The sequence below is a fragment of the Drosophila santomea genome, chromosome X (genome assembly GCF_016746245.2).
Source record: "Drosophila santomea strain STO CAGO 1482 chromosome X, Prin_Dsan_1.1, whole genome shotgun sequence".
NCBI lineage: Eukaryota > Metazoa > Arthropoda > Insecta > Diptera > Drosophilidae > Drosophila > Drosophila santomea.
The window spans coordinates 6,641,836-6,777,086 of record NC_053021.2 but is presented as its reverse complement, the minus strand read 5'-3'; the positions used below and the strand labels follow the sequence as shown (position 1 = coordinate 6,777,086).

General features: G+C 46.6%; 20 protein-coding genes and 1 pseudogene across 28 annotated transcripts; 10 read left to right on the top strand and 11 right to left on the bottom strand.

The window, feature by feature from the left end:
- The first annotated feature begins 23,949 nt into the window (after positions 1 to 23,949).
- On the top strand, positions 23,950 to 27,271 carry LOC120456503. The gene is made up of 3 exons (XM_039643371.1): positions 23,950 to 24,344; positions 24,435 to 24,993; positions 25,052 to 27,271. The coding sequence occupies exons 1-3, from the start codon at positions 23,950 to 23,952 to the stop codon at positions 26,036 to 26,038; spliced, it is 1,941 nt and encodes a 646-aa protein (XP_039499305.1). The 3' UTR covers positions 26,039 to 27,271.
- A 119-nt stretch (positions 27,272 to 27,390) lies between these two features.
- Positions 27,391 to 30,199, bottom strand: LOC120456505 (casein kinase I). Its single transcript, XM_039643373.1, has 2 exons — positions 30,053 to 30,199; positions 27,391 to 28,555 (listed from the first exon to the last, which is right to left on the bottom strand). Exon 2 carries the CDS (start codon positions 28,488 to 28,490, stop codon positions 27,456 to 27,458), a length of 1,035 nt encoding a protein of 344 aa, XP_039499307.1. The 5' UTR covers positions 28,491 to 28,555; positions 30,053 to 30,199; the 3' UTR covers positions 27,391 to 27,455.
- Positions 30,200 to 52,712: 22,513 nt separating this feature from the next.
- Positions 52,713 to 53,302, bottom strand: LOC120456159 (ribosomal protein 63, mitochondrial-like). Its single transcript, XM_039642798.1, has 2 exons — positions 53,016 to 53,302; positions 52,713 to 52,948 (listed from the first exon to the last, which is right to left on the bottom strand). Exons 1-2 carry the CDS (start codon positions 53,184 to 53,186, stop codon positions 52,799 to 52,801), a joined length of 321 nt encoding a protein of 106 aa, XP_039498732.1. The 5' UTR covers positions 53,187 to 53,302; the 3' UTR covers positions 52,713 to 52,798.
- A 29-nt stretch (positions 53,303 to 53,331) lies between these two features.
- On the top strand, positions 53,332 to 55,156 carry LOC120456158 (WD repeat-containing protein 18). The gene is made up of 2 exons (XM_039642797.2): positions 53,332 to 54,233; positions 54,291 to 55,156. Exons 1-2 carry the CDS (start codon positions 53,463 to 53,465, stop codon positions 55,074 to 55,076), a joined length of 1,557 nt encoding a protein of 518 aa, XP_039498731.1. The 5' UTR covers positions 53,332 to 53,462; the 3' UTR covers positions 55,077 to 55,156.
- Positions 55,088 to 55,654, bottom strand: LOC120456160 (UPF0184 protein CG14818). Its single transcript, XM_039642799.2, has 2 exons — positions 55,487 to 55,654; positions 55,088 to 55,425 (listed from the first exon to the last, which is right to left on the bottom strand). The coding sequence occupies exons 1-2, from the start codon at positions 55,563 to 55,565 to the stop codon at positions 55,214 to 55,216; spliced, it is 291 nt and encodes a 96-aa protein (XP_039498733.1). The 5' UTR covers positions 55,566 to 55,654; the 3' UTR covers positions 55,088 to 55,213.
- An 874-nt stretch (positions 55,655 to 56,528) lies between these two features.
- LOC120455012 (COA8 family protein CG14806, mitochondrial) lies at positions 56,529 to 57,392 on the top strand. Its single transcript, XM_039640836.1, has 3 exons — positions 56,529 to 56,676; positions 56,736 to 56,999; positions 57,074 to 57,392. The coding sequence occupies exons 1-3, from the start codon at positions 56,626 to 56,628 to the stop codon at positions 57,287 to 57,289; spliced, it is 531 nt and encodes a 176-aa protein (XP_039496770.1). The 5' UTR covers positions 56,529 to 56,625; the 3' UTR covers positions 57,290 to 57,392.
- LOC120455011 (histone-lysine N-methyltransferase trr) lies at positions 57,388 to 66,057 on the bottom strand. 2 transcript variants are annotated; one of them, XM_039640835.2, is made up of 7 exons: positions 65,463 to 66,057; positions 60,109 to 65,399; positions 59,523 to 60,047; positions 58,834 to 59,429; positions 58,648 to 58,777; positions 58,402 to 58,584; positions 57,388 to 58,329 (listed from the first exon to the last, which is right to left on the bottom strand). In XM_039640835.2, the coding sequence occupies exons 1-7, from the start codon at positions 65,878 to 65,880 to the stop codon at positions 58,237 to 58,239; spliced, it is 7,236 nt and encodes a 2,411-aa protein (XP_039496769.1). In that variant the 5' UTR covers positions 65,881 to 66,057; the 3' UTR covers positions 57,388 to 58,236. The 2 variants fall into 2 exon arrangements, with proteins under 2 accessions (XP_039496769.1, XP_039496768.1); XM_039640834.2 differs by having other exon boundaries at positions 60,109 to 66,057.
- Positions 66,058 to 66,297: 240 nt separating this feature from the next.
- Positions 66,298 to 67,415, top strand: LOC120456388 (39S ribosomal protein L16, mitochondrial). The gene is made up of 3 exons (XM_039643215.1): positions 66,298 to 66,523; positions 66,610 to 66,675; positions 66,742 to 67,415. The coding sequence occupies exons 1-3, from the start codon at positions 66,475 to 66,477 to the stop codon at positions 67,356 to 67,358; spliced, it is 732 nt and encodes a 243-aa protein (XP_039499149.1). The 5' UTR covers positions 66,298 to 66,474; the 3' UTR covers positions 67,359 to 67,415.
- A 128-nt stretch (positions 67,416 to 67,543) lies between these two features.
- Positions 67,544 to 76,926, bottom strand: LOC120456383 (armadillo segment polarity protein). Of its 4 annotated transcripts, none has more exons than XM_039643208.2 (7): positions 76,799 to 76,926; positions 75,258 to 75,317; positions 71,334 to 72,973; positions 71,048 to 71,248; positions 70,708 to 70,980; positions 69,612 to 69,708; positions 67,544 to 68,273 (listed from the first exon to the last, which is right to left on the bottom strand). In XM_039643208.2, the coding sequence occupies exons 2-7, from the start codon at positions 75,286 to 75,288 to the stop codon at positions 67,996 to 67,998; spliced, it is 2,520 nt and encodes an 839-aa protein (XP_039499142.1). In that variant the 5' UTR covers positions 75,289 to 75,317; positions 76,799 to 76,926; the 3' UTR covers positions 67,544 to 67,995. The 4 variants fall into 4 exon arrangements, with proteins under 4 accessions (XP_039499142.1, XP_039499140.1, XP_039499141.1 ...); XM_039643206.2 differs by lacking the exon at positions 76,799 to 76,926 and adding an exon at positions 76,320 to 76,468; XM_039643207.2 differs by lacking the exon at positions 76,799 to 76,926 and adding an exon at positions 75,655 to 75,801.
- A 53-nt stretch (positions 76,927 to 76,979) lies between these two features.
- LOC120456389 lies at positions 76,980 to 78,282 on the bottom strand. Of its 3 annotated transcripts, none has more exons than XM_039643218.2 (4): positions 78,130 to 78,282; positions 77,764 to 77,941; positions 77,358 to 77,570; positions 76,980 to 77,305 (listed from the first exon to the last, which is right to left on the bottom strand). In XM_039643218.2, the coding sequence occupies exons 1-4, from the start codon at positions 78,130 to 78,132 to the stop codon at positions 77,058 to 77,060; spliced, it is 642 nt and encodes a 213-aa protein (XP_039499152.1). In that variant the 5' UTR covers positions 78,133 to 78,282; the 3' UTR covers positions 76,980 to 77,057. The 3 variants fall into 3 exon arrangements, with proteins under 3 accessions (XP_039499152.1, XP_039499151.1, XP_039499150.1); XM_039643217.2 differs by having other exon boundaries at positions 78,180 to 78,252; XM_039643216.2 differs by having other exon boundaries at positions 78,040 to 78,235.
- A 73-nt stretch (positions 78,283 to 78,355) lies between these two features.
- On the bottom strand, positions 78,356 to 78,977 carry LOC120456392. Its single transcript, XM_039643219.2, has 2 exons — positions 78,812 to 78,977; positions 78,356 to 78,750 (listed from the first exon to the last, which is right to left on the bottom strand). Exons 1-2 carry the CDS (start codon positions 78,975 to 78,977, stop codon positions 78,440 to 78,442), a joined length of 477 nt encoding a protein of 158 aa, XP_039499153.1. The 3' UTR covers positions 78,356 to 78,439.
- LOC120456390 lies at positions 78,976 to 79,526 on the top strand (annotated as a pseudogene).
- Positions 79,527 to 80,097: 571 nt separating this feature from the next.
- Positions 80,098 to 84,040, bottom strand: LOC120456380 (ER degradation-enhancing alpha-mannosidase-like protein 2). The gene is made up of 3 exons (XM_039643203.2): positions 83,625 to 84,040; positions 82,435 to 83,563; positions 80,098 to 82,370 (listed from the first exon to the last, which is right to left on the bottom strand). Exons 1-3 carry the CDS (start codon positions 83,750 to 83,752, stop codon positions 80,670 to 80,672), a joined length of 2,958 nt encoding a protein of 985 aa, XP_039499137.1. The 5' UTR covers positions 83,753 to 84,040; the 3' UTR covers positions 80,098 to 80,669.
- Positions 84,041 to 84,168: 128 nt separating this feature from the next.
- On the top strand, positions 84,169 to 96,261 carry LOC120456381. The gene is made up of 2 exons (XM_039643204.2): positions 84,169 to 84,490; positions 93,113 to 96,261. Exon 2 carries the CDS (start codon positions 93,134 to 93,136, stop codon positions 95,960 to 95,962), a length of 2,829 nt encoding a protein of 942 aa, XP_039499138.1. The 5' UTR covers positions 84,169 to 84,490; positions 93,113 to 93,133; the 3' UTR covers positions 95,963 to 96,261.
- Positions 85,026 to 92,995, top strand: LOC120456379 (WD repeat-containing protein 7). The gene is made up of 2 exons (XM_039643200.2): positions 85,026 to 85,602; positions 86,869 to 92,995. The coding sequence occupies exon 2, from the start codon at positions 86,964 to 86,966 to the stop codon at positions 91,542 to 91,544; it is 4,581 nt and encodes a 1,526-aa protein (XP_039499134.1). The 5' UTR covers positions 85,026 to 85,602; positions 86,869 to 86,963; the 3' UTR covers positions 91,545 to 92,995.
- Positions 96,262 to 96,937: 676 nt separating the features above from the next.
- On the bottom strand, positions 96,938 to 99,938 carry LOC120456385 (translation initiation factor eIF-2B subunit epsilon). Its single transcript, XM_039643210.2, has 5 exons — positions 99,749 to 99,938; positions 99,541 to 99,665; positions 98,157 to 99,445; positions 97,815 to 98,101; positions 96,938 to 97,754 (listed from the first exon to the last, which is right to left on the bottom strand). Exons 1-5 carry the CDS (start codon positions 99,839 to 99,841, stop codon positions 97,536 to 97,538), a joined length of 2,013 nt encoding a protein of 670 aa, XP_039499144.1. The 5' UTR covers positions 99,842 to 99,938; the 3' UTR covers positions 96,938 to 97,535.
- A 125-nt stretch (positions 99,939 to 100,063) lies between these two features.
- LOC120456382 (type II inositol 1,4,5-trisphosphate 5-phosphatase) lies at positions 100,064 to 104,484 on the top strand. Its single transcript, XM_039643205.2, has 9 exons — positions 100,064 to 100,932; positions 101,001 to 101,187; positions 101,450 to 101,711; positions 101,773 to 101,958; positions 102,022 to 102,354; positions 102,417 to 103,293; positions 103,373 to 103,559; positions 103,621 to 103,845; positions 103,919 to 104,484. The coding sequence occupies exons 1-9, from the start codon at positions 100,825 to 100,827 to the stop codon at positions 104,104 to 104,106; spliced, it is 2,553 nt and encodes an 850-aa protein (XP_039499139.1). The 5' UTR covers positions 100,064 to 100,824; the 3' UTR covers positions 104,107 to 104,484.
- Positions 104,485 to 104,624: 140 nt separating this feature from the next.
- Positions 104,625 to 107,511, top strand: LOC120456387 (carnosine N-methyltransferase). 2 transcript variants are annotated; one of them, XM_039643214.2, is made up of 6 exons: positions 104,625 to 104,875; positions 105,318 to 105,576; positions 106,035 to 106,153; positions 106,226 to 106,366; positions 106,445 to 106,702; positions 106,766 to 107,511. In XM_039643214.2, the coding sequence occupies exons 1-6, from the start codon at positions 104,742 to 104,744 to the stop codon at positions 107,178 to 107,180; spliced, it is 1,326 nt and encodes a 441-aa protein (XP_039499148.1). In that variant the 5' UTR covers positions 104,625 to 104,741; the 3' UTR covers positions 107,181 to 107,511. The 2 variants fall into 2 exon arrangements, with proteins under 2 accessions (XP_039499148.1, XP_039499147.1); XM_039643213.2 differs by having other exon boundaries at positions 104,627 to 104,875; positions 105,984 to 106,153.
- Positions 107,512 to 107,805: 294 nt separating this feature from the next.
- LOC120456386 (protein SMG9) lies at positions 107,806 to 109,555 on the bottom strand. The gene has a single exon (XM_039643212.1). It carries the CDS (start codon positions 109,466 to 109,468, stop codon positions 108,002 to 108,004), a length of 1,467 nt encoding a protein of 488 aa, XP_039499146.1. The 5' UTR covers positions 109,469 to 109,555; the 3' UTR covers positions 107,806 to 108,001.
- Positions 109,556 to 109,840: 285 nt separating this feature from the next.
- LOC120456965 (protein KTI12 homolog) lies at positions 109,841 to 111,050 on the top strand. The gene is made up of 3 exons (XM_039644110.1): positions 109,841 to 110,173; positions 110,239 to 110,585; positions 110,663 to 111,050. Exons 1-3 carry the CDS (start codon positions 109,909 to 109,911, stop codon positions 110,948 to 110,950), a joined length of 900 nt encoding a protein of 299 aa, XP_039500044.1. The 5' UTR covers positions 109,841 to 109,908; the 3' UTR covers positions 110,951 to 111,050.
- An 8,039-nt stretch (positions 111,051 to 119,089) lies between these two features.
- Positions 119,090 to 125,518, bottom strand: LOC120455950. 2 transcript variants are annotated; one of them, XM_039642493.1, is made up of 4 exons: positions 125,315 to 125,518; positions 123,953 to 124,880; positions 123,721 to 123,893; positions 119,090 to 119,483 (listed from the first exon to the last, which is right to left on the bottom strand). In XM_039642493.1, exons 2-3 carry the CDS (start codon positions 124,817 to 124,819, stop codon positions 123,807 to 123,809), a joined length of 954 nt encoding a protein of 317 aa, XP_039498427.1. In that variant the 5' UTR covers positions 124,820 to 124,880; positions 125,315 to 125,518; the 3' UTR covers positions 119,090 to 119,483; positions 123,721 to 123,806. The 2 variants fall into 2 exon arrangements, with proteins under 2 accessions (XP_039498427.1, XP_039498426.1); XM_039642492.1 differs by having other exon boundaries at positions 123,953 to 124,875; positions 125,315 to 125,517.
- Positions 125,519 to 135,251: the final 9,733 nt, after the last annotated feature.

Sequence of the window (135,251 nt, the reverse complement as noted above, 5' to 3'; positions counted from 1 at the left end):
CTCGAGCTCAATAGCAAAAGCACCCAAGGATGTATGCGAAGCAGGCATTATACTACTACTATAGCTCCGGAAGTTCCACTTACTTACCTCTGAGTATCTGTGTGAGTATCTGTGTGAGTGGATGGGTGAATGAGTGAATGGGTGGCTGGAAAGTGATGTGGGTGGATGGGGCACCTAGGCAAACATTTAAATGGAGCTCGATTGGAGCGCTGGGAAGCGCTGAAAAGCGTGTAAATGAAATTAGAGAGCTGCCACACACACCCACAAGGCTGGCCAATGCCACATCCCACGATGGCACTAGTTTTAGCCTCGCCAGCAGCAAACAAGGTAGGAAAAATGGGAATCCTGAGTGATAGGGACCTTTTCCAAGCTCAAATGGCGCATAAACAAATGGACACTGTTTTCAATAAAGAATTTTACATTGATTAATAAGGAAATGTAAGCAAATGCTGAAATAGTTATCTATCTATAGCTCGAAGTGTTTTAAAAAAATTACTCATACCACACGTATGCCAGTTGGGCATTTAATTGATATACTTTTAAAGAGTAAAATGTAATTTGAATTATTTTTGAAACTTTGTAAAGTATGAATAATATCACCAATACCATTTGTACTGAGAAACTAAAAAGAGAAACTAAAATATATATTTTCCGTTGAAGCATTTGGTGGAATAAATGCTCGCTACAAATTACAGTGACATCTTGAACCTTTCGAACTCGAAACTAAAGCGATATCGTCGAGGACTCGACGGAAATGATTGAATGAGTGTCGGCTTGAATGGCTGGGCGAATTGGTGCATGAATCAATGAATGAGTGAATGAGTGGGTGCACGAAGGGCAATGCTATAAAGTCCAGTCACCGTTTCCACAGTGAATGTGATTGTGGGTGGCAATGGGTGGCAATGGGTGTTTCTGGGTGGCACTGGTTACTGCCAATGATGATTCTGGGCGGGAGTTGGAGCTCTGGGTAGCCCAGGGTTTTTCTGACGCGACAGCTGATGGGTTATTGGACGCCTGTGGTCCCTGGTTCTCGTGTGTGCGATGGCTGCCTTGTGCTGTGTAACTGCCTTTGTAGCTTAATTGAATTTAAGTGCGACGCACAATATGCAATATTGCAAAATGAATCATCACATGCACTGTACAGTGAACAGTGTACAGTGTACACATGTATGCACATTGTACACATCCACATGCACATTCACATTCACATTCACATTCACAACCCCACTCCCACTCGCTGCTGGCAATTTTCCACAGCTTTTCCTTTAGTTTTCCACTGGCATCGTGAAGTGCATTTGACTTTGTTGCACGATTTGTCGCCGTACTTGAAGTGTTGGCCAACCATCCGCCACTTGCCAAAAGCGTCAGTGTCAAAAAGGTTGCCTTACCCTGCAAAACTTTGTTGGCCCGGCTAAAATAGTTTTATTAACTGACAATGCAGCTGTAGTTTTTTGCTGGGCTTGGGTTTTACTCACTCAGCTGGCTGGCATATTCATAATTATTAAATTATTAAAAGTAACTAAAGTCTCCAAGAGCGATACCACCGATCTAAGTCGTATAAATAGTACTTTAATCTGTCATTTATTTATGTTTTTTCTTTCACAATATGCAATACTGAAATGTTGTAAAAGGAAAATAAACTGGAAGCAATAACTTTAGTCAATGGTAGTGCTTTTAAACTGCATATGTTTGTTTTTTGCAACCAAGGATACTCTTTAATTGCTTGGGCTGCCAAGTGATTACTCGCTGGACTCATGATTTCGAGCGTTTGAGTGTGGGTGGGTGAATGAATGCACTCATGGGGCACTCACTCGGTACTGGAAAGTGTTGTGCTCGACTTGAGAGCATCGTTAAATGTCGCTTTAAAAAGTTCTGTCCCCGTGCCGCGTTTTCACGCCTCTTCCCCAACCACGCCCCCAAATTTGCTCGTCGCCTTTCGTTTTTTTTTTTTTTAACATTTTCCACGCCCTTTCTCTCCTTTCCGCCCTTCTCGTCCACCTTTTTCTCACCAAGCAGTTACGGCACATAAACAAACAGTGCCAAACAAACAACTCCGATGTACGGTTCCACCTTTCTACCCCCTCCCCCTCCCCCTCCCTTCCCCCTTTCTCCGTAGAATGGCAAATAAAAAGCACTGAGCGAAAATCGATGTGCATAAAAGAGTAGCCAACAAGTGAACAAAACAAAAAGCAAGCCATCCAAAAAAAGTCGACTAACAGGATGAAGGAAACTTGGACCAGTCCACATTAGCGCTGAACACTCCCCTTCCGTAAATAAAAAAGAGAAATGTCACACGGTTAAAAACACGAACAATTTACGAGGGCAACTCGACCATTGAATACCCATTCTTTCTTTTCTATCATATAAACTGTCATAAAAACTGTCTAAATCTTTCTAAATACATTTCGACGCTATACAAGTAACACATTTTAGATGCATTCTTATTGCATGCTTTTGCAAAAACTTGTACGATTCATATATTTCCTAGGACTAATATGCCCCGAAAGCTGTTGGGTTGACAGGGTATGAAAGGGGAGGAGGAGAGGAGAAACAATTTGTAGGGCCGCGTTTTGGCGACCAACACAAACACTTGGCACTTGGCACTTTTTGATGTTGTTAGTGGCCATGTCTGCTCTCCAGTCTGCCCATGCATCTGGATGGGTATTGGCTTGTGTTGGGGAAACCAGGGGGACTTGGGGTTGTGGAGTATCCGGATCCGGGCAGGACGCCCAGCTTGGGGTGACCATTCCTGCAGGTGTCGCCGCGCAGACTTGCAAACTATGCACATGGCGGTAAATACTCCGCTCGCCACGTGGCCAAAACCGCGTTCCATTGCCGTTTCCGCTGGCCAAACTGGCTCGGCTCGGCTCGGCTCGGCTCCTCAACTTTCAACTTTCAACATCCACTTTCAACTGGCAACTGGCAACTGGCAACAAGGAGCAACTCCTGCCGGGCGCTTAAATTTACTGCCCTCAGGCATTTCATTTGGTTTCCCCAAACTAAATGGGGGAGGAGTGTCTGCCATTTGACACAACAAAAAATGGCAAGAAATAGCAGCAACAGCAGCTACAGATAGGTTAGCCTTTTGGCATTTGCAAAAAAAAAGAAAGAGAAAATCATTTCGATGGTTTTAGCCACTGGAAAGGAAATTTTGCATTTTAAAGGATTATATTTAAGTCGTTTATTTATACTAACAACCATACTGATAAAGGTGAGCAAACGTGTTGAATTCATAACCACTTCTGAATGATAAGTACTACAACTACTCCATAGCTGAGCATTGAGCATTCGATTAATTTGTTTTATGGCATTCATTCGATTTATGCGACAGACGCGAAATAGCAAATATGCTGGCATTTCAAATTGCAGCGCCATAATAAATTGAATCAACCTTAATTCCAGATAGTAAGTTCTGCCCAGAACTTGGGCATTTCATCGCACCACCACCACCCCCACATCACTTCACGCGGAAATCAAAGACGCTTCCTTATTTTTCTTTAGTTTAAATTGCAGGAAATTACTTTCCAGTGGCAGAGTGGCAGAGTGGCACTGAAGGGGGTCTTGGCTTGCCCTTACCCATTTTCCCCATCATCTTTTCCCTGATATTAAAACTCAAAGGTAAGCCGGGGGAAATTGGGCGAAAAACAGAGTGGGGGAGTGTGTCTCGCCTCCCTTTTGACCATGCGGATATTGGGAAGAGCAGCGAAATCTTAATTGCTACTTATCGAGTCGCGCTTTCATTTCGGCCCCGTTGCCACGGAAATTCATCAAAATCATATAAACTTGTTCCCTGTTTGCTTGACTGCCCCGCCCACTTTTCCTCCCACTTTTGCGCCCACAACTGCCTCGAATCTCATCTGTCGAATCTGAAGTCTCTGGCTCTGGCAGCATTGCGGTCTATCGTTGGCCAAAAACTTTCCTTTGGACCATCTGCATGTTTTCTTACACGGTTTTCCACGATAATCGGCTTGTTGTTTTTGTTCCCGTTGTTGTTGTTGTTGTTGTTGTTGTTGTTGGTGTTGCTGTTGTCGTTGTTGTTGCGGTTGCTTGTGGGTGCGGCTGCCACTGGCACTTGAGCAATATTTGATTTTCCTCTTTGATGCCATTAGTTTTTCTTTTATTCGCTTGCTTATGCCCTTCGAAGGAGTCACCCTCCTTGTCTTCGGCACCCTTTTCTTTCATCGGATTGGGAACATTAAATGATAAAATATTGATTAAAGAAGGCCAATATAGTATATATTTATCAAAAAACATGTTGATTTAAAACGTATAATTGAGAAAATGTTCGTTAATTTACATTTCATTCGCGTTTAATTACAGTTGACAACAATTTTGTGCTCTAAAATACTTGGATATAATGCAACTTATTTATAATTTTGTTTTTGCTTGTTTTAAATTGTTTAATTGTTTGAAAGTATTTCTTTTAAAATACTCTTAATATTCTAAAACTACTATTGTTATTATAGAACTTAAAACAGCAACTGTTGGATATTCCCGCACTGAAAGTAAGGGCATTCCCAGCCTCGACCTCTTGAGTTTGACATTTGATGGCTTGATCTTATTCGTCCTGCGCCTCGTCCTGTTCCCGATCCTGGCCGTGGTCCTCCACCTGAATCTGGGCCTCCTCCACCTGGTTCCACCTGGTTCCACCTGGTCGCAGTCGCATTCGCAGTCGCAGTCCGTTTCCTGGCGCAAAACGCGCACTCCAAGATAAACTTTTGTAAATGAAATTGCAAAATATATTTCTTTAGCTTCGCTTTGCGCTCTCCACTTGCCGCATTTCCCCCCGCATTTCCCCCCGCATTTTCCCCCGATTTTCCTCCGATTTTCCTCCGATTTTCCTCCGATTTTCCCCCGATTTTCTACCCGATTCCGACCAGCCAAACTCCACCCCGCCACTTGCCGCTTTCCACTTGCCACTTTCCACTTGACAGCTGAAGCAGATAATGCGTTTTGCCACTGTTGCATTGCCCCAGAATGGAACCAAAGGGAATGATGAGGGGACTGACTGCTTGTAAAAGGATGGGCAGTTTGAGGACGAGATGAGTGGTGGGTGGTGGGTGGTGGGTGGTGGGTGTTGAGTGGTGTGGCTCCCCTTTTGCTGCTTAGAAACCGTTCGAGTAATCAAAGCTCGACTACTTGCATTGCCAAAGCAATCAGCTGTCGGGCCCAGGGAGCACCTGGAATAACAGTTTCAGCAGCTCCACGCTTTTCCTTGCCCCATCTATAGTAGGGTAGTATATCCCCCACATACATATATATATGTACATAGATATATATTAATATGTGAGTTGGCAAAAACACTCACGACAACAATCTGATGTGCTGTACAAGTGATGTACAATGATTAGAGTTATTAAAAAAGGCTCTTAAAAATTATTTCACAAATGAATCCTGTCTCAAAAAGCACAATAAAGTTTGAAATCTAACAAAAATATTATATTTCCTATGCTTAATATTACTAACTTGAACTTACATTAGTTTTAACATTTATTTTTAAGTAGTATAACTACTGAGCTATATGAAAGCCGCAAAGAAGTCAACTGCAAGCTGAAACTACATGTGTTTGTTTTCAGTCGCCGCATGAAACTAATATAGTGATGTAGTGGCACCACAAGAATAAGCCAGCGAGAAAATATAAGCAATCTCCAGATTTATGCAACCTCAACTAGGCAAAAACATCGTCAAGTTTTCCACGTCTCCCATATGAGAAAAATGTTTGTTGGCTGCACAAGTACTATATATGTATGTATGTATGTACATGTGTATGTAGAAGTGTACGAGTGTGGAGGTTTTTCGCCCAAAAAGCAGCTAACACACGTGGAGCAGCGCAATCTCAGTTGCATTTTAATTACCGAATCAAAAATCAGGCAAGCGGAAATACTTATGAATTTCTTATGAAGGCGACGACGACCAAGAAGGCGTCGCAGTTGCAGTCGCAGTCGCAGTCGCAGTCGCAGTCGACGTCGCAGCCAGCGTTAATATCAAAAAGATGGCCAAAAAGAGCGGCAAGAGTTTGAGCAGGAAAAGCGAAGGAAAAAGGCAGCAGCTGCTCGCATTAAATTCCTCACCCCGCCCACGAAACTGCTTTAGTTTTTGGCTGAAAATGCAGCGAGGAGATCGAAAAGTTACAGAATATTTAATGCATATTTTTGCGAGTTGTAAAAATCAAGGAAAAAGATACAATTTTTCTAGGTCTTAGTTTTGTATAATATATCTGCTTATATATATGTATATCTGCTTATAGTTATAGCTTTTTTTCGGATATACCTAATGCTAGATTTTACTTTTTAAAACCCAAATTTGTAATAGACATGATAATTTTTTAAAACATTACAATTTAGATCTTGTACTTAGTTAATTTGCAAACATTTCGATCTCCTCTCGATGAGAGACACAAAAACAAGAACTACAGCCGACTCACAAACACATCTGCAGGCAGTCAGACAAATTGGTTTAACACACACATATCTACACTCGCACACACATGCAGGACGTGTGTGTGTGGGTGCATATGGAAGCAGGATTCAACGTACAATTGCGAAATGTGAAAGATGTTTAATTCAAGTGCGGGCGTTTTTGGGCCAGCTTCTGTATTTGTATAGGTATCTGTATCTGTATCTGTATATGTATCTGTATTTGTGTGTGTGTCTGTGTCTGAGTCTGCCACCGAGCACATGTGTGTGTGTTTGTCTGGGGGTCTGGGTCTAGGCCACGCCCCCCTCCCTTCGGCCGCCCCCTTGCGGCTGCTGCGGTTGCACTTCACTAAAAAATGATATACTACTGACATTTCGCATGTCTACTGGCCGGGAATTTCGGCTCCTTGCTGAATATCCTTGCTGAATACTCTTTAGGATCCTTTTGAGTTACTTTCGCCACATCTGCAAGACACACTCGCATTCACATTGCCACTTGGGCGTCCACTAGGGTGGAACCTATTCCTTATCGTCCTCATAGTCCTTATCGTCCTTATCGTCCTTTTCGTCCTTTTCGTTCTGTGCGCCTTTAAGAGCTTGATGAGCCGTGACAGGCGGTTTTGGATGCAGCTCAATTTGGACTGTCTTCATGGCTGCTCAATTACGATGTCCTTTGTGTTCGGTGGCATGCAATCAAGTGCAATGAATATGCTCCACTTGGGAGCTAAATATCAAAGTAAGAGGCTTTAATAAATTGCGAAATAACTACTTTCTACTATGTTGTCCAAGACTGAATTAGTTGTCACTGTGGCTACTTTAGTGCAACTCGCCTGTCGTACAGCCAACATTTGGGCTGTTGCAACACCTGTAATACACACAAATATAAATTTGGCAGTGAATATGTAGAGCCTGATATCCGTACGCCGCGTTCTTGTTTTAATTTTTGTATTTTTTATTTCGTTTTTTTTTTGGGAGGGGGGGGGGGGGGAGGGGGTTGAAGAACTTTTGGCAACATTTTGAACCGTTGGTAATTTGTCTGCTGCTGCTGCCAGTGAAGCTACACACATTTGTGCTTAACAATTATTTATTTATGAGGTTAACATCATTCAGATGCAGCGACGTTTGCTGCTTTATGAATACATAAATGACACGCCCACCGCCCCCGCCGCCCATTAGATTGGCTGGCTGGCCAAATGACCGTTGCGAATTTGATTGCATTTACATATGCAGATATGCAGATACAGATACAGATACATATACTCGTACTCGTACTCGTGCACTTGCAGGTCATTAGGAATGGGGATAAATAGGATAAAGCCGACGCCATTATTTTCGCCGACATGGCGGCTTAATCCTCGCTACCTCACAAACAAGTGGGCTAAATCGCATTTACCTGGACCGCAACAAATTACTTGGCTAGAAATAGTCCACAATAAGTTACATAAATATTGATAGCATGTAGCTAATTATGAAAGTAGTAATATATATTGTACTATTCCCCGTTTATTAAGATGATCTTTTTCTCTGAGAAGAAGGAAATAAGAAATGTATGTACTCATAATAGATAATAAAAATAATAATAGTAGTATGCATTCACAGGTACACAGAGTCAGGTATTTGATGGGCAAATTAGTCCCTGAAAATACGAAATATACTCTCATTACCTTAATCCGGTTAAAGCCCAGTGCATCTGCAAGTCCAACGACTCCAAGCGGAATTATATTTGACTGGGCCAGCTCTCAATATGTGGATTTTATTGTGTTGGCTTGGATAATTGCGTCGGAGGCAGCATTATCCCAATATCCCAATATCCCAACATCCCAACATCCCAACATCCCACCATCCATCCCATCGACCCCAAAACCATCCGAAACGATTCCATCTGAACGCGAATCTGCTCGTCTCCAAAACGCCTTTGGCCCGTGGCCCAAACATACGAGTATACTCGAATACTCGAATATACTCGTAGAGAGAGTGGCATATCTGGATGGATATATGTACATATATAGGGACTTGGCCATTGTTTGGCTGCTGCTCATTTGGTTTTGGCTTATTGGAATGGCGAATTGGCAATTGGCTGCACTTGCCGCGCGTAACAACTGAATATTGAATATGAAGCGATTGCTTGGCGGCTTCCCCTGGCACGTCCATAAATATTTGATGCCGCCCACTTCAGCCCCGCCCCTTTTCGCGCACAGATGCAGGAAGAAACACATACACATACACACACAGACACAGACACGGACACATGCGAATGCGAATGCGAATGCAGGAGGAAAAATGTGTGTAATTGTGCACAACTCATATGCGAAGATATGGATCGTTAGGGCAGGGATTTCATAAAGAAGAGCAGCGCCTAAATTCAGAAATTCATTGCGAGGCCCGGTAGTCGAGCCCCACCCAACTATGATTATGCAGGAGGAACGCCACTTCTTACACCGAAAAAAAAACACTTTTATTTCAAGCACATTTGGTAAATAACTTGAATAGAATTTGCAAAAAGTGGAGATGTAAAGAAGCCAACTTTAGATAGAAAATGAAGTAGTTTTCATTAACAACTAAGTACTGACAGTATAAACAGTTTTGTAAGGAGTTGTATTTGAACAAATATGTACTGTTTAAAAAAACTTAAATGAAATAACCTTTTTTTTTGCGGTGTCTATGTTTTATTCAGCGAATTGGGCTGCGGGAGTCTGTTATTGCATATCGCAATATTCTTATTTAGTTTCATTGTATTTTCTTCGGTTATCCACCACAAGGGGCATAAATATTTGAGCACCTTTAGTGCCCAGCATCCTGCGAATTCCCATCATCCTGTTTTCCCTGCCCATTTCCCTCCCATTTCCCCTTTTCCATTTCACCTTGCCACTTTCCCCTTTCACTTGGCCTCCTTCCGTTTGGCGCCAGGAAAATATTTTGAAATTGAATCAAGTGCGAGTGCGAAAGAGGATTAGGAATTGGCTTAGGCCAAATCAAATCGGCTAAGAAACATCATTATTTTGTGTGAAAGGCAACGAGTTTGAGCAAAGTTGAAACTGTTATTTTCCCTAGGAGAAATTTAATCAAAAAAAAAATGTTTAGCTAAAAATATAAATAATTCTTGAGACCAAAGGCATAGCGACTTCTACAAAACTGATTTAAAATACCTAAATAGTGGCAAAGTTGATGCAAAACTACTGCGATGTAACTCTCGAATGCGACAGGATATTTTGGCTGGAAGCGAGTCAAAGCCAAACCGAAACCGTTTAAAAGTTAAGGCCAAGTTTGTGCTCTTTCAAGGCTCTGCGTCTTTTGACTACAGACTAATATCCCTAACGAGATTTTTGCGATGATGGCAAAATGGTTGCCTCGACTTTGGGGTCATTAAAGCGCTGGAATGCGTGGCTGGCATTTTTTTGTTTCCATTTGGTTTTTGGAAAAGGTTGTGGGAAGTGGGAAAATGCGAAATGGGAAATGCGAAATGCGAAATGCGTTTGCCAAAAATGCCGACCGACTCATAAAATGCAATGTTGGAATAAAAACAAATTCACGCGGGTGCGACAAACCAAATGACAAGCCCATTAAGGACTTACCAACAAACACACACACACACACTCACACACACGTGTGCAAACATAGCTCACCTAGCCATACGCAAGGATATAGAAAGAGAGAGAGGGAGAGAGAGAGAGAGATACTCACGCACACAGGCACAGGAGGCAGGAGCACGTCTGTATTCGTAACTTTTGCAATGATTTCGCCATTAGATTTTATTTGCACTTTCGTTGACATTTTGCGCAGCCCAAAACAACACAAAAACAAACAACCCAAAAAGGATATGGCAATGGGAATGGGAATGGAGATGGAGATGGAGATGGGAATTTGCCGTGGAGTGGAGTGTGGAGTGGAGTCGTCCTGCGGTGCATAACGTTTTAAAGCGGCTACAAAATCTCCAAAGCACACTTGAGTTAAATCCAAGGATGATGCCACGACCTGAGACAGGTGCTCCTCAACGGCTCAACATCGAGGGATGTTGCAGGCAGTGGAGGAGCAGAGGAGTCCTGGCCCGGCCAAATACGTAGCAGTGGATGTGCCATTACCACAGTCAGACAGATGGAGATACATCCAGCAACCACATATGACACTTGTTAACCCGACAACAACAAGGGACTCCAAAGTGGGTGGCTGGGTTGGGTTTTCAAAGGACGAGTGGAGTGTGGAGTGTGCACCGCTGAAAATGATGCGACAGTGCTGACACTTTTGTTGCGAAAGTGAAGTGAAGTAATTGAGAATAGTTAATTTCTAAAAATAATTTACCACTTAGAAGAAAGAGAAATTAGAACTACACTTTTAAATATTTTTCAAGTATACCAGTAATATTTTAATCAAATTGCTCGAGACACAAGTTTTTGAATGTCTTTGCTTCTTCTGACAACTTTCTTCTTAACTAAGCTAACAAATATTTAAATCAGTGTAAGCTACAAAATAGCTAGCTTGGCATCACAGTTCGAGCAGAGGCTTATGAAGCGAGGTTTCTGGAAAGGCGAATGGCGAAAGGGAAGCTGCCGGGGAGCAAAGGACATTACACATGGAACTGGACTAGTTCAAGACAACTCTCGTCAGGATTTTGGACAAACATCAGCCACGAAAGAGACGACACATGCGGGGTTAGAAAGAGACGGGCTGAGTGATAGGGGGCTGCGACACACGCACACCAATAAAAACAAACGGAACGATAGGACATTTGGAATCCTCATTGCAACGAAAGTGATTTTAATAATAAATGACATTTTCCCCCCTCCCCGGTGGGCCGGCAAATGGGGGCGTGGCCTTAACCTCAGCCCTGTTTCGTGGCCAACTATCCCCCTGGACCCTCCGCAGAATCCTCGCGAATTTTAGGACTCTTTTGGGCCAAATCAGACGAGTGCCGCATCAGCAAAGCTCGAATATCGAGATATTGGATGGTTTGTTGCTACAAAAGTGAGCAGCAGACCTTTGGCAGTTACTTTTGGAGGTTACTTTTGGTAGGGATATTTGTAATACGCGATATGAAATTCATGGCAAAAATAGCATAAGAACAAAGAGCTTTATGCAATAAGCCAGAAATTTTATTTCAAAAAAAGAATGAGTTAGAAATGTTAGCTGAAAGTACGAAACGCTTCCTATGCAACCCAGTATTAATTTGAAAGCCTGGACTCCAACTACAACTTATGAGGGGGGATTAATTCATGAAATCGACTAGCCCATCTGTCAATTGCCGGTCACATAACTCATTCGCCTGTTGGCCAATGTTCATCCAATTACTCGAGAGTTTCCCCGCAACTCGACGCCTTCGAAATGGGCTGTAACTGTAACTGTAAACTAATCCGAGACCGCGAAACGAAGTGCTGAAAAATTAATAGCCTGCCAGCGAGCATTGCCTCAAAGAGCCTAGAAGCCCAGACTGGAAGCTCATAATTATGAGTGGGCGTTAAACAAAAGGGGGCGGGGCCCGTGGCTCAGCCATAACTCATAACTCATAAACATAAATTTAAATTAGAAAACAAATGAAAACCGCGCCGTGTCGTTAATTTTCGCAGCCATCCCTTATCCATTTTTTGTCTACCCCTTTAATTTTCATCGCCCCCCTTTTAAATTTTCCCTCCTCTTTTTATTCAACTCAACGCTGGAAAATCGGACAAATCAGGCTATATTGAAATGAGTCGGCGAAAGTTGGCGAATCGGGTCAGCGGGTCAGCGGGTCAAGGTATTGCATGGGTAGATACTTTAAAATAAATCAATGGCTCGAAATTATTGAATTTATAACCTATTTTATTTGTAATAAATGTATTCTGAATATTTCAACCTAATTTACAAATTACTATTCAAAGATGAACATTTTGTTTCATGAATGAATACCATTTTATAATAAGTAAATAGTTTTTCTCACTCTTAGCATAGCTATATTGATGCATTTACTTCTACATAGTGCTCATATCGTGAATATATCAAAACCACAAACGGAGCTAAGCGGATGATGAAAGTTTCAGCGGACCGAAATGGCGAGCAACACAACACAAACAGCAAAACGCGACCACAATCGATGATTAAGGAGGGGTAAGGGGTAAGGGGTATGGGGTGTGGAACTATAGGGTATGAGTTTGGGGTCCATTGAGATTCTCGAGAATAGGAGCCGGGGAGTGGCCTTGCCTTTGATGTGGCCAAAAAGCAGGACGAACAACTTTTTATTCCATTCCACTTGACTCGACTCCACTTTGCTACGCTTTTTGTTGGCAGATCTTGATTATAAGCCACATTAATGCACAGACATGCCTCGAGTAGTGGAAAATCGGGGGGTGAAGAAATGCGGTCGGTGTCGGTGTCGGTGTCGGAAAATGGGAAACGAGAAAATGGGGAAATGGATAGTAGGGTTCGCAATAAAAGCCCACAGAACGGAAAACACGCGGGAAAAAATTAGGTACAGCTCTTTGCCGGTCAGCACTTTTAATTAAAACAAAACAAAACAAAACGAAACGAAACAGGACCAAATACAGCAGAGAATGGAGGACAGCGAATAGTTAAATAATGCATGAAGTGCGTGCGACAGGGACAGGGACAGGCGGGAGGCCAACGGAAAGAGATGGCAATGGCCAAGAAGAAAGAGATAGGAGACAATCAGAAGCCAAATAAAGAAGTTCCAAGTTCGCAGTTCGCAATAAAATGTGAACGCAAAATGTGCGGAAAATGTGATGGTCAACAAATTATCAACAACAATAACGCCGAAAAGAAAAGCGTTAAGAAAGGAAGTCGCAACAAAATATAAGAAAGGCTAAAAATATAAGAAAGGGAACGGCGAAAACGAAACAGAAGCGGAAGTGGAACGGAAAAACTGGACGGGTCACAAAACAAGTGGCTGCAAAAAAGGCCCTACGACTGAACAGCTGTGAACTATGACCCCAGTTTTTTTCCCCCCTTTTTTGCAGACATTTAGCAATGCCCAAAAGAAAGGAATTTATTATATGTGCACTAAAACAAATGCTTACAGATACGCAATTCCGATTTTCTTCTGCAATATTAATAGAAGTAAATGTTCAAATGTTCCTTCCCAAATAAATGCTTTACAATGAAATGCTTTTGTTGTAAAATTAGTAAGCCACTTGCAATTGGCGCAGTGTATTTATATCAACATATAAATAAAAGTGGCACACAAAACGAACGCGAAACAGAGAAAACCAAGCAACTTTTTTGCCCATTATTTAAGGCGCTTGCCTTGGCGGCTTGAGTTGCATTCCCCTCGCGGGGCTTCTAAATTGGTATTATACGGCTTAAGTGGGCGTTGGAAGGAAGGGGGCGGGGCTGGGTTCAAGGGTAACTAACAAAGAGACACCTGATGATAGTTCTAAATGGGGCTTAAGGGAAATGAGCTCGGTGAACCAGTGCCTTTAGCTTATTATCAGTAGTGCATTCTGGTCTAATAAGATATTTCTTTTTATGTATTGGGGTTTTGCTTTGCAAATGAAATTAATAATCTGCATTACTAAATTCGTCAACCGATTTCGGTTCCCAGAATTTCATTAATGGTTACCTTTAGCTCCAAAACCGCTAAATTGGAAATTGGAAATTGTAAAGGAAATGTGATGTTATTACAACGAAACGCTTACAGAAATCATTTCAAAGAAAACATGTATCGAAAAGTACTGAACTTTGTGAAAAGCTGCAATCATGTGGTACTTACATCCATTTTTGCTCCTCTGATTGATGATGGACTTCGCTTCAATTTTTCAATGAGGCCAGTATGAATTTAAAAGAGTAACCAGACTGCAGGCTGTGGAAAAAGGCAGTTGAAATTAAGTTGTTACTTTTGTGGAGCGCTTCTTTGTGTGTTTCCTGTGCTTTCCGTGTGCCTTTTTCCCGTTTTTCCCGTTTTCCCCCTTTATTACTCCATCATATTGTCCCAGCGACGAATGGAAGACATTGAAGTGTTGTGCATGGAAAGAAATCAACACAGTTTCGGTTTTAATTTGAATCATAAAGATAATTATCAGGAATTCACCTGTACTTAATGGCAGCTAAATTGTATGTTGTCAATCCCCAAACGAATTTAATGAGTGTTAACTTGCAGTAATTTAATTAAAATTGCCAAAATGCCTGACTACGAAACTGCACTTGAAAATGCAAATTTCAATTAATCGCAGTTTTAAATATGTTGAAAATAACACAAGAAAAAATGAATAGCAATCAATTTATTGCAGATTAAAATTCTTAAGAAATCGGGATGTATGAAAAGTCTATAAATCATGGACTAGTGTTCAATATTATCTCAGCATTTTGTTGCCGTGTGAAAATAGAGTTTTCCCTGGGCCAAGTCCATTTTGGCCTGGTCTTTTAGTCTTTTTAGTCTTTTTAGTCTCGTTTGGCTACCCGTTGACTGTTTTTGCCCCTTGGCCCGGCGAAAAACCTTTTGGCCTTTCATTTCGGTCAGCTTGCACTTGGGCAGCCAGTCGCTGGGAATGTTTATTGTTGCTGCCGTTGTTCTTCGCCTTCGACCCCTCCTTCTTTTGCTCTACCAGCCCTCCTTTTTGTGGCTAAATACAAAAGGCAGCTGGTTTTTATGCCTACATCCCCCCATCCCCCCATCCCCCATTTTCCAAGTAGAAAATGTCTGGCTTTCGGCTTTCTGGGCGGTTTGGGTTTTTTTCATTTTTTTTTTTTGTGCCGGCTCGGTCGGTTGTTAGTTGCATGAATATGAAGTGGTCTTATAATCCACACCAAACAACAAAATGACCCAAGTGCGAAATTAAAGGGCGAAAATGTGCCATGGGCGGGGTAAAAACGGGGCGTGGACTAGCGTTTGAGTTTCGGGTGCGGGTTTGGGTTTGAGTTTGGGTTTGGGGTAAAAAGGCCAAGTGGAAAAGAGGAAAAGGAAGCGGGCTGAAACGTGATGACTGCAAAATGAAGACATTGGAACCGGAAGCCTCGAACTGTATGCGACACAAAAACAAAGTTCCCCTCCCACCTCAAACAACAAACAAAAAATGCGAACAATATAGTTGATGTTCCGGCCAGGTTGATTTATTGTCTGTGGATTCACGCCAATTAAGAAAACAAGAGCACGGAAATTGTCGGTCTCCTACTCAATGCCTATGCAATGTAACAAATTCGATTCGGGTGTTGGGTAATTAAAATTATTAAATGTTTGCTTTAATGCATTTTTTTTATTAAGTATTAGTTTCGGAGCTATACAGCAGATCTTATAGAATTTTCAAATACCAAATGGCATTTTTTTGAATGCTTGAATGCTTGAAAAAGAAATTTTAAAAATTTATAAAAAGTAAAAAGTACACATTTTCAAAATCTTTATTCATTGATTTGCTGAGCATTTGTTTTCCCATCTTTTTGCATCTTTTGTTAAAATGAAAACAAATACTTCACGCTAAGCTTTTCGAAAATCCAAAATCGTAAATTCTTTTTATTGTGTTTTACATACATTAGCACAGCCAGTGATTTGTTGCCACAGGTAATTGAGATTTACTCGAGTGCCTCGAGGATGTGGACAGAACGAAAGGGTTAAATGTGTTTTGCTGCGACTCAAAATTCAGCTGATGTTTCAGCCAAAATACCCCAGTCCAAAATAAAATCCGGCACATCCTGCTGTTAAGCAGTGTTTTTTTTTTTTTTTTAACAGCGATTTCTCAAATTCTCTCGGATTCTGCGCAGTGGAAGAGAAAGAGATTTCTGGTGCTGTTCTTTGATATTTTCAATAATTATTATGCTTGGGTGTGAAACTCGGCTAAGCGCAGTGATACAAATGTAAAGAGGTCCTTTCCTAAAATTGCACATCGCTCTTTCGCGTTGTTAATCCTGGAGTCATGCGCTCTGTTGAGCGCCTTAGCTCTGTAAATATTTGTTATACATTCTTTCTCTTAGATAACTCTTATACCTCCTCAGGGATTGTGTCTCAGCTAATCTGTTCTTTGCTGCAATTTTTATTCGGAGTTCTTCATACTTGTTGCTAATCTCATGTGGAATGGAATTTAATTCACCTCAAATACTTCATGGGTTTAATTGGTAAGGTATTTTAATGTGCTGATTCAATTAACTTGGCAATGCTAACTTCTCTCGACTTTAAGTAGATTATTGTTGCCTGTTGGGTATGTTTAAGCAAATTCAATTGAGTAACAAGTGACAGGCAAAAATTGTAAGGTAAAACAAATTTAAAAAATAAATCAGTTGACAATGCAAATATTGGTAAGTATTTTGAATGCTTTCCTACGAAATTGATTACTTAAAAAATATATTCCCAATTGAATGGTTTCGATCTAGAATTTTAGCTTTGCGATTTAATGCAAGAATATATTTTAATGAATTGTATGTCTATATATGTATATGTATATACATATCAAAAAAATGTTGCATGCACATAAATTCATTGAAATTTAAGACAAGCATACATACTGTATAATGTAATGTTAGTAAAACAGCAATAACAGTCATCAAACATAATGTTAAATACAAATGTTAATGCTAAATAATGTTAAATACAAAATAGTAAATGTTAAACAAAATTACGAAAGCGTTTGTCAACAGAAATTTTATTTCGAAAGAAGCGTTTCGAAAAACATCGCTCAGCGAATTCGAAAGCTTTTAGGACTCAATATCTTTCAGTCTGAACATATCCCAGAAGCCTACTTTTGCCAACATGGTACTTTTCCAGGCTGGGATTTTCCTAAGGTTTTCCCACCCCCAATTGACCACCCAGTAAAAGCAACCACCCTCCACCCCTCCGCCCGCTCAGCCACCCAATCTCTTGGGCATAAGTGCTTGCGTTTCATAATTGCCCTTGTTTGTGGCCGCGTATTAAGTTGTTCTTGTTCCTGTTTCTGTTGCTGATTGTCCGCATTGCGTATACGCCACGTGGCCGCAGAAAGAGAGGGCATAACCTAAAAGACAGAGAGAGAGAGAGAGAGAGAAAGGGAGAGAGATAGAGGGAGATGGCAGCACAATTGCATATTGATTACAGCAAAAATCCCCTGTCGACAACTCCGCGGTGGATAATAAATTTCCAATTATGATCGGTCAGAGGAGATGGAAGAGGAGGGGGAGAAGAAGGAGAAGGAAGAGGAGGAGGAGGCAAAAAAAAGAGGTGAACAAAATGAGGAAACAGTGCGAGACTGCGAAATTTATATGTTGAACAAATTGGATTAATTATGAAACCATGAAAATGAGGTTAATTCCTTCTGGTTAAATAATCGTTAACTATTCGAACCCGGCCTTTAACCAAATCCAATCGCCGACCTCCCGGGGGATTTCCATATGACTGGACACGTGCGACATGCAATTCGCAATGTGCAATTCGCAATGTGCAATGTGCAACTGCATCGGTTGCAATTACATGTGGCGTTAATAAAAACAAATGAGTTTCGGCCAGAGAGATCGGCTGCCATTAAATGTAATTATTTTAATACGATTTACAGTTTGCTTCAATATCCCATGCCCCACTCTCCCCCCCACTGTCCACACCCACAAAACACTGCAATGTTTTGATTTTCGATATCTGCAATTAAATCTCTTGTTTGGTGGCATTCCTCTACAGAAGAAATGATGAAATGATATGAATAAATGCTGTGTCGAGTTCACTTACAATTAATGAACCTCATTCAATGTATGTGCCACTCAAAGAGTACTAGTACTTAAGGTATTGTTAACAATTAGCAAAAATGTATGTCTGTATGTGGCCAACACTTTCTAGCAGTGCAACGTCGATGCCTCTGTAATTAGTATTGTTGCTATCCTGTCTTAACTGATTTCGTGTTACTGTCATTACCGCTATTGCAGCTCCGTGGCATTTCGGTGCATTTCGGTGCATTTCGGTGCATTTCTGTGGAGTTCGTAGGCACTTACAGCTTAGTTGCAAATACGAGCTTAAATGCATTTATATTTACAGATTGCCACCGATTCTGCTGTCATCAACGTTGTGCTACATGCTTTATAACTACATATGGAGATTATAGATACTTGCATTTTAGGTGCTCATTGCTAGGCTTTGAAAATGTATTTCTATTTGTAATGTTGCACTATGTGCTTTATTATCTGAAATATATATTTTTTTCGAGCCATTTTAAAAGAGATAACTACGTGGGAATTATTTATTTTCACTGCATTGATTACTGCAAACGAAAAAGAAAAGTTTGTTAATAAGGCTTAAAACATTGTATTAATACCATATCTTGCATTATTGATCCCTAATTATTTCCTTTTAATAAAAATCCCATATCCTGAAAAAGTGTCCTTAGCCAGCAACAGCGCCACCTGTTGTCCCGAAAATCGTGATTTGCTCACAGTTCGCTAGAGGGCGTTTTGCAAAGCTCTCAATAGTGCAAGATGTGACCAAGTACAACATCATTTCGAAATGGTATAGCCAACTTTCTGAAAGCTATTTACACAAAGTTCCTAATAAATAAATATCCATAGATATCAGCGAAATTCAACTATCACTTCACTTGTTATTTAATAATCCCATTTGGCCGAATATTCACACTTTCTGCATTCTCAATTACATCGCATGACTAAACCCGTTGAGGGTTTCCCAATTTTCGCATAATTTTGGTAGTTTTTTGGCAGCTAATCAACTGCTAAAAATCCATGCACAAGCATTTTCGGGGGGAGGGGGGCATTGTTATTTATTTGAATGCCTTCAATAAATAATTGTGTCCAACGATGAGGCAGCGGCATGCATAATTTTGCGATGATTGTGTTTTAATTAATGCAACACACAAAAAAGAGAGACGGAACGAAAAGAGAGAGAGAGAGGGGTTAAAGATCGGGCCGTAATAGTTGCAAAAAATGAAAATGAAAATGAAAATGAAAATCAACTGGCCAGCAAACTAACTAGCGGCTATTGTTTGGCCACGGCGCCAACATTTACATGCACTCGCATTTAACCCCCTCACGCACACACACACACACACACACACACATGTAAACGGCAGCAAACACGTATGGCGGTGCACTGCACTAAGTAATCAATGTAAATAAATATTTTTATTATTTTATTTTATTTTAATATGGCTTCTTGTTAAAGTGGCTAAGCTGGACGAGTCTGTGACACACATTCATACATTCCACAGCTACTTTTAGTCCATTAACTAAAAACGATTTGATATAAATCTACATGGTATAACTATTTTCAAGTAAATATAGTTATTTATTATTTTGCTTGGCAAATTTTCATTCAGTTTTCGCTGTGTTCTCAGTGTACTCGCCTTAGAACAATGGCCTCAAATTAAAAGCTGAAATCAATGGACCCTCATCGACCCCCCTCGCAAAATCCGTTTGGCTCTTTATCCCCTCACCCCTTGCTCCTCCTTACCCCTCTTACCCCTCTTACCCCTATCCCTGACCTGGATCCCGTCCCCAATTTATTCAGTTTGTTCATCGCTTGCATTAAACATAATGCACGTAATTATTATCATTTTGCGGCAGCTTCTACATGCAACCACACACACATACATACACATACACTTTTGGCTTCCAACCGAACCGAAAATGCAGAAATCCTCACTTTTCGGTTGAAACTGCCAATTTATACTCCATTGTGGACTATTTATTAGCGCATAACTTTATAAATGAGCGGTATTGGGACAGGAGTTTTCGTATTAAAGGGGACATGAGTATGAATGTATGAATTCCATATATATTCCATTGATTTTACTACCATTATAATACGCAGAGCAAGTTAAGTCCGATGGCAAAAGCCGTCGAGAGTTTGAGGTTTGCAGATCGGATCATTAGCACTTGAAAGCCGTTGAGTGTGGGGTATGGGCGATGTGTAGTGATTATTTTCGTAGATTTCTAATTTGTTGCACAATTAGCGGCATTGAATTTTACACTCAATGCGAAGCCATTAATCAATGCTTCGATACTCGGACTGGGATGGCCATTGGTTTGGCAAAGTTTTGGCTGATTGATTGAGGGTTTGGTTAATTGAATTACCCGCACTGTGTTTACGTTTTCCAAAGTTGAACTGAGTTAGCCGCATTTCTCAATTGCCGTACAATTTATAAGCAATTGCATTTATTGTCAATTATTATTAGCAATATTCTTCTAACTGTTCACTTCATTTACTTTTTTCTTGGGCCTTGCAATCCCAGTATGTTTAAGTTATTCACCTGGCGAAAATGCAAAACCCCATGGGTTCGGATAATCCAGAGTCAGTGGATCTTGGTGGGGAGTAGCCGCCTCAATTGCCGCTGTCCCCTGGAGAAAATAAAGAAAGTCCCTAATCGCATTTGACTTTACCAATGTTCCCAGCTGGCATGCGAGCTGCTTGGCTCGCCCCAGTTTTCCATTGGCTTTTCCATGGGCTTTTCCTGTTTGTACTTGGGTTTCATCCTACTAACAAATATGTGTGTGTGTGTAGCCGGCAGAATGCCAACAATATGCAGGTGCATATTGTGAAGGCAGATTGCGGCTTGTCGTTCCGAGTGCCTAACAAGTGCCAGCAAATGTACCGTGAAGAAACCATTTAGGATTAGTTTAATATGATACACAGGGATCTTGGACGATGGTGGTGGTGGTGCCTAGATAACGCTCCTGGAATAAGCAAACAGTACTTAAAACTGCCGGCGACCAGGACTACTTAAGATGGTGCGGGTGCTCCGGATACTAGGGCAAGGAGAAAAAAATAGGAAAAAGCCACAAGCAAACGGACAGACTCTGGCAAAATATTGGTGAGATAAAGCCAAGGCTCAGCCCGAGCTGCACAAAGGAAAAAAATGACAAATTTGCAAATGTTAAGACGAAAAGAAAACATCAACATAAGTTATAGGCTTAGTGCGTAATCGTTTTCCGCAAAAGGACCAAGGACTCTCTCCACGACTCGGCAGGCAAAAGCCGAAAAACTGGAGGCAAAGACATTGGTGGTTTGGGGCATGTGGCAACATGGATATGTCTTGCCACCAGCAATGTTTTTCCTTTTTTTTCTTTTTTTTGGAGAAGGGGCACTTTAAAAGTGGAGCACAGCAAGGATATTGATATCGCTGGCATGTAATTGATGTGTGCTGCATGACTAGTTAAATGCATATTAATACAATGTCGCAGCAGAAATTAATGCATTTTTACTTCCACATCCACTTGTGTTTAAGGTGCCAAGTATATTGTTACTCAAAGTTGTTATAAATCACGATTGCTGCTCTGCAAGCAATTGGCAATCGAAAATGGCAGCTCCTTTTAGCTGCTTGAGATCAGCGACTTATCCGCAGTCCGCCTCCATTAGACATTGGACATTAGACATTAGCCATGCGGATTTCCCCGACTGTTCAAATTAAAAATTCATAAAAGCAGAAATGCGAAATTATGATGATAAAATAAACACAGAAAAGAAGCCGCAGACGAGGCGACGGCCAACGACAGGCTGAAAGAATCACAAAACTGCACTGAGAGAAATTAGTTGAATATGTAAAAAATCGAAAAAAATTATGTTGTAAAAAAATATTTTTTAATCGGCGTTTTCGCCATAACTTGGCCAAAAATAGCCGCACAGCTAAAATAAAGACTGTTTTGTGCTGCTAATGAACATAACTAACTATTGTCTACCCCTCTTTTTCGATATTCGCAAAAAAAAAATTTGGCAATTTTTTGCATTTTCGATAAGGGGTACCATCATTAAAATTTGCGAAAAATGGCAATAAATTAGCATTTCTATGTATGTACATGGATCGATAGGGAATTTTGTTACGAATTCAACGAGGTATGCCATTCCATTTTTGGACAAATATTTTCCTTGCTATCGAAAAAAAACGGAATATTTTTTATCAAAAAATCGAAAACATGTAGTGTTCAATATTCATTTAAGACGCATTCAGCTAAAGGATCCAAAGATGATTCCTTCTTCAAGGAGACTTTTCTAAATACATATTAAATATTAAATGGTTATATCAAAACATAACGACCAGCTTTGTTCAACATGCTTAAATTAGTTTATTAATGCAAATGAATATTTATTTTGTGATCATTTATATTTTACTACATTTTGGCTGTAAAAAAATATGTTTTTTTCCTATAGCTAATAATAATAATTTGATGATTGACAATCGCTCAGTTCGTGCATACTAATGATTATAATGTATATCACACAGGACTTGGTCCCAATTTTTGGCAGTGTCCTTCCAGATGGAAGGTGGAGGAGGAGGAGGAGGTGGAGGAGGAGGAGGTGGAGGAGGAGGAGGTGGAGGAGGAGGTGGGTGGCGCTCTGAACGTGACATTGGCCGGCTACTGTGAGAAGAAGCCAGCCGCAGATTCGGACCCTGCTCCGGAGACTTGAGCGCTGATGATGTGGATAAAATAAACATGGGACATTGGTTTGACCGAGCAGCATTTACGAGGGGCGAGGGGCGGAGGGAGGTGGGTGGTGGGTGGTGGGTTGGCTGGTCGAGAACGAAAGCGTGTTTAAACATTAAAAGGACCATTAGATACGCCTTAAAGTATGCTTCAAGTAGATTATCTTCCATCAGTTTTGTTTGCTTACTTGGAATTGTTTCGCTTCATTTTTCTCGTTTGCAAACACACACACACACACACACAGACACCCAAAGCTTGGTTTACTTAGTCCGTGAGTGTGCGTGGGTATGTATGTGTGTGTGTGTGTGTGGGTGCGTTTTCCTTTTGGCCAAGGAAAAGCATCTTTCGGAGTAGAAAGCCAAAGCCAAAGACGAAGACGACGAAGAAAAGCCCGAGACGAAGACGACGTTATTATAAATTGTGCGCGTGTCCTTGTAAAATAACATCTAGTGAACCCAAAGGGCGCCCTGCACCACTCTAGGCCCGACTCCCGACTCCCGACCCCCGATCCCCGACCCCTGACCCCGAACCACATTCTGGTCAAGTCGTGGCCTCGGCAATGCTTCTTAAATTACCAAGAAGTGCGCTCTGTATTGCCACTGCCCCAGCCTTTCGCTTTTGGCCACGGCGCACGGCTCACGGCTCATGGCTCATGACTGATGGCCAAGATGGTGGAAGGAGGTGGTTGGGGGTGGTGCCAAGTGGGTGGTGCCAAGTGGGTGGCCTTGACTCAATTTAAAGCCCGTCCAATTGGTCGTGAATTTCTGCTTCTGTCCCTGGCGCCTCAAATGCTCGCAGTTCGCTGGATAGAACGCTATCTGAAAAGGACATCATGGTCTTGGGCTTCTTGAATCGTATTATGTCTAATAAAATGTTGGGAATTTAAACAGAAAATTGCCTAATTATATAGTTATAAGTAATAAACATGCAGGAGCCAAGTAAAAACATCAGAAGATGAAGGACTACTTTACTATAGTTAACTGATGTTCGCCATAGGTGTAAATATTTTCCTGATTTATTTGTAAGCCCAGAATGTTGATTATTGGTTTTTTTTGTGCTAATACATTTTTCCCACTCTAGCAAGGACGTGGTCAATCAATATGGGAGTCTTTGCAATTAATTAATCATATCAGCCAAGTGCTATCGCCAATTAATTTAGCACCGTGTCATCCACTGATGTCCAGGTGACCAAAGTGACCAAAGTCCTGTCGCGTTTTGCACCAACGGCCATTCAAACATGCGCCTCGCTATCCTGTGGCTGTGGCTATCCTGTGGCTGCCTTCTGCTGGGATTTCCGGCTAGGATGTGGTCTTGGGTGCGGGCACAGGACACTGGTCGACGGCTGCTCCTCTCGCAGATGGGCAATCCGCAGCTGGAGCTCAACACCAGACGCCTGGCGAATGCCTCAAGTTATCTGACCAGGAACTACATTGCTGACCGGATCAACACGCTGGTCGTTCGCCAGAGCTGTGTGGAGTGCTCCGAGGAGTTGACCCATCGACAGCGACAGCTGGTCGACCAGATCCTGGCCAGCCTGGCGCCGGAACTCAGTGTGCTGCTGCACAAGGGCACTGCGGAGGACATCACCTGGGAGTACACACTGCTGGTGGCCAACAACCACACCACTTTCAGGTGGTGACACACAACGAACTTTAATATACATATATATTTATTATAAATATTATATTTCCGAGTAATCAAAATATTACATTGAATTTGCAGGGGTCAGGGCTTGAGCTTTCCCGACGAGCTGCTGGAGCGCGAGTTCTTCTGCATCGTGGTGGTGTCGGAGATCCAGAGTCGCCAGTTTGTTAAGCAGGCCGTTGAATCGATTGTGCGCTATAATCTGCAGATGCAGTTCGTCAATGTGGTGGTGCTGGCGCAACTGGAGGACGGCACGGTGGCCACCTACAGCTACAAGCTCTTCAAGGGCAACTGCAGACCGGGCATTACGGTGCGCCAAATCAATCACTTCGACAGGATCACCGGCGAGCCGCAACGGCATATGAGGGACTTGTATCCGGTGCGGAATGGCCACTTGGGCGATTGTCCGATCAACGTGAGCGCCACCCACCTGCCGCCGCACTTGATCTACAAGCGGTACAGGGATCAGGCAGCTCCACGCGGCAATGAGTCCATTCCGGCTGAGGATCTGTCCGGCATCGACTGGGATCTGCTGCAGCTGCTGGCCAAGGTGCTGCGGTTTCGCATCCAGCTCTATATGCCCCAAGAACCCAGCCAGATCTTTGGCGAGGGCAACGTTACCGGCTGCTTCAAGCAGGTAATTTGTATACAGAGTACTTATCAGTTTCTGTCAGTGTATATGAAGTCACTTGCAGCTGGCAGATGGCGTGGTGTCCATAGCCATTGGTGGATTGAGTGGCTCGGACAAGCGGCGATCGCTGTTCTCCAAGTCCACCGTGTACCACCAGAGCCACTTTGTGATGGTGGTGCGCAGGGATCGGTACTTGGGCCGCTTTGGACCGCTGATCCTGCCGTTTAGCGGCAAAGTGTGGGGCGTCATCATCGCCATCCTGCTGCTGGCCGTGCTGAGCACCTGTGCGCTGAGATCCCGCTTGGCTTTGAGGCATCCCTTGGAGAATCTCTTTGTGGTGATTGTGGGCAATCCGATACCGGAGCCACGGCTGCCGGCCAGGGGATCCCTGCGCTACTTGGTCGCCAGCTGGATGCTGCTCACCCTGGTGCTGCGTTGTGCCTATCAGGCGCGACTCTTCGACGTTCTCCGCCTCTCGCGCCATCGCCCGCTGCCGGAGGATCTGAGTGGCTTGATCCGGGACAACTACACCATGGTGGCGAATGGTTATCATGACTTCTATCCGTTGGAACTCACCAGTCGCCAGCCTTTGGATTTTGCGGCTCGATTCGAGCGGGTTCAGCGGGCAGCGCCGGGCGAGAGGTTGACCACCATCTCGCTGATCAGCAACCTGGCATTTTGGAACCACCAGCACCGGAACATCAGCTGTCTGACCTTTGTGCGCCAGCCCATCTACATGTACCACCTGGTCATCTACTTTTCCCGCCGATACTTCCTGCGGCCAGCCGTCGATCGCAAGATCAAGCAGCTGCTGAGCGCCGGTGTGATGGCCCACATCGAGAGGCGGTATATGCAGTACGAGGGCAAACAGCATGTGGCTTCTAATGATCCCACACTCCTGCCCAAGATCACCAGGAGAATAATGAGCGGGGTGCACCGCATCCACGCACTGGTGCTGCTCGTGGCTACTGGGATATTTATCCTCGAGATTCTGGCGAGGCGCGGAAATGGCCGACTACGACGCTGGATGGAGTGGATGCATCAGCCTTAGGAAACTCATTTTTTTTGCTATATTCCTTAAATATAATGATGGGTTTGCAGTGAGTTTGAAAACATATAGTTGGCTGACCAACCAAATGGTATTAGTTTAAAGCTAGTTCTTGTTAATGGTGAATGCATCTCTAGCTAATTTGTTAATCTTCGGGGGAAACGATGTTCCTGCTGCTCAATATCCTGGGTGTCCTTTTTGTGTCCTTCGGTGTCCTTCGGTGTCTTTCGGTGATGTTGGGAACCTAAGTGGTTGGCGCGTAAGCCAGACATGCTGCACTTAGATGGATTTTTGTGCGTTGGCCGGCTGGGCTTAAAAATTGATTTAAGACTTGTAATGCAGCCGCTGGATGGTTTCCTTTTCTTTTTTTTGGGGGGGTGGGGTTTTCCAACCACCCCCGCACCCCTCGTGTAGATGGCTGCACCACTCTTGGCCACTCGGCACCACTCTTAGCCATGTGTGAGCAGCAGCAACTGGCCAACTGGCCGAGCGGCACGGAGCGGCACTTGAGTTAAGCTGTGCAAACGTTTGCATAATCACGTTCCAATTTAAATTGCTCTATTTGCCGGGATGCCAACCACCCACTCACCCACTCACCCACCCACCATCGACCATCCGCCATGGTCCATCTTTGGCCAGTGGGCGTGGCCCATCGTTGTCGCCTCTTTCGAATTGGAAAATCCGAACCACTTTTATTAGCCGTGGGTGGTATGTATGTACATACATATGAATGTATGTATGTACATATATATGTATGAACCATCTGTTTGCGGAGTCGGAGCAAAAATGGGATTCCGTTTTTACTTGCTGGCTATCCATCTGTGTGTCGTCCACTCCTCAAATCACTGTTTCCACTGTTTCCACTGTATCCACTGTTTCCTGTGTCGGTGCGTAAACAAAGGGCAACAGTTGATAGTTTGTGTGGGCAAAAAAGAAGCCCATCGATTCGATTTGCATGGGAATGCATATGGAGAGCAAGGAGGCAAGGAATTGCAATGTTTTGGGGATTAGGACGAGGCGAAGACATTCGTTGCTCCAGTTGCAGATGGCACTAAAAATACAAATATTCATTCTTGCACCAATTAAACGTTGCTTATGAAAGCAAATACTCAAATATTTAAGGTATAAAGGTGCAGCTTAAATGCATATCTGGTAATCAGAGCAAGTGCAGCTTTGGCTTTGCTTAAACGGCGGACTTGGGCAAATTGGTTGCTTAAATTTCATACAAGTGCTCGCAATTTATATTTTACTGCTTTAGTTTACTTTTCGTTATACTTCTGCAATTCATTATTCACACATGCAATTTATAAATGGGCTATTTAAGCGAGCATTTTCCTGTAATACTCGTTTCAGGCTAAGAACTTATCCATTTAGTGCAACTATCAATTTATACATTTCAAACAGTTTGAAGCTAGATTTTTCATGGCCAGAAGTTGCACTTCTCATCCTTGATGATCGGCTGGCCGCTGATGCCGTCGTCTTCCTTCTGTTTGGGCGGAAATACACGCATTCCGATGCCAGGATTCTTCTGCGTATTGTGGAACTTCATCATCAGCATGTCCCAGTCGTAGATGAGACCCGGCCGCAGATTGAGTCCATTCCGCAGCATCCTGAACATGCGGCAGATGAAGTCGTAGTCGGGCTTATCGTAGAAACCCATGCCGCGGCAGTAGTTCAGGTACATGGTGAACTCGCAGGGAAATCCCTCGCAAAGGACCTCAATGCTCACCGAGATCTTCTTCTCGTGTATGCGCTCGTACTTCTGCTGCTTGGTGGACGCCTTCAAGTCCTGCCACGGCAGCGAGCCCCGATTGAAGTACATGAGCACATAGCCAACGGCCACCATGTCATCCCTGCGGGCGGACTCGACGCCCGCATGGGCGCCAATGGAGGCGTAACGGGCGGTGCCCGTGAGGGAGCGCTCCTCGCGATATGGTATATGCACACCGGTGGTTGTGTCCAGGTACTTCTTGGACAGCCCGAAATCGATGAGGTACACCTGCTTGGACATGGTGCCCAGACCCATCAGGAAGTTGTCCGGCTTGATGTCGCGATGCAGGAATCCCCGATTATGGACGTACTCCACCCGGCGCAGCATCTGTTCGGCCAGCAGCAGTACGGTCTTGATGGTGAAGGCGCGCTCGCAGAACTGAAAGAGTCGCTCCAGCGATGGGCCGAGCAGATCCATCACCATCGCCTGGTAGTGCTGCTCCTTGTGGAAATACCGAATCCTTGGCAATCCGGGTGCGGGCCTTAACGCGCGATAGATTCGCCTCTCGTAGTTCAGCTGCGGATGGCGCACCTTGCTGCTCTCCACCTTGATGGCCACCCGCTCGCCGCTGTGTATATAGATGCCCAGGTAGATATCGCCAAAGGATCCGCAGCCGATCTTGCGCACCACCTTGTAGTTGCCGATGCGCACTTCGCGGCTCTGGGAGGAGCGCAATCGTTCCATGGTGGTACTACTGTTTGGTGCTACCCGGGCTTCGTTTCTTGTCCAATTCAATCAAAATATAACTCCTTAAGGTAAGTAAGGTATAAGTGTGTCAAAGAATACTGTTTAAATTTAATGACAAATAATGACTTTAATGAAGAAGGTGACTATTGTCAAGAGAGAGAGAAACCTTGCATTAAACCCATATTGAATCAAAGCAAAGCAAAGCAAAGCTGTCTGCCTGCCATTTAATAATAGTTTCTTAAAGCGCGAATTAAGTATCCGCCCTGTTGATCGCTTTAACAGCGATTCAACCAAATGCCTGGCTATCCCTTCCAATCCTTTAATGTGCCATCCTGTTAGTAGCGTATGTGAGTGTGTGTGTGAGTGTGTGTGCGTGTGTGTACTTGTGCGTATCGATTATCCTGGCAGACGGCGGCTTCCGTAGACGGAGACACAAATGCACAAGTGAGGAGCTCAGGAACTCGGTATGGAGGGCGGCCAGTGGTGGCGACGAGGACGGATCAACTAGCCAGTAATAATGTCTTTCGCTGACATTTGACATTTTGGCTATATATCACTCACATTGTGACAACTGGCAACTTGGCATTCAAATATAGCAGGAGCGCCAGTAGCCGGGCCCTCAGATGTTTAAGAACAATAAATTTGTGGCCGTGCGTGTGCCATCTCCAACTTCCACTCCCCAATATAACCCCGATTCGCACATACCCCGTAATACACCCACCGTATACGAGTATGTACATATGTACATATATCCTCCTGGCAAATTTCAGTTCGGGAGCAGCCCAACGGCCTTACAGCCTGCAAACCCAATGACAAGACGGAAGCGACATATTTGAACTGGAATGAAGCGGGATTGAGGTTGCAGCCGGGTCCATTATCATCATCAGTGCAGTGAGAAAAATTAGATGCAAATTCCTGGCCGGAATATACAAGTCTCTGGGGTATAATTAATCAAAACTAGGCAAAAAATAGTCAAACAGCTTTAGGAAAATGTGTTTAGTAAAACTAATTGCCAGTGCCAACTACCCATATCATTATTAGGTAGCTATTAAGAAAATTCATTTTTGGTAAAATTTTCGCATTTTTTGTAAGGGGTCCCATCATCAAAATTTGCAAAAAGTGTGAAAAAAAAAAATAAATTTTTCTGAAAACACAGTTCGATTGGAAATTTAATTACGAACTCAACGAGGTATGACATTCTTTACTTGGACCCCTATTTCGAATGTTCTGATTAAAATACTTATATATATTTATAGTCGCAAAAACCAGAAAAACAATTTTCGGCCAATACTCAAAAATCATCATCAAAAATTTAAAATAATGTGAAAAAAAAATTTAATTTGCTGCCATTTTCCACTGCTTTGGGAAGGACTGCACCCTCAATAAACAACACGAAATAGATATTTCTTTTTTATATATTATATTATTTGCTATAATTTGCTAAAATTTCTAATATTGGCTTCCCATATTTAACTATATAAATGTATATTTCTTCATTTTAGTAGTAGCCAAAAGTGAGAAAGTTAAGCGTCCCTCTCGATTTCTCCCCAGGTACTCACCCCTTTCCTCAAGCTCTTTCCACGTCACAGCTGAGAGATGGTTGTATCTCCTGGAAAATAGCTTGCTCAGGCACTTCCTCCAGTAGGTCGAGATCGCATTGTTGATATCCTCTGCTGCCACAAAAAATCACTGCACCACTCACTCACACTTAGTATTTTTTTTTTGAAAAACATCGAAAAAGTGGTTTGCTTATGTAGGACTTTTGAGAAGCGCAGAGGAGGGCACTAATATTTTGGTATTATTTAGTATTAAGTATTTAGTATTATTTAGTATTTAGTATTATTTAGTATTTATTATAAAGTTTTTTAGTATTTTTTAGTATTTAGTATTATTTAGTATTTAGTATTATTTAGTATTTAGTATTATTCATTATTTCCTTTTAATGTAAAGTGGGTCTCATTAACTTAAAATTCATATTTTTATCATTTTCTTTTTTTATTTTATTATTCTATTTTATTATTGTGATATTTTATTAGTTCAGCGAAGATATCAGAAATTATTTCGACGAGGTATAACATTCCATATTTGGACGATTTTTTCCTTTTGTTCTTGTCAGAAAACCTAATATTTTTAAACGCAAAATCAGGAAAACGAGTTTTTGCATAAATTTGATATCTATTATAGTCTGTGTGTTTATTACTTTCAGTGTAGAGGCGTTAAGCAGAGGATGAGCTGGCAGCTGGGCATTTACATCATAACATGGCCGCCTGATGGATAGACAGATAGTCAGGCATTAGCATTAGTGGCCACCACCATCGGTATTTCGATGATGATGATCATAATGAGGATTGGCTGCCATGATGAAGACGATTTGGATGATTACGATGGTGGCCAGATGATGATGATGATGATGATGGCGGTAGAAGCTTCTGTTCCTATCGCCTGGATGTGTACTCGGCTTCGGCCTCGGATTCAGATTCAGATTCAGATACAGATTCAGTAAGCGATTCGCTGCAATCCGACTCCGATTCAGATGCAAACTCAAAGCTAGATACTCCGTCTGGGCGTGCGGATTTTGGGTGGGCGTGGCCGGCCATGATGTTGAAACATGCGGGTAAATTATCTTTTCATTTCCATCAACGTCGTCGTAGTCTCGTGGCTTTACGGTGCCTGTGTAACTGTTCTCCCAACTTCCATTTCCACACACCTCCCTCCCTCATTTTTCCGGCCTCCTGCAACTTGTAGTTACAATGGCAGCACATTCGGAAAACCAGGGGATTGAAATCGCCACTGAATTGTTTGGCTTTCTCTGTTTTCTTTTCCGCCCAAAGTTTTGCGACTCATTAAAATGGAGCCATTAAATTGGAGCCATTTAGGGGACGTCTAGATCTCGAAACTGAATAATTGCAATGATATAATGATAAAGGTGGCAAAACTGTTTAAATTTCCCTAGCGAATAAATAGTGAGGCTGTGCACTTGTTACTTCTGGTATCTTTAATATCTTCTTTAGGTTATATGAAATAATTGCAGTTGCTTTAATTGCAATTGCAAGTACGTAGATGCAGTTGACCCCTGTGCAGTTGTCGTGGCTGCAGTTCAATATCCGTTGAAGCGATTGCTTCTCCGGGTGCAAATGAGTATTAATGAATATGAAAGTTATCCTCCTGCCGAACTAACTTGCCAACGTGCCGAGGACAAACGTGACAAAAGTTTATGTATAGCCAGCCGGCAAATGCAAGTGGCAAGTGAAAGAGAGAGAGAGAGAGAGAGAGAGAGAGAGAGACAGATGGCAGTGGCGAGAAAGAGAGCGCATCAGCAGGGCCGATAGAGATGGGGGGAGATGGCGCTGAAGTTGTTGGATGAACAACAAACAGCAAAATATAAATGACTTTAATAGCTCATCAATGATTCAGGCGGAAATCCGGGCTGTCCAAGTGCAGTCGGTTTATTGGATACCGGAAAGGCATTATTTTCCTCTCTCTCTCTCTCTCTCTCTCTCTCTCTCTCTCTGGCTCTATCTCTATCTCTATCTTGCTTCACAACCCGTCCCGCTCCATTTGTGTTTTTGTTTGATTGTGCTGACTGGAGTAGTCTGTCTGTCTGACTTTCTGGTCTGGGGTTTTCGGATCGAAATTGCGGTGGTGCGGGGTCTACTGTCTGCTTAGCTGCAATGATTTTCACGCTGCCTCCGAAAAGTATGCAACAAAATTTGCATATTGTTTTGCTCCTGCATTTTGCCCCTGCAATTTGTCCCGCTCCCTGTTTTCAACCCCCTTCCAACCCCCTTCCCACCCCCTCCAAACAGCTCATCATCTGCTGTTGCACTTGGAGAAACGGTTGGGCCAAACTCACTAGTCTAAAATCACTTACAACGATGTCTAAAAGTTAGGAAAACTCTCTTTTATATGAGGAATTTCAACAATTTCCCCCCGGTTTTAACAACACACCAAGCAAGTTGGCTCCGGTTTCGCTCAGTGCTCTTTTGGCATATGCCGCCCATTTGCATTCGTGTCCAAGTCAACTCTCACTTCAATTGCCCCCACACCTTTTACACCTGTTTGGAAGGTGTGTGCATGCAGTGTGTGTGTGTGTGTGTGTGTGCATTTGCATCATTATTATCATCATTATAGATGGCACATGGCCAGTTTCCCCCATTGGCCATGTGACAGTAGCCGCTTGGCTTTTGTGTCTCATTTATTATGCAAATCCGAGCCAGGGGTCGAAAACGAGGCGTGTGGCAGGCGTGGGGTTAAGTCCGGATGAAGGGTGTGTAGATGTGTAGATGTGTAGATGTGTGTGTGTGGAAATGGGGACAGTATCCTTTATTCCTTGGCTGATTGTCCGATGGACTGGTCAAAGAGTTCAAGTTTTGCAACAATTATGCCGCAATAATCATCGATGTGTTGCACAGTCTTGTGTGCGCTGTGCCATTTGCCCAGAAACAATAATGCTTATCGCATATTAATGAAACGACAGCAAATATAACAAATCAACGCAATTGGAAAATTTATTCAGCTCCCTTTCCTTTATGGCAAAGTGTTATTTAATGTTTCGACAACACACAAATCGAATCTGACACAAAGGCCTTTCCATAAATCGAAGCACTGAATACACTTTATGTATTCTTTTCAAATTGTTTTCCACAAATAAATATGCTCAAGTGCAGGAAAGCCAGGGTCGAAAAGCATTCAAATTAGTAATGTTTACGCACTAACAATACCTATATATACATGTATCTAGCATTTTAGAGATGCAAGCAAATAAATTGAAAGGGAAGTGTATGCATTGCCAGTGAAACTCATGGCAAACGACACTATGACTGAGATTGGGTGGGTGGACAATAATAAAAAGTAAATATAATTTCCATTTTTATTCCCGCTTCAGTGTTAATCAATTACGTGCTTTAATTGAAATCGCCAAAGTCAATAGCGAGCATCAAGTAAAACCAGAAACAAAAACAAAAACAGAAACAGAAACAGAAACCATTTTGGCACATATACTCGTATTCGCACTCGTTCACGTATTTATATAGGCGAAGCACACATATTATTGTGCGTTATTTGTCTATGAATTTTTAAGCGGCCAAAAGATCCCGGTCGGCCACTCATTTTCATTTTCATTTTCATTTTCACTCCGGAAAATCGACTGTCCGCCGATTGCTGTTTGCGTACGAATTGCTTTTCAATTAACTCTAAGCCGTAAAAACATAATTGAAATGCGGCTGCCCCTTCTCCATTCTGCATTCTCCATTTGCGCGCCATAAACTATTAAGATTGCTCGAGGACCTCGACTTTGAGGTACTCAGTAGTAGTGCAATGACTGTATAAAATGGGATATATATTTCGATGTTAGCTTAGCTGAATATTATCCCTACCAAGCCATTTAATAATTGAAATTAATCAAGGATTTCAACAGACACAATAAATTGTAATTGCAAATGTAATATAGCTATAGGGCTATAGAATCTATAGTTTTATACAACCTTCTAAATTGTAATTGTAAAGTTAATATAGTTATAGTACTATAGAATCTATAGTTTTATACAACCTTCTTTAAGGCTAGAGTGTCTTAATAACTGAGCCATGAGAAATGAGCTCAGAAGTGTACGAACCACCGAGTGTATTGAGGCTATAGTACTGGAGCCCTTGGAGCCTGGAGAGCTCTGGTTGGTGTCCTGGCTCCTATCGTCCTGCTGTCCCTAATATCCCACTCCCATATCATATAATCGTAGTGCCTGCACTGAACCAAACCAGAACTAAACCAGAACTGAACCAGAACTGAACTCAACTGAACTGAACTGAACTGAAACGAACTCAAACTGAACCGAACTCGACGTTACTCGACTCGAATGGGCCTCCTGTCGTCTGCGGCTGTAAATGAAGTTGTGTTTTAATTAAAATTCCAGACTTTATTTCTGTAATTATATTAACTCGCTGTTCGAATTCGTTTGCTGGGCCTTCGCTTTCTCTCGATCGATCTAAGGGGGTGGACATGCAGGTTGGGTGAGTTTGGGTGAGTTTGGGGGGGGGAAAAATAAGGAAAAGATAAAACCATTAACGGCAAAGTGGAGAAATGTGGAAAACGTGGCAAAGGCATGCGGTCTTCTCGGCCCAGAGTGTTTGCTCCTGGCCACTGGGCACTGGTTACTGAGTCGTGGGTCGTGGGTCCCGAGTCCTGCGTCCTGCGTCCTGTGGTCTGGCTCCTCAGCGCCAAGCGGTGAGTCCTGGATATCCTGCTGTGTCGTCATTGGCATCGGCATCGGCATTGGCATCTTCGGCGGGGTCAGCTCACCCCTTGGCGCGTCCTGCCGAGTCCTTCGTCCTTCGTCCCTCGCACTTCCTCCTCCGACTATCGTCCTGCTGCCCTGCCAGCTGCCCGACTGCAAATGGTGTTAAAATTAATTTAATTGAATGTGAAATGAAATTTGTTTTGACACACACCGGCACTAGCACTTCGAGTCCAACGAAAACCCCCCATCCACCCAACCAACCACCCACTCCCTTTTAAACCCACAAGAGCAACATCAATGCCAACTCGAACTCAAACCCCTGCTGCTGCTACACTGTTAAAAGAAATCGTGCAATTATATTTGCAAACCCAAATGCAAATAGTGCCAAGTTGCAAACATATATGTATATTCATTTAACTTAAGAATGTCAATTTGAGTCACCTGCATGTTTAATTCATTAAGTGCTGGAGGAAGCACTTCTTTCGCCCAGTGCAGCAGCCCAAGTTGCTCATGGATTGCTGTGGCCTCTGGATTCCTTTTGGCCTCTGCTCCCATTGTTTTCCTATCGCTGCATCGTCGCATTGTCGCACATTACAAATGCCCGCCATTGCAAACTGAGGAATGGCGTCCCGCCGTCGGAATATCGGAATGCAAAGGCCTTGCATGAGTGTGAGTGTTTTCCTCAAAGGGGAAAAGCGGAAAAGGGGTTAAGAAAGGATATGGCAATACAAACGCTCGAAAATCAAGTTAATGAACTCTATTTAGGGGGCTCATCTGCAAGATACTGCAGATACTACGACTTACATGGCACTTCAATGATCTCATAGACTATAAGTTTATTCTATATCTTACGTTCCATGGATGCATTCACTGTTCGTACTACTTACCAAACCTTGTCTAAAGGAACTCGTTGGGTATCCCGTGTGATTCCCACGAGTGGAGCATATAGATAGTATCCCTTGGCACCTAAAATTCCTGCCACATATGAGACCGTGTGTGTTTGGTATTGTCGTGTTGTTGTTGGTTGCCTAATCAAAAACAGAAGCTACGAAAGCCGCAAATTTTGGCCAGCGGATGCTGTCAACTGCATGTGTATGTGTGTTCCAGTGAGTGTGCGTATGCGTGTGTGTGAGTGCGTGTGTGGGTGTGTGTGTGTGGGTGTGCACGTCCATTTTGTGGCGGCACACGTTGCGTATGCGCAACGCATTTCTATCGGCAGCAGCGTTGAAACAACTAAAAGCAACAATTTTTGTTAAAATTTGCTAAATTTGCATTTTTTGACGTTTTTGCGGTGAGGAGCGTTGTAGCAGCAGCAGCTAGCGCCTGAATGAAATGCCTACGCCTCATGGCCTCCGTCCGTCTGTCCGTCCGTCTGTCCGTCCGTCTGTTCGTCCATCTGTTTGTGTTGCAAATATAATTTTTAATTTAAATGCAAATTTTGGAAATCATTTTCGAAGCATTATGTGCCCATATTGATACGCAAATTGCTGTCAGCACACACGCACACTGGCGCAAAACACGGCATAGAGACACACACACACACACATACACATGCATATGCGAGGATGCGAGGATGCGAGGATGCGAGTACGCACACGCACACACATGCAGATTTAATAACGCATACGCGTCAGTCAACCGCCGGCAAAAGCCGCAGAGCCAACAGTTTTGGGAGTTACGGGTGGCAGGCACTATGTATTCCTCCTTTGGGCACTGTGACCACCACCGAGGAGCTGACAGCGTCAGACTCCGTTCCGTTTTCCCCCAGCCACTTTTCACTTTTCCCATGCTCAGTTTTCCCGTTTTCAGTTTTCCCGTTTTCAGTTTTGAAGAATCCGCTTCGCTAGGTGGATATTTTAGCCAGATTGCCCAAATGCAAGTTGTCGACGCCTGTTTTCAATGCTTATTGGCGGTGGCAATGCGATTGAGCTGTTGTCCGCTGGAGAATCCTTTGCCTAGGAAACTAAAAAAAGCATTAGATAAATACCATCAAAATCCCAAAGTCACATCCCCACTTTTGAAATTTGTTGTAATTTATTTACATTTTATTAGTGTTTTTGTCGCAACTTCTAACGAAATTCCAGACAAATGCTGACACTAGCTGAGTACGGGGTATCTGTTAGTCGGGTAACTATCGCGACCCTTGTTTATTGTTTTTTGTTTTTTGCTCGACTGTTGCTCTAATGATTATAATTCCATCGGACTGAACGCCACTGAACACTGACGCATTTAAGACCATTTCACAAGTCGTCAAATCCGATTATGAACTCATTTCACTATACTACTACACTCCCTGCCCTCTGTCCGCCAAGTGACTTTGATGTTTAATTTGCAATTTCATTTTAATGTGCCTACCGCGTACCACGCCTCCTTTACGCCCTTCCTTCCGCCATTAAACCCGCCCCCTGTCCACGTGGCACTTTCCGTTTTCAGTGTCCACCTGGGCGTATGAGCAATTCATAAAGGGAGCTCCATGGGCTCCCTTTTCCCCTTTCGGCGATAATTTTATTATTGCCGCCAATGTTGCCGTTGTATTTGCCATTTTGCTATTAGTTGGTTGCCAGCAGCTGGCCATTAACGTCCATTTAGCCAGGCGCCACGCATTTCTAAGTCGCTAACATTTTCTAATTGCCGCAGATGGCCAAACAGCGGGGGTCAACAAAATAGCACCACACTGGCAGAGTTGTAAACATAAATTATTAAAAATATATCATTTTATAACACGAAATGCGCATTGGGTGCATAAATTATTAACTTTAATTGTTGATATCTTTCAGACCTATTAGCTTAAGCTCGATAGTTGCTGGCGAGTGGATGGGATGGGGTGTGACTTGAACGTTGATTACAACTGACAGCGACAACAGCAACATTACGGGAAAAGCGGGTGAAAAGCCGGAGAAAGCGAGAGAAAAGCGGGCGAAAAGTGGACTGTGCGAGGAACTAGAGCGTTTTGCATGCGATGGATGCGATGGCTTTGTTGCCTCTGCCAGTTGCCATTGATTTCACCCACTTTGCCCGCCAGCAATTAGTGCAACTCCAGCAGCAACATCAGCACACCGCCCGCCATGTAAACCTTCAACCTCAATAAGTGCGACGGAGGGGGGGGGGCATTGGGGCACTGGGGGGAACTCTACCATAGAGAACCCCACCTTATCCCATTAGCACCCGACAAACTCTTTTTGCATTCATTTATGAATATTTTAAAATTCATTGCTGATGTTGCTGCCTCTGCAAGTTGCTGCTACTGCTGCTGCTGCTGCTGCTGCCGTTGTTGTTATTATTGAAATCTAGTCGGAAATTAAGTTGTCCCGCTCGACCGTGTGGCAATAATGGAGTGTGTGCAACAACTCCCCAACCGAAACCCATGCCAATCCTTTCCCACTCCCATTCCCTTACTAGGAGAGTTGCCCACTTTGTTAGTTACCTGAGACATCTTAATGGACAAGCAAGTCCAAAGTTCGGCCTGCAAGCAAGTTGATGTACGACTCTATACTCATGTACATACTCGAACATATTCATACATACTCGTGCATACTCGTACATACATTCACATACTCGCATATGGCGCTGCGAGAGATGAAGGTGACTATAATGGCTTGGTTGGACACAAAGGGTTTGGCATTACATTAGTCTGACATCTGAGCCAAAGGTCATCGAACAGCGAATGGCATTTTTGGCCCAGTTAAGCGAGATTCCTTGGGATTTTCCCATCTTTTGCCAAATATAAATGCTATTCGTTAAAAATCAAGTTTGTATTGCAATTAGTTGAATTACTTACTCCTTCTTTTAGTATTTATTTAAGATAATATATTACTTCCAGTGTAGGGCGATGTGTAAGGAGCGACAGCATGTCCTTATATCTGCTGCTCCATTCGGGTGCTGGTCCTTGGATTCTTGGAGCTGGGAGGTTGGAGGTTCCTGCTTCCTGGTTCCAGGTCACGTGCAGGATGCTGACGCTCCTCGGGTTAACAAGTAACAAGTAAGGACCTTCGAGGCCAAAGGACGATGGTAACAGAATGGTGTCCTCCACAAGGAAGACAGAGAGAGAGAGAGGGAAATAGAGAGAGTGAGAGAGATGGAGAGCGAGAGATAGAGAGCGAGCGAGATGGCGCCTTAATGTTTCTTTTACGTGCCCACAGCGACGACTCCCTGCCCCTTTTAAGTCATACCCAGCCATACACTTCTTAGGTTCTTAGGTAATGTAAGTTAATAGCCATTGTTGTGCCCTTGCCCCTCGTGCCCAACGACCTTCCACCTGCCACCTGCCACCTGCCACCCCCTTCTGCATCTCGGTGCGCTGCTCAAAAAAATAAAAAAGGAAAACAAAAACGAAAACGAAATGGTGGAACGGTCAGGTTTATTGATAATTATTGTGCCCGGCTTCCTTTTGGCGCTCACCCGCCCACTTCTCCCCCCCTCCCACCTCTGCCCCTCTTGCTGTTGTTGTGCATAAATTTAATTTGGTTAATTAATTAAGAAAAGCTGCAAGTGGGAGCGGGGGGGCAGGAAGTGGGCGAGCGAACGGGATGGGGATAGTGGGTGGGTCACTTGGCGCGGCACTAATTGAAAATAAAGACCAATTTTTTAATTAAACTTTAAATTAATTTATTGAAGTGCTCCTGGAGGGCAGGCAAAGGAAGCGACGCAACACGAAAAAAAGTAAGGGGATTATGAACTTTGACCCGCGGTCACTTCACTTTCAGATCAAAGTGCTCGCTAATTAACTGAAATAAAGCGCGAATCATTCAAATATTCCATTAAATGCACGTATTTAAGAAAATCACTCATACGCAGCGTCGCTCAATAAATTAATGCAGTAGATAAGAAGTAAAAAGCTCTGTTCATATTTTAAAACGCTGAGAAGTTGTTGCATCTTCAATTTAAACTTGTAGAATAAACCCTATTAAAATTTGCTGCAAAATCAGCAAGTTTATTATTCGGGCGCACTTGGAAGCCATGAAGGATTTCAATTCCTGCAAATATCCACTGTTCACGGATGAAGCCCTCATCCTAATGGCGGTTCTTAAATTGCGGCTTTAATTTAGCCCGTTTTAGGGGCGTAGATGGCCAGCTCGTTGAGGGGGCGTGGCGCAGGGCTCGCTGCACTAAACCAACAATGCGCTAATGCTCATTTAATGCGATTTCGCACGTTTGCATTTTCTATTAGACACACACACACTCACACACACACTAACGCACTGGCACAGGACCTCACACCCATACACACAGACACTGAAAGGTGGACATTTGTGATGAGTTTATGGCAGGTTGAAACTTGCGAATACTAATTTTGATCGATTAACATGATATAAATATATAGAAACTTAAAGTACATGCTTATAATCATAGTTATAATCATATATTTCACTAACTGAAACTACGTTTATGCTGTTCAAATAAATTGAGCTGAGTAAACAACTGTTTACGATCACAAGGGTAACAGTATTCACGAACTTAGTAGCCCATCAACGGATTTGAATCCATCTGCTGGCCATGCGAGTCTATTGCTAAAACGTATTTATCTAAGTTTTTCGCAATATTTGCACTATATTACATAGCCGCATTGTTCCCGCCGCCAATGAAGCTCGAAATGAAAAGCCAGCCTGTGCAAAAAACAGCCAGGCGGGTGGGCGGTCTTGGTTAAGGGGGCGTGGCTGAGGGCGAGTGTGGGAGGCGGGGTGGGTGTGGCAGGTTGGCTGCCGTGCAAAAGGCAAACACAAATTGTTGCATGGGAGCGCTCAAGCGATGGCTTACAGTGCGCCAAAAATCAGTGATAATACAATGGGAATAATAAATGTATTTTTTTCTGTGTAAATCTAATTGTTTTCTTTATTTTGAGGGCTCCAAAAATGTACAGCTTTCTATTAAAATTACTTTACAAATGGCTTTTAAGCTCATAATTGAATACTTTAATATAATATATTTTTAATAAATCAAAAGTTTTGCCTATTTGTTATGAGATAAGTTTAATATGAAATATGTCGCATAAAATATGAAAAATGCCCGAGAATAGACAAAGTTGCGAGCTAAAAATCTGTGCTGGCCGAACTAAAGTACACGTGGAGAAAAAAGGGCGAAAATATTAATTAAATTAAAACCACAAAACCAAGCCCGCAAATATCCGCACACACAAAATGTTGTAAACACGATTTATGCTGAGTTGGTTATTTACACTTTGCACTTAATACACACACTACACACCTCCACCTACACACTCACACTCATACACACACACATTTCGTTCGGTGAGAGGGGGCGGGGGGTGAGGGGGTGAGGGGATGGGATGGGGGTATGTGCATACATGAGTGCATGTTGCACACGTTGCGCGAAGCTTTTTGCATGTTTAGCAGAAAATAATATGCAAATTATGCAATTATTTTAGCTTCGTCTGTGTGCGTCCTTATCGCCCACTATCCCACCTGACCCACCTGTCCCAGCTATCCCACTCATCCAGATATCCACCTAGCCAGCAATCCACGCCCATTTGGCAGGTGACCATCGCCGGACACTGGAGCAACATAACCAGAAGTCACAGTACAGAAGAGTGGAGCAGAGTGGAGCATGGAGCATGGAGCATGGAGCATGGAGCATGGGGCATGGAGAAGAACATGGAGGCACTTTGCCTGATTGCACCCGTCTGCTGGGTGTCCAATTGCATAGTCTGGTGTCTTGCGAGCTTGGCTCTAATCGCTTTGGAGGCGGAGCGAGCGAAGCGGCGGTTAAGGATACTTTTTAACCTTCCCGATTTCTGGCAGATCATTTGCCAACTTTGCCAGCCAGTGAGCCAGTCAGCCAGTGAGCCACCTTACGACTCACATCCTTTGCGTAAATTTGCCATCCCATTTTTTGGCCAGACAACCGCACTGCTTTCCATTGTGCCTTTGTTTTTGCTATTGCGCCTTTGTCCCGTGCAGTTTGGCACGGCAGCACATTGTTGCCCAGCCAGGATTTGCCAGGACTCTGCCAGGACTCTGCCGATCATCCAGCAACTCTGACTCTGACTCCTTGTCGTGGCTGGCAGGTTTGTCCTGTCGGCGCCAGAAATTTATGACAGCATTTGGCCAAAACATATGCCGGCAGACGGGCATTAGCTGCCTTCGCCTTCGCCTTCGCCTTCGCCTTCGTCGTCCTCGTCTTCGTCGTCGACTTAACCTCAAGCTGGAAATTGGTGGAAGAAGGACGAGGAAGGAGGAGGATGGTCGACCACTTTGGGCACAAAATGTCACTCGTCCTGTGGGATTTAGTAATGCGAAAATCATCAAATAAATGGCAGCATGGAATTTGCATAAATCGGTTAAAGTTTAAGAGGCAGCATTTTGTAAGCACTCGAATGACAAGCATATGTATATATTATCTCTTATTTATTTCGCAGTCAATCGTAAATATTTCCGAAATTGTTTATTTATATTTTATCACACTCCATACAATGCCTACCAGATGCTATTTTACATAAATAATGCAGTCATGATTTGCTTTGATTAATTACAAATTGGCATTATGCATATCCATCTATAAATCCAAAGAGAGAGGGAAGTTATCCCCCAAGGAGAACTCTTTCGCTCGAATGGCCAAATCAAAATTCACTTATTGAACTGCCAGCGAATTGGAAGGACTCTGCGTTTATTAAGGCGACTCCTTGAATGCCTAATGAGCAGAATAAAATAACGAAGAGAGTGTGCCATAAATCTGTAGGTCCATGTGTCCATGTGTGTGCGTGAAAATTATTTATTGACTTTCATATGCAATTTGGCAGACAAACAAACGCTAAATTATGCACCCCGCCATTGACTTTGATTTCAGACTCTCAGACTTTCAGACTTTCAGACTTTCAGGCATCAGCATCATATAACCATAACAAAGTCACTTGTCAAATGCAGCTAAAGTGAAGCTAAAAGCCAATCTCCATCTGAACCCAAGTGCGAATAATGCTGGCAGAAATTAAAAGAACCAACCAACAAACACTTGATGCCAAAAATATGGATAATGTCATTTTTCTATCGAACATAACCCCCCACACATTCACATCCACATCCACATCCACATGCACATTTATTGGGCCTGTCGCTTTCCGCTTCCTGATGTGATTATGATAAAATATCCTCGAGCCGTTCCGCTCGCTCCTTTTTTATGATTTATGACTTTGAATATGGCAAACAAAACGGCTTCGATTTGTGTATTGGCACGAGGGGCGGAACAGGGGCGGAACAGGAGCAGGCAGCAGGGGGCGTGGCAGGACAATAAGCACTCGAGTGCGTCGGCATAATTTATCCTTGTTTGCCCGCCGAGCGGCCACTTCGCATTGGTAAAACTTTGCCCGGCTCTGTTCATTCTCTTTTTACACACATACATATACATATATATGTATATACGTATGTATATAAATATTTTTTTAATATTTCCTCGAGCAGCAGCAGTGCGATTGCCACCACCTGAAATGGGGATGTCTGGCCATCGTAGCCATCGTGGCCATCCTGGCTGAGTAACGAGTCCTTCGGCAACAAAACCCCATCGATACACACCCGTCTGGCCAACATTTTTCGCGCATAATTTGCTCTATTATGGGGCTCGAGTTCCACTTCGGTGTCCTGCGTGTCCTTGTTTGCCCGCATCCTTGGCGGGGCGCCTTCAATTTTCATAATTTGCGACTTTTTCGGGGTTGCCACGAGGTCAACTCACTTAGCACTGTCACGCCCAGCAAAAAGCGAACAAAAAATACAATAAAAGCTGAAATCTAAGGAGGGAGAAAGCAGAGAAAGGAGAAAGGATGTTGTGGATAAGAAGGGAGTTCGAATGCTCTTGATCGCAATAAGGGGTGAAATCGTATATATTGTGTTGGCATATCTGCTTAGAAGAACAAACGAAAATGAAAATAAGCAGAACATCTTCAATTTACTTGCATTTAATTGAACTATTTATCGCTCAGTCAAAAGTTTGGAATTTTAAAATCAAACCATTGTATATTTTATAAATCATACAAACAAAAAATGAAATTGTCTTTGAGCTACTCTAATTCTGAATTTATTTAAGACTCAAGTACAGGGTAGTTTTTCTTTGCATTGCATAGGTGCAGGCATAGTTCTAATCAAGCGAATGCAATCAGTTTTCCATCGAAGAGAAAGGCCAAATCGAATCAGGGCAGCACACTCAATTACCATATGAGCCGAGGCGAGTGTATTCATTGCATTCATTTCTGACGTACGCTCACGTTTGTACATACGAGTATTCCTTGGACTCGTTTGCGTCCTTCAATCTGCTTCACTCTTGGGCCACCACCTGACTTTGCATCCTCGCCGGACTGCGAATAGCGTATACGCCATGTGCAACACTCCCTCACCCACTCCCTCATTCACTCACTGATTTTTCCGTGGATCTAGACGGATGCCCCCTCTCTCCACAAACTGGCCATGGTCAAGAGCGACTGGCTTCGAGGATGGGAAAGTGGTGAGCTGGCTTCAGTGTTTGGCTTGGTCGCATTTGTGGAGTCCAGAAATCCTTGTCAACAAGCGCGTAAAGGAGCTGTATCCTAAAAGGCTTGCTGGCCACCAATGCAGCTGCTTCGCTACACTGTAACACCATTCAAGCATAAACTTCGTAGCAACTGCTTTAAAAAAGGGAATTTGATTGCCATACTTAATAGTATCATGCACATAATTGTACACTTTATGGCTTATTTATCTTTATGCCGCTTTTGATTTTGTGGCTGATAATAGGAGAATATGTCATGGATACATGTGTGAGTTAGTCTCGGTGTCCGTGCATTATTTTGACCACTTGCAATCGACTTTTTCGACGAGGCCGCTGCATTGGTCACGCACACATGTCAGCCCCCAAAAAGTCAACCTTCCAACCCAATACCACCCACTCCACCCCAAACCACTCAACCCCAAACCACCCACCAAGTGGCAGACGAAAGGTGCACAAATGAGGACACCGCACACCAGACATACACACATACACACATACACACATACATACGTACATATGTGCGGAATGAAACGTAATGAATTTGATGATCTATTGTCAAAGTGGGCTGGCACTTCTGGGGGGGATTGGATTGGACTCCTCGGTGGGGGAGGAGGCAGCTGCTCCTCGTAGGCCTCTTTTAAAGTCACTTCGTTGGGCTTACTTTGTATGCGTGTCTCGCAGAATGCGTGCGTGTGTGCGTGTGTGTGTGTGCGGAGTGTGTGTGTAGAGTGTGTGTGGAGTGTGTGCATCCTTAGCATCTATCAGTCTGCAGAGCTTCCTTCCTTCCTTCCTTCCTGTCCTCCAGAAGCGAACGTGCGGCAATGCGTGTGTCTGCCCCTCACCATCCACCATCCACCATCCATCGTTCAGTGTTCAGTGTTCAGTGTTCAGTGTTCAGTGTTATTTCGGAATGCGTTGACTGATATGCATATGTGGCTGTGCACTGGCAGAAAACTAGAGTATCGAACTCAAATTCAAGAGAATTAATTCGAATGGAGATCACAAGAGCACGCAAAATGCTAGAGAATGCGCTTGATTAGATTGTAATATAGTAGATTGACCACAATCATGACATGATCTCTGTAATATTGGTTTCTATCAAGGATGGACATGACATGATCTCTATAATTCTAGTTTAGATCAAGGATGGATTTGTGTATTTTTCGCAGTGCCTGGCTATGCGGTTTCAAGCAGGGACAACAAGACACAGCCACGGCCTCATCGCATCCACACCCACATGTGTGCTCATTCATTCATTCATTCATTTCGGAACCCGGGAACTGCTAGCAGCCCAACTACCCAGCTACCCAACTACCCAGCTACCCAGGTCCTGGAACATCCCGGATTTGGATCTCGGGATCTGCTCTCCTCCGCTCTGCTCAACTCAGATAGCGGTGGATTGAAAAAGGAGCGCCGCAGAGGCATATATATGAATGGGTGTTGGTATGAGGGCATATTCAATTTAGCAACACACGAGAAGATGACAAAACGATTGCTTTCGACTGCTTGTCATATGGATGATGAATTGTTCCTGTTCCGACCGACCGTCGGACCAACCAACCAACCAACCAACCAACCAACCAACAGACCAACTCCCGTCCTCATTCTTATCTTGGCCACCATCCTTACAAAACATCCTTTTGTTTTTGCTGCTGCTGCTGCTGCTGCTGCTGTTGCTGCCACTGCTGCATATTAATGCCCAGTGAGTGTGTGACAAACTTAAAGCGGAAATTAAATTTGGGGCAATTAAGGTGTCTGCCCGGCATTATTCCACTCGAAAGTGGAAATGGCAACAGCTTGCTTTTCCAAAAGGTGTGACTTGCATAGTTTCCACTTCGCTTTTTGTGTGCCGACTGTCTTAAAATATATTGTTGGCAAATTTCAGCAGTGGGAATTCATTCCTGTTGCCACACAATACAATATATTCTATACGCCAGTGGGCTTAATAAGTAAATAGGTTGTATAGTATAATAAGTAAACTATTTATAATTATAATGACACCTTTTTAGATATTAGAACAAGGCTAACCATTGAAGGAAGGGGTTACTATGAGCTAGAGTTCCATTAAAAGTGACATCCCGCAGCAACTTGAGCCACTCCTTTCTCCTCGGGGCGCAGTTGATGTCCTGGCTGCGATGCGGTGCGGTGCGGTGCGATGCGGTGCGGTGCGGTGTGTGACCTCCTGAACCGGAAGTCCTGGATCCTCTGTACACGGGCACTAGCGAATCAATTAGTTCAATGCATGTGAAGAGCGCTGCGTCGGCGTTATTTGCTCTGGAGCACTTCCGCTGCTCGCTGCCAACAAACAAAACTAATTACAAGCGTTTTCATTAACGCCTACGAGTGAGCAACTCCCTCGCCTTTCCCCTCGCCTTTCCCCTCCCCCTCCCCCTGCACTTTCCTGCACTTGCATTTGGCTGGGAAATGGAAAATGGGGGGGGGGGAATGGAAAGTGGGCGGGGAAAGTGCTCGGGTGTCGGCGGGAATGGGGCAACTACTTAAAAGTCGATGCGCAAGCAAGGCTAAAACACTTTTGCAGTCACTCAAGTGACAATGCAGACGACCAGTGGGAAATTTGGGTGGATAGTGGGTGGTTAAAAGTGGGTGGCTGATGGAGATACCAACTGTGGATCACAACAAGTAGGCAGTCGCGACTTGGAATACATTGGAAAGTAGCCAAGTGCAGGCAGGGCCTGAAATATAGTAATGAATATGCCATACACCATATTGGGTTTTACATTGTAGTTAAAGTATCCAATATAAATAATAATTTAGACATGAAACACAAACTAAGTAATTTGCCAGTAGTGATTTATTATATGATTTATTCAATTATTATCATATATTACCATACAGTTGTTACTGTAATACAAATATTCTATCGGATTTAAGTGTTCGCTGGCGTTTAATTTGGCTAATAACAAGCCAGTGTCGCAGTACTGATGTCGGGTGGAAAATCAAGGGGTTGGGAAAATAGCAGAGTCACCGGAGACGACGACAAAGTTCGGTGGCGCAAACTTTACCGCCAATGCGGCGCATCCCGAATCTGTGCCGTCAACAAAAAATATTCGACGCGAGCCCAAAAAACGTGGGGTGGTGGGCCAAGTCCAAGTACAAGTCCAAGTCCAAGTCGGAGACCTGGAGTCCGAGTCCGAGTCCGGGAAAGCGGCAAATCCGAAGATGCGAAGATGCGAAGATGGGAAGATGCGAAGATGGGAGGATGGGGGGCTGAGTGAAAGGGGGAGTGGAAGGGCGAGAGTGAATTGTCTAATTACAGCTGCCAGCTGCAGGGGAAAACAAAAGGCGGCGCTGTCAGGAGCAGCGGGAAAATGCGAGGCCAACTCGCATACTGCGCCTTTTGTCGCCGCATCGTCGCCAAAGCAGCGAGTCGCGAGTCGCGAGTCGAAAACATCTTAAGCACATTTTTAATTAATTTAAATGCGTTAAGTTGCCTGTCACTTCATTTGGCGCCCCAGTCTGTCTCCCAAGGACCCACTCGCCACTCGAGTCCACGTTTCGGCACTTCAGCACTTCAGCACTTCAGCATTCCATTCAGTTTGGTTTGGTTTAGTTTGGTTGGGTTGGATTGGATTTGGTTTGGTTTGGTTTAGCTTGCATGGGTTCTGTTGCAAAGGGTTTAGGTTTTACCAAGCGGACAGGTGTCCTGCGGATCCTCACTCAGGATCCAAAGGATCCGGGACCAACTCCAATCAGTCTTTGTCCGAGCAGCCAAAAGGATCACTTTCGCCTTGAAGCCTTGAAAAATAATTGGATGATGGAAAATGCCTATGTTTTATTAAATAAACATGTGCATACAAAGGATTTACATATTTCTGTAAAATGCAGCAAATATCCTTGTAACCATTTATCATTATTTGTACACCGCATCCATTAACAAATCGATAAGGATGTTCCCGTTTTGGTCGGCGACTCTGCAGCTGAAATCTAAGCCACAATATGTCGCTTATGGACATTTGCACACACACACACACACACACACACACACACACACACACACACACACACACACACACACACAGGCACATAGCAGATGTCCAGCAGCTATCGAGGATTCCATTCCATTTCATTCGCAACGACTGGCTACAAATTGTCCAACTCAATTAAAGAAACGCTGTCTTACTTTGTGATTGAACGACAGCGCCATCTACCGGCACAACAGAGCACACATGTATGTAGATGTGTGTGTACATAATGCGCACAGTTGCGGCCACTAATATATTTCGATCTCGAAATCCGCATAAAGCCTTGATGCACATATGTACATCATCCACGGGAAAATGATAGCTACTTTGCATGCTCTAAAAATAAAAGGTTTGTTTGATAAATATAATATATAATATATAATATATAAATAAAATATGTACGAAGCGCTTGCGTTTAACTATTAATTAATCAGGAAAATACAAATATTTGCATTGCGAAATCTAGAGATAACAGCTGTGATTTCCAGGTCAGCCAATTTGCCCGCGGCTGTTTTCGATTTGCAGGCGAAAAGGAGATGCCTACAGCTGGCTGTCTCGCTCACGCCTGCAACATTGCATCTACTTCATAAGCTGGCAGAAATAAAGCGAAATACATATAAACAAAAAAAAAACAAAAAACAGGCCGAAAAACAAAAGGCAAAAAAAAACAGTCAAAGTGAAAAAAGCGGAGCAATTTCCGTGTGTGTTGACGGCGACAACATCGTAGCAACGGCAGCAGCAGCAGCAGCAACTGCAACAAATATTGCAGGTGGGCGGAAAACAAGGGGGCGTGGCAGTGACATGAAATTGTATCTGGACAAAAAAGTGCACCGTTGCTTTTAATTGAAAACGCAAATTGGTCATCAATTAATTTGACATACATATAGACGTTGACATTGCCCATCGTTCCTCTCAGCAGCCAAACGAAAACGAAAAACAAATTGTATACATATATATACAATAAAAAAACATTGGAAAGTGTGTGTGTGGAAAAGCCCAAATATTCGGGAAAAATCTCTTTTCTCGGCGGGTCATTATCCTCGAAGGGCGGCGATCAGAGCAACCGCCACTTTTCCGCATTATTTTCTGCATTTTGTGCATTGTGCGCCAGCGAAGGGAAATGCAAATGCGAGGAAATTCGTTTAAATGGTTTTGATAACTTCAAATGCAGCCGCAAATTAAATGGCGGAGAAAAGCGGAAAAGCGGGAAAGCGGTGTACAAATAAATAAATATATATGAAAATAAATAAGATGCTAGCCGCAGCAGCTCCCCCAATGATTATCATTACTATTTCTGGCGCTTCTTTTGTCTTTGCCGGATGACGTTTTCCGAATGCTGATACCCTGTAGTTCGAAGTTAGAAGAGAATATTTTGGTAAGTATAGCAAATGAACCCATAAGAGTATGCTACGAATTTATGATTCCTTTTCAAAGCCAAAGCCAAATGTTAAAATCACCTAATTCAACATGCATCAAGTTTTATTAATAAAAATACATATGTATATTATGAATTGATAGAATTTGTGGAGTATATGTATTTACCCTTGATCTTAAGCTTGAATGCCGTGTGTTATTGTTTGCGGGGTACCCTTCAGTCTATAAACTCACTTGCTGTTGCTGCTGCTATTACTGTTGCAGCTTATGTTGCTGCTGCTGTTGCTGCTGCTGTTGCAAGTATTGCTGCCGTCGCCCCTGGCGCTGCATTTGCAATGGAAATGGGCATGGGAATGGCGCCCATCGTCGCCGTCATCATCATCGCATGCGAAATGCATTTTAAACGCGACTCCAGCCGAAAAACCGGATCGCATCGGTCCGTTTCGCTTTCCCAAAAAGTCGTTGACAATTTGGCGACGATGAAAATAAATAAATAGGCGGAGGCGGCAGCAGGCAAAGTTATATCCCCCCCCCCCCTCCCACTTTTTTGTTCCCCTCTTTTTCTAGGGAACTCTCCCCTCTCCGCCACCACGCCCCCCCTCACTGCAGCGACGCGGCAACGTAAGCATGCAAATATTTAGATTAATGCAAGACTTTTGCAACAAAATACGCGGCGCGCATATTGCCAAACGAATTTTTATTTATGCCAAGGGAGGGGGGGGGGGCTGCGAGTCCAAGTCCAAGTCACTTGTCAGTCGCAACGCCAACGTCGCTGACAAAATTAGTTTTGGTTTTTCTTTTTGTTGTTCGCAGCGTTTTTATTTTTATTTCGGCTTATTTCCCTTGTGTAATAAATATCTGTGTATTTTATCTATAGCTTCAAATTTAGGTAATATATGTAGGTCTTATAAATACTGCCTAAATTTTCTAAACAAAGAAACAAGTTTGAAAATCAAAAAGGGGGAGGTTTGTAAACTAATTTCGAAATTTTTAGAAAAGTGTAAAATATGTTATTTTGAATGCCATGCAACTCACTTTGTTTGTGGGTTTCGCGATTTTTGTTTACTGTTGCTGGGAATGCCTCGAAGAAGAACAATCTCTTTCACTCTCTTACTCTCTTCTTTCCACTTTCTCTGCATTCCCCTTCTGCAGCTTCTCTCTTGAGCTGTTAGATTTCTCGCTTGAAGTTGCCATACATGCTGGTTTCTCCTTCTGCAGCTTCTCTCTTGAGCTGCCATACCCACCCGTACCAACAATCTCCTTTCTTTTGACCATACTCATAGTACACTCTCTTACTCTCTCTGCAGCTTCTCTCTTGAGCTGTTATAACTCTCGCTTGACGTTGCTATAAATGCTGCTGTCGCGGGTTTGAAACCTGGCTAAAAGTCGATTGAGCAAATGTAGAATTAGAAACTGAATTTGTAAAAACTGAGCATCTGTGATTCTCCTTCAGATTATAGTCATCTGCGTTAAAGGAAATTAAAATATCTGTAAATAAATATATATATATGAATATTTTTAAGTTTCGCATTCCAATTAACAGTCTTCTTATTAGGTTGTATATCGAAAAAAACGAATTAAATGTAATAGTAAATATTCAATGCTAAGTCTCCACTATATGATAAATTATTTTGATGTAAGGCCGTTTTAATGCAAGGTTTTTATTTAGGTAAACCCATTTTTTTCGAATTGAAAACACAACAAAAGACTGACAGAGCTCGTGAATCGCATATTATGTTCCTTTATGTCTATTTTGGCAGTGCCAGGATACTGATGTGGTGATACAGCGATGCATATGTGAATTCGGTTAGCCGATAAACTGGAATTGCACTTGAAACTTAATTACGAACTCGTGGCCGACTGGCAAGCAGCAAAATGCAAATGCAAATGCAAATGCAAATGCCACTGCCAATGTGAATGTGAATGTGAAATCGGAATACCTGACAGCCTGGGAGCTAAGGCTGAAAGCCGAAACTAAGTGCCACTCGCCCCAAAACTGGACCCAAAACTTGCCTCACTTTAGGATATGCATCTCTCTTCTGCCCCGTCATACATGGCGTATGAGCAATACGCAATCGGCAAACGACTGCCTTTTAAACTAAATGTGTCCATCACCCCATAAACTCAGTCCACGGCACACCCAGCACACATAATCTGACACACTTATGTAATTAAGTGTCTTGTTAAAACGGAAATGGAATTCGGGTTTTGATTTTAATTTACATTAATTGCAGCTGCAACAGCAGCAGCATTTAGATGCGAGCCCGAGGTGGCTGAATCGAAAACAAATACGCTCAACAGGTAATAACAACAATTGCTTCGATGTGATGGCCAAGCTACTCTGCGTTTTCGCCATAACTTGGTAAAAAATGGACGCACATCTAAAATAAAGACTGTTTCGTGCTGCTAATTAACATATCTAACTATGTCTATCCCAGTTTTTTTTATTTTCGAAAAAACAAAAATTTAAAATTTTTTTGAATTTTCGATAAGGGTACCATCATCAAAATTTGCGAAAAATGGCAAAAAATCAGCATTTCAAAGTATGTACATGGATCGATAGGGAATTTGGTTACGAATTCAACGAGGTATGGCATTCCACTTTTGGACAACTATTTTTACTGCTATCGAAAAAAAAACTGTTTATTTTTTATCAAAAAATCGAAAGAAAAAAAATTGTAAAAAAAATTGGATATTTTCAGTCGGCGTTTTCGCCATAACTTGGCCAAAAATGGACGCACAGCTTAAATAAAAACTGTTTTGTGCTGCTAATTAACATAGCTAACTATGTCTATCCCTCTTTTTCGATATTCGCAAAAAAAAAATTTGTCAATTTTTTGCATTTTCGATAAGGGGTACTATCATCAAAATTTGCGAAAAATGGCAAAAAATCAGCATTTCTATGTATATACATGGATCGATAGGGAATTTTGTTACGAATTCAACGAGGTATGCCATTCCATTTTTGGACAAATATTTTCCTTGCTATCGAAAAAAAACGCAATATTTTTGATTAAAAAATCGAAAAAAAAAATTTGAAAAAAAATCGGATATTTTCGATTGCTGTCCAAAAGCAAGTTGGCAGGACTCATTGCAACATGGAATAACTTGTATGTAGAAATAGCCAAGCCAAATATGGATGTTAATCGGGTGACAAAACGACATACTTTAGTCCAGCAGGCATTATATAATTTCCATAACATCTAGATTTATTTAACAAGTAACGCCGGCTTATATATAGATATAATGATAGTTAGTCCCAGGCCTCCTTGATCTTCAGCTGGTTCAGCCGCTCCTCAATGGTAACGTGTGGCTTCATCTTGCGCAGTGTTTGCTCCTCCGTCCACTTGGCCACCAGCTTATCGCGCTTTTGTAGCTCCTTGGCGTGACCGGAAGATTGCTCCTGAGGGCGGACAGTGAACAGTGTGGTATTAGGTCGTGTGGCTACCCGTATAGCGAGCCAGACTTACCAGGGTGAGATACGGGTGCCGGAGGAGCAGCATGACCTGCTCCTGGCGCTCGTACTCGCGGGTCAGGGTGTCCATTGCTCGCTGGCTGACCGGCTTCACCAGGCGCCGCTTGCCCCGGAATATGTGACCAGGCACAGTCTTCTTGAACAAATTGATCAGCGTCAGGTGCATTTTGTTAGCTTAGCTGCATTAGCTGAAAACTAAACTGTTTATTTTATAACAAATTATTATTTTTGTTTTGGCCCGAGTTTAGGTGTGACCAGGTTTCGTAAGAGGAGATCCCGAACCGATTACCGCAATAACTGTTCGATACGCCAAGCCAATCACGCTTTCGAGTATCGATAAGAAACTACCGCATATTTCCGGTTGAATTTATAAATAATAGTAATGCAATTTAAAAATTTTTACGTACTATAACACCAGCTCGCATTTCTACTCGATTACAACATGGGAGACGCTGTGGAAGCCCTCTTCATCAGCACGAGCAGCGAGGACAACACGACATGCAGCGTGCAGGATTTGCGGACTGGCACCGACCTGATGCGTTTCAAGGGCGGCGGATGCGCCCAGCACCACAGCCTGGACATGATCCACCTGAACTACGTGATGGCGGCGAACTCAGCGAAGCCACTGCTCCACGTGTGGCCCATCAACAAGCAGGAGCAGATGGCCGGATTGCGGTTCGTGGTGCCCGGCAAAGTCAACGCCTTGGCCCTGACGCCGGATGGGAGCTTTTTGGTAGCCGCCATCCAGGAGAACATCTACCTGTGGCACATGAACTCCGGCCGTATGCTTAACACCCTCTCGAAGCACTACCAGGCGATCACTTGCCTGCGCTTCACGGACAACGGCGAGCACTTTATTAGCGGCGGCAAGGACGGAGCTGTGCTGGTCTGGGATCTCACATTCTCCGCCGCCCCACTGGACACGGGCGGGGGCAAAGATAGCACGGAACCGCTGTACAGCTTCAATGATCACGGTCTGGCGGTCACCGATTTATACTCCGGCATCGGAGGCATCCGCTCATATTTGTACACGGTGTCGCTGGATCGCTGCTGCAAGGTGTACGACCTGTGCGGCGGTGTCTTGCTGCTGAGTGTGGTGTTCCCAGTGGCCCTGCACAGCGTGATCGTCAACAGGATGGAGACCAAGGTGTATGTGGGCTCCGGTGACGGCAAGGTGTTTGTCTTTCACATGGAAAATGCGCCACGCATGAAGGTGAGTCCAGATATCGTTTATCCACTGCTTTGCCAACTAATTCCTTTACTTACTCAGGAATACCACCTGGAGGAGGAGGAAATCCAGGCCTTTGTGGGCCACACACCCGGCAAGGCCATCACCTGTCTGGCACTGAATTTAAGCGCCTCAACGCTGGTCTCCGGGGGCGAGGACAATCAGGTATGCGTCTGGGACGTGGGCAGCCGGCAGCTCATCAAGAGTCTTTCCCAAAAAGGCTCCGTGACCAATCTGCGCATCCGCCTGCTCAGTCCAGCCATCTTCCTGCCGGAGCACAAGCAGCCGCAGCTATTCGCCGACAGCCTAAAGCGGATGATTACTCCGCCGGATGAGAATGAAGGTATCGAGCTGTTTGTTGAGCAGGACTACTCCAGTGGACGCAAAACACCAGAGCTGGACTACACCCAAAGTTACCCGGGTACGGATGAGGAGATATTACTCAAGCTTATAGCGTCCATGAGTACGGGAAAGGATAAGAATAAGGAGGACGAGGACGAAGACGAAGAAGCTGAAGCCGAATCCGAAGCTATAGATGTCGAGTCCGCAGCAGAGGACGGTGATTCGGAGGTCGAAGAAGTAGAATCCGAAGCCGAGGGAATGGAAACCACCAAGGAAACGGAGTCCGAAGAATCGGATGCAGAATCGGAAACAGACTCACCACAGACAAACGACGTCAACGTGCAAAAGCTGCTGGCCGAGAACGCCCGCCTCAAGGAGGAATCAAAGCGCATGTTCGAGATCATGTTCAAGTATATTGCTAGCGATGCCGCTGTCCAGGGTGAAATCGCAGAAAAGCCAAAACGCAAGAAAGCGCGCCAGACCTAGTGAACCTTAAGTTTGCCTTCCTTCAATTACGTTTACTTAGGATTTAGAACAAAAATACATGATAATAGAAAGAAACAGCACTCATTGTGCCTAAAAACGATTGGGGTGAATAAAACAATAACTGCTCGTAGACGGATCTACTTGGATGCGGTTTCGCTGCCCGACTGCCCGTCCATGTTGTCGTCTCCCGATTCAGGTGCGTTGTCATTTTCCTCCGCAAGCAGACGACGGATCTCCCGGTTGGAGTTAAGCAGCTCCCGCAGTTGGGACATGATGTCGTCCGTGCGCTGCTCCACGGCGTCCAGGGCACAGCTGAGAGCGTCCAAGCTGTTGTTCACGTCCTCCATCTCTGCAGGGGTCATTCCATTAGAGCCAATCCCGACCAGAAACGAGGCGCTGCCGAAACTCACCTTGGAGGTCCGCCTCCTGGACATTGCTGTTGCCAGAGTCGCCGGACGACGAGGGGTCGTGATTGTTTTTGGGTGACATTTTCCCCGGAATTCTCCCCGGATTTTCACCGTTTGTTTTTTCCAGTTGGGTTTATTGTCACGGGATAGCTATAAACGCTAGAGGTGGTTTGCACAGACCGATAGTTCACATTTCCAATTCGATAAAAATATTATTAATAATCGTAGATAACAGGGGAATTCAGTATATACGATTTTCTTTTTATTGTTGTTAAATATAAATTAACGAACAAGTTTCTTATTAAAAAAACATGGTTTTATATTTACGAACCATTGTAATAATTGTGGTGTATCGTACATGTCGTGCTAAATCGTGTCACGAACAAAGAAACAAATGGTTTTTGCATCTCTAAGCTTTGCCTAGCCTTAAACCAACGGTTCTTTCCCATAGTGCTTGATGCTGATTGGTCAGAGTTTACCCCTTCAAAAAGATGGTTGATTATGAACAGCTGATTGAGTTCGCAAAGCGATCAGCTGTCGTCCCACTACGTTTTCTGTTCGCCTGGTGTTTGAAGACGATCATCATGCCCGTTTTGACCGAAAAAATAATTTCGCAGCAACAAATTTCGACAGCAAATCGGTAAATTTCTTGTTTCAATCACCAGGCGAGCATAATCCGCAGTAAGTGACCAAGCCGCCGGTTTTACCTAGTTTTCAGAGATGCTCTCGTGTCTCGTTTTATTTTCACGAATCAAGTAAATTACTAGGGAGAGTGCTAATTTTTCGTGACTGACGTGCTCATTGCGTGTCACGTACAAAAAAACAAATGGTGTTCGCATCTCTGCTCTTGCTTAAGCTCTGATCTAACTGTTCATTTTCAGAGGGGTGCATTCCTATTGGTTCAATGGCGATTTTAATGGCGACTGGGCGGCCATTTTGGAAAAAACCAACTGTTATTTGATTTTATCGAAAAGTACCAGCTGGCTACTAGCTGCGGATTCTGCTCGCCTGGTATCTGAACTCCAGAAATTCGGTCGAGAATCGCATTCGAATGCCCACAATGTTTGTTGGCTTCCATATTTAGGCTGTTACCTAGCGTCACAGTCGGCCACACTGGACCCCACACATAACATAACCGAAAAATGAACAAATGTTTTAGGTGCCAGCCCCGGATATTGCTTTCCCAGTTCAGCGTGAGTCCACGATTATGTTGCCCTACAGGATTTGGATTTTCAATACCTAGTTTACACAGCTACCGCGATGCTATGCCGCAGTGCAGCCGCGATGTCCACCGCCACAGGAAAAGCCCGTAGTCGGTTTGGCACACAAACCCGATCCCAAGGCGGTGAAGTGTGACTACATCGGACCGCCGGACGCGCAATCGAACCTACGTCCGTACGTACGGCACTACGGCGATGAGGAGACACGGCTGGCGAGGAGCTTACGCCTGAAGCGGATCGAGGTGGAGGCGTGGAACACGGACTTCTGGACCAGACACAATAAGCGCTTCTATGAGGTACAACCACGGCCACTGTGCCATCTCTTTCTAATGCACTAACTCCGTCTCTTTCGGTTTGGCTCGGTTCGCAGGAAAAGGAGGACTTCATTCGGCTGCACAAGGAGAACGGAACTAGCGAGGTTTCCGCGGACCAGATGAGCCACTTCTACAAAGCGTTCCTGGACAAGAACTGGCGCATCCACATCATGTACAACATCTCCTGGTACCTGAAGAACTTCGATATTCTCACCCTGGCCGCCGCAGTCCAGCTCCAGAGGCTTCTAGCGCTGGCCAAGCGGAGAACCTAAAGTTAAAGCTGCAATATCCGTCGGCCCTATTTTGTTAGCAGTTTCCCCCAGTTAGCCGTTTGAATTTTACCATAAGTTGAAATAAAAGATCGTGTGCGTAAAATGGTGGCATAAAATTTACTTAGCTACTATTTAAGGGGATGAAAAATACACGTTGCTTGGAGTTAGTTAATGTACTTAAAAGTAATCGCAAAACTATTAAAATAAAATAGAAATAGGTGTTTATATCCTTATCAGTGTATATATTCAAAGAAGGTTGTGCACGATACATGTAGGATAACGATAACGAAGGATCGCTCCACCATGTAAAGTTGCCGAATATTGAAAGATAACCGCTACAATTATGATAATAATAATAATGGTAAACAGAGGGGAAGGCACACACGCATAAAGTCAAGTTTTGGGTTGGCCATCGGGGCGCGGTCAGTTTGCTCGCGATTATTGCAATGGTGATGGTAGTGATGCTAGTGATGAATGTGGAGATGGTGCTAAAACAAATAAAATTAGGTGCTCCAGCGACTGTGTGAGGGGAGGGGGTCCGAAATACATTACAGGGGTGGTCGTGTCCTAGCAGTAACATTTATATGTATATTCTTTCTATATGGAAACGATAGCAATCATTTAATTTAAACTATGAAGACACTCTCCACTCCCTCCACTTTTGCACTTAAGAGCGATATAAAGGATACGAATTGGCTACAGTGGGCACATATACATAACTTACAAGGTTATATGCTCTCCACGAGCATATACGCATATCTGCATTTAGCATATATATATAATTGTATATATGTACACATACTATACTGCTTAGCGAATCTATCTATTTGATCAGATACAACAAGTCCTTTTCCTGTTCCTGTTACTGTTCCTGTTCACTGGGAGCGACGTGCACGCCGCCGCTTCTTGCGCTTCCTTTGGTCCTCCGCCAGAGGCTCCTCCCGACTCTAGTTCATCCACTTCCGGCAGTTGGGCGCTCCACAGGCACACGGTATCTTGTGCGACTCGTCCTCAATGTCGAACTTGTAGTCGTACGAGAGCTAAAGCAAACGATTCAAGAGTTATTACAATTCCAGTTACATGCGTATCACTCTTCCAGTTGCGGAACCCACCTCTTCGCCGCGATAGATCTTCCGCTTGGCGAATATTATGATCCGCACGTCGCGATCGACCTCCACTATCTCGGTAACACAGTTGGGATTGCACGAATGGTTGATGTAGCGCGCCAACCCGCCGCTTAGAGTGGCGTCCACCACGCGATCCTCATCCAGCCGGAACATGTAGATGCCACGGTTCTAAGGATTCAGAGATCACAGATTAGTCAAGGTCACGAGTGTCAGCCTGGTCACAAAACCCACCTTCGACTCGTACTGCTTCTCGCGTATCTCGGAGACTTCGGTGCGGATAACCTCGCCAATGTATTCGATTATCATGGTGTGTTTCTCAATGTCCCGAGCTGCATACAAGCCAAGACCCTGGATCTTAGACCTAGAAAATGCGGGCCTCAGCAATCAGTGGTTATTGAATAGATCCTAGAATCTCACCTCGCCAAGTAGACGTTGTTACGCCACTCCTGCTTCATCTTTTTGTACTGGGAGCTCTTCGAATGTACAAACTGCTTGCTGTAGGGGCAGGCCACCTCACCGGCGATCGCAGCCGAGTTGGCCATCCGCTGGGTGCTGCAGCTGCCGGCCGTGCGTTGCGTATGTGGCTTCCTCCAGACGAGCAGCTGGCGTTGCTTGGGTTCCGTACGTGCCGCTCCCGACGGATTGATGGCTAGCGGGAACTCGAGCAGCGGATTGCGGCCGTACTTGAAGCGGTAGTCAGTGAGAGTCTCAATGCCCGGGAGGCTTTCCAGGATTCGCACTATGGCCGGTTCCGTTAGGCCAAATAGGTCCTCACCACTGATGTGCTGGGGGAAGAGCTGCAACCACTTGTGGACCTTACGTAGTCGCGTGATTGGCTGCAGGATCTGCTGCCAGACAGCCGAGGGCGAACTGTCCCGGAACTCGCGCTCCGGCTCCTTGTCGCCGGCGTCCTGCACCAGGATGCGAAACTCGGGCTTGCATCCGGCCTCCGCGATACTGCAAATGTATCGACACCTACGATTGGGTCGTCGCACGCACCAGTAGTAGCGACTCTGTGGTCGGAGGAGGAGAGGTATTGAAGAATATTATTATTAACACGCCGGAATTCGATTCGATTCAAATTGGGCGGCCGAACGTGTACTTACCACCTTATAGCCAATGGGGTAGATGTAGTGGGGTGTGTGGAAGGCCTCCAGCTGATGCGGCAGCAACTGACCCACGTTCAGGAACGTCATGTTGCCCACACGGAGCAGGTTGCTCAACTCTGAATAGTGCATGACGGTGGCCACCTGCCGATTTTCATCCCGATCGACGAAAACTCTGCGATGAACAACCAGAGAGCCCAGTTCATTGTCTGCCACAGAACCTCCCACTCCGGCGCCAGTCGTGTTGCCTGCTCCTGCTCCCATGGCGATGCCGGCATGAGCATGACCATGAACGCTGCAGTGCACGGACTTGTTCTTGTAGAAGACGCACTCCTCGCGAATGGCGCATGGCAGGTGGTACAGACTGTTGCATCGCGACTTGAAGCACTTGATGGTGGCGCCCAGTTGGTGACATGCGCTGCACGCCTGGTTCAGTCCCGCTTGCAGAGCTGTCTGGAAGTTCATCAGCGCCCCAGACACCGTCTCGTACACGCCGTTGGACCACAGGGCACAGTTAAGGTGAACCTGAATGCGAAAGGGTACATTAAGCTGCGATGCAATCATTGTGGTTAGCATGTTCACTTACCCATTTATCCACATCGAAGTTGAGCAGTCGCGAGGGTCCATCCGCCTGGCCGTCACCACGCTGATTGCAGAAGACGCACTGCCGTGTGTCCTCCAACTGCAGCCCACTAGTCTCTGTTTCCCACACAGTATTATTAACCGGTCCAGTCCCAGTTCCCGCGCCCGCAGTTCCCTCGAACTCCAGTTCGGTGGGCGTCGAGTCCGTGGAGAAGCAATCAGCACTGAAACACTTCACGATGCACTTGCGCTGCACGGGTATATTTGTGGGGGTGCCAGGTACGCCCGGCGTTTTCTCAGCCTCGTCCTCTGGTTCTTGTTTGACTACCATTTCCGCTGGGGCTGTTGAGCTGGTGCCGAAGCTGCCGGGCGAGTCTCCGTTGGATGATTTCGCAGTGGAGCCGCCCGCTGGCTGAAGCAACAGACTAGCCGCCTCCGCCTGGCCATCCTTTCCGTTCCACTTGAATCTCGCGAAGCAGGCGCGATCGCAGAAGTAAACAAAAGGAGGGGGAACTGCTTTCCTCGGCAACATGTCCATTAGTTGAGCCAACCGGGGCAGCTGCTCTTCTAGTGCAGGAACACTGTGCCGAGGAACCCGCAACCCAGTGGCATGAACCATGTTTCCGCAGCTGCGGCACAGCTTACGGCGCCCGTTAAGAATCTTCCTCAGATGACCGTGACTCACTTGGCTAAGTGGCCGCTTAAAGTCGATGTGCTTGTCATCGTCCTGATTCATAAACTGGTCCTCCAACTTGTTGCCAATCTTGTCCTCGATGATCTTGCAGGTAAGGGCGGGTGCCAGGTGCAGTAGATTGGCCAGATCCCGCAGCACGCCGGCTATGTTCTCCGAGGCCGTGGCGGGCAGTGCGAGTATCACATTCTGGTTCTTCTGCTGGTAGTTGTTATTATTATTATGGCCCAGCGGTCCCATTCCGAGCTCCATCTGCTGTGTCTTGCGTAGCTCCTCGCCGCAGGATCGAAGCAGTGGAGACACGGGAACGCGCATGGTCAGCGGATCCTCCGGCAGCGCGACCGGCGACATCCGTCCATGGCAGCGGCTGTTTCCATTGAGCAGTATTAATCCCGGATAGCGGGTAAGTCGCGGAAAAGCCGCCCACGCAGCCACGCCCTCGCTCTCCACTAGGTCTACGGTCTCTAAATTGCAATCCTTGACGGCTCCAATGTGTCGTACCAGGCGTTCCCTAGGATTACGCTCCATATGCGTGGAGAACTCCTGGTCATAAAAATCGTTTTGGATGCTAGACATTGGTATCATCTTCTCTGCTCCCGCAGAATCTGCTGGCGAGGGTGAACGGGTACCCGCAGATCCACCAACTAGACCTCTACTTCCGCCGAAACGTTCGCTATCGTACAACGAGGGTATACCCGGCAGATGTACTCGTCCATAGCGGCCGAGGATGGCGCCATCACAGTCCTCCAGACCTTCCAAATGCCTGCTCAGTGGCCAGCCTCGAGATCCTCCCTTGAGTTTACCTCCTCCTGCCGAAGATGATCCGGCAGAAGCCGTAGAGCTCATCGAGCCGGGCGAACCAGCTCCAGAAGTCTCGTTACTCCCGATAAGAAAGTGAAAGTTGCGATTTAGATGCGGCTCCAGCACTTGAAGCGGCTGCATTTGACGGATGTGCGTCAGCAACTTCTCGGTAAATGCATCGTGATCCTCCTCTACCTTGGAAAACTTGCGCACTCGCTTCTTGAGCATGGGCGAGGAACCGGCTCCACTACTGGCTCCTACTCCACCCAGAGAAACTCCTTGTCCGGCACTGGTGATCACATGACCAGTCCCTGATGCCGCGCCTTGTATGTACTGTGTCCCCGGCGGCATTCCTGCCAGTTGGACCATTGCACCTGCCGGTAGTGGACCTGTTAGATCCTTAAGAGCTCCAGCCGCTTGGCCGGCGTTCAGATTCGTGCGCCTTGGCTTCTGAACCTCACGTTTGCGGCGCTTTCTTTGGTCACCCGCCTTGGGTTCCATGGTGGGCCCGGGAATGGGCACTGCACCCTGTCCACCAACTGGAACGGGAATCGTCGCATTCTGTTGTTGGTTCTGGTGCAGTTGCTGCTGCTGCTGCTGTGGATGCACGGCCAAATGGAGCTGATGCTGTACTTGCAAATGCATTTGAGCGGGCATCTGCCCAGCAGCGTGTCCGGAGATTTGGCCGGGAATCTGCGCAGACAGGTGTCCTTGCATCGTCGCCTGCATTTGCGCCTGCATCTGTGCTTGGCCTTGGCTCTGGTTCTGAATGGGTTGTGCCTCGTTGGGTCCACCGGATTTCTTCACATAACTGGCAATCGCTGAGATGAGCTGTACTTTGTCCGGAGTACCTTGTCCAGTCGGAGTTGTTGGCAGTGAGTTGCTAATGGGAATCTCTGCCTGTTGCTGGAGCTGCTTTTCGTCCAGTTGTGGGTGCATGGGGAGCTTGCGTTTCTGGGGCTCTCCAGGCTTGAAAGGTATCTTTGTGGTGGCTGCACCACCTTCTATATGATTATTGGTCCATTGCGCAGACACAAGGGAACCTCCGGAGTGAGGTGCAACGCCCGCTACAGTGGCTCCCTGTTCCGAATGAGGCGGCGGTTCCGCTTGCTCCGGCAGCGACTCTTCGCCCTGCTCCATGGGCAGTGACATAGCAACCGCCTTGGGCTTCATCTGCAGTTCCTTTGGCGCCGCTTGCTTGGTGGATATGGATATGGTGACGTTCGATATTGGAGCAGTGGCCATTTCGTAGGGCGGCGGAGGTAGCAATTCAGCCGACTTCGATGTGGCTTCCGTCACCAGTGTTTTAGCTGCAACTGGTCCTGAGATGAACGACGTCTCCTTGGACACAATCTGCACAGTCTGCTTGACTTGGTGGGGTGACGGTTGCAGCTGCTGCGGCTGGTGAAGTTGCTGCTGCTGCTGCTGCTGTGGAGGCGGTGGTGGTGGAGGCGCCTGGTTCTGGTTCTGATTCTGCATAATTGCTGCCGGCTGATCGGATTTCTGCTCCAGCTTTGGCTCTCCACCCACACCTGGTGTGGTAATTGCGACAGCGGTAACCGGTATAGCAGTCGCTGAGGCGGTGGCTACCTGTTGGCTGCTTCCTCCACTGGCCACCGTTGTGGTGGTGGTGGACGTGGGCACAGCTCCACCGCTACTGCTACTACTACCTGCCGCCTGCGTGGCAGTGGGCACCGGCGGAATCACCGGACGCGCCAGTTGATCCTCCAAACTTCTGACCTTTCCCATGCTGGGCGCCCGTACATTAATAACCTTGCGGGCGGAAAGAGGTGCCGTAGTGGAGGCGGAGCCGACGTGAGCCGACGTGATGCTTATCTGATTGAGGCTATGGCTGCTGCTGTTGTTTTGGAGCAGCTGCTTTAGAAGAGCATTGTCCTCCGCTGCCGAGCGCTGGTTGTTCAGCGGTGTGGCACTCACTGTAGGATTGGGTGTGCTGGGATTCGAAGCAGTTGAGGTAGTTGTGGCCATTTGAATTTGATTGGCAGACTGATTCTGCACCTGGTTAATGGGCGTCATTGTGGCATTTGCGTTCAAACGCTTCTCCGGCGTACTGATCTCCTCGCCTCGCTCCTGCTCACTGGACGGCGTCCCAGTGCTATCCTTTACTACCGCCTCCTGTTTGACCAGTAGCTTTGCCTTAGATTCGGTGCCAACTTCCTCCAGCTTGACCACGTCCGGGGCCAGACTAACGCTGAGTTTGGTGGGCGCATTGGCGGCCGTTAGCTTCAGCTGCATTGAAGCTCCCGAGGGAGCAGATCCAGAGGTTGCAGCAGATCCCGCCTTGTCTGCACTCGAATCCTGAACCAAAGCATGATGCATCTGCAGCGCCGCCTGGCTGGCCAACGTGGTTGTGGTTATCATCTTCGGTTTTTGCTGGGCCATGGTCGTCTTGGACAGCACCAGGGATATGTTCTTGTTCTGAATGGAGATTATCGGCCGCGTGCCCATCATCGGACTGTTTATGCAGATAGTTCCCGCCGAAACGGAAACGGTGGAGGTGGTGGCCAGATCTGAGGCATTCCCCGATGCCATGGTAAACGTCACGGGTGTACCAGCTCCACTGCCCACCGCGGAGATTGATTGGCTTTGAGCAGCCTGTGAGTGCTGCTGCTGCTTAAAGATGTTAAAGCTGGTCGGACAATTGAGTGTATTCTTGTCGAGCGGCTTTATCACCACGCTGTTAATGTTGGCGAACTCCTCCGGAGCTCCAGTCGTGTCCTGGGACTTGCTCTTGTTAAGAATTTTTTGAAGGTTCTCGGAGTAGGCAGTAATCTTTCGAGGCGCCGGCGCATCTTCTTCCGAATGGGATGCAGCTCCCACAGTCGCAGAATCCTGAACCATTGCGTACGTTTGGCTGGGATTGGTGGTGGTGATGGTCACTATGCTGCCTGTGGGCGGAGCAAGGCCTCCACCGCTGGTCACCTGCAGCTGCTGTATCTGCTGCTGCTGTTGGATCTGTTGTTGGTGCTGCTGAAGCTGCAGCATCTTCTTGCTTACCACCTTGGTGGCCACAATTTTGGTGTTCGCCGGCTTGATCTGTAGCCCCGAGAATGAGACAATAGTGCCGCTATTTTTTGGACCCCGTTTGATAAGTTTGGTGAAGTTGTGATGTCCATGCGTATGGACGTGTGGATGCACCTGCTGACCCCCGCTCGGCTGCGCAGCACTCATTACAGTGGTCACCTGACCGCCTGGCTGCAACAGTTGCTTGCTCTCTACAATCGTCGCACCTCCGGCAGTGGCCGCTCCACTAGCGCTCATCAGCGGCTTGAGCAGCGGCACCGATATTGTTTTGTTGCCAATTGACACTTTGGCCGTGGTTTGCGTAACTTCCGATAGCTTCTTGGCGTTAACCACCAGCTGGGTTTTCATCTTGGGGTGCAGATTCACCCGGTTCAACAATGTTGTGGTGGGCGTTTGGCTGCCAGTGGCCGTTGTATTAAAGATGTTGTAGTTCGTGTGACCGGATTTCTGGGTGAGAATTGTTGTAGTGCCGGCTCCACTGGTTCCTGCCGTCCCGTTGTTAGCGTTCAAAATAATAGTGGAGGTAGCTGCAATAGGCGTTCCTGATGGAGTTCCTGATCCGGTGGAGTTCACCACGGTCGCAGTGCTATCCGCGCCACTGGCTGGCATAAGCACGTAGTCGAGGTCCTCAGATTTGCCGGAGTTTTCAACATGATCCTGCCCCGAGCCACTGGGCTCGATGGAGATGACGGACGCGGTGGACGAGGATGACGATGCCGACGAGGAGGCGCCCTCCTTTTTGGTAAAGCTGGTAAAGGCTGTGTTTCGGTGTGGAAAAGGATTAAATTGACTGTTCCTTAGAGTGGTGATTCTGTACTTACTCTGCTTGTCAGCGTCCTCCGCCTTGATGGCACCCATCTCAGTGCCGGAGCCGAAGTTGCACACTATGATCTGCTGATCGCGGGCGTCCCAGACGCCGTCCGTCGACTCAACATCCTGCGACTCTGACACAGCTTTTACCTGAACCTTAGTTTGCTGGCCACTCCGCTGGAAGAGGAGCTGCTGCGGTGCGGTGGTCGACGCTTTGGCGGGCAAACTGGGCGCTGGCGTTCCAGTTCCGAGGAGCAGCTCCGTCTTGGCCTTCTTGCGCGTGGGATCCTCCGCCGGAGTGGCGGTGTCGTCGCCGCTGCGCTTCTGCAGGCTGACCGCATTGAAGGCAGCGGCGGCCACGGATGCTACTCTTTCGGGTTTCGCCTTTTCGGCGGCACCAAGCGATGTTGTCACCTTCGGTATATTCATAACAAACACACAAGTGGAAACGCGGAACGCGGGATGCGATGCGCTGCGTTTCGTGGGACGGGAAGGGCGGCGGTCTAGCTAGCTAGGGCTCGCGCGGCCTGCTTTTTTTTTTACCGAGCGAAAACATGCACGATTTGTCAAAAAAATTTTATTTTCGTGTATGCAGAGCAGTGTTACCAGATGGTAAAACGGCCTTTTCCCATGAATCGTTCACACCCAGCCCTGGTTTTCCATTTAAAAACCCACCACTCTTCCCTTCCTATTTAAACATATCGCCATGGCGATTACAATCGGAAAAAGTTTCGACAGAGTGATTTTCCCTTCACTGCAGTAGTTTTCAATTAAAACAATAGGTTTAAAATATTATAATGTGCTGTAAATACAATATGGCACTTCTTTGCACATTTTTTTAACAGCAGGACGGAAGCATAGTCTGGACAGGGCCGTCCGCTCATTTGACCAAACGTTTTCTATCGATAAATGTTTTTAGTACCACATTTATTAGCTGGATCTGGCAACGGTGGCCGTTGATGCAACACATCGTAACATATAAAAATATTATAAATAAATGATATATTGTGACATAAACCCGCCATGCTCTCACTAAAAACAGTCTCCCAGCTCTTTAAGCAAACCGTTGCGTGTAAGTTGCAGGGGCGCTTCCTGCTCAGATCCATCCAATCAGAGGACAGTGTACATCGAACCACCTAAACTTTCCTTCATTTGCAGCGGGCAACATAGCAATTGTCAACACAGCCGGTCTTAAGTATTTCGCCCCGCCCATCAAATACAAGAGTAAGTAGCTGCATGCAAGTCTGCAACAGAAGATTGAAGCAATAACCACTTACTTGAAACCCCCAGATGTGGAGCAGCCGGAGAGACCCAAGCTGAGGATCATGGAACGCCAGCCTCAGCTGCCGCCAAACATCCGTCCGCCGAAGATGCAGAAACGCTTGCGATACATGCGCGGTCCGGAGATGGTGCACAACACCCTGCTCCACAAGCAGTACGCAATCGTGGCCACTGGCGGAGGGCGCTTACGCTGGGGTCACTACGAAATGATGCGTCTGACCATCGGACGCAAGATGAACGTCAACACTATGTTCGCCACATGGCGCATTCCCGCTCCCTGGCAGCCGATCACCAAGAAGGGCCAGGGCCAGCGGATGGGCGGCGGAAAGGGAGCCATCGACCACTACGTGACCCCCATCAAGGCCGGTCGCGTCATTGTCGAAATCGCCGGCAAGTGCGAGTTTGTTGAGGTCAAGCAGTTCCTGCAGCAGGTGGCCAACCAGCTGCCCTTCCAGGCCACCGTCGTTTCCCAGGAGATGCTCGACGAACAGAGCGCCGCCGAGGAGGAGCACGCTCGCCAGAATGAGAACCCATTTACCATGAAGTACGTAATCCAGAACAACCTCAACGGCTGCCACCGTTGGCTCTCGCCCGTGGACCACAAGTGGTTCGGCAAACACCTGTAGACGTACAGGTGTACAGGTTCAATAAATAAAGAAATCCTTTGTTAATATGTTACGAAACTATTTAGTGTTCCGCAAAGCTACTGTCGGGCTTGGGTAAATTAAAAATAATGGGCCATAGGGGTTCGGTCTAGCAAACCGCGATCCGGCAGCCACCCAATTGTAGAGGAAATAAGAAAAACGCCATGTGAAGGGAAATGTACGAGTTCTATTGCAAACATTTGTTTAATTTTCCATTTTCGTTTACGTGGGTAATATGTAATGCATCATATAATATGTTTTGCTTGCCGTTTCGTTCGCATTATAATAAATGTATAATATTATGCATGTATGCGTGTGTGTATGCTTTGTCGCGGGGTGTGGTGTGTGCGCCATAGCCTTCTCCCACGGGCTTCAGTTCTGAAAGCAGAACCTTGACCTGCCGCAGCTTCTCCTCGTCTTTGTCAAGTAAAATCAACACCTTCGTTGATCTAGTCAAGTTTGGGTGATCGGGAATCCATGACTGGGAATTCGGCATCCGGGATGGAATCAAAGCCGGTGGAAGAGGGCTATAGTGCTGGGATGGGGATTCGTGTGTTTTGTGTTTTATGTTCTTGGGGTCGAATGGATGCTCGACCCTTACCCTTAGCTCTCGGCTCGTCTAACAGTCGGTATCGTACCAGGCAGCCAGGTTGTTGTTGTCATTGGGTGGCGTCGGCATGGCGTCCAAGTCAAAGTTCAATGCACCGGCATCAATCTCGCCGACGTCCATGTCCATGGAATAGGGCGATGTGGGTGCGCCGCTTGGCGGAATGGCGCCGATGTTGCCACCGCCGCCGCCAGCTCCACCATTGCCGGGAGCACCGCCAGCACCGCCGCCGCCCACCGGGCTGCTGATCTCCAGACCTTGCATCGAATCTATTGGTAGAGTATCATATCCTGCGAACAAACGAGATTGGCAAAGAGTGATGGGGAATATTGTGATTAGTAACGTGGATTCACAATCGCAGATGAATGGACACCTTGTAGTCCTGCAAAAGTGGATGCATTGCTGCTCGCTGTGTAATCGGGAACTCATTTCAAAAGGTAACTTTTACATCACCCCTATTGGGTTTTCCCCGATTCAAACGAAATGCAGACTCCACTCGTACAGGACGATCCTTGTACATTAACCTAAAGTATCAAACAACAAAAATCGGTCGTTGAATGCTGCTTAAAAAAAAAAAAAAAAAAACTAAAATACGACACGACATGGACGCGTTATTGTCAATTGAAAATCGTCCTCTTAAATTTGCATGCACACACGGCTTACAAACTAGATATATACACGATAAGATATATGATAAGATTGTGGGTGCCTAAAACTATGCGATTATCGCAGACTACGTGACATGCAATATGAACCGAACTAGAGTTTATTACTTCTCCTTCGTCGATGGAAAACTTGAAAGATAAAAGCAGTCTAATGAAACTAAACAAAAGAGATTTATACAAAACAATAAATTTGCGAAATTATCAAAGAAACGTACTTGTTTCTTTACTATTTCCGATCCTCTTTCAAAAGGTTGCACTTTGTGGTTATTTGTGGTTGATCGGTTTTCGTGTGTGTGTATGTGTGTGTGTGTGTAGTGCAAAAATCTTCAAGCTACGTGTAAAGTCCGGAGAGACAGAGATTCTTTTCCAAATGAGAGAGCAGAGGGAAAAAATTGTTCAAAAGACTGACGTTTATCCCTTTTTGTGTCATTTTAACGCAGACATTGTTAGAAAGGAAGAAGCTGATAGATGTAATTGGCGCCCAACGTGGGGCCTCAGTTGCATAAGATTTGGATTTAACGACCAATGTATGTGTACCGCAATTGGAAACGGGCGGGAGTATGGTTATATTCACTTCCTTCGCATGCAGCCGTGGAATTCAAGGGTTAACGATATTAGGGGGTAACGAGCAAGGACACAGAGATATCTCAATATCGAGCGAGGAAGCTGGGGGGGTTGGGGATTTCGCTCACACCGAAGAAATTAAAGTGAGCTTAACGTCTTAGCTTCGATTAACAAGTGCATATTTGAATGATGAACAGACATGATAACGATTAAATGGATGCGGGGTTTTAGGGCGGAGCCCGGGGGTTTTTTTTTTCGAATTGTCTGAACCTGTAAACGTTTCCGTTGGTCTACTTTTTAGTGGGGTTATGCGGGATTCTTCTTCTTGGGGTGTGGCTCGTGGGGTACGAGGGGTACGATGGGTACGAGGGTCTCTTCTTACGCAAATGACATACATACCTTGCTGATGGAATGCGCGACCTCCGTGCGAACTGTGCACGCTGGGCGGACCTTGTCCGTACAGGCCCTCATATGCTTCTTCTGGTCCAAGCATATCCTGTGATCGATCGAATTCGTGTTTGTTTATCGGTTTATCGGTCGGTTGGCGTGGTATGTGCGTGATCGTACGTGTGTGGTTGTGTGGTGGATGTATTTTTTTACAGTTTCGTTTTCATTTATTTGTTGTTGGGATGGATCAGAAGTGAAAAGTTGTTAGGAAAGAAGAAGACACGCGCAAACGCCAGTTTGCAAGTGAATGTGAGCGAGAGGGAAAGAGAGTGGAGTGGAGTGGTTGTGGTATCGGGGCGGTGAGAGTGAGACAGCGATTGAGTCGCGTTGTTTGATTGTTGTTGTTGGTGAGATTTTGGTGCAGTGATTATCCGTCATTTCGGTTGTTGTTGCGGTTCATTTACCGTTGCAGTTGTGTTTATAGTGATTTTGTTGTTTGGTTTTTTTTTGGTTTTACACACACAAAGTAAACATAAAGGAAAAAAAGAAAAGAACAAAAGTAAAACAAACGTGAATTAATTACAAAATCAAAATTAAACATAAACAAAGATCGCAATGTCGCAGCGAGAATACAAATTGAAATTCATGTAAGTTTGTTTATGGTCGGGTTGTTTTCGGGGGATAAGTGGAGAGGGGAGGGGTTGGGGTGTGTGGTTTGGGGAGGGTATCAAATATGATCAGAACTAATCGGAATCCGTATTTGTAATCGGCGTTCATCTACAGCTACCTACTTATCGACTAACATATACGGTCTATCGATTGGTGGTTTACAAGAAAAGCAAAAAACGGAACGAAATGAATCGAAATAAAATGTAAATTCAAAAATAGGTTATCGAAATCGTAAGCAAGCGATATATAGGTCAATACTTAATATGGATACCATTATATAATGCTTGACTAAAATAGGTTCTCTACAAATTTACAATTTTATGTACAGATTTCGCTTCTCGCGCTGCATTTCAAATCAGATTCAATAGAACACAAGAGGGGCGTTTAAAAAGCCGGAATCCCGGAGACGTCGAATTTGCTTAGCCTACTTAGCACGCACCTGCAGATCGGGACCCATGCCCAGGTCGGCATTGGCCCATATGTTGTTGTCCTCGCGCAGCAGCGAGTTGGTCAGCTCTATGGATAGCCGCTTCTTGTAATCCTGCGGCTTGTCCTCACTCATGCGGAAGAGAACGGCGGCGGCGTATGTGGCCACGCCTTCATTGCGCGAATGCAGCAGATCGGTCAGCGGCCCAGTGGCGCCCTCCTGCTCGATAATCTCGGCGCCCTCCTTGTCAGCGGCGAGCTCACAAAGAACACCAGCAGCCACGCGCTAAAGTACAAAAGTATAGTTTCATTATAGCATACTTAAATGCCAACAAAATAAACGTCAATCCCACCTGTATGTTCTCGATTTCGTTGAACAGCAATCGAACAAAGATCGGTATTACCGACTGCTGGCGTATGAGTGCCCGGTTGTGGGACTCACGGGCCAGGATATGTAGCGCCCCCACCGTGCCCTCGACAATCTCTTCCATACGAACGCCGTCAGCGTATGCGGACGGCTGCTGTGAGCCTGTGGTGGCTATCGAGGAACGTTGCTGCAAGGGTAATGGTATATTGGGATTATTTCTATTCGAACAAAATATTACTTTTACTACTAGTAGTAGTTAAGTTAGTACTCACCCTCTCTGTGTCTTGGAAGGCGCGCATTAGCAGCCGCACCAGATGGTGGATGGCCCCGTGCTCCCGCAAGGGGGCGTGATTGGCCGGACAGAGGGCCAAATTGCGTATGAGCCCAATGACGGCCTTGATCAAGGGCCAGCGTGATGGTGGATGCAGAAGCTTCACAATCACCGATAGCCCGTAGTTAAGACGCACGGCATTCTGGGCCAGCTCCGAGTCCACATGACGCGAGGTCAAGTGACGCAGGGCACAAACGGCCGGTTCGGTAATCTCTTCGCGATCTCCAGCATTGATAATAGTACGGACGAGGGCGTCCACACCGCCCACCTGGCAAACGGTGGCCTTGTTGCGCTGATTGTTGCACGTCAGATTTGAAAGGATACCGGCGGCACAGGTGACCACGTTGACATCGGTCGAGCCCAGAACCTGGACGAGAGATTGGAGCAAAGCTTCGAGGCCCTCCACCTTAGTGGCTGCATCCGACAGATTGCGGAGCGTCCACAAACAGTTTTGCACAAGGCGCGGCGACATGTTACCCAAGTGCATAGCCAGCGCCTGCATTCCACCGGCATCGACGATGGCCGGCTTGTTGCTGGAGCAAACGGAAAGCACTTTCAGTACACGCGAAGTGGTCCACAGTAGCTTCTCGTAGTCGTAGGAGCGCATGATGCGCACCAGTTCGTTCGGCCCGCCGGAGGCAAGAATTATTAACTTGCTCTCCTGGTTACCATAGGCCAGAATTTGCAGGCAATCTGTGACGATAGCCAGAAACTTGACGTTGTTTCGTTGCAGCAGCGTAACCATCTTCTGAAGCCCACCGGCCAGGCGCACAGCCATCTTGGATCCATCCTGGTGGAGCAGCAGATTGTGCAGCGTGGTAATTGCATAGAACAGCACACTCTCCACTGGCGAGGAGAGCAACTTGACAAGTGCCGGGATGCCGCCACTCTTGAAGATGGCCAACAGACCCTGGCGATGGTGTGATAAGTTGTGCAGCGTTCCTACCGCTGCCTTGGTGCTCTCCAGATCGTTGCTGTTAGAGATGGCACGCACCAAAGCGGCTACCATCTGTGGGCTGTTCATGATGGCGTGGCGCGAGGCCTCCTTCTTGGACAGCTGGTGGACCATCATGGCGGCCTGGGAAACTACCACCTGATCCTCATCGTTCAGCAGCTTGATTAACTCGGGTATGGCCCTGGTTGCCAGCTCTGCATCGTCCTGGTAGTTGATCAGATTGACCACCGCGTGCTTCAGCATTTGCGACGGCTCCGAAAGACGTTGCACTGCCGTCGGCTGTTGTGGATCAAACTGGGTGGAGGGAATCTCGATGCCCTCCTCCAGGGTTTCCGGAAACATGGCAGCACGAACACGTTGGGAGCGAGTCTGGCTGAGCTGCTGGTTCATATCGTCCACTTGGTCTTGTGTGAAATTCTGCGGGAAACCGGTGTCCAGGTCGAACATGAGCGGATCTCCCTCCATCTCCTCGTCCTCCTTGCCAGACAGCGATGGCACCTGGGTCACGGCACCCGAGTGGATGCCGGAGTCGCCCAAGTATGAGTTCTGCTGCCACATGAGGGTCTGCTCCTTGGCGGACACCATCGGCGGCAGATCAGGCGGATTGTATTGATTGTTATGCGACACTGCAAAAAGTTGATTGAGAAATATTTTAGAGCGGATGGACAAAAATATACAGTCGAGCTTCGCTAACTCGAATCACCGTTGCGTTTCGTTCTAACCATTTGCGCCCCAACATAATCGTGTTAAAAGACCCCAAAAAAGCGGAAATTAAGTGTAAGAATAATCCTTGTGTGTTCTTTTTCAACCTGTTTACATCTGTCTATACATTCATGATAACTTTACTTTCTTAAAACCTTTTGAAGTGGAAAAATGGCGCAGAAGAACGGAAAACTGAGTGCACCACGGCATCCACATATAATGCATCGAATTCGGATGCGGGGATGCACACGCTTTAACCCTCTGCAACCCATTTGCATGTCGTCTCCTTAAAGGATGGCCAAATGGGAAACGACAGCGACTGACAGCAAAGTGAGCAGCATCCCAACAGCCGGCGCAAAAAATGCAAAGAGGAAAACTTTGAAGCGTGACAAATTGAACGCTGCAGGATATTCCCACAAAGTTCAGGGCGCTGGGCAGAGTGGGTTTCGTACAGGGGGTCAGGTCAGATCCTCACACATGAGAGGGTACTGGCAAAGGGATTTGTGGGCGTTTTGTTTGCCACTTCAGTCTTAATTATGCCGTTTCAGGCGCAGCTTTTCGTCTTTGTTGTTTTACTTATGCGCGGACACAGCACGGCCACGCCCCTTCTGTATTCTGCATTTGTAATTTCAAACTTCACTGCTCTTTGCCATCCACTCTTTAATACTACAGTCAAATCTCAATAGATCGAACAAGGTGCTGACTGATTAATGTGAGTCCCTTAAATGGAATTACTGAACATCAGCAATAAAAAACGCTAGTAACGAAATGAGATGTGTTCACCAAAAAGGTTTAGCCCCGCAGTTGATGAACTTTATTCGCTATACGCACATGCGACTGTAATCCCATTTCGTTTCATTTCCCAAAGCGATTAAGCGCTTTTTCTTCGCAGTATCCCTCGAGTGGGCCACGCACTTGAATGGAGTGCTGCTGAAATGGTGGATGGAGCGGGAGCGCTGAGCCTTTAATTGCAAGTTGCCGCTTACTAATTAAATTCTGCACAGCAGCAGCGCCACAAAAAAAAGCAAAGGCAAAAGCATTAGCAAAAGCCAAGGAAAATGTGCAGCCAACTCGAGTGCGAGTTCGGAAGACGGAGAACGAGAACAAGGTCCTGCAGAAGAGCAAGGAGCGAGGGCGAGTGTATATGGCATGGGTTGGAGTGCCACGTGCAAGTACACGAGTCCTCGAATGTGTGTGTGCGTAAGTGGGTGGATGAGGGATGGAATGGAGTTTCAAAGGATTGCGAGTAGCGGCCTACGGAAGGGGATTTCGGGGTTGTATAGTAATTAGTTGGAAACTAAATGAAATGAATATTTAATAGTGGTCGAATTTAAAGGCCACTTCCTAAATGGCTTGAAACTGTGCACTACTGCAGTACCAGTATGAGTATATTGACATTCCTCTACTTTCTGTGGCAAAAGTGATGGGAATTCAATGAATCAGCAAGACAACATACATTTGCTAGGTCCTCCCCTTCGATGAAGTCCTTTCCTGCGCCTCTGAGTTCCTCACCAACGCACCCTTCAAATCAAGTGGCAAAACGGAGTGCCACAGAATCTTCCTTCCCACTCAGTTTGCTGCGTCAACGAAAAATTTTAAATTTCAAACTCTCAAGGAGATGGAAACGCTATTTCTGACGACTCGGATAAGAGCCCAGCGTGCTGGTGGTTGATAGCCCAACAGAAAAAAGATCATCAAGCATTACAAGTATGTTGATGTACACAAATTATTCGTCTGGGGTGGATGGATATAGTTGTTACCCTATATACCGCAGAGAGCTAACGAAGGGAGCATCACAAACAAATGGCAAAAGCAAATACTTTATGTCACATTTGCCAAATTTGTCAAAAACAAGCATCGCTTCCTCAATTATCTTTGGAGAGGGGTGATTGTTATTGTATTGCGATACGGGTGTAATTGTTTTTTAGGAACAATGCGCTGTTGCATCCCCTTCATAAGGCCATGTATTTTGACTATTTATCCCAAATGTTCTAGACTCCAAAGCTTCCATGACGTAAATGCGTCTATTGAAACGGCATATTGTAGTATCTCTAATTTGATGAAATCGGATCCTGTATTCAACTGAATTTGTATAGGGTATACAAAGAGCCCAAACTGGAACACGCTGATATACAGTTTAGTTGGATGCTCTTTGCATACGCCCTGGAAGCTGGGAACGGGAAGAGTACCGCTGCTGGAAATACTTACTGGTTCGATTCTGGGCTGGCATGTAACTCATCTTGGTGATTGAGGCGCTTTACACCACACCTGCAAGAAAGAGACGGAGAGTATATGAGTAATGTGCTGGACAGTTAACATGGAGTTCGTGTGTGTTGCGACTGGAGACCACGAAACTACAGTAAATTGGGGGGCTCGAAAAGAAGGGCTTCGTGTATTTGCAGACTGCTCCACAGACGCTGGTATCGCCTGCTAGCCACTTATTCTAGTTGTTGTAGTTGTTCTTAAACTCATTTCCGCTTTCAGATGCCGCAGCATAATACGAAATATGCTGCGTATACCAAACAAACGCACTAACACACTCTCAAGCAGGTAGAACGGGTATTTGCGAGTGTGTGTCTACCTGCCGAAGACTTTGGCCACGAACCTTGAGTTATTTAATTACTTTGTTTAGCACTCTTTCAAATCTCATGCACTCAAACAAAAAACAAAAGGGATTTTTCACTTCTCTTGAAAAAGGCGCAGCGGAAAATGCGACCGACCAGCACGCTCGTTTAAACGGAACAGAATCGAGATGCCGAGAGCGCAAAGCAAAGCAAAGCACTTGCAACACGGCGCGTGCGGAGAGCGGGAAAGGGACAGGGAGAGGGAGAGGGAGAGGGAGAGAAAGTAAAGGGCCGCGGCAGTGCAGCATACAAATGCAGTGTTGCGCAGAGTTGCCACACATCCGAATGATTGTGCATACACACACACACACACTCGCGGAGGCAGCTCAGAAAGAATCCCAACTCCATTTCAGTTGTCGATTAGATAAAACACCTAACGATAAGCCTGCCTTTAGTTTCGAGGAAAACGATTTCCTGTCTGCGGCATTGTTTACATTCCAGCAAGCAACAAAACAAGCGCCCGATTTACGGGGGAGAATACATAAAAATGCCGTTTGTGTGTATCCAGCTCACACACACACAGGCGCACATCCAGCAAACCCCTGCCCGCCCCCGCGCCTACTTGTTTGCCCTGGCTTTCCAGTTTTTATATTACTCAGAAAATTCGTATTTCGAAACAGATTTACTGCCGACTTTCAGTACTCACCGCGTCCAAGGAATTTAAGTCTGCTTTAGAGCAGGATTTATTTATTTAAAACGCTATGAGAAACAAAATAACAGCGAATTGTCTGCCCAAGAAAAACTGTGTATATGGCGACGAAACCCAACTAGCGATGGCCTGCTGCTGCCCCGATAACTCGATATTCGCTGTTCGATAGACCAAAGGAATTTTTTAAATTTTTTTACTACCGAGAACACAGAAATCTAGAAATATTTGTATGGCATTTTATACATAAGATATCCAATACACAATATTTTTTATGCGAATGTATTTATGACAATGCGAATGTATTTTTTGTCCAGCCTCATCCTTATTATCTCGAACTCACTGTTTATCTTGTATAAACATTTACCAACACAAGCACCTGATTGTACATGTGGGTGTATGACAACACAGGTAAATGAAAAAACTATTGTTTTTCGGCGTTGAATTGTAAAAATGTGTATTACTTCAATATTACTCACCGCGTTAGAAGTTAATTTGGCTGCTCAAAGGCAGGTTCACGCACTTTTAACGCACTTAAATATTTAAATACGACAAAATCCCCCGACTACAAAAACTGTGTATATAAGCGAAGAACAGATAACCGATAACTTATCTACCGCTGGGGGCTGCCAACTCGTTTAAAAATAGAACATGGCGCACTTTTTAAATTTTTAAAATTATTCAAACACTGGTCTTTAATCTGTTAATAACTATATTAGTTGGGCAAGTAATATTGGCTTATGTAGTCGTAGGAGTAGGTGCATTGGTTATGGTCACAGAGGATGGCGGAGGATCGACGGCCTTTCGTTGATCCCTAAAGAATTTGACCCATGCGTTCTTGTTGAGCTCCATTCCATCACAAAGTCCATACACCTGGGTAAAGCCAAAATAGGCCGCAACAGCTGCGACACCGAAGAGGGGAACCATTATGGCTAGTCCTCCCAGGCAGGCGAAAAATACCATGGACACGATGGTTAGGAGTGTACCTTAAAAAAAGGCTATTAAAACGTGATCTCAAGCTAACACCACCAAACGCACCTTCTAGTACCAGCAAACCAGTAAATGTCATAACCATGGTGGCTATTCCAAAACCAAATATTATGAGGAAGGGCAGCATGAATACAAGGCCACCAGCTAGCAGGCAGATGGCAACGTGTGGATTCCGGGTGCACCAGGCCGCGATGGCCTCCAGGAAATCATTTCCACCTAGCTCGGACATCACAAATTCTGCCAGGCGGCGCAATTGAAGCCCTACAAGATGGAAACTTTATGAGAAAGACAATTTGAAAGCTTTAACGTAAATCATAACAATTTGAGATACTCTCAAAATTAGCGGTGTGATACACAAACAGGTTTACAACCGTACAAAGCAGTAACAAATAACTGATTTTGGCAATAAGCAATTAAGCGCGTTTACAGATAGTACTTTAACTGGCGGACATACATGACTTGTAGAGAGTCTGTAGCAAGCTCTCTAGGAACTGGTCTCCAGTGAGGATTCCTGCACCACGATCGTCTGGGCCTTGTACCTTTGCGTGCTCCGGTTTGCTCTCTGTTCCTGATCCCACAGACTTCTTGGCGTTTGCGTCTTTGGCTGCTTTGCGAGCCTTGTTCGAGTGAGCCTGCAAAGTCGATCAAATCAGATCAATAATTAATATTATGTGACGTAAAGAACAGTAGTGATTAGGTGCCGGCTGGCGCTGAGTCCGTGAAACGCGACCTTTGACTTGCGATTCCGGCCGAATTGTACGGATTCTACGGATTCTTCCGAAGCCGCCGGAACTCCAACTTCAAACACACACACACCCACCATGTTGCGTGGCTACTGCGAGAATTTCAGGCGGTTGCTGTGCTCATTACCGGAGAAGGAGTCTGCTCCAGGTTCATTCGCCTGGTTGAAGCAACAGTAAATGAAAACAATATAAATAAACAAAAAATAATCGACGTCGCAGCCCTGATACAAAATCATCGAGGCAGTGTTGCCATCCTTTTTACTAAATTCGAATTAGACAAAATGTGTTTTTTTAATAACGATCTGAAGTGGTTGAAATTTGCATTTTAATCATAATAGATTTGTTTTAAGCAAATATAAACACTAAACTGCACTCATACTAAAGTGATTAGTGAAGCAGGAATCTGAGTCCGTTAAAAGGAGGTCGCGCCGTAATCCTCTCCGCGATCAAGCGCTCCCCGTGAACAGTCATGCCGCAGCGCAGTTTCTTGGCATGCAGAAAGTTCAGATCGGCGGCCCGCTCTCCACTTTTGAGCGGCAACCAGCCGTACACCTGCGATTCCAGGAGGGGAACCGCCTTCGCGAGCTGCCTTTGACGCTCCACATGCTTCTCGGGCCATGTGTGTCGCAGGTACCTTAAGGTATCCGCCGGCTGGCGTTGCTCATACTGGGCGTAAAACTTCCGGGTGAGCGGATGAACTGGAAGTCAGGAAAAGATCTCAGGACTAAGCGGTAGTGGAAGCAATGTTAAAAATAATACCTTGACTCACTGGAACAAAGGTTTCGTAAAGTCGGATGTGTCTGTTGGATCTTTGGATGAGCTCCTTTTCGAAGTCATAGGGCAGCGGTCGTGGATCCCCCTCGCGATGATCCTGTGCGTCGTCATTTTCCTCTCCCTCGTCGGTGGTTTCGAGTGCCGGTTTCATGCTCCCCCACGTTTACTTTCCTGCTCCCCGAAGGAGAGCTCTGTTTACGGAATTCCGGGCAATCCGTCCGCAACGCGTGGCGTGCTCGCTTCGTTTGACTGGCTGCGGACTACGCTGCAGCAAGGACACCTGTCCGTCCGCCCGACAATCCGTTTGCCTGCCGCCTGCTGCCTGCTGACTGCCTGGCTGTCTTTTCGTTTTGGCAGCAACTTGTACTCATTAAAGTTTTCCCATTGTTGCTGCATGGCAGGCAACGTTACCAATACTGTACACGCATCCCCACGACGCAACCCACGGAGCCCAAGGAGCCCAAGTTCCTGCTCCCAACTCCCTAACTTCCAACTCCCGGGGGGGTGTCGATGGTGTAGTGGTGTGACCCACAATCACAGTTTTGCCAACGTCAGAGGCGCCTGTCGGGCGGATTTACCCTGCAGTTGCTGTGGGCTGTCCACGATGTGTGCGATTGGGTCAGGAGAAAGTGAAAGGAAGTCAGCCAGTGATGAGACGGTGCACGGGTACTATTCAAGATTCCACTGGATTGAAGTATAACCAATAACCAAGGGTACCGAAGATGAAAGTCGCTAGTTTCTCCATGTGGCCACACACCAAAGTTCAGCGATTGGCCGCAACTGGGAATTATCTCGCTTGATGAAGGCAAAGGTTTAACATTTTAAACTATGTGGGATTACTATGCCTTCGCATCACTGCTTCCAACACCCAAAGGTTGGCTCCATTCATGTCGTTGGCGTAATTTGGTACAAGCCCAAAACCCGAATCCTTGAAGTAAACACCAATATCCCAAAATAAACCCATTCGAGCGATTGCCTTTGCGTGTCCAAACAATCGCAGCCACAAAATGATCTAGAGGTGGAGCAGGAGGTGGCCACCACATCCGGCACTTGGCCGCCGCAATTCTCAACATTCGTTTCGGGTTGTGCAACTCTCTCGATGTCGTCAATTTCAGCCTAATCGAATCTAATTGAATGCATAAATACGGAAATAAATCAATTTAATTACAATACAGCCAACAACAGTCAACAGTCATCGCAAATAGTTTACACGCACACAAACAGTCGAACCATAAATACGATTATTATAGTACACATATATAAATTTCTTTAAGCCTTTGTAATGTATTGAGAAAACCTCAAAAAGTTGTCGGTTTATATGCTAAATAAATTAATTGCCGGGCACAAGTAGGACCACTTGAGCTTTGGCACGCTACAGGGGTATTCGCACCTGATCGTAAGCTTTAATTTCTGAGGTGGGTTATCTTAGGTCCTATGCTAACTAAGCTAAGCTGCTAAGATTTGGAAGAAGAAGATTACTCAAGAAGTTTAAGTCACAAAGAATGCTGGTGAGATATTTATATTTAGACTATAATTTAAACACAAATGCAGGTCCAGTTGTAAATCGTTTAAATAAAAAAACTAAGCGTTATGTCCAGCACTACAAATATCATGATCGGTAACATTCCAGAGAACCGTATGAGATGAAGGTTCTCCAAGTGAATTGAGGTAAATTTGCTGCAAGACCTATTTTTCAATGGTGCAATTGAAAATAAAATAAAATCCGCGTAAGACTTATCTACATACATATACGGTTGCCCAGTCACCAGAGCGATGACCCCTAAGTAACTAAATACATATCTACAGATCAGTCGTGTTTAGCTTTAGTAAGGTGCTTGCAAAGCTACAGTGCTTCCGGATAAAAGTCCCGATAAGCGAATCCCTCAATGTACTCCGGCCGGTGGCAGGCGAACAGATGGTGGGGCAACTCCTTGTGGGCGTGCTTCTCCAGTGCCTTGCGCGTCTTTTCCAGCAGCACGGCCTCGTCAAACTTGACCCGCTGCACGGTGGTCTTCCGCAGGATGGTCTCCACAAACTGCGACCACACGGAGCCCGACTCCTCTTGTCCCAATCCCGAGCCGTTTTCGGCAAGCTTTCCTTTTTGAATTTGTGTCGACTGCTTCGCTTCCTGGCTCGGCTCCTGCTGCTGTGCCTTCGCCGCCATCTGGGCTTGGGTCTGAGCGTAGACTGTGGACGCATCTGCTTTGTGGGTCTGAGAGTCCGCAGTGGCTTCTGTCTTCTTGGGTGGCGGAATGTCCTGCATGAGGGTCTGCAATCGGTCCACTGTCTCCGCCATTCGTTTCCGAAAGTCCACTATTCGACGGGCGTAGCTGAAGAGGGCTCGCTCCTCCGCCAACTTAAGTGGCCTTTTCCGTGCTTCCTGACTTAGTTCTGCGGCTTCCAGCAGTGGGTGAATGCGTACGCCAGCCTCCGAAGTGCCACTGAGGTAGATTCGGATAGCGAATTCCTGCATGGCCGTAGTATTCACCATGGCAATGGCATAAGCATTACGTGCTTTCATAATAACTTCTCGTATATTAGCCAATTGGGGCGAGGAGGCATTGGACACATTCGTTTCGAGATCTTGCGGATTTATATGCTCCAAGTGAGCCGATTTATCCAGGCTGTCCAGCACCTCAGTCAAATGACTGGGTATCCGGGCACTGTCCGTCTGGAATGTTAGCAAGCCCAATCCTTGTATCAGTTGGATATTGGCCGCATATTGCTGCTCCAGTTCGTACAGCTGCCAAAGGGATCTCATTCGAGACTCATACTCTTTCTGGGCACCTATGCCCAGTACACTAGTCATATTAGTATCGTACATTTGCAGGCCCCGTATAAAGGCCACATCCATGGTATAGTTGGCCATGAAGGTCCTTACATAGTTAAGCGCTTCGGAGGCGCTTGCAAAATTCTCCCGTCGCTGCGCAAAGAATTCATCCAGATCGCTGACGGTCAACTGGTTTCGTGCCACCACGTTTCTGTGGAGACTCTCGTTTAGCTCCCGCTCCTCGCGTATCTGCTCGAAGTTGCTCACCAGCAGATCGCCGGCGGGCTGTTGAAACTCGTCGAACACCTCGATATCTACGGCCATAGTAGTGCTGGTGCCGGATTGCTCGCGTCCCTGCGCTTTTCCAGATTCCTGCGCCTGCTCATTCTCCTGCTCCTTGTTATAAAAGTCGTGGTTCTCTGCGTGACACTGGGGCACCCACTGTTCCTGAGCAGCTACTTGACGCTTTTTGCTCCTCTCCAATATCGCCCGTGGACTAAAGCGCTGTAGATCTAGGGAGGTGTAAATGTCCTCGTTGTGGGCGTGGCAACAGTGGAGGGCTGACATGTCCATGGGATGAGCCTCGGTGTTGAATATGTAGGCCCCAGCCTGTACCACGCACACATCATCCTCGGTGGACAGCAGCTCGCCCCCAGAGCCATCGTTGTGTAGGAAGTTTTCCTCGTCAAACAGCAGATAAAGATATTTGCTTGTTTCCGCCAGGAAGAATGACTCCATGCGATTCTCCTTTTCATGGGTGACAACATTGCGAATCTGGAAAATGAAGCCACAACAATTACAGTGGAAACTTGGAAAACTTGTTCACAAAACTTCTTACCGTTGCATATCCGCATTTGGTTTTAGCACTGAACTCCAAGGTCTCTAGCATGTGCTCACCAAACTCCAAGAGATACTCGTTGCCTGTGGCTCGGTAGAGATACATAGCTGACTCGATCAGCTCCGGTCGCAGGGGGTACACCTCCCGATTCGGCGATGCCTCTCCAGCAGCGATGTTATAAAACTCTGGCAGGAAGCCGTACTTCTTCCAGACGCCAATGTACCTTGAGATGGTGCGCAAGGCCGGCTCCGTGTCGCCAATTATGCTCAGGATGCCGGGCCAAAACGCCTCCAGGGACTGAAAGACGGGAAGGGTGACGTGGCCTTTGTTCATGCCTACCCACACGTACCAGTCCTCCTTGCGCATGTACTTATCAATAGCCGCACGAGCCTCATGAAATAGCTCCAATAGTTCCGGCCGATTGAGCAGGACAGATGCCTTTACCAGGTATTCAAAAAGCGAATCCACGCCAGCTCCGATTCCAGAGTCTAGGGCGGTCCAACGACCGCTCTGCACGTCGATGTGATTGCCAAAGAGCCCAATGGGCGAGCGATATGCCCATAGTGCATGCACCGCCTGCATAGCAACCTCCTCGTAAATGCTGTTCCCGGTTAACCGGCTTAGGGTGCCAAATTCGATGAGGAATGTCCCCACGCCCGCAGTACACGTTACGGAGGTCTCCCCTTTGGGCACGCCATAGCGCAGGTTGACCGTGCCATAGGGCATCCCCGTGTTCGTGACAAAGGCTGGCAGCAAACGTCGGGCCACATCCTCCGCCAGTCGCAGCAGAGGTCCCTTGCAGGGCCATCCTTGCTCTAGCTCTACCCCAGCCCGCTTGGAGAGCAGATGCGCGGATAGCAGTCCGCCCACGATGCGGATGTTCGTCTCGAACACGGACACGTTGATGTCTCGGTCGAAATCCATCTTCTCCTCGAGCAGTCGGGCCGCGCGCCGGAATTCCGTGAAATTACCCATTGTGGCCAGCGTGTCCAGGGCGTCGATCAGGGTCAGGGAGTAGCTGCCCCAAGTGTCGTGGCCGTCGCAGGTCAGGGGACGGAGCTCATCGTAGTTGGAGGCGTGGCGCAAGTAACCATCGTAGGCGTGCTGGAACATGCGGCGCACATCCTCCCTGCAAATTGCAGCGCTCGTTAGGATTAGTATGTCCGAGTTAGGCTCGAGACAAGACCCACCTCAGTTCCAACTTTCTTGCCTTGGAATACTGCTTCTGGCCGCTGACAACGCCGGTGGACAGCAGGAGGAGGAGTCCCGCGCAGATGAGAGTGCATTTATAGCCGGTGTTTTTGGTTTGCTGCTGCATCGTGGGACTGTCAATTAATCAGGGCCGCTAATTCAATTATGGGCATGGTCAGCGTTCCATAGCCAGCGTGGATGTGGGATGTGTGGAAGTCAAATGCGGCTACGTTGTCGCAAAATCACAACAAGGGCTGTTTCGGAGGTGGCTTCGACCAGCGAATACCCTACGCATTGTCTTTTGTTGCGTGCTTTTTGTGGACGGCCTAGAGAAACAAACGGGCAAAAGAGCACAAACCAAAGTGCCTTTTTAAGGTAACATCGAACAACGAATATGTTAGCAAACACTGTGTTCTACGCTTGTACTTAAGTACGTAAATTTCACCCACAAGCCGCCAACAATCGGATATGCCGTGCCGTAGAGTGCAATCAGCTGTTGCCGATCGAAGAACTATCGGAAGGGTGGTCAGATCGCATTTGGATGGTGGCCACCGCTTGTAAAAGAATACAACAGTGAAGAACGGCCTAAAAATCAGCGCGGCAGTATTGAAAGCGGGCTTAAAACATTAAACGCCAATCAATATAAGATATCATCAAGTCTGTGCTGAAAAATATACCGATTGTTGGTGGCTGCTTTGCGCGGCACGCGCGCCTTTTATTCTTTTATTCGCGCCGAGTTGGCAGCACGAATCAGTGTTTTTTTTTTTGGCCATTCAAAAGTGTGTGTTTGTACGGGTGAAAGGTGTTTTAAATTCAAAATATTTAGCGAAACGGCCGCCTGCAATAGAAGCAACTGTACCCAGTGGTAAGTAAATGCCTAATGCTCCTGTTTTACACCCGGACATCTTCCGGATGAGCTGACCAAGCAAGTCGCAGTCTTTGTTACGGCTCCGACTGCGGATTGCCGTTCTGTCGATGAGCAGCGATGGTTTCTGTTTCGGTTTCGAAACATGCTCCGCGGGGGAAAACCCTGAAAAGAGGTCCATTATCTCCTCGCGGGGTCAGTGCATCACGGCCTATGTGCCTTTTGTACCCGGTGAAAGGCCTCCCTATAAAAGTAATCGCGTATGGTCAATTGTCCGTTGGGCGAAAAGTAACAACATTGTGGGACAAAACGTGCGGGATTGCTTCTGGATGAGCAGAAACCATATCGAAACCGTCGCTTTAACCAGTAGACATAAGCGTGTGCCATTTGGCGTCTGGAAATCGTGTTTCCACCCAGTTATTTGCAAATTTATAAACAATTAAGGGAAAATATTAAATTTTTGGGCCAGGGCTGTCGCCTCTCGCATGGCATCGATATCAGAGCGCCCGGAGCTGCGGTTGCAACCCTGTCCGCTCACGCAAACCTATCGAAAATTTTTACCCCACGGTCGATAAAATATTTTCGTTGCTTTTTTTCACAGTCGTGTACAAAAAAAATAATAGGAAATAGCAAGTAAATTGAAAATACAGTGGAGTGTTTTGATCCCGTGGAGTGCAGATTCCAGCGGAAAGTGTGTGCAACAAATATGAGCAGTACGCAAAAGTGGCCAGCAAAAGCAATAACAAAGTAGCAACAGCAACGCAACGTGTGTGTGTTGTAAGCAATCTGTACAGCGGAAAGGTGTTTGTGTGTTGGTGTGCTCGGGGGGTGGTGTGCGTTTCGCCCGTCCCGTGTCCATAAATTAGAATCGAATCGAATCGAAATCGACATTGAAGTCCGCTGCTCCGCCACCGCGATGTCCGTCGACCAGGATCAATAAGCACCGTCACCACCAGTAGCTGACCATCATAAAGTTCTCCATATCGAGAGCAGACTGACTCGGGACTCGGAATCGAATTCGGAATTGGACTTGGAGTCGGAATCGGAATCGGAATCTATAGCGGAGGAATCACGCGCGGCAGCCAGCCCAATACGGAAAACTGCTGAAAAATGTTAGCTAAATGCCCAGTTATCTACAATTATTGTGGCTCTTCCCTGTGTGCGTGCCCAGTGTAAGGGTGTGTGGGTGTGTGTGTGTGCGTGCGATAGCAGAGGCAAAATCCGCTCAAATTGCGATGCCAAATTGTCGCCCAATTAATTGATCTTTCAATTGGCGACAGCGGGCGCCTTTGCATGTTCCCTGCACCGCACGAAACCCGATATACATGTGTATATCCGTGGATCGCTTCTCTGGTTTTGCCACTGTCGCCCACCGCACATATTGTATAACCCTTGTTTATCTTTGGACATTCCAATTCCGAGGTGCCGAGGTGGAGTGGAGTACAGTGGAGGCTGCCCAAGGTGGACACACGTGCAGATAAGGTGCCCGGGGCGGGAAGGAGAACGAGTGTCACTTGTGAGGCGGCCTTATCTTAAGAGAGCTTTGCAGGTCACACCGACCGATATATTCACTTACCAACTAGAAGGGGAAAGCCCAGTGAAGAATTCATCAACACGATAAAGTCAGATTTCTAGAAGATTGACACATTTATAACACACATAAATCACTATCAGGCCAGATAACTTGCTCGCAAGACTCCAGACCCAGACTCTAGCCTTGCCACATAATCTATCCATAAAAATAGGAAGTTCTTATCTTATCGTTTACTCTAAGAGAAAATCTCTATAAATACTTTCGTATTTACAAACCAATTTATAAATCTCCTATAAATGTTCTTAGTTGCCAAAATTTTGCAGCTAATGATAGAATTATAGACATAAAAAGTGTCGCCAAGGGTAGAATTTGTTTTCCCTTTAATCTTTCATATAATGTTTACACTTGGCATAAGTTGTAAATGTAAACCTCGCTTAGTTAGATTTCGCTTCTTGCCAAAGAATCTGTTTAAACAATTAAGCAGGAAATGAGAAACGGAGCTTGTTCAATAAACATTAGGTAACATTACCCCTTTGGGATTCTTCCTTTCCAATAAGAGTGCCATATACATTCTGTTTTCAGTTCATATTGGATAGGTGTGGGTTGTGGTTATAGCTGCTAATAGCTGCTTGGAAACCAAGTAAAATAAAATGATGATGAGAAATAAGAAGTTTAGAAAGACCTTGGGTGAGTCACTGATTAGCAGCTTTCACTGTAACACTGTATCCACGCACTCAAACCCGATCCAAACTGGAGTACTAACGCACACAGGGGCCGCCCCACACATAATCCACATCCACTAGGTGGACGTGAGCAAATGTTTACTCAATAACAATTCTTACAGAGCCCGCAGTAGCAGGGAGCAGAAGGAAGCCGGCGGAGGAGGAGAAGAAGGAGGAGAAGGAGAGCCACCACAAAAATTGGGTAAAGCGCACCACCATGGTGAGTACCAATCTGGTGGTGCCTGTGGTGCTGTGGGGACCCACGGCGCCCACGCACTGCATCTCTAGCGTGTTTCTCTCGGACGATCAGTTCACCCTGGTCACCGGCTGCTACGATGGACAGATCTGCCTTTGGCAAGTGGAGCCCACCACCCTCAAGATGTCACCGCGCTGCCTCTTGGTGGGCCATTCGGCGCCCGTATTGTGCTTGGTGCGTGCCTCGCTTCTGCCCGAGAACAACTTCCTGGTCAGCTCGTCTGAGAACGGAGAGATGTGCACCTGGGATCTGACGGACGGCAAGTGCATGGAGGCGGTCAAGCTGCCGCAGGTGCACACCCAAATCCAGAGCTACCACACCGCCAACAGCGAGGATGTGCGCCTCTTCTGCATTGGCTACTATGCCGAAATCATGGTCATGGACCCGTTTAGTCTAGAGGTGATCTACGTGCTCAGCTCGAAAGTCAAACCGGATTGGATATCCGCTATTCACGTACTGCGGCCCATGCGTCGTAAGGATGATGTAGTGTTGGCCATCACCACTACCGGAACCGTGAAGGTCTGGACTCTGACGGGTAATGAAAACAAACACGCGGAGCCGATCTACGAGAACGAATCCAAGGAGATACGCTGCCTGAATGCCATCACCATGAATTGCTGCGCCCAGAACCAGCGCACAGTGCTCTTAGTGTGTACTAAATACTGGCAGATCTACGATGCCGGCGACTTCACCGTACTCTGCTCCGTAATTGCACCGGCAAGGGAACGTTGGCAGGGCGGCGACTTCATCACCTCCGATCGGGTAATGCTCTGGACAGATGAGGGAAAGGGCTACTTGTATAAGCTGCCCGCGAACTGCATTCCCGACAACAAGGAGTTCCACTCCAAGAGTGTCGTCAGAGATGCACCCTATCTCTACTACGTGTTGCAACACGCTGGCGATAAGGTGCTGTCGTGCCCCCCGGCAATGAAGTTGCTTCAGGGCGCCGGTGGTCAGCACAATCTTCTGCGCGGCGACTCCGAGGGATACATCTCTGTTTGGAATGTGCCGGAGGTGCCGTTAGACAATATTAGCATACTGCAGGCCAAACAGATGCCGCCACGAGTCCTTAAGCCGCACGTGTGCACTTCGCTGGTCGAGGCGTGGTCCATAATGGATCCACCGCCCGTGGGCATCCTGGACCAGCTGTCCCGCATCACAGAGTCGCCGGTGAAGCTTACCTCGAGTATCTATCTGCCACAGCAGAGTCGCCTGGTGATCGGACGCGAGGATGGCAGCATTGTCATAGTGCCAGCCACCCAGACAGTGATGATGCAGCTGCTGGTGGGCATCAAGCAGAACTTCAGCGATTGGCCCTCGCACCAGATCCTCTACGGTCATCGTGGAAGGGTCAACTGCCTGCTGTGCCCCTCGATGATTCACTCGCGGTACGAGAAGTCGCATCTACTCTCCGGTGGCATCGATTTCGCCGTGTGTCTGTGGGATCTGTACAGCGGCAGCTTGCTGCATCGGTTTTGCGTGCATGCGGGAGAGATCACACAACTGTTGGTGCCGCCAGAGAGCTGTAGTCCAAGAATCCTGAAGTGCATATGCTCGGTGGCCTCGGACCATTCCGTTACGCTGGTGTCCCTTCAGGAGCGCAAGTGTGTGACCCTGGCGAGCAGACATCTGTTTCCGGTGGTCACCATTAAGTGGCGTCCCCTGGACGACTTTCTAATCGTAGGCTGCTCCGATGGCAGCGTGTACGTGTGGCAAATGGAAACGGGTCATCTCGATCGAGTGCTGCACGGGATGCTGGCAGAGGAAGTGCTTTCAGCTTGCGATGAGCAGGCGGAGGATGGCGGCTCGGGAGGCGGCGGCGGCGGTTCCAATGGTGCATCTGCCAGCGAGATGGGCATGGCCAATCCTGCAGTGCACTTCTTCCGTGGCCTGAAGTCGCGCAACATGAATGCAATCCGGCATGCTACCCAGCGTGGGATTACACAACTCCAGCAACTTCAGGGCCACAATCAAGGAAACTTCGATTTCCTGATGAAGCACCGCAGTAATCCTCTGGTGATCCAGGGTCTTCGCACAAATCCCAAGGATGCGGAGAGCCACATCCTTTTCTTTGACATCGAGGGACTGATCTTCGAATTGCACAGCGAGGAATACGCACAGATGACACCAGCTACTTTGGAATCACTTGGTGTCCACCTGCAGAATCCCAAAGATGGCAAGTCAATGCATTTGGATGCCAGCAAGAAGATCGGTGACTTCTTCAACAAAGTGAAGAACAAGGCCGTGGATGTGGAAAAGATCCTGAAGGACAAAGACAAACATGGACTGGTGCAGAAATTCAAGGAGAAAACTGAGATTGTCGAGAAGAAAGTGCAGGCGAAGGTGGAGAGCCTGCAAAAGGCAGTGGAGCCGCACGAAGAGCAGCAGGATCTGAAAAGCAAAATCGCTTCCAAGATGGAGGTTACGCACGTTATGGAGGTAGCCCAGCTACTTCTTTCGCTGCTCCATTCTTGGGGCCTGGATCCACACCTAGATAAGATGTGCGAGACGCGCTTGGGCCTGCTTAGACCCATTGTGCCCATCTCATACGGCGTGCTTTCCAAGGCCGGCTATATGTCTCTGTTGCTGCCCACATGGCAGAACAACTATGCCATACCGCCGGGCATCCAACTACCCTCCAGTTCCAAGAAGCGCCCGCTGCCCGAGGAGTTGCAGCGCCTGGAGCATCTCACGGCTGTTTTTACATCCCGTCTGCATTGGGAGCTCAGCACTACGTTGACCACCAATCATATTCTCGCTCTGGTGGCCATGTCCAACACGCTGCTATCGATGAGCGCGGCCTCCTTTCTGCCGGACAGCGAGAAGCACAAGAAGCTGCAGCGCTTGGCACAGCGCACGGACTCCACATTGAGCAACGAGGAGGAGCGCGAGGAGCTGATGGCGCATCACATCTCCCAGATCAAGCACGCCTGGAGCCTGCTTGCTACCCACCATTGCTTCCTGTTGCCGGATAAGATTGAGGCCCTGGAGCCAAAGAAATTCAAGCGCCCGCAGGTGGAAATGATGGTCAAACGCTGGCAGCATCACTGCATAGAGATCAGGGAGGCGGCACAGCAGATCCTCCTGGGCGAGCTCACCCGGATGGGCAAGAAGGGCCGCAAGCAGCTAGTCGAGAGCTGGGCACAGTATCTGCCACTCTACACGCACACGGAGCCCATTGTGGGTGCCCAACAGCAGTTGGCCCTGATAAGTCAGCCGGCGGGCGGAGGAGCTGGTTCGGGATCGGGTGGCAATGGAGGAGTGGGTGTTGGAGGCTCCGGTGGCGGTGGTGCCGGGAATGGTAGCGGAGCAGGTGGCAGTGTTCCAGGCGGAGATCCCCACCAAGATGAAGACTATGAAGAGGAGGAAGAGGAGATTATACGCAAACCATCCAGCTTGTCGGAGTTGAAGCGCAAGCAAACAACGGCCGTAATCCTATTGGGCGTTATAGGAGCAGAATTTGGACAGGATATATCCCAGGAGTCGCCAAATCACCGTGGAAGTATTAGCTTGGCCACGGGAGCCAATCTAACCACTGGAGTTGCTGGCGGGGAGCGCCGCAAATCCAGCGTAGTGGAGGGTTTCGGCATAGCCAACAATCTAGCCCGTCTCACCTCAATGGCCCTGGCCCACCTGCTATACGCACCACCATCGCCCAAGCTACCACAATACACTCCACTGCGTCGCGCCGCCATTGATCTGCTGGGTCGCGGTTTCACCGTGTGGGAACCCTACCTGGATGTGTCCAAGGTGCTGCTCGGCCTGCTGGAGATATCGTGCGAGGGCAAAGCAGTGCCAAATCTGAACTACAAACTCCCACTTACCCCGCAAGCGGATGCCTGTCGCACCGCCAGACACGCTCTGCGCTTGATAGCCACCGCTCGGCCGGCGGCGTTCATCACAACGATGGCGCGCGAGGTGGCCAGATACAATACGATGCAGCAGAACGCGCAGTCCATCAACACGCCGCTCACCCAGTCCGTGCTGCACAAGGCCAAGGGCGAGATACTGCAGTGCGTTGAGATGCTGATCGACAAGATGCAGTCGGAGATCGCCGGCCTTCTGGTGGAGGTGATGGACATCGCCCTGCACTGCGTGGACGGCAACGAGCTGAAGAGCCGCGGCCTGGCGGAGCTCTGTCCCGCCATCTGCAAGTTTAACCAGATCTCGCACTGCGCCCAAACACGGCGCATCGCCGTGGGCGCCAACAGTGGCAACCTGGCCATCTACGAGCTGCGGCAGAACAAGTGCCAGATGATACCGGCCCACACGCACCCGATCACCTCGCTGGCCTTCTCGCCGGACGGCAAGTACCTGGTCTCGTACTCCTGCGCGGAGAACCGCCTCTCCTTCTGGCAAACGTCGACGGGGATGTTCGGATTGGGCCAGTCGCAGACGCGCTGTACAAAGGGCTACTCCACGGCCCCCATTCCGGATGTGTCGCGGCTGAATCCGATGCGCCTGGCCAAGCTGGTGTGGATCAACAATCGCACGGTGACACTCATGCTGGCCGACGGCTCCGAGACGCGATTTAATGTCTAAGCAAGTGTCTACTGAACGATGACGATGGAGGAGTCCTGCGGGATGTATACCCTGTTATTTGGCAATCAGTGCGGCCTTCAGCGCAGCGCTTCGGAGGAGCAGAACGAGGAGAACAAGGAGGAGGACGAGTCGGCGGTGGAGCAGGAGGAGGAGCTGGGGGAGCAGAAACGACAAAACAATAATTATTCGAAAATAAAAGTGCGGTAATGTACGGCGTTTCGTTGAATAGTTAAGGTAATGGAAACGAAGAAAAGCTTAGCAACATTAAGTCGAAACGAAAAAGAAAAAGAAAACAAAGCTGGGGCAAACGAGAAGCTAAGCGAAGTTGGTTCAAGCGAAAATTCACAACACATTTTGTTATTTATTTATATACTTACCCTATATATCTGTATCTGTATCTGTATCTGTATCTAATCCGTATCTGTATGTATTTTAATGTATTACACGATTTTAATATGCCCCTTATTCCCCCCTTTCTGCGTCCATTTTAAATTTTAGTGCCTAACTTTTACCCATACTCTTAGAACACGTGTTTCTGTTTCCGTTTCTGTTTCTGTTTCTGTTTGTCGTTAATTTCCCATGCGGAAAAAAGAAAAACTAAATCCAAATATTAACAAAGTAAACAACAATTAACCACATGCAAGCAAACAACAACTACACGAGAAAAACAAAGGAAATGAAAAACGCAAAAAAAACAAAGAATGAAAAGCTGTTATTATGATTACACAACTATTATTATTACAATTGTATGCTACTATTATTATTATTATTATTATTGATATTTGTTATACCTAATGTATTGTTATATATATATATCTAAAATAAACCTAAACAAATGTATTGAGCAAAGTAACGAAGCGAAAGCCAAGCAACCAGAGCAAAAAACGAAAATCGAGGAGTAAATAACTAGTGAGCGAAGAGTTTTTTTTTTATACACTACATTATAAACATTGTAACTCCCATATAACTTATTCTTTCGATGTTATATTTCTGCTAAAGCCTGTGTAAAAAGTCTTATTGTCTTATTGCTGACACAGTTCAGTTGCAGCGCAAATGTGCATCGATAGGATTGCAGAACGTGGAGCCTAGGAAGCCACCTGGTTGGTCAACTGGTAACCTGCTTACAGAAATGCCTGCAGCTGTACGGGAGAGCTACTTATCCTAACTATAGAAATAATGCATACTTATATATATATACCCAACTGAATTTGCAATATGTGTTCGTTTACGTATCCAATACAACACAGCAAACACACGTGTACCATGTGAGAGAGTTAATTGAATTTGTGCTTCATTTCAATTGCGAATTATATATATACACATATATATTTACAAGCATACTTATATACGAGATCCTTCAATCAAAGTATTACACACACAAAAGAAACGAAGCAACTACAACAATTATGTACGGAGTATACAACAAATAAAGTCAAAGAAACATCTGCAAATCCCTGTTCCCTGTGCTTTCCATTGGTGGGGGCAACGCTGCTGCTGCAGCAGCCATATATTACATGGTTATAGTCGCCTAGATTCTCACCTCAAAAACTGTGCTCCTTGAATTTCAGCTCTCCGGTCGCCCAGTGAGAATGTCCGTCGCCGTAGCCCACAAAGGACGGGGCAGGAAGGCAGCAGCTGCCGTATCCGCCTCTGCAATCCGTAGGCAGTCCGCGCCCAGCGAGGAGGATGAGGCCATTGACGTCCGGCCGATGGAGCACGACGATGAGATCAATCGCGATGATCTCGATCTCGACGACGGCGACGAAGAGCAGGAGGATGAGGAGGAGGAGCACGTCGACGAAGAGGACGACGAGGAGGAGGAGCCGGACAGCAACGAGACCAGCGAACCGGAGGAGCAGGTAGAGCCACCGGCCTTCAGCCTAGCGACGCTGGGACTGCAACGCGTGGGCAGCGCCCCGCCGCCCAAGCCCAAAGTCCAGAAGGCACCCATCCTGACCCTAAACGCCCGCGGAATGCCCGCTCGCATACGTAAGAGGAATCGTCTCTTCTACGACGAGAACATCATCAACGATGATAAGCCGCTGCGCATGAGCTTGGCACCCAAGAAAATGCCCGGCCGACCACCGCTGTCCGCCAGTGGAGGAGGCTCTGCCCAGAAGATCCCGCTCACCCCATCGAAGGTGCTGAAGAAGCGCAAGGGCGTGGTCTCCCGCTACATGCGTTCCAGCGAGCAGGCATCCAACTCCAATTCGGCCAGCATTCAGCAGCAGCAGTTGGGCAAGCACAAGAAGACGCCATCCAAGAGTCAGTCGGTGGGCAGCAAGCTGGGCTCCGGAGGACTGAAAACGGGACGGGGTGCCCATTTCATTGGCAAGGGTGCCGCTGCAGCGGCGGCTGCAGCAGCGGCTGCCGAGGAGGAAGCCAGCCAAGCGGAGGCTGCTGCGCTGGCGAACAAGCGATTGGGCCAGTCCATTGGCCTGCGGCTGCGCAATCTCCTCAAGCTGCCCAAGGCGCACAAGTGGGCCATAGCCGAGTGGTTCTACTCGTACATTGACAAGCCACTCTTCGAATGCCGCGACGAGTTCATGAACCATGTTAACGAGCTGGCGCCCAGGCTGGGCACCCGCAGCCTCAATCGCCACGAGTGGGTGAACATTAGGCGGAGGATGGGCAGGCCGCGGCGCTGTTCCGCCAACTTTTTCAGTGAGGAGCGCAAGGAGCTGGACCGCAAACGCCAGCTGATCCGCACCCTGCAATCGCGAAAGCCAGGCGAGTTCAAGGACTCAATGTTGCTGTCTGACATGCCGGAGAAGATACCCATGCCACTGCCGCTGGGCACCAAGGTCACTGCGAGATTAAGAACTCCCCAGGACGGGATCTTTGCGGGCACAGTGGCCGCCTACGACTCAGTGAACGCCATGTACCGAGTGACCTTCGAACGGCCCGGCTTGGGCACCCATGCCATCCCAGACTACGAGATTGTGTCGGAGAACTTTCACGAGATGCTGCCGCTGCACAGCTTCACCAAAGACTTCCGGCCGAACCTGATGAGCATCTATCAAACGAATAATCTCGGCTTCACCACCAATCTGGGCTTCACCGCTAATCTGACCAACAACTATCTGCAGAAGAAGGACAAGGGAGTCAGCGGCGCAGGAGCGGCATCGGGAGCGGGATCGTACTACTCCAAACCGCAGAAGCATCTGGCCAGCAATAATGCGGCTGCGCGAAATGCGCTCAGCATGAAGCTGAACAAGAGCGATCCTCTGCTGGGACAGGATTCGGTGGGCGAGAGTCCCATACGGCAGCAGTTGGCGCGGCATCACGCCTACTCCAGCACGCTGCTGGAGCATCTGGTGCGGCTGGAGAAGTACATTGCGGTGAAGGCGGATCGTATACAGCGGCTGAACAAAATGAACGCCACCGCCGAGCTGGCCATGGGCGAGATGATAAGCCAGGACGAGAATGGTGATCGCCATCGCCGACAGATTGCAGACAACTTTCAGCGGCAGTATGCCTTCAATATCGTGTCCATCGAGCGCATCAACGGCGAGCTTATGTTCGAGCTAACCAAGGTGCAGGAGATGTCCTCCAGCCTGACACGCAATCCCAATGTCCAGGCCATGATCTCGCCAACATATTTGCGCGAAGAGTGCCGCGCCAAGGCGTCGCAAACGGTCGACGAAATCAACAAGGGTATGGTAAAGAATACGCGGATGATAAAGCTGCTGAAGAACCTCACCACGCTGCTGATCGTGACCCAGAATCTCGGCGGCGACTGTGACGTGAGCGAGGTTAACAAGGTGCTCGAAGGCTGCCTCGAGGAGGTGCGCAGCAATCTATTCTGCAGCGAGAACAGCGAGGTGTTCCAGAAGAGTGTCCAGGTGCGACTGGAGTACATAGCCATGGATATCAGCAGAAGCTTGGAGGAGAGCAGCTTGAATCGCCTGGCGGATGGCAACGATGACATGAAATCGCTGAAGTCCGAGGAGGAGATGGATGAGGATCATGTGCAGGATCACAAGCATGGGGAGGATGAGGAGGAGCCCGCCGCAGACACCTCCAAGACGAAAGCGAAAGCCAGGCCAAAACCGGCTGAAGCCAAGGATCACAGCGAAGAAGTTGACAAGAAGGAGCTGGATAACCAGCACATGGACACAGACACGGAGAAGGATGAGAAGCTGGAATCCGACGGGTCGGAAAATGCAGAGTATGTGAACCAGCAGCGGCCAGACACAGAGGATCAGGACACAGAGGAGCAGCACCTGGACCACGAGGAGCAGTCACTCAATCCGGCTGTCACCGAGGACACGCAGATCACCATCGAGTCGATGAAGGAATCCGATGAGGAGTTTCAATCGGCCCCCGAAACCGAGGAGGACGACATGGTCGGCTTGGAGCCCCTGATCATGGAAGGAGAGGAGGAAGAGGAGTTTGTGTACGAGAAGCAGCTGTAGAGAATTACCTGATGGCAAACACCCTCATCTTTCTGGCTGGCCGTTACCCTAGGAACAGGATTAAGTGAAAAGTTTTCAATAACGCGTTGCAATAGGAAATGTAACAAAACAATCCGCATAGCTTTCTGACTCTATCGTTTTTTTTTTTAATAACTGCGACTTTGTAAGAAAGTGTATTTACGAATTCAAAGAAAGCATTGGTACTTTGAAATGTTTTTAAGTATGGCATTGACTTTGTGAGAAAGTTTAATAACAAATTTATAGAAAGTCTTCAATAAACAGGACAAAAAAAGAACGCTTTTTCACTGGTTTTTGGGCAAATCCCCTTTTTTTTGGACTGGAACGCCTTGACTTCCCATTTTGACCAATATTTTTGGGCATAACACTTAAATTAGATAAAAATACATATTTTTCGAAGGCTTTTCATCACAAAATTCTTGAAAATCGTCACACATTCAGAATAAGTACTGCTTTGGTCCTCAAATTAAACCAGCTAAATATGCCTATCAAATTTTGACTGATTTTGACAAAAAAAAATTTTTTTTTAAATTTAGAATTTTTTGTAAGGGGTACCATCATAATTTTTTTTGCGAAAAATGGCAAAATTGAACATTTTAATCTGTGAACGCCATCCGATGGGGAATTTAAGTGCGAGTTCAACGATATATGACATTCCATATTTAGACGCTTTCTTCAAATTTTGTAAACAAAAAACGAATAATTTTTTGACAGAAAATGAGGAATAGGCAAAAATAGATATTTTTCGGAGGGGTTTTCATCATAACTTTCTTGAAAATCATCACACAGCCATAAAAATTACTTTTTTGTGCAGCTTTTAATCCAAACTAACGATCCATATCACATTTTGTACGATTTTGAAAAAAAAAAAAATTTCCAAAATTTTGCATTTTTTGTAAGGGGTACCATCATCATTTTTTGCGAAAAATGGCTAAAATTGAAAATTTCTGTTGAACATAATCTGTGAACGCCATTTGGTGGGGAATTTAATTGCGAGTTCAACGATGTATGACATTCCATATTCAGACAGTTCCTTCTATTTTTATAAACTAAAAACCGATCATTTTTGGGAAGAAAATCGTGATTGGCCAAAAATGGCTTCTTAACTGGAATTTTGTATCATAACTTTCTATTAAATCGTCACAAAGCAAAATAGAATACTGTTTTGCGTAGCTTATGAACCCAACTAACGATCCATATCACTTCTTTCCTGCTGATTTGTTAAAATAAAATAATTTGTTGAATTTCGCCATCATGATTTTAGCAAAAAATTGGAAAAGTTAAAAGTTTTCAGGCTCGAATGCCAATCCATTTGGATTTTAATTACAAGCTCAACGATGCATCCGACTTTATATTTCGACCATTATCTCCAATGTTGTGGCCAAAAAACTAGCAGTTCTCGGACGCAAAATCGGGATTTGGCAAATATATGTGTCTAGAAAAATCTAGCGACCTTAGAATTATTTTCCATTTCTCTGCTCGGTCTCGGGCATTGGGATAAGCAAGGAAATTACTTAAATAAAATGGGAATAAAAAATAGAGGCCAAGTCTTTGATTAGTCTTCCTCGTCGTCGTCATCATCATCTTCCTCACTGGACTGATCCAACCAAGCCACGAGTTTTGCGAGGCTTTGACGCAGGTGTGCATGCTCCTCCTCGTCCAACTGCTCGAACCAGGCCTGGATGGCACTCTCGGACACAAAGTCCTTGTCGTACAGATAGTGCACGATCTGCGAGATCTTCTCCCTCACCAGATGATTCTCCTCGTACACATCCTGCGGGAAGAAGAGATTGGTAAATGGGGTTTTTTTTTGTGAAAATGATGGGGACAGCACCTCCAGCGCCTTGAGACAATCCATCATGGCATCCTCGCTTTTAATGTAGTTGGATACCACAGGTCCCAATTGTTTGAAGGCGGCGTTTATGGCGACTAGTACGTTGTTGTTGGCCGGTTCCACGATGCTCTGCATGCCGAAAACGGCCTTCACCACGTTGAAGTTAACTTCCTTGAGAGACATGTTGTACGCATAGCGCGAGGAGTTGATTTCGAGGACAAGGAAGTCAGGATTGGACTTCTCCCGAAAGCCCCGTGTCAAGGAATCGATTACTTCGCCCAGGAAAACTATGGTAAAACATGATCAGAATGGCTTTCAATTACACATGCAGACAGCACTCACTGTTTGTGTCATCGGGCAGCGGTGTCACTGCTCGCGAGCCGTCCTCGTCGTCCTCGCTGAAATCGCTGCAGTAGCTGATCTCGTCCAGCGGCGCAAGCAAGTCTCCCATTTTGGGTATACAGAGCGCTTGCTGCGGCAACAAGTCCTCGCCATCCGAGTCCTCGGGATCACCCGTCGTCAAATCGCTGACAATGTAGGCATTCGGACCGATGCTCTTCAGCTCCACTGCAACCTCATCCTCGCTGCGTCGTCTGCTGGGCGTGCTGGTGATGAGGGTCTTCGCCAACGTTGTCTTGGCAGGCAGCACGCTTTTGGCGCCGAGCACACAGCCCGCGCTCACTTCGCAATCCACGTTGATGATGGCGCCATCGCCGACCACGCAGTGTTCCAGTTTGCAGTTGTCCATGACGGTGACGCCGGCCATAAGGTACGCATTGGTCAGTCGACAGTTCTTGCCAATCCGGCAATTGGCGCCAATAACGCTGTCACTAATCACGGTCCCACTGTCCACATGACTGCCCGCTTGGATGACCACGTTCTGCAGCAAGGCCACTTTCGAGACATGCGCCTCGGGGCTCTTGTAGATGTTGTCCTTGTGGAAGACGTACTGCTGCTGCAGCTTGTAAAGGCCAATGTCCGGCACGAATGGGTAGGCCCACCGGTTGATGATGTCCCGGCTGACCAGCTGGTAGGCCGGCCAGTTGTTCACCTTGTGCGCGTACTGGGCTGCCGGCAGCATGGCCACATATATCCTGCTGTCCAGCAGCTCTTCGTTTATCAGCAGACCGCGAACGAAGTCATCGCGCGTCTGAAAGTCAAAGTTGTCGTTGAACAGCGACAGCATTGAGGGCGAGCCAATGGCAATCTGCGGATCCAAGAGATTGTGGTGCAGCGCCACACACGAGTTGCCCAGGAAGACGTCCAGCGGTATTTGGTAGCGTGACTCCTTGTGGTGCATCCGCAGCCGCTGGTGGTAGTGCAGCCGATCGTTGCGACGGTCCACGGCGATCAGCAGCTCGTTGCCAGTGCGCACATTGTTGGCACACTCCTTGAACACCAGCGTGGCGGCGGTGCCCTTGTCGAACTTGGCCTGCCGCTTGTGCTGCTCGAGCACCGGGCGCAGATCGGCATTGGTCACCGTATCGGCGCCAAGCAGTATAAAGTTGCCACGGATCAGCGCCTTGTTGTCTAGATCCCGCATGGCGTCGCCGAAGCAGCGACAGCCCTCGTCGCCGATCACATGGACGGTCATCTTGAAGGACCACGCTGCGTCCGTGGCAATGCCGGCCCTGCAATGTAACGAAATGAATCGATTGAATATCAGTAGCCGCAACATCCCATGATTCCCGGTAGCCACTGCAACTTGACCCACACCCACACCCACCTGATGTGCTCCCGTATGCTCGAGCGGTAGAGGCTGGTGTAGACGAACACCTCCTCCACGCCGCTGCGATTCAGCGCCATGAGCGCATAGTCCAGCATCCGCACGTTGACCAGCGGCAGCAGAGCCTGTAGAGAATCGCATCGAATTGAATTGAATTGCAACTAATTGAATGGAAACGGACGCAGCCAGTGGACTGCTTGCTACTCACCGTGGAGCCCTCGTCGGAGAGGGGCTTGAAGTTCCACACATTGTTGTCGGCGATCAGCACCGCCTGCACGATCTCCTTCTCGAATTGGGCCATCTTTTTGGTATTGCGGGCGCTAGTTTCGCCACAAAACTGGACAATTGCTTTGCTGGCCACTGGTGCGTTTGCGATTGCGGCATGCCCATGCCGTGCACTTGCAGCCTGGTCACACTGTCAGCTGTGTTAGTCGGGTCGCAAACCATTTCTGATTGGACCAAAAATACCAACGCCGATTGTAATGGCCGCATTTCAGAGCATTGCCACTCTGGTCACACTTCGAAAACGGCTGCAAAAGTCGCCCGGAAAATAAATAAATGCTAATAAATATAATGATCACAGCGGCGTAATAAGCACGCGTGCCACTCTGTCTGTGCTGTGTTCCCACCGCACCGCCTACCCCGCGCCGCAGCAGCCGCCGGAGACGCGCTAGATCGCGCTGAATTGTCAATAATTGTCATCACATTACCGATGAATAAGTGCCTCTGTGCGCGACTGTGTGCGAGTGTGTGTGCGTGCGTTACACCCACCTTGAGAGAAACAACAACAACAAAGCTGGGCGAGAAAACAAACAAACGGCGGCGATAACGCTGAACACGACTCCACAACTCCGATTCCGCCACGGTCGCGCTGCCCAATAGCAGGGTCACCCGGCCAGTTGCAGTGGCTCACCATCGCCATCGTCCTCGGCCCTCGTCATTAGAAAACAAACAGCCAGCTCTACCAGTCGCAGTCCAGCAGAAAATCGAAGAGCTCCCCATTCCCAGCCGACGAACACCCGCAGCAGACGAACAAAAATCGCGCTGGGCGTTCGCGCCAACTATAAATAGAAAAGAGCAACGACGCAGCCAACTGTCCATACTGCCCGTATCCATATCTGCATACATTTATCGACGCCGCAGAAGAAACCGCTCGAGTATTACCCTTCATTCCGAGATTAGCGCAGCGATCTCTTGGCAAACAGGCGGCGCAGGAGGATATAGCTGGGCAGGGAAAACGGAGGCGCACTTAGAAACTTTATCAGTAAGCAGGAGACGGGGGAAATGGACACGTTGAGCGAGGCAGTGGCCAATGGAACCGCTACGGCGGCCACCAGAACGACCAAGGACATTGTGAAGGAGCGCTTCAAGGAGGACGAAACCATAGAATACGTAAGCAATCATCCGTAATCCATCATTCGATAAATGCTGCTATTAAACCTAAAATCCTTTGCTTGCAGATATTCGAGGCGTATCAGATCAAAGGTCATGAGTACTCCAATCGCCTACTGGCACTGGTCACATCGCAGTCGGGCGGCACGTTCGCCATCATCGCCTTCTCCTACTTGCGCACTCCGCTGACCGCTGCGAACGAGCTGATCGTCAACAAGGTGTTCGCCATCGACCACAATTTCCAGTTGCGACAGGGTGAGCAGGGGGCATGCACCATCGGGCAGCCTAACGTTGTTAGCTAAACAACAAATTGCACAGTGACTGTTTGTCAAGCCGTCACAAAACCAATAAGTTTGCACTTCTTATGGCCACATGACAGAATACCTATGCATATAGCTAAGATTATATGTGCATTCTAAATAGTTTCAGCTGTGATGAAAGCAAACTAATTAGCGAAAGCACCCTCGAAGTTTAAGTTTGCACGTTTTAATCATAATTTTGTAATATATTTTTGCAGACAGCAAGACCTCGATCACCACGCAACAGTTTGACCTGTCCACAGCCGAGGATGGGCCCATCAAGTACTACTACTATGCCACGGAGAGCGACCACTACGAGGAGTTTGTGGCCAAGGTGATTTCCTTCAAGAGCACCATGGCACAGCATGATCCCGAGACGGTGCTTAACTTCAGGTGGCTGAACGACTACCGGCAAATCGGCGAAGTGAAGCAGGAGCTGAAGAAGCGGGAGAGCGAGTACATTGTCTACAAGGACATCATGTGAGTTGGCAACTGCCCTATCAAGCGAGAGTCACCTCACTAACGGGTTCATTTCTTGCAGAATCTACTGCGCCACTTGGAATGTGAACAACAAGACCTGCTGCGACAGCAGCAATCCACTGCGAGCCTGGCTGGCATGCAGTGAAAAGCCGCCGGACATCTACGCGATTGGACTGCAGGAGCTGGACACACCCACAAAGGCTATGTTGAACTCCACCCAGATGCAGGCCCTCGAGAAGCAGTGGATGTGAGTGTGTGCCACATGTGTTGTATAGGCTCGCGCTTAATTGGTTGGTTCTTACTTGCGCAGCGATAATATGATGGAGAGCGTTCACCCAGACGTGGAGTACGAGATCCTAATGTCGCACCGCCTGGTGGCCACTATGTTGACGGTCATTGTGCGCAAGCAGCTGCGACAGCACATCATCCGTTGCCGGCCCAAGTCGGTGGCCCGCGGCATCTTCAATACGCTTGGCAACAAGGGCGGCGTCGCCATCAGCCTGCAGCTCAACGAGGGCAACATCTGCTTCGTGAACTCTCACCTGGCGGCCCACATGGGCAACGTTGAAGAGCGGAATCAGGACTACAACGCCATCGTGGAGGGCATACGCTTCGACGACGGACGAACAATCAGTGACCATGAGTAAGTTTGGAAAATAACTGCATTGATATTATTTTACTCCATATCATTCTTTCTTTTTTTAGTCACATCTTCTGGCTGGGCGATTTAAATTACCGCATTCAGGAGCCGCCTGGCCAACAGCGACCAGGACCACTGAGCGATGCCCAGACGTACGAGCTGCTCCTGCAGTACGACCAGCTGCGTCAGGAGATGCGGCGAGGAAAGTGCTTTGAGGGCTACACCGAGGGCGAGATCAAGTTCCGGCCGACGTACAAGTATGATCCGGGCACGGACACCTACGACAGCAGCGAGAAGCAGCGTGCGCCGGCCTACTGCGATCGAGTGCTCTGGAAGGGCACGCGCATCGAGCAGCTGGTCTACAACAGCATCATGGAGATTCGCCAGAGCGATCACAAGCCCGTGTACGCCGTGTTTCAGGTGAAAGTGAAGACGCGCGACGAGATCAAGTACAAACGGGTCCAGGAGGAGGTGCTGAAGGCAGTGGACAAACGGGAGAACGACAACCAGCCGCAGATCAATGTCGAGAAGACGGTCATCGATTTCGGTACAGTGCGTTTCAACGAGCCGAGCACACGGGACTTCAACGTCTATAACAACTGCCCACTACCTGTGGACTTCAGTTTCAAAGAGAAGGACATACACGCCATCTGCGAGCCATGGCTGCATGTCGATCCGCGCCAGGACTCGCTGCTGATCGACTCCGCCCGAAGCATACGGCTAAAAATGAACGCCAATGTGCGGACTATTGCCGGATTGCTGCGCAAGATCCGCGCCAGCGACAACTTCGATATTCTCATCCTTCACGTGGAGAACGGGCGGGACATCTTCATCACGGTTACCGGCGACTATCAGCCCAGTTGCTTTGGCCTTTCCATGGAGACGATGTGCCGCACCGATCGACCACTAAGCGAGTACTCTCAAGATCAGATTAAGCAGCTGGTAAGTTTCCTGCATTTTCTCCATTTTTGTAATATTCCTTTTGAAGTATATACTAATTATGAATCACGTTTCGTTGCAGATGAATGACGAATCACCGGAATACCGTGTGACGATGCCCCGGGAATTCTTTCTGCTGATCGACTACCTGTACAGGCAGGGCTCCAAGCAGGTGGGCGCCTTCCCGTCCTATGACTCGCGTCTCTCCCTCGGCGCTCAGTTTAATTCGGTGCGCGACTGGTTGGACACCTGGTCGGATGATCCGTTCCGTAAGTAGACTTCGTATAATTGTGTCCATACTAGTTCTGAATATTCCTGTACGATCTGCAGCTGCCAACGCCGAGACGGCTGCGCAAGCGCTGCTGCTTTTGCTGGATCTGCCGGAGCAGGCGCTGCTGGAGCCGGTGGTCGAGAATCTGCTGGAGTGCACCAACAAGTCGCAGGCCATGGACTACATTTCGCTGTTGAGCCCTCCGAAGCGCAATGTTTTCATGCACCTGTGTATGTTCCTGCGCGCTGGCATCGAGAGTCAGTTCTACGATCTGCATCAAGTCGGTGCGTAGAGAAGATACACAAACATTGTACAACCATTGTAACGCCTTTCCGCCTTTCCATCCTCTCCACACAGCCTCCACCTTTGGCCGCATTCTGTTGCGCAGCACCGAGCGTGCCGCCTGGATGGACTACCACAGCCGGTGCAATCAGTTCATGAGGCTCTTCATCGACACCGACGTCGAGGCGATGGGCAACGGCAATGAGGGCGCCGGAACTGGAACAGGCTCCGGATCCGGGAACCGGGCCGGTCTGCAGGCATAGAACCGGATATCGCGCGCGATAGATGTACTCTGTTGATAGTTACGCATAGTGTTTAGGCTATTTATTTTACTTGTTGGTACTTTGTTGGCACTTAGCATTTATGTTTTCTCTGTTTTAACTGTTAATTGTTTGTGCCCGCCCTCCGTTCATTCCAACTCGGTTGTCCCCGCCTGCATCACAAATCCACGGAGACACGGAACCAGCAACGCAAAGATAAATGAATTGTGTAAATAAGTTATTCGAAATGTGTGCTGCACACGCGTTAAGTCGATGTTTCGTTCAGCACGATTGCTTGTTAGTTTAGATTAATGAAGTGACCCTCTTACATCCCCGTTTCAGTTGTAACTGAAAAATAAATGAACACCGTTACATACAGTATCAATGTATATTCTGAACTTATTTTTCCTGCGTCCTCTACATACATAAAGTTTCAAAAATTGAAAAAGCGCGCTTCGTAGTCGTGAGCATGGATGATATTGATTAAATTCCCAAAGTCATCGACTTTGCTGTAGTGTGACCAGAGCATCGGTGCCGTATTCAGTTGGACACAGACGACAACATAATGCAAAGGCAACAGATTACTGCAGGATACAACTAGATTAGATTATCGTAGAAACCGCTGCCGACGCGCCCAGATGAGCTCCATGGACTGCGCCACGTTCCCGATGCATCCCAAAATGGACGAGCAGCTGGCCCGGGCGTTCGCCGCCAACGAGGAGGAGGAGGAGAAGCACATTCAGAAGGTGCAGAACGCCTTCCTTTACTATGGGTAATTGTTATTGTTTTTGCGCTCCGCTCTGGAGCACATGCTCCAAACGGACGCCTGCCGTCCAATCGTGGAGGGGCGGGGCGGGGCCGTGCGGTGCGGTGCGGGAGCAGCGACATGTGCAGACAAGCTGCCGACAAACTCCCGTTTCGTTTGCCGCCAGTGCTGACGGTGCTGGCGTTTTCACGCCAAATCTGGCTAGCGTGTTCAAACGGCCTACCACTCCATAGAAGTCGCCTATCCTTGAACGTATCCCATCAAGTCGAATCAACAAGAATTATTTTTTATAAGAGTGCTTAAATTCTTAAAAATGAAACATATCTAATTACCAAGAGATCACATTATATGACGTATAAGAGATAAAGTTTGTAAACAATCTAGGGTGTCATCACTGGTGATAAGCGTGCTTGCTGATAATAAAAATCAATTAACTTCTCCCATGCAGGCCATATGCGTGCCAGCGGCTAAAGCGCTCCATGGATTACCTGAACAGCCTGTCTGGCGAGGATCAAATCATGCTAGCCAGGTACCGAGGGCATCTGGAGTGCGTGCGCACGTGCATCGATCGCAACCAGGCGGTTATCCGTGACATATTGCGGGAGCGCGTCCTCTATCCGGCGGAGGAGGCGACTGGGGATCCTTCGGCGGACCGGTGGGAGTTTAATGAGCCGCCACCAAATGTGAGGCACGGTGACATGGACCAGGTAATCGACCAAAGCTGCGGTTCAATGTTGCACCCAGGAAGCACACCTTCATCCTCCCTCAAATCCCAATCCCCCATAATTTAGCTATATTAACTTGATATTCTATTTTTTCCACCGCTTTGTTAGAATTGTAGAATTGTTTAATATTACTCTTACTTTTGGTAAAACAAAGAATAAGTAATGTTTACTTATAAACTAGTCATTCCTTTGTTTAGGATTTATTTGTACATGTAAATAGACTATAACCATACATATATTTGAATATGCTTGGTTACACACCTTCATATCTTCAGTTTCTCTTTTTATTACTGATTGGAAATCCAACTTCTTTCGCTTATGTTTCTTTTCCATATCTGTACACGACACCCACACCTTGTATCTCGCACCCGCTCTAATTCAACTCGCAGATTGATATTCCATTCGATGAAGCTGACGTTGAACCTCTAAAAATTTTAAAGGCCCAGTCGACGTTGAAGTTGATTGCGCGCGACTGGAGCACTGAAGGAGCCTTGGAGCGGGAGCAGTCCTATAAACCAATCATCGACAGCATCGTCGAGTACTACAAGCCCAGCGATTTGTAAGTAACAACTGCGCACACTTCACTGCATTTATTGATTTCATATTCATCTGCTTTCTTTCTTTCGAACAGCGAGCTGAAGGAGATAAAGATCCTGGTGCCAGGAGCGGGACTGGGAAGGCTCACCTACGAGCTTGCCTGCTTGGGATACTCGTGCGAGGGCAACGAGTTTTCCTACTTCATGCTGATCGCCTCCAATTTTGTCCTCAACCTGTGAGTTCAGTTCGGTCAGCTCGGTACATTGTACATTGCTTTCTAATTGAAACCGTATTCTGTTGTCTCTTTCGGCAGCTGCGATTACGAGAACAAGTACGTGCTATACCCGTGGGTGCACCAGTATGTCAATAACTTAAGGCGCGAAGATCAGGTGGCCGCCGTTCGGTTTCCAGACGTCTGCCCGCTTAAAAATCCACCCAAAGGACATTTCGAAATAGCAGCAGGGGACTTTCTGGAGGTCTACAAGACGCCGAACGCCTACAACTGCGTGGCCACGTGCTTCTTCATAGATTGTGCCAATAACGTCATTGACTTCATACGCACCATTTATAAGTAAGTTACACAAATGCATTTATGTGTATGCCAGCTATGTTGACTTTCACATAATCCTTGCAGAATCCTCGTGCCTGGTGGTATTTGGGTGAATCTCGGACCGCTGCTGTATCATTACAGCGACGTCAGCGGGCAAAACAGTATCGAGCCGACGTTCGAGGACCTTTGCATCATTATGGAGAGTGTCGGATTCGTGATCGAGACATCGCGCACCGGCATCCGAACCAAGTACGCCCAGAATCCGTCTTCAATGAAGCAGAGCGAGTACCAGAGCCTTTTCTGGGTTTGCCGCAAGCCGGATACGTTTGAGGAGCAGCGGGGCAAACGCAAGGCCTCCAGGGAGCCACACGATCTCATTGTTCGCGAGGACAGCGAGGAGGAGGAGGAGCAACAGCCAGAACGGAATGAAATGGAACAAAAACAGCAACTAAAACCACTGGCCAACGGTGATACTGAGATGAAGGCCCAGCCAACGTGATGCAAAACCAAAACCAACATCTACACACCACATCTAAACACCACAATCAAAACCAAGTGCAAACCCACCTAAAGATGGCATCACATCACCAACATCTTAACTACCAAGCCACAGGCAAGACAGGGAACTCGAATCGACACTACATTGCTTCGATGTTATAGATTAACCTTTATACCTCTATTTACTCCTCTACACACTGTTATATATGCGAGTTTTAATTTTTCGAAAATTGCAAATTTTAGGAAAATTTCTCGCTCATTATGCTCATCATGCAAACTTAAATGTGGGAAGTGTCTCCCAACTAGGCCAACCAAATATACCAAAAGAAAAACTTAAAAAATATAGATAAATAATTTTTATTTGTTCAACTAGTGGCTTTAACTACTACCTTACCAATTCGATAGATGTATTATTAATCGGTTGATAAAAACTCCCATGCTGTATTCTAATCGTTAAACCTTAACTCAAAAATGTAAATACTATTTTTTGTGAATGCTAAACGATTATTTTTGAAGTCTTTTATTAATTATGGATATGTCTATAAAAACAATATGTATATCAGTCACTTTCTCAATTTCTGATTCATATGTTAACTTTAAACACCTCCTTTGAAAAATAGACTTGATATCGGTCGGTATTTAGCTAAACATATTGGCCATAACACTGTACACGTCTTTAATAAAAAGATAGGTAAGCATTGACACTGGAACTTTCATCACTAGTATGGCCCGGGACAGCAATCCGTGCCTCGCGAGTTCCAGTACAAAGCGCTTCACCCACCGGCATAGTTCTGTACCAACCGCATACCCACAATCTGTGGATCAGCTCTCGGCACTGGAAGAGAAGGTGCGCCAATTGTCCGATCGCCACTGACAGCGTGTGTCCAGGTGGCGCAGCTTGATCTCTGCGTAGATCTTCTCGAAATGCGGAGCCCCCTTGCGAGCACTTTCGGCTAGGATCTCAAACCAGATGGCCTCGCTGAGTTCGGTGCTGGTGTGGCACATAGAGATCCGCGTGGATCCGAGTATACGTTCTCGGAACTGACGCACCATTTCGCCAAGGCACGAGTGGAAAGCGGTGGCTTTGTTGCTGCCCACCTCCGGCAGCAGGAAGGTGTTAATGCACCGTGCATCGCCTCTTCCCCGGTAAATGGGAAGACCCGTGGGCCCGTATAGGTACGCCAGCTTTTTGTCCAGTCGTTCCCGCTGCTGTGGCTCGAAGTCTATTCGCTGGGCGCGTGTGCGTACGAATACCACCTGCGGCAAGTGATCCCGCACATAGCCTTTGCAGGGAAACGTCGGTCTCAGGCGAAGAGCAGCGTTTATCAGACGCAATTGCTCCACGGCCAAACCGTCAATGACTAAAATCAATACATGGCATACGCTCAATAGTTGCGCCATGGTCGCCAGAGAGTGCAGATCCTGGTGATCCGGCTCCTTGCCTACAGGCAGCAGCGGTGCTGTGTCCAGCAGTATGTGACGTTCCCGGGTGATGAAAAACTGCAGGGTCTCCGTGCGAGGACGCAATATGCTCTTCTGCCCATTGTTCGGCTTGGCCTTGTGACGCGTGGCAAATATGCATTCATCCGCCTCGGGGGCGAATAGATGTTGGTAGTAGTCGTAGTCCAGAGACCGCTCTGCGGCCAGGAGATTGAGCAGCGTGCTCTTTCCGGAACTCTGACCACCCAGGACGCCGATGACGGTAAAATCCGTATTGGTTTTGTGGAAGAGCTTTCGAGCATTGGCATTAAATACGCCATTGGCCACGATGAGAGGGGTGGGACGGTTCATGCGTGGCGGCTGCAGCTCCTGGAGAGCATTCGGAGCTCCGGACGCGGTGCCAGCTGTTCCGGCACCACCACTGCAGTTACCCTTGTCCCGGCCAGCTGGTGCCGAGCTAGCCAATGCGGCGCAAACGGAGGTGGATGGCACGCCGGACAAATGCCCACTTCCCGGGGCAAGAGCACCTCCGACTAGAGACATCTGGCACCTGTCTGCCGGCCGCACCTCACTCGTGCGATTGATGATGATCGTTTTGAGGGCCGCCGGTGTTTCTGGGTAACAACTAGGACTCGACTCCGTATCCCTGTCCCTCTCCAGCTTGAGACGGTCCTTGTCCCGCTCTCTGTCCCAGGTCTCTTGGTCCCGATCGCGATCCTTCTTCAGCAGAATTTTCGGCTGCATGATGCGGGCGGCGTCCTCGCGCCGGGCAATGGTCACGGGTGCCAGGAAGCCGGAACAGGGATCATCCCGCTTTTTGTTACGGATACGGCGACGGGGCTCAGCCATTCGGAAGCCGGTTATTTGGGGTTTATATTTAACTTAATTTAAAGCCGCTTGAACACGTTCGTGGGGGTCAACGTCAGTCCATTTCGTTTGGCAACACTGGTCAGCACATAACAAACCCAGATGTCGTGATAATATAGCTAAAAAGCGTAAACAGCGACATAAAAGGAGAAAAATATTGCAATTCAAAGGCAACCATCGACTGGCCCAACAAATGGGGGTACACAATATTAACCATTTTTTGTATTATAAGTTTCCTTATAAAAGCTGGATTAATTGCCAAATATTTTTTGGTGAAAAGCTAACACATAGCTAGAATTAGCTAGAAACCAACTGGATGCTCAGCTCTCACGCTGCCACTAGTGTTAGTGTTGGTAAGCGAGTGCATCGTGGACAGAACGACCAGCACGACTTTGTTTATTTATTATTATTAATTAAGGACCATGCCCATTGTAGTGATTACGGGTCTGCCGGCCAGCGGAAAGAGCACACGTGCCCGCCAGCTGCGCGATCACTTCGTGGAACGCGGCAGGAAGGTGCATCTAATCAGCGAAAATGAGGCAGTGACCAAGGCGGGCTTTGGCAAGAATTCCCATGCAGGTGATTCGCAGAAGGAGAAGGTGGTGCGCAGCGATCTGAAGTCGGAAGCCTCGCGGCACCTGAACCAGGAGGATCTGGTCATCCTGGACGCCGGGAACTACATCAAGGGTGAGCTCTCACTACGGTGCAGCCAAGGCAAGAAGTCATTAATCACACGCAACATTTCCATCCAGGCTACCGCTACGAATTGTACTGCATGTCCAAGGTGTCGAGGACCACCCAGTGCACTCTATTTTGCTGCATACCCCAGGAGCAGGCGTGGACCTTCAATGGCCTACGAACGGCGGCGGATGAGCTGCCCGGCGACAGAGAAACGGAGCAGCCGGTGGACAACTCGAATGTTCCCTATACCCGAGAGTCTTTCGATGCTCTGTGCCAGCGCTATGAGGAGCCGCAGAGCAACAACCGTTGGGACAGTCCGCTGGTGGTAGTCTTACCCGAGGACACGCTCGACATGGAGGCCATCTACAAGGCTTTGTACGAGTCCCAGCCATTGCCACCCAACCAGAGTACTTATAATGTAAGCATAGAGTTCCAGAGTTCCTGGCCAGAGTTCCATTCGAAATATCATAAGTAACTGCTTTGTTTAATTCGCAGGCACCGCTAGGAGCGACCAACTACCTTTTCGAACTGGACAAAATCGTGAAGGAGATCATCAAAGAGATCCTCGGCGCAGTCAAGATCAAGGCCTTCGGCCAGCTGCGCATCCCGGGAAGCAGAAATCCCGTGAAGGTCGCCACTTCGATGAACGCCCTCCAGCTGAACCGCCTGCGCCAGAAGTTCATCACGAGCACGTGTCACGCCAGCCAGACGTCTCCCACTCCGCTGGAGCAGGTGCCGCACCTGTTCGTGCAGTTCATCAATGCCAACACGATCGGCTGCTAGCACTGTGATTGCGGCAAGACAAATGCTGAAGTGAAGTTCTTACTTCGGGCAATGTTATGTGGAAAACTAATAAACTATGTAGCTTAAATACTAATATAAAGATCGTTTTCAATTTTAAATTAAGTCACGCTACTGGGTCCATGTGGCGCACTTCATTGTCGTGGATTTTCTGCCGTCTTTAATAATTTAAAAAAAAATCAATACATTTTTGGCTGTTCAAAATAAATATTGTAATATGAAATCAATTTAAAAATTTAGCTATTTCAATCGTGATATTTTTATATTCGAATTTAAAAAACAATTTCCCTTGCCTATTAAATCTACTTTACTTACAGCGAAAAAAAGTTCAGTGAACGAACTTTTCTCTTGCGCAGAGGGCACGAAGAGAGTGCTCTCTTGCGCGCCGCTCTTCGTCCGCTCTCTTCTACCGCAGCGCTGCAGCACGAGATTGGGGCAAGTGGAGTGGTGGTGCCAGTCGGTGGTGGATTGTTCAGTGTATCCCACGAGCTAGTCGCGCGCGGAAAGCAAACGCTTCGAAAATCAAACGATATTTCCGTTGTGGGTTCCCAAGAAATAATAACACAAATCGAAATAACTATTTTTTTACGTTTTTTTTTGTTGACTCGCAAGGATTTTCTTGACCACCGTAGAGATTGGATATGTGAAACAAATTTTAAGGGCATCCATCGCCCCCACTTTTTCTATCTCGCCCTAGCAGCAAGGTGCACTCTGCGTGTGTGTGTGTGCGACAATTTGACAAGTGCAACAAGAATAAATGCAAAGGAAAATATTTTTTTAATTGTTGACAACAAGAATTTGCAAGCATCTTTAAAGATCCAACAGAAAATTGGCTTGTTTTTGTTTTGTGTATGTGTGTACGTGTGCGTGCGTGCGTGTGTGTGTGTGCGGCGCAAAAATGAAAAATGCATAACGACACCTTGGCACTGACGTTATTTTTTTTAATTCTATTTTTTATGTGTGTGTTCCGTTGCAGTTGACGTTTCCCCCCCACCCACCAAAAATAATGCAAATCTAACTAAAGAGTCCTGGAAAAAATCAACAGCTGCTCGATCTTGAAATCCTGCAGCAACCAAAAAGCTCCCAAAACAAAACGAATGCAAATACACTAAAGTGAACGAACAACAACTACATTGCAAGTGAAATGTTTTTAAGCCAACTGCTGTGCTGTGTGTAACAAAAATAAAAATAAAAAAAGAAAAGAAAAACCAAAAGAAGAGTGATTCAAAGTAACCGCAAGCAATCAACTTGTAACGGTAGTCGGATACTCGCTTGCCGGCGGAGCATGGATATCGCCCCAGTTCCACCACCACCATTATCGATATCCGTATCGCTCTCGGCTCCAGGATCAACGGTATTCGCAAGCGCTGGCCACTAGAGAAGCGTCAGCCGAATGCTTCAAAGATGCCACCGCTGCAACGGGACCAATTGAAGTGAGTACCACGAAGGACCCTCCGTAGCATTTAAGCAGTGACCACCCACCCCCCCTAATCCTTGGCCATCTTGAGCTTCCGCAGCTTCCCTAGCTTCCTAACTTTCCTAAATCGATATACATTTGGCTTGGCTCGATATCGATAGGACTGGACTAGAGCGGTTTCCCATATAAAGTCTACATATGTAGATCTTCGTTTTCGAGGCTCTGGCCATAAATACCAATACACTTGGCATGGGAAATGTCTCCAAATGGCGCAACACTTTAATCACTGGCCAATAATCCGGGTGATGGCATTATAATTGGCCTTCGGCTGCGGGGCTCTACAGCCCCCACCCCCCCCAAAGAACCCAGCCGAGCTTAAGTTCAGCAGTTTAGGGGGCGCTTGGGCTTAGTCACCGCGCCTTAAAGTTCACCGAGGGGGTGGGAGGTGGGGCAGCAGAGCAGCAGCAGTAGCAGTAGCACATGTTGGCCGGTTCGTTGGCCTGGCCGAGATAACTCGAAATAAAAAAGTTCGAGCTCGAGTTCGCCGCTCTCTGTTTATGAATGAAACGCAACGAGGAAGCGCGCGCAAAACTCAAAGCCAAAGAGAGGCAAAGAGAGCCGAGAGAAATGGCCAGAGAAATGGAATTGGGAAATGCGGAACAAAAACAATGAACGTAAACCGTCGCTTGCTCTCTCTCTATCTCTATCTCTCTCTTCCTCTCTTTTGCGCTGCCGATTGCGAGTTCATCGACCTTTGCTATTGAAATTTTTGGGAACGCACACACATACACACACACAGATACAAAAGACGCACACGCACAGGAACAAAAACACAAACACGAATACGAGCGCTGCTTATTTACACATTGATAAACAATCGTTGATGCTGAATGTCGATGACTACGATTTTAATGCCGCTAAAAAACCAATTATAAGAAAGGCTGGCAGATGCCCTTTCTGGCTAATTTACCAAATTCTATGTCAAATGAAGTTCGAAGTTCGATTTGCGATTAGCCAAAAAACGAAAAACGCGACCGCAAATGAAGGGTTGTTTGCGCTTGTTTATCTCATAGATATGTATATGTTTTGTGGTTTTTTTGTATCATTTTGCTAAATATTTCTAAGTATTTGAACTGTCAACGTTCATTTACAACCTTTAATTGTGATAAAGGGAACTTCTTCTTCTTTGCTGCTGCATATCGAAATTAAATAGTTTACTTTTGCTCCTGGACTCCTGTTTATGGGAAGAGCATCGAAAGTGCGGCGACATCCGCGCCAAACATTTATTGCCTGGTTTCTTCTTCCTGATTGCCAACGTGTGTGTGTGTGTGTGTGTGTGTGTGAGTAGCGGGTGGGTTGGCAAACGCACGATAACAACGCCTAGAACTTGGGGACTCTCCGCAGGGTGCGGGAAGCGAGGGGGTGGCGGGGAACTGGGGGCATTGGGCATTGTTTTGTTTCTGCTCCCTGCTTCTTCGCATTACGACTGCCGCTTGTTACCAAGTCCCAAATGGCTCTACATTGCTATATGTACATGTGTGCCGGGGGGCGCAGGGGAGTAGGCGGCAGTTAATTAAGGGGGTTTTCAGATCCCAACACGAGTCCTGGACGCTAGGACATTCTCGGGCATCGGGCATAGGGAATAGTTGTGGCAACAAACGTGCCAAACTTCAAAGAATTCTTGTGGATTCGGGGGCACCTGGGCTTTCTGGGATTTCTGAACTTTCTGGGGCTTCTGCACCCAAAACTTGAATCCCCTCCGCACGCCACTGGCCTTCTTGCGCGAGTGCTGTGTATCTGTGTGTGTGTGCGTGCGAGGTCAATGACCAAAAATGTAGTGACAAGGGCGTCAGAGAGATTCCAAAATTTGTGTATATTTCGCCATTACAGCGAAGAAACGAGGAAGAGCCCGTAAAAAAAAGGGGCAACGCTTCATTCTGGTTTTGTGTCTGTTTTTTCTGTTGATGTTCTTTTCATTTTCGGGTATTTCTGGCGAAGCAGTAGAACTTACCCTGTCCAGAGACACAAACGTTGAAGTTGAAGTTGAAACCTTCAAAATTGGTTTCAATGTCATGTAACCCCCGTTTTACATGGCTTACCCGTGCGCGAAAGAGATGGAGATGGCGATGGCGATGGCACGGGGTGGTAATTTGGGTGGCAAAGGTTTTGGGCAACGCAAACACAAACACACGTACGTTGGGTGCCCAATTATGGGAGGATATTGGGAAATGCCCATGCAGGCAGGAATCCGGAAAGCAATCCAATGGCTTTCAATCCTGCATCCCGAATTCTGGCAGCTGTCAAAGGCCGAAAAGCATCTTAAACGCTGTTTGTTAGTTAGCTGCTTGAAATATTCAGGGTTTGTAAAGTATAAAAATCGCATCTTATAATTAAAAGGAAACACTGTTTCCAAACTTTTGCTCGTTTTGCAAAAACTTTTTTGTTGCATATACACAAGTGAATACGTGAGCGAGCGAGCGGCTATCGCATTTGTTTCATTTCATTTTGTTTCGATGCCTTCGATGCCTTCGGTTCCATTTCGTTTCGCCTTGCGTTTTAATCAATGCCAATGAACTTGAAGTTTATTTAGCGCGTACTCAATATCTCCGCTGGGATAAGGTGCATTGGCATTGCCCATTGCCCACATGAGAACTCCACCAACCTGAGAAGTCCAAGTTCCTACGTAAGCGTAAACAAGCCTATCAGTTCGATTACCGTCCGTTCCGCTGGCTCACCCGTTCCATTCCGCGTTCCCCGTTGCCCAATACCACTCGGTTCGCAGCTGCTTGATCCCCATCGAATCTCGGGCTAAGTTGAAAGGAATGAAGAGGAATTTGCCTTATCTCTAGTTTGCCGCTGACATTTTCCTTTTGCCATTTGATAGCTGTGACAATATTATGCACAGTGGAAGGGAAAGGGGCAGGGGCAGCGGAATAGGGGAGTCGGTGCTAGCCATGTACATATACGTAACTTATAAATCACCCACAGGGGTCAGTGCCTCGATAAAGTTCTTATTGTCTCCGTATCGCACTCTTTTCTGCTTTCTCTCTCTTTGTCACGCGCCTTTCTTTCTATCCTTAGTCATGATTACTAATTATGTGCCATTGGATTGATTGTGTTCGTATTCAGCTGCCTCCCTCATTGCGAAAATGCTAGTTCTGCCTGGTACAGAAATACCAATTATACCATCTGGTATAATATCATAATGTGCGATATTAAAACCGCAATCATTCGAAAGTTACGAAACGCCTTGAGCGCGTGTGTTCTTTGGAATTTTAAATCGACTTCCGCGTGGATTGCACTTTCCCAATCCGCGATGAATCATCCTGTTCGGGGTCACAATTGGACACCTTTTTTTGTTCCGAGCTGGGTTGGCAACTTTTCATCGCTTCGTCTTTTCGTCTTTTTAGCGACTCTTGCAGTTTTGGCCGCTTTCTTTGGCCATCAGAAGCAGCGACGGAACGATCACGTTGCGACCTTTGGACTCACGACCTGGCGATCTGTCAGTCGAGTCCTGACTAATAAACTACGCCGGGGAATGCGTAATATCTGCCCAGATGCGATCCAATCCAATCCAATCCCAAACCGAACACAAGCAATCTGATGGATGCGATCTTTCGCCGCTGCCTCTCTGCCTCTTTCCCTTTGGGCCAGTTCGCCATTTTACCATTTTACCATTTCACCATTTCACTTCCACATACTTCATCGCTCAAATTTCTCCACTCGGTTGTTGACTTGTTCGAGTGCGGAATACGAAGAGCCATTACTCAGTTTGCCCTTTCCTAGCGCATAAGCATATTGGCTGTGGTTACAGTGAGCAGTATTTTGAATTTCTTTTGAGGGGCTAAGTACTTCTGGTTCTACAATTTTGAGTTCTTATTTGAAACTCTGGATTCGTAGATCGAGCAATAAATGCCTTTAATTTGTGCATTATCTTGACTTTACATTTTATATTATTTTGTAACACAACATTTACACGAACCGATAAGCCATGTTTGTCGTTTGTCCCGGACTTTGAGGGATATCCCTTCACCTGAGGTAAGATATGTACTAATACATATGTACATATATGTTGAATACCTTTGCTAATAGAGTATTTGCCATTTCCTTGCGACTGCTATCGGAAGTTTGGGTTTCTCTTTCAATTTGTTGACTTTGGGCACATTCGTACGTACATATGTACATACATACGTATTCTTATGTTTTTTTGTAACTGGCGAATAGTAATAACAATTCGCCCACACACAGCCACGGATACAATTGTATAGATGTGTGTGTGTGTGTGAATAGCGAAAATAGGTACAATGTTCGTTCAATGACCTTTACTTTTACACTACTCCCATTACCATTCCGCCCTCTCGCGCTTTGCGGTGTGTGTAAGAGAGTGTGTGTGTGTGTGTGTGTTTTCGCCCATGCTTTCCCCCTCGAGTGCTGTCTCTTTCGCTCGCCGGTATTCGAGCTGATATGGTTAAATTAGTCGGTTTTTGCGGAATTGCGTAATCCGTTCAATAATGACGTCAATTCCAATGGACCCAGCTCAAATGCAAATTGCACTGCATATAAAAGAGAACAGGCGGCCGTCTTGCCTCTCGCTCTCGCACGTTCGGTAATGAGGTAGAAATGATATATACGACAAGGATTTAAAAAAAGACTCAAAAATGTAAAGCGTCAAGTTTAAGTTGAAGTTGCTGCACACAGATACTCACAGATACGCACACACACACACACACACGCGCGCAGAAAGCGCGCACAACGAACCAAAAGAAAAACAACAAAAAGGGCATGTTCAATGTGAATGACCGCCAACTAACACACATTTGTGAGCGCGCTAAAACAAAAGCAGAAACAGAAACAGAAGCAAAATCAAAATCAAAGGCAAAGAAAGGCAGGGCAAAGCCAAAAGCAAAAACAAGACCGCACAGCTGCGCTGCCGACGTCGGCAGAGGAAGCAAAGTAGCGTCGTTGGGGCAACAACAACAACTAAAAAGTAAAAATACAGCACAGCAGAAAGTTGCAGCAGTGTTGCTGTTTTGTTACACACCCCACAAATGAGTCGATGGCATTTTCAACTAGCTTGCAATGTAAATTTTAATCGTTTTAATTATGAACTTCGTGCACGTCCATATGTATTTGTTAAACTTAGAATTCAGTTCTTTAAAATATAATATTAGCATCAGATTGGAAAATGAAATCGGTTACGAAGCGAAAACGTTTGTGGCGTGGACTTTTTTTGGTGGCAGTGCGGAGTGGACTTTCAGCATTTCTTCGGTTACTTTGGTCGCCTGGACGGGCTTTTGTGCGCATTTGTATTCACTGTACAGTCGGCACAGTGAAGTGTGGCTGTGTTGTTGTTGCTGCAGTAGTTTTATTTGCCTTGCAAGAGCAAACGTACAAGCCGCAAAGAACAACTACAACAGCGGCTACGAATACGAATACGAATAAAAATAAAAACAAAGTGTACGAAAGAAAGAAGAAAACAACGGCAAGCAAGCAAGCAAGAAGAAGACGGACCGGCAATGTCATTAAACCCTAAGCAACAACAGCAACAATAACAACAACAATGGAAACCGAAACCAGAAGCGTTATGACATAAAGAGCAAAACCGGCCGGCTGAAAAAAGCAAGAAAAAAAGCAAACAAAATTCAGCTCTCTCTTACTCTCTCTTTCCCGCTCTTGCTGTCGCTCTCACGATTTCAGGTTGAACGACCGACCTAGCCATTTTGTATCTGTGTGTGAGCGCGGTTGCGCCTGTGTTCGTGTAACGTGGGGATCAAGTGAGTCATTTTTTTTTATTACTTTTGATTTGATTTCGTTTGCTTTCCTGCTTTGGCTCCGCTTTTAACCTGCGATTGTTGCTCTTTTTCGTTGGCCACTTCGATTTTTGTGCACTTCCTTGTTGATCGCCGCCGCCGCCGACGTCGCCTTCGCCGCACCCACCCACACACACATATACACCACACAGACACTAAGCTCGCACACTTTCCTTGGCTTCTGCTTTGCATTCGTCGTATAAGAAATTCTTTGTGCGCTTATCATACAAGATAGAAAGCAGTGCGAATATATTTTAAGGTGGACCTTCAGAATCGCGTTGCTATGCACAGGCACCTGTTGCCCGCTGCCAATGAACGCTTTTTAAAAATACATATTTAAAGGCACATGGATTTTAATTTTTATTACAAGACATCATCTTAGGTGCGCGGACCACCCACCCGGGTCCACCCCAATTTACCGTACACAGCAACAAAAAAGATCCGCGGTTCTTTCTTTCGGCCAGCACTCGCAATCGCACTCACTCTCGCACTCGTTGCGTTGTCCCGCTCACTCTTTGCACGCATGTTGACCTTGACTGTGACTTTCATAAAATTGGTCGACGCTGCTTCTGCTTCTGCTGTTGTTGCTGTTTTTGCTGTTGTTGGCGCTCTTGAGCTTTGCCATTGTTGTTGCTGGCGGTCTTTTCTTCGGTCGCTTATGAACTCAATTCGGTTCTTTGAATATGTATGTATGTATGTATGTGGAGCACATAGAAGAAATACAAAAACAAATTACAAATACAAAAAAAATAATAAATACATAATAAGCGTACACGCAGCGATTCCGTTAGTCCGCCGTGCGCTGCTTTTGGCCTTATCTCTTGGCCAAATTTCAAGCTTATTTCCTGCCCAAAAAGGAAGTCCCACGACCGTAACTGTGCAATAAAACTCAGATTGATGCTGCCTTATTTATTTGATTGTTTTTACAAGTTTTCCTAACGTGTGGTTCAAGCGAAATAATTTCCATGCAGGACTTTGTGGAAATCATTTCGTCTTGAACTAATACTCCAATTATGCCAGCTGCCAGTGATTCCTAAAACTCAGATTGATGCTGCCTTATTTATTTGATTGTTTTTACAAGTTTTCCTAACGTGTGGTTCAAGCGAAATAATTTCCATGCAGGACTTTGTGGAAATCATTTCGTCTTGAACTAATACTCCAATTATGCCAGCTGCCAGTGATTCCTTGGCCAAATGTCAGTGTTTTTTCTTTTTTGTATTATTATTATTTTTTTTTACGCTTTTTTGCTTGGTTTTTCTTCCATGCCAAGGAATCCATCGATTGTATACTGAAATGAGAATGATTAGGGGCGTTTTATAAAAGTGTTTAATGGTTCACTTGCTAATTCCTAGCTCACCCAACTCACACGCCCTTGCTCCCACACTAGCACACACACACACACACACACACAAACACACATCTATGTAGAATTCGGCAAAGCTCGAAAGTCAAGCCGAAAAAAGAGATTTCTGCCGCGCGCTTTCTATGCGAAAGTTCACTGAACTGGCCCTCCACACCAAAAGCCAAATAAAACGGAAAAGGTGGCCAACGAAATGGCTAATAAGATGCGAGGGAGTGCGAGAGAGAGGGGGCGATTGAGTGGGTGGCTGCTGGCAGAGGGCCAACGCAGTTCCTCAGCGATGCGCATCCATTTCGAGTTCAATGTCAAACCACAAAAACGCCAACGTCGCTGCGAAGTCGCCGGTGGTGCGGAAGGGGAAAAGGCGGGGGCGGGGCGGTGGGTTCAAAGGGAAACGCTTCATTTCCCTTAGCACGCACAAGAAACACAAGGCATACATATATATAGTATATTATAGCACACTTCACCAATCTATCTTCTAGATACAATGTGTAGCTATACTATACTATTTATTTGAGATGAAAAACAGAAATTTAGATGAAATTGGAGTTATTAGTATGACCCATTAGCATGGGCAGAACTTGGCCGAAAGCGCAAACTACCGAAATATAAGAATATATTAAATATATTAATAACAAGTCGAAATCAGTTAATGGGTTAAGTGCCAATGAATTTGGCTAAAACTTCAACTAGAACGAACTATGGATCTGCATTTGCCGTGAGTGTGGAACTCCAGTTGTGGAACTCCAATTGTGGAACTCCAGTTGTGGAACTCCAGAGTGTGGAACGCGAGCGCTGGCGTTGTGGAATTGCCGGAGGGCGTTAAACTTCACGGTCATGGCATTTTCCTTCTTACTCTCCCTCTCGCCTCTCCCCCGCTTTCTCTCTTCTTCTTTACTTCTCTCCCTCTCGTTCTGCGTGTGATTGATGGTGACGCATTGCTGACCACTACGCACTCTCCTAGATTCTCGCACTCCCACTACCACTGCCGTTCCCCCACTTCCCCCCCCCCCAGTCCACCGCGGCCCCACTGGTTTATCTTCCGCCGCTCCTCGCTGCCTCCCTCTTTCACACTCACGCACTTGGCGCAGGAGGCGAATGACCGATAAAAGCCAACCACGCGCCAATCATCCGACTGATAAACCCTGCGACAGCGAAAAGTGAAAAAAGTGGCAGTAGAAGAGGGCAGGGGAAAGGGGCAGGGGAAAGGGCAAAGGGGGGTGGGCAAGGAGAATTAAAGGCCTAGACGAATCAGATACCAAAGCCCACTGTTGCCTAGTGTAGAAAGCGAAAAAGATTGCGAACAACAAAACTAACGCGAACTCAACCGATAGCGTTTATAAATACACAAGTTAATCAACTCGGCCAATACTCGTAGTACCAATAACATCATTTCGAGTCTTACAACAATGCTCTCAGCTCCATCTATTCAGATTCTATCTTGGACTAACCAGTACCTAGTACTTGCTAGTCCACAGTGATGCCACGATATGACGCTCCTGCGAAACGGCAACGAACCGATGTGTCTGGTGTCTGGAGTGCCCCAAGCAGGGATAACTCGATAGCTGCTCCCCTTTAAACCCCTTTAAACCCCCTTTAAACCCCCTTTAAACCCCCTTTAAACCCCCTTTAAAACGTGTCGCACGCTGCAGATTGAAATGAACGCCGGGGGTGGGGGGTTCCTCCGTAATAGTTAGTTTGCATTGGCTCGCCAACCAAGCGGGAAGGGAAGCGGGGTAGACGCGGACGCGGCCCGTCGAGCATTCAACCCTAACCTCAGACAATGTTGAACTATGCACCAACACTCGAGCACAACACACACACACACATGCGAACGAAGAGTGCATCGGCAGCAGCAGCCCTACATTTCGCTTCCCCTAAATACAAAAACCGAATAAATGGGAATACAAAAAGCAGCGTCAACAATCGCGAGAGGCCATGGGCGGAGGGGTGGCGAGGGGAGGGTAGGTGCCACAAGGAAGAGCAGAGAGGAAGCAGCGCCATCGGGAATGCCCTGTTGCCACATTACGTCACGAAGGAGCGACAGAGAGGGGAAGCAAAGGAAAGGCCAACGACCAGCACACATTTCAGGCCGCAAAAAGGAGCGATTGTGCGATGGATGGGGAGGGGGGTATGGCGAAGGGGGATGAGAGGAGAGCAGAGGGAGAGAGGGAGTAGGGGGGGGCGACCCTCGTCAAACAGACAAGGGCCGGTCCCCAGCGGGTGCGAGCGAGACAGACTACGCGCTGGCGAGTTCAACAACCTTCGGCGACCCTGAGAAGAGGTCAGCAACCCCTACGAGTTATTACGTGCTGCGTGTGTGTGTGTGTGTGTGTGTGTGAGTGTTGTGTGTGCAAGAGATTGAAGAGAAGCAAGCAAACTCTCTTCGAGAGAACGAACTCTCCAACGCCAGATGGAGCTGCTTGGGGGTAGGCAAACTTTGGATGCGTTTGCGTTTGTTTTTTGCCGGTCGTTGCCCGAGAACGTTCATCGTTCATCGTTGGCGTTGGCGTCCCGACCGACGTCACCGTCCGACGTCGACGCTCCAACTTTGGGGTCGTTGGTGGTCGTTATCCTATATAACGAAAAAATCTATTTTTATTTGCATGCGCCCGGTTGCCTTTGCTTTTCCCTTTGCCTTTTGCTTTTGCATTTGCATTTGCATTTGCTTTTGCCTTTGCTTTTGCTATTGCCTCTTCCTGTGGCGCTGTGCTGTGTGCCCTCTGTCTCGTCTCGTTTCACTGCGATTTCATGCGGCATGTGCTGTGTGGCGGCGGGGGGAGTATTGCAACTAGGTGCCCAGAAGATGGAGTTGGAGATGGACCTGCCCTCGGCCAACTGTTGTTGCACCTGCCTCCACCCCCCTCCCCTTGATAGGATTGGACTTACGCAATACATTTGTTCAGGTGCTAGCGACGAAGGTCCTTTTTGGTGCCACAAACGTGTTGCAAAACAAAGGGCGCGATCTAATAGCTTTTAATACACTTTTTTTAATGCACTTGTAAAGCGCTTACCCCCTCCCTCCCTTCCCTCTGCCTACGACTTATGCAGCTGTCTGCCATCGCTAAACTCGCAGAGTTCATTTTGTTTTCGTTTTCTGTTTATTTGTTCTCATTTTCCCGGCGATGCCCAGCCCCTCTTTGCATTGCGATGGCGTCGCATATTCTTCCGCGTTTTTGCAGTTGCAGTTGCATTAGAAATCAAGAGCGTGCTCGATGCAGTGAACCCATAAAACCGAGTGTTTACTGCAGCGATTGTGAAGATTACATAGGATTTGAGATTTCGCGATTTTGCCAATGCATTTTGTGCCCCTAGAGGCTTCTATAGTCACGCCTTAAAGTTGTGCGGGGGCGCGCCTTTCAACAACAATGGGCGTAAACGTAAGCAAAGTTACAAAAAAAAAATAGCCAACTTTTGGAGGTAATTGAGCCATTAAAAGGACAACAGCGAAACAGAAAAGTAGTACAATAAAGAGGCGGCCGCTATTGCGTTTTTTGTCCATGAAACGTACTTTGTTGACCTTTCGCTGCCGCTGTACACACACCCACACATACACACACGCCCCTACATACACAGACATGCGCATGCATGCATACATACATATAGCGTTGGGGTTAATGAAACCAATTGGCACACAAACTGAAACTGCATCAAAACAAAGGCCAGCACGCCATCTAGTGCAGCAGCTGCTGGCTAGCGCCATCTGTGCAGCGCAGCAGCAGCCACCAGACATAGAGGGCGCCAGAGGTTGGTGCGCCGGCTAAGGCAAAGTCAAGACACCAACCAAGTCGACGCAAGTTTTGCGCACTGCATTTAGATAAGCATTTCAATAAACAAATTCGAGTTGAGCTAACAAAATTCACTTCATTTCTTCCTTTGCAGCCACCAACAATTTGTGCACCACTATTTGCAAAGTCAACCTGTCAATAAGAAAATTGACAGCTTTGATATTAACCATATACGCAACACCATAAACCCGACCACAAACCCGAAGGTTCGAACTAAAGACCGTTTCAAGACCAGCAGCAAGTGCAACATTACCAAGCCGAGGAGCGGAAATACACAACTGTAAGTTAGCCAAAAGCTTCTGAATTAATTGTAGCTAGTTAAATTAGTCTTGCTATGAAGATTTGAGGACTTATGCCCGAGTTTCGATCGAACTTACCCGTTAATTTTTTAAGTTGTTGTGTCTATATGCTGTGTCACCTGGCAGAACTTGTGCTTGGAGGCTTGTGTGGGGAATTTGGGAGACTACATCAGTTCGAAGACACGGTCCTGAAAGGCGCGGTAAACGTGCATGGTGCTGTCGCTGGGGATGTACCAGAACTTCGACTTGTCCTGCAAGCGGCACGTTATCTCTTATCACGCACACTGGATACCAAACGGATACCACTCACCTGTTCCAGCTGCGCGACGTAATAGTTGCCCGTACCGGCGACCAGCTTGTAGAGGCGACGGGCATGCAGAAAGGACATCACACCCTGAGCCATGAGCAGGACCAGTTCGATGGAGTAGACGAGTTGCATGACCTGATTCAGATAGATGAGTATGCGCCAGGAGTTAAAGGTCTCGGCAATGACTAGCACATGATCATTGTAGGCCATCCAAGTGTCCCTGACGAACACATAGAATCCGGCATGCAGACGGAGCACATAGGGCAAGAGGCCCAGGAAGAACAGGCTCACGTTGGCGGGCACCTCAATGTGGCGGCCTCTGCCTTGCGGGGCACAGAGAAGGAATCGATTCGGATGTGCCATGCAGAGCATGCTGTACAGCGGCACGGCGGCCGACAGAAAGGAGCGTATCAGTCCACGCGTAGTGTTCAACGTAAATGTCAAGGCCAGACGGCGCTCCTTAAGGAACTGGAATCTGCCGGCCTGGTTCCATTGTTCGGGAAACTCGATGCGCGGACCCAGCTCCAAGATGACCGGCGCCAGGACGAGGCCCAGATAGAGTAACACGATTTTGCAGCGCGAGGTGATGGTGCTCGGGGTGCCCCCCCGCACATTCTGGGAGAAAAGCTCGCCCATGGATGGCGGCGGATTGATCACTATCGGCTTCACGCGGCGCAAACTCCGGCGATAGGAAGTAACCCTCTCCTCCTCAGTGGATTCATTGGAGCTGCTAACTGATGATGTGGAGCTAGAGCGCGATGGCATCCCGGTCGACCACCTTCCCAGCTCGGCCAAAAAGTCGTCCACGGCGCTATCGCCCGCTCCATTGTTGGGCCACAGACGAACTGGATCCCTCGAACTGCTAGCCATTGTTGCTATTGGTGATATTGGTGGTTCTGCCAAAAGTGCACTGGTATTGGGCGAATCTGTGCTTTGGACGGAGAATAACAAATATGAAGTAAGCGAAAAGGATTTCGACTAGCAACAAAAGGTTTGAAGTTTTCCCAGAGTCGATGAAAATACAAATGCTGCTCATGGCCAGCTTTGATCAAAGTGATTTGCCTTTCTTGCCGTGTAGCCTCTCATACATAAGCAATGCCAGGAGGCGAGCCAACAAAGGGGGCGTGGTGGGCGGGGCTCCGCCCATGTCGCCGCCTGCCTGAAGCACACTCCAAAGTCCGTGACTTCGCTGGCTGGCGTCGACATTTCGCAGCGTTACCCGTTCCAAAGGGAGAAGATTTTATGTAAGGCCACCCCCAAAAGGCGGCGGAAGCACCACCCATTGTGCCGCCACCACCCAGTCGGGGTGTCCTTCAGTCTGCGAGTGCAACGAACGCTGCCCTTTAACCTACATAGCCCACATACCTGAGGGTTTTCCGCTTGCTGCTTCTCCTTTCGTGTTTCGCCTTGTTGTTCAATTTGGTTCACTAGCTCCTTACCTGGGGGAGATCTGAACTACCATCTCACAGTGGGTTTGGGATCGAACTGAAGTGACTGACTGGGTTTCAGGCAATGACACTGATGCCTACCATCTCATGGCTAACTCGATTTGGGATCGAACTGAAGTGACTGACTGGGTTTCAGGCAATGACACTGATGCCTACCATCTCATGGCTAACTCGATGAGTGATCAAAGTCATTGAGCATTGGGAGAAAAAACAGGGTACTGTTATGTACTATACACTATATACTGCAATTCCGGTGGTTTTCAAAAAGAAATTACAATTTTTTCACATTTTTTGTAATTTTTGATGATGATTTTTGAATATTTTCCGAAAATCGTTTTTCAGGTTTTTGCGACTATAAATTTCAGCATTTTGATCAGAACATTCGAAATATCAGTCCGAATATGGAATGTCATACCTCGTTGAGTTCGTAATTAATTTTCCAATCGAACTGTGTTTTAAAAAAAAAAATATATTTTTTTTCAAATTTGTTGCAAATTTTGATGATGGTACCCCTTACAAAAAATGCGAAAATTTGGCTAAAAATTATTTTGACAATGTCGGTCAAAAAGTTATTTGGATGGTTAATATTGGAAAAAAGGAGTATAAAACTGCAATTCTTTTAGCTTTCTGACCAATTTTGGCCAAGTTATAGCGAAAATACCATTCGTAAATATTGAAATTTTGGCGGAAATCGTTTTTCTGGTTTTTGCGACTATAAATTTCCGTATTTTGATCAGAACATTCGAAATATTACTCCGAATATGGAATGTCATACCTCGTTGAGTTCGTAATTAAATTTCCAACCAAACTGTGTTTTCAAAAAAAAATTAATTTTTTTCACATATTTTGTAATTTTTGATAATTATGTTTGAATATTGGCCGAAAATCGTGTTTTGCGACTATAAATATCAGCATTTTGATCAGAACATTCGAAATATCAGTCCGAATATGGAATGTCATACCTCGTTGAGTTCGTAATTAAATTTCCAATCAAACTGTGTTTTCAAAAAAAAATTTATTTTTTTTCACATTTTTTATAATTTTTGATGATGGTTTTTGAATATGTTATGGATTCGTCGCTTCAATAAAACTAAATAAAAAAAACTCAAGGAGCTTCTTAAAAGTACGCAATGAATGTCTTGCATCAGGACGTCTTTGTGCATTGCATACTTTTGGACGGCTTTGCTACCCTGGGAATTGCAGTGTGCCATTCATTATGCTTAGTGTCTCAAGTTACACGGACTTGGGGAGGTTCCAGTTGGGGAATTGGGGACTAGTAGTATATATGTATATACATATGTATGTCCGTTAATACACACACATACCCATCTGCAGGCGCATATTACGCCATCGAAAGCACCAAAAGCAACAAAAGCAACGAAAACAACAACTGCAGCTGCGGCGACGACTGAAATATCTTCATGTTCATCGTCGCGACGCCATCGCCATATCGAAGGGTGAATGGGCTGGGGGAGGCGGTTGGGTGGTGGTTGGGTGGGCGCCAGCCAGCGTTTGCCTTAGCTTCTTAGCTTCTATTTACATTTTGAAGCTCTGCCAGTTGCAGCGCTGCCAGCGTCGATGCCGATGCCGATGCCAACGACGACGTCGCAGTCGCCGACGAAAGCGAAAGGCCATTGTCCGGAATTTTGTTGACCTACTAAGGCAGCGGCAGAATGTAAAGTACGAGGCACGGCTACACTGTCATTGCCGTTTGCCGAAGTCGATGTCGATGTCGAAGTCGAAGTCGGCTGTTGAGTGGCGCGAGACTGAGAGCGCGCGCGAGAGCTTGAGCGAGAAAGCTCGCTCTCCTGGCTCTGAAATTTCGCTGAAAGCTCTACTGTAGTGCGGGTACCCAGAGCTACAGTGGTCGCTCCACAAAGCAGATCTCTCCACTAGTCGAATTGTTTCTTTAACTGTAGCTTACTTATTGGACACACAGCCTGATTTTAGTTTTTCAAATATGTTTTTTTTTAATTAATGATACATTATCGCCTAGTACAAGCTATTGCCTTTGATGGTCATTGTAACGAGTGAGCACTGTGCACGATAACTATGAAAAAAAAACTGAAGAAACCGAAATAGTGTCTTGCATTTTCGTTATCGAAATAGTCCGATATATAGGGTACACTAGAGGAAGGGCAGAAGGGGGGGTGCCAAAAAGAGATGGCAAACGAGCTGACTGCGCAACTTTTTTATACCCAAAGTCATTCACCTTTCGCTCGCTCTCTGAAATGTTCTGCTCTGGGGCTTTTTTGACTTACGATTACTTGCCACCACCACGAACGAACTCAGCTTAAAAGACTTCTCTTAATTCTCTCTTTTCAACTGCGCCGCCGACTTAACGCCCACACACACACGCAAACCCGAAAACGCTGGCTGGAGCAGGGTGGTGGCGGGGGCGGTGCGGGGAGAGAGAAAGAGCATGGAGACAACAATAGAAAACGAAGCGTCAAACTTTTTTTGATTTTTTGATGGGCAATAAAATATATTGACTCGAGTGTCCGTGTGTGTGTGTGTGGGGTGTGTGAGTGATGAGCATGAGTGTGGGGTTTTGTTTTTACTTTCTCTTGGCAAATAGAAAATGAATTACATGCAAGGCAATTAGAAGAGCAGCCAGCTGGTGGTAACTGTATGCATGTAAATAAATACCATTGTTAGAGGTTATGTTCGGTAGCAAAATCTTTGAGGGTCTTTCTTTCGCTTCAACAGACACATCTCTAACTTAATAGCTCACTTCCCACTCGAATGCGCCACTGTCCTTGCTAGCGAGGCTCCACTTTAAGCACAAGCTTCCGTTTGGGCCGCTTTCTTGAGCTTGTTAGATCGGATATGGATTGCAGTAGGAAATGGTTGCTGGCATTCCTTTAGGTGCTCGTTGTTTTGTTTGATGTTTGCATAAACAAACTTTGCAATTTGACTGCAATTCTGCTGGGTTTTTTTCTTTTCGAGTGCGTTTATATTGGTGCGGGCATATTCGTTGTGCATTCAAATCGGTTCACTGCTGCATATTCATAGTTGCGTGTGAATGATTCATGAGTTGCATTTAGGCAAACAAACCGCTTCTCTCTTCCGCTCTCTCTCTCCCTCTCTCTCTCCCTCGCTCTCTCTCTCCCGCTCGTTGGCCATGCTCTGTTGCACAGAAAGTTCAATTTACAGCCGCCCCATCGAGGTAACTTTGGCAAGCTTTAACCCAGTTTAAGGTCATTTCGAGTCAAAGACAAACATCTGTGCTCGCGTGCTGCAAGAGCGGGATGGAGAGTGGGGTGGAGAGAGGGGTGGAGAGTGGGGCATTGCAGTTTGTTGTTGTGACTGGGGGATGTTGTGGGTGTTGGGGGGCGCAGTCCCTGGTCAGCGCTTGGCATTTGTCAAGGACTTTGGCGAGTAACGCAATTGCATTTGCACTCGCAGTGGAATCGAAAAAGCCAGCTTAAAAGTTGTGGTGGTCTTCCTATTTAATCGGGAAATGCAAGTTACGGAGCGCTGTGGCCCCTAAGCAAATATCATCGACCTTCAGCCATAATCATGTTTTCTGCTCCTGCAGTTTGGCCAATATCCTGCGGATTTCTTTGATCGAAACCCCGACAGGTGCGAAATAAGGTTACTACAGTCTTGACATTGTTGAATACGGCTAAAACCCCTGATGACGAAGAACTTAGTTGGCTCGGGTCGAATGAAGCCCAATTAAACACACACCCACCAATACACTTGTTCTCTTATCAGCCGGCTATGTCAGCCAATTTTATTCACGTTCTTTTTGTGGTGTTTATGCCTTCTTTTTTTCGTTCGGCAGCGAACGACGTCGGCAGCGACGCCAGCTGCGGTGATAATGAAATTGAACATTTCATTGCTAATTGCGTTTAATATTTATAATTGACCCAAATACATTTTTGCGATTGGCATTGCCAAAAAGGCGTAAAAACAAAAGAAAGCAGCGGAGCACGCAAAGGGCAAAGGAGAAAGGAGAAAGTGAGGAGCACGGCTTTGGCCGAAAGGGTTGGGATCTGCTCCATGGATGGATCTATGCCTTATCCTTATCACTATCCGTATTTCTATCATTCCATTTGCACTGGCATGATTTTTTATACAAAGTTGGAACGCACGTATGTATGTAGCTCGTTTGGGTTGATCTTCCTGCTCTCTTCAGCGTCGCCCCCTCTCTTTCTTGCAAGTGCACGCTGCATAAAGGCAACCGAAACAACAGAAACACCAAGGAAAACAACAAATGAAGCAACAAAACATCTAAACAACAAAACAACAAAGACGGCCAGCAGAAATCGAATAAACTACAAAAAGTGTTCTAAATATATATGAGAAGTGCACTCGCACACACTCGCAGAACGACTCAAATGACTCACACACACACGCACACATAACATCGGTGTTCTATCTCCCTCTCCCTCTCCTTCTGCCTTTCGCTGTGGCGCTCCGCTTCTTCCGCCAGACATTTACAGTTCTTCTGCCGCTCCATCGCTCCATCTCGCTCGTTGAATTATTTAAAATGCAAACTTTTCTCTTGCCCCAAAAGAACAAAAAAAAAACACACACTCTCACACACACAAACACACACACACACATACACACACTCGAACGAAAAATCCAAATCAAAAACGAAACAAAAAACAGCAACAACAAACGCAGAGCCAGCAAAGAAGAAGCAGCACACACAAAAAGTAGGTGAAAGGTCTTCAACCTTTATGCATGAAAACAAAAATGCTGAATGAGGCGGGGCGGTGCGGGGCGTGGCGGTAAGAAAAGGGGCGCAAGGGGCAGCAGGCGAGGGGGGCGCGCGGCGGTGGGTGTTACAGTTCTATGTGAAATACAGAAAAAAAAAGACCTAAGTATGAAAAAAAATGCCAGCATAGCAATAAAATGTTAAAAGTGAAAAAGCCCGCTTGTGGAGGAGAAGGGGGGTATTAATAAAGGGGTGCACTGGCAGAAAATGCACTAGCAATAAAATGGCAAAAATGAACATAAATATTGTTACTTTTCAAGTTTTCTTTTATATTGCATTAATAGTATGAAGGCATAAAAAGCTGTTGAAAATTGGACGAAAGTATTTGTGGCAACTAGAGAAAAGATACAAAAACTCAATGTTCCAAACACGGAAATGTATTTTTCAAACCCAAAGATTTTCAAAAAAGAAGAAAAAAAAGCGGGACTGGTTTACATACATATGTGTTATTCGCGAACGAAGGACAGGGGGTGTCGGGGTGTTTTGGCAAGTGACCGACAGACCGAGCCACTGCATTTAACTATTTTTAGCCGCCCCAGTCGAGCACTCACACACACACACACACACACACACATATGTATGCACGAGTACGAATACACATACGCACACAGAGGCACACAGAGGACTTGGACCTATCCCAATGGCCCAGCTCCGTGGGGCAGGTTCAGTGCGGTTCAGCCGAGTTCAGCCCATTCAGCCCACTCTTATCCCCTCGCCCTTCCCCTGTTTGGTTTGCTTTGGTTCACTTGAGGTTGAGAATCGCGCAGAACAGATGTAGTTTATTCGTCCATTCGCCTTCTTGCAACGAGCGCGAGCTTTTCCGAGAGAGCCGCCTCTCAATTTGGCTAATGGCGGAGCCAACCAGCGCTGATGCTAAACGTTGTCCCTCACCGCGACCCTCAAAAGCTTCTTCTTCTGCCGCACAGACAGGCAGACGGAGACATTGATTTTCAGGGGGTTGGGTGGATGGGGGGGGATTGGTGACTGGGGCTGGGGTATTGAGGGGTTTTTCAGGGCTGCGAAGCTTTCCTGGAGCTGGATCGCACATGGAAGCGGAAAAGCTGCCAACTTTCAACCAAATTTTGGCCAAAGGACCCAGGCTAGCATCTAAGTGATTTGCGCTTTTCCATTTTTTATGGCTTTCATGGCCCCAAAGAGATAACTGTATTTGAAAAGCTGTTGCTATTTGAAAAATATAATTATTGAAGTCAGTCTGCAGAGAAGCCTTCAAACACCTTCATTCTTGATTCGAGACTTAAGAACCGGAATACCGGATACCATTATGATACCATGATACTATTATCTTTTTTATATTATCATCTATTTCTTTTACTCTTACTCTTAGACTCCTCAAATTTGATTATGTAATTAATATTAATCTCTCTTTTGCAGACATTTTCATTCGAGTGAAACGCCAGACTTATCCGCCTCAACTTCGCTGTTGCCGTCCCCATTTGTTGCATCTTCCGCCGCCGTGGTGAATGTGGTAAGTGTCGGGATTGCTTTATGCCGCAATTAGGAGTTAGCCTTATGACATACTATTAATTTCTATTAATCTTTGTGCGAAGTGACGTATACGTATGTTTTTCGGGGTATTACGTATAAGTAATTTTTGAGACATTCCTTGTACGAGGTTTTTGGGATACGGTTATGTTATTTTTGGGATAATAAGTATACGTAATTTTTTGATAGTACGTATGCGTAATTTTGGGATAATACGTATACGTAATTTTTTTTTTATATTACGTATATGTAATGTTTGATAATTACGTATACGTAATTTTTGATAATTAGGTATACTTAATTTTGGATTATTATGAATATTAAATGAATATTAAGTATACGTAATTGAACAAAGGGATATGACGGATACGTACTTGATTCAACATGGCTTTGCATTGGGTACAGTCGTCACCTGCATTCGACTCCTGTTATCAAGCCAAGTCCCGTTACCGATTGCCCAGCTGGTTATCGATAAAGTGCAAGAGCAACAAAAACGAGAAAAAACCAAAGGCGAAATAGAAGCACAGCAAACTGAAGCACAACTGCGAAAAAAAAAAGGAAAACAACAAATGTGCACGGCTGTCGTCGTTGTGTGTCTGTGTGTTTGTGTGCCTGTGCGAGTGTGCGAGTGTGTGTGTGTAGAAACTGTGCCAATGCCCTGACAACGGCACAAGGTGATGATGCAAACTGCAGCCGGCTGCAGTCGCTGCCGCTACCGCAGTCGCAGCCGCAGTCGCGGCCCGCGTCGCAGTCAGTGAGGCAGTGACGCCAATTGCCATGATGAAAGAGCCATCGAGCCAACGAGCCAGTGGCACAGTAGGAGCGACTACTGCCGGACGAGCGGCGAGGGACGAGGGGCGGGGTGCTGCGGCATCGGCTGGCGATGCGTTGGTGAACATGAAATGACGCGAATGACACAAACACCGCCACAGTCGCGGTCGCACCAATAGCACTGCTCTAGTAGCTTGGCGTTAATTCCGCTTTTCTGCTCAATAATCCTTTCGTCACCTTTGAATCTCTAACTACATTCGGTGCTCCATGGAAATGGAAAAGCTATGGCAGCACACGCTTTTCCATTAGCTCCCCATTGGCGACACTGCGTTGGCCTGCGGTGTGCGCACATTTGTGTGTGCTTGCCTGTAATCAGCGACTAGGCGAGCAGCGTCGAACGGAGGCGGAGCAGCCAAGTCGCTGGTTACCTACTCCCCATACTCCTCCTCCAGTTGTGGAGCATACCAGGAAGGACGGGCCATGTCGAGGTCGGTCAGGGGAGGGAGGGGGTAGAGTGGAGAGTGCTGCTTTGTTGCTGCCTTTGCCTTTGCTATTCAAGTACAGTATGTTGCATGCAAACAAGGAAGTGCAAAAATTTCACGCTTTGCAAAGAAAACACAAGACGCAACCTGAGGTGTGCGATGCGGAGGGCATGCGGAAAGGTAACAGAGGTGGCTTTGAAGTGTGGGACACACTCGAGTGTCCGCTGGGAAGTGGATTTTAAGTGTTTGACATGCCGACAAACCGACAAACATGTTCCGCACCCCTCCGACTGCACTCTCCCCCTGGGACTCCTGCGCTGCAAGCAAGACCTCCTTGGCAACTTTGACTTATGCAATGGAAAGTGGCTGAGGCCGAAATCAATGTGAAGTCTTGCCACGGACTGTGTTTTGTGGGATCGTTGTTCAGACAACGGACTTGTGGTAGTCCGAATATTCTTCGCGAGGCGTTTGGAGAAATAACCTCTACGAGGATCAGTTTCCCTGCATTTTGTTCATTTGTGTGTCTTGAGCGCTTTGAAAAAGTGATTTTTGAAATATTCTAGGGTGATCACAGTTCGTTGCAACTCCACCTTACCTTAACTTAACTTACCTTACCTCACCGATTTCCACATTTTCCTGTTCAGCTATTTTTGTTGCGCTTTGGTTTTTCTCACGAACTGCACTCGTGATGCGATGCGAACTGAATCGGTTTTTGGGGTCGGATCGGTTATTTTTTCTCGGTTCGGTGTCCGTTCGGGCGCCATTGACTCGTTGACCGAGCGACTTACATACATACATACATACATGAATACATATACTAGCACCGTTGCATTCTGCGAGCGAAACCGAAAGTTCAATAAACTTTCACGTAATCGCAGTGATACTTTTGGGTGGTTGGGTTGGTTTTATGATCGCAACAGATACTGTATGTGGGATGGCTTGGGCTACGACTCGGATTATTTTTGCCCCTTTCGCGGGCAAAGAAAGTGAATGGTGGAAAAGGGCAAGTACCGTAGAGAAAGAAAGGAGGAAAGACCGGAATGAAATGAAATGGAATGAAAAGAAATTACATAAAGGTAACAACGAACTGTTTGCGCATGAACAAATCCCCCAGCAACAACACGAATAACACCAACAACACGAACAACGCAAGCAACAGCAACATCGGCAACATCAACATGGAATGCCAATCAACAAAACAAAACAAAAGCAACAACACTGTGTTAGAAGCAACGAAAGCGGCAAGGAGCGAGCGAGATGGGGTGATCTCGCTCAGTGAACTTGCATTATGCTGCGTTCTGCTTAGCTGCTCTATATGGCCATCTCACTCAGTTGGCTTTCACAGCGCGATTCCCGTTCGTTTTGATGGCTCCACTTCTCTCGCTCCCTCTCCTCTCGTTCTTCCCATCACCCGTAGCCATACCCATCCAAACTCCCTACCTCTCTCGCTCTCTCTTTCACGCTTCTGTGGCTGAAAAATTGGGTCAGCCATTGAACCCGTTGCGTTGACGCCGACTGCGCAGTCGTTCTGCCGCCGCTTTTCTGTGTTTTTGCTTTTGCTTCTGTTTCTGTTTCGGCTTCTGCTCCCCACATTTTCGTTTCTTCCTCTTCTTTATCACGCTTCTCGTAACATTGCGCCGCCGATCAGCCTCCCAAAAAACAGCTGCGATCTCTCTATCGCACTCTCTCTCACACACCACCCCGCACCTCGCCCCCCGAAAAACACAAAAACTTAAGGTTATGGTCAACTCGTAATGACCGTCAGATTTTGACCCCTGTCCGAAAAACGGAAAAAAACCGAAAAAGAAAAGAGTGAAAAGTAAAGCGACGAACAAAATAAGCCATAGCAAACCGAACGAAATTTCACTTTCACATCAATTACGCTGAAACTCCGGCGGCCGAAAGGTTTTTGTTGTACTCTACTGTACTGTACTGTACTGTACTTTACTGTACTTACGAAAACGAAATGAATACACATCACTCATTCACCATGTTATCAAACAAACGGGGGATTTCCCTCCCGGCTTATGGGCCTACTACTTTTGATCGATGTAAAATGGATCAGCACTATACGGTTCTTGCAGTCGACCATCTATGAAATTGTATCTTTCCGACATTCGTTTGTCTTTGGATCGTTTGAGTGCATTGAACAATTGTCTCTTACCGACGATCGTTAACTCATTGCCGCAAATGAGGAAATCAATTGTATGCGCTGTTTCTCCTGAGATGCCACGAATTGGTGGAAAGATCTTCCATTTCCACTTCCACTGTCGCGTTTCGAGCAGCTAACTACGTTCGGCGGTGTCAACGAACGCTTAATGGCTCTTCGCCCTTTTTGCAACAACAACAATGAAACAACAACGCCA

Bases quoted from the DNA above. Each gene is read 5' to 3' on its own strand.
- LOC120456503 (XM_039643371.1), top strand. From the start codon at position 23,950: ATGCGCCTCGCTATCCTGTGGCTGTGGCTATCCTGTGGCTGCCTTCTG. The intron at 24,345-24,434 runs GTGGTGACACAC...TTGAATTTGCAG, and splicing joins AACAACCACACCACTTTCAG to GGGTCAGGGCTTGAGCTTTC. The intron at 24,994-25,051 runs GTAATTTGTATA...AGTCACTTGCAG, and splicing joins TTACCGGCTGCTTCAAGCAG to CTGGCAGATGGCGTGGTGTC.
- LOC120456505 (XM_039643373.1), bottom strand. From the start codon at position 28,490: ATGGAACGATTGCGCTCCTCCCAGAGCCGCGAAGTGCGCATCGGCAAC.
- LOC120456159 (XM_039642798.1), bottom strand. From the start codon at position 53,186: ATGCACCTGACGCTGATCAATTTGTTCAAGAAGACTGTGCCTGGTCAC. The intron at 52,949-53,015 runs GTAAGTCTGGCT...GTCCGCCCTCAG, and splicing joins GGCACCCGTATCTCACCCTG to GAGCAATCTTCCGGTCACGC.
- LOC120456158 (XM_039642797.2), top strand. From the start codon at position 53,463: ATGGGAGACGCTGTGGAAGCCCTCTTCATCAGCACGAGCAGCGAGGAC. The intron at 54,234-54,290 runs GTGAGTCCAGAT...TTACTTACTCAG, and splicing joins AAAATGCGCCACGCATGAAG to GAATACCACCTGGAGGAGGA.
- LOC120456160 (XM_039642799.2), bottom strand. From the start codon at position 55,565: ATGTCACCCAAAAACAATCACGACCCCTCGTCGTCCGGCGACTCTGGC. The intron at 55,426-55,486 runs GTGAGTTTCGGC...TGACCCCTGCAG, and splicing joins CCAGGAGGCGGACCTCCAAG to AGATGGAGGACGTGAACAAC.
- LOC120455012 (XM_039640836.1), top strand. From the start codon at position 56,626: ATGAACAAATGTTTTAGGTGCCAGCCCCGGATATTGCTTTCCCAGTTC. The intron at 56,677-56,735 runs GTGAGTCCACGA...TAGTTTACACAG, and splicing joins TATTGCTTTCCCAGTTCAGC to CTACCGCGATGCTATGCCGC. The intron at 57,000-57,073 runs GTACAACCACGG...CTCGGTTCGCAG, and splicing joins ACAATAAGCGCTTCTATGAG to GAAAAGGAGGACTTCATTCG.
- LOC120455011 (XM_039640834.2), bottom strand. From the start codon at position 65,880: ATGAATATACCGAAGGTGACAACATCGCTTGGTGCCGCCGAAAAGGCG. The intron at 58,778-58,833 runs GTGAGATTCTAG...CGCATTTTCTAG, and splicing joins AACAACGTCTACTTGGCGAG to GTCTAAGATCCAGGGTCTTG. The intron at 58,585-58,647 runs GTGGGTTTTGTG...CTGAATCCTTAG, and splicing joins AGAAGCAGTACGAGTCGAAG to AACCGTGGCATCTACATGTT.
- LOC120456388 (XM_039643215.1), top strand. From the start codon at position 66,475: ATGCTCTCACTAAAAACAGTCTCCCAGCTCTTTAAGCAAACCGTTGCG. The intron at 66,524-66,609 runs GTAAGTTGCAGG...CTTCATTTGCAG, and splicing joins CTTTAAGCAAACCGTTGCGT to CGGGCAACATAGCAATTGTC. The intron at 66,676-66,741 runs GTAAGTAGCTGC...TGAAACCCCCAG, and splicing joins CCCGCCCATCAAATACAAGA to ATGTGGAGCAGCCGGAGAGA.
- LOC120456383 (XM_039643208.2), bottom strand. From the start codon at position 75,288: ATGAGTTACATGCCAGCCCAGAATCGAACCA. The intron at 69,709-70,707 runs GTGCGTGCTAAG...GATCGATCACAG, and splicing joins GCATGGGTCCCGATCTGCAG to GATATGCTTGGACCAGAAGA. The intron at 68,274-69,611 runs GTATGTATGTCA...GTTTGTTCGCAG, and splicing joins TCGCGCATTCCATCAGCAAG to GATATGATACTCTACCAATA.
- LOC120456389 (XM_039643216.2), bottom strand. From the start codon at position 78,132: ATGGTGGGTGTGTGTGTGTTTGAAGTTGGAGTTCCGGCGGCTTCGGAA. The intron at 77,942-78,039 runs GTCGCGTTTCAC...TCGACTTTGCAG, and splicing joins GCCGGAATCGCAAGTCAAAG to GCTCACTCGAACAAGGCTCG. The intron at 77,306-77,357 runs GTGCGTTTGGTG...CCTTTTTTTAAG, and splicing joins TGGTTTGCTGGTACTAGAAG to GTACACTCCTAACCATCGTG.
- LOC120456392 (XM_039643219.2), bottom strand. From the start codon at position 78,977: ATGAAACCGGCACTCGAAACCACCGACGAGGGAGAGGAAAATGACGAC. The intron at 78,751-78,811 runs GTATTATTTTTA...CCTGACTTCCAG, and splicing joins CTTTGTTCCAGTGAGTCAAG to TTCATCCGCTCACCCGGAAG.
- LOC120456380 (XM_039643203.2), bottom strand. From the start codon at position 83,752: ATGCAGCAGCAAACCAAAAACACCGGCTATAAATGCACTCTCATCTGC. The intron at 83,564-83,624 runs GTGGGTCTTGTC...TGCAATTTGCAG, and splicing joins GCAAGAAAGTTGGAACTGAG to GGAGGATGTGCGCCGCATGT. The intron at 82,371-82,434 runs GTAAGAAGTTTT...TTCATTTTCCAG, and splicing joins CCAAATGCGGATATGCAACG to ATTCGCAATGTTGTCACCCA.
- LOC120456379 (XM_039643200.2), top strand. From the start codon at position 86,964: ATGGTGAGTACCAATCTGGTGGTGCCTGTGGTGCTGTGGGGACCCACG.
- LOC120456381 (XM_039643204.2), top strand. From the start codon at position 93,134: ATGTCCGTCGCCGTAGCCCACAAAGGACGGGGCAGGAAGGCAGCAGCT.
- LOC120456385 (XM_039643210.2), bottom strand. From the start codon at position 99,841: ATGGCCCAATTCGAGAAGGAGATCGTGCAGGCGGTGCTGATCGCCGAC. The intron at 98,102-98,156 runs GTGAGTGCTGTC...GTTTTACCATAG, and splicing joins GCTGCCCGATGACACAAACA to TTTTCCTGGGCGAAGTAATC. The intron at 97,755-97,814 runs GTGCTGTCCCCA...TTCTTCCCGCAG, and splicing joins ATTGTCTCAAGGCGCTGGAG to GATGTGTACGAGGAGAATCA.
- LOC120456382 (XM_039643205.2), top strand. From the start codon at position 100,825: ATGGACACGTTGAGCGAGGCAGTGGCCAATGGAACCGCTACGGCGGCC. The intron at 101,712-101,772 runs GTGAGTTGGCAA...CATTTCTTGCAG, and splicing joins ATTGTCTACAAGGACATCAT to AATCTACTGCGCCACTTGGA. The intron at 102,355-102,416 runs GTAAGTTTGGAA...TTCTTTTTTTAG, and splicing joins CGAACAATCAGTGACCATGA to TCACATCTTCTGGCTGGGCG.
- LOC120456387 (XM_039643213.2), top strand. From the start codon at position 104,742: ATGAGCTCCATGGACTGCGCCACGTTCCCGATGCATCCCAAAATGGAC. The intron at 106,154-106,225 runs GTAAGTAACAAC...TCTTTCGAACAG, and splicing joins TACTACAAGCCCAGCGATTT to CGAGCTGAAGGAGATAAAGA. The intron at 106,703-106,765 runs GTAAGTTACACA...TAATCCTTGCAG, and splicing joins TTCATACGCACCATTTATAA to AATCCTCGTGCCTGGTGGTA.
- LOC120456386 (XM_039643212.1), bottom strand. From the start codon at position 109,468: ATGGCTGAGCCCCGTCGCCGTATCCGTAACAAAAAGCGGGATGATCCC.
- LOC120456965 (XM_039644110.1), top strand. From the start codon at position 109,909: ATGCCCATTGTAGTGATTACGGGTCTGCCGGCCAGCGGAAAGAGCACA. The intron at 110,174-110,238 runs GTGAGCTCTCAC...ATTTCCATCCAG, and splicing joins CGCCGGGAACTACATCAAGG to GCTACCGCTACGAATTGTAC. The intron at 110,586-110,662 runs GTAAGCATAGAG...TTTAATTCGCAG, and splicing joins CCAACCAGAGTACTTATAAT to GCACCGCTAGGAGCGACCAA.
- LOC120455950 (XM_039642493.1), bottom strand. From the start codon at position 124,819: ATGGCTAGCAGTTCGAGGGATCCAGTTCGTCTGTGGCCCAACAATGGA. The intron at 123,894-123,952 runs GTGAGTGGTATC...TGCCGCTTGCAG, and splicing joins ACGTCGCGCAGCTGGAACAG to GACAAGTCGAAGTTCTGGTA.